General features: G+C 38.7%; 4 protein-coding genes across 7 annotated transcripts; 2 read left to right on the top strand and 2 right to left on the bottom strand.

Moving 5' to 3' along the window:
• Positions 1 to 2,807: 2,807 nt before the first annotated feature.
• On the bottom strand, positions 2,808 to 16,051 carry GPR83 (G protein-coupled receptor 83). Its single transcript, XM_019737557.2, has 4 exons — positions 15,066 to 16,051; positions 10,581 to 10,706; positions 8,177 to 8,310; positions 2,808 to 5,556 (listed from the first exon to the last, which is right to left on the bottom strand). The coding sequence occupies exons 1-4, from the start codon at positions 15,447 to 15,449 to the stop codon at positions 4,932 to 4,934; spliced, it is 1,269 nt and encodes a 422-aa protein (XP_019593116.1). The 5' UTR covers positions 15,450 to 16,051; the 3' UTR covers positions 2,808 to 4,931.
• A 14,416-nt stretch (positions 16,052 to 30,467) lies between these two features.
• On the bottom strand, positions 30,468 to 93,107 carry MRE11 (MRE11 homolog, double strand break repair nuclease). Of its 3 annotated transcripts, none has more exons than XM_019737562.2 (20): positions 92,965 to 93,107; positions 92,082 to 92,197; positions 90,179 to 90,311; positions 84,297 to 84,457; positions 81,091 to 81,178; positions 80,172 to 80,313; positions 77,418 to 77,532; positions 74,870 to 75,055; positions 73,779 to 73,950; positions 72,837 to 72,917; positions 69,954 to 70,080; positions 67,141 to 67,241; positions 65,770 to 65,943; positions 61,947 to 62,009; positions 53,214 to 53,433; positions 52,225 to 52,308; positions 40,348 to 40,406; positions 38,303 to 38,370; positions 33,200 to 33,278; positions 30,468 to 30,675 (listed from the first exon to the last, which is right to left on the bottom strand). In XM_019737562.2, the coding sequence occupies exons 2-20, from the start codon at positions 92,099 to 92,101 to the stop codon at positions 30,619 to 30,621; spliced, it is 2,130 nt and encodes a 709-aa protein (XP_019593121.1). In that variant the 5' UTR covers positions 92,102 to 92,197; positions 92,965 to 93,107; the 3' UTR covers positions 30,468 to 30,618. The 3 variants fall into 3 exon arrangements, with proteins under 3 accessions (XP_019593121.1, XP_019593118.1, XP_074191692.1); XM_019737559.2 differs by having other exon boundaries at positions 92,911 to 93,101; XM_074335591.1 differs by lacking the exons at positions 92,082 to 92,197; positions 92,965 to 93,107 and having other exon boundaries at positions 84,297 to 84,438.
• Positions 93,108 to 93,160: 53 nt separating this feature from the next.
• On the top strand, positions 93,161 to 100,061 carry ANKRD49 (ankyrin repeat domain 49). 2 transcript variants are annotated; one of them, XM_019737566.2, is made up of 3 exons: positions 93,161 to 93,269; positions 95,988 to 96,343; positions 97,569 to 100,061. In XM_019737566.2, exons 2-3 carry the CDS (start codon positions 96,086 to 96,088, stop codon positions 98,028 to 98,030), a joined length of 720 nt encoding a protein of 239 aa, XP_019593125.2. In that variant the 5' UTR covers positions 93,161 to 93,269; positions 95,988 to 96,085; the 3' UTR covers positions 98,031 to 100,061. The 2 variants fall into 2 exon arrangements, with proteins under 2 accessions (XP_019593125.2, XP_019593124.2); XM_019737565.2 differs by having other exon boundaries at positions 93,239 to 93,514; positions 97,569 to 99,072.
• Positions 100,062 to 110,259: 10,198 nt separating this feature from the next.
• LG06H11orf97 (linkage group 06 C11orf97 homolog) lies at positions 110,260 to 132,453 on the top strand. Its single transcript, XM_019737498.2, has 4 exons — positions 110,260 to 110,946; positions 117,165 to 117,269; positions 129,022 to 129,147; positions 132,333 to 132,453. Exons 1-4 carry the CDS (start codon positions 110,730 to 110,732, stop codon positions 132,335 to 132,337), a joined length of 453 nt encoding a protein of 150 aa, XP_019593057.2. The 5' UTR covers positions 110,260 to 110,729; the 3' UTR covers positions 132,338 to 132,453.
• The last annotated feature ends 11,726 nt before the right edge of the window (positions 132,454 to 144,179 follow it).

Genomic DNA, 144,179 nt, shown 5'->3' with positions numbered 1-144,179 from the left:
CTGTAACTAAGATTGAACACGGCACCTTGAGCTGAGCTGCCGCTGAGCTCCCGAATGGCTCAGTTGGTTGGCGCGTGTCCTCTCAACCACAAGGTTGCTGGTTTGACTCCCGCAAGGGATGTGGGCTGTGCCCCCTGCAACTAGCAACGGCAACTGGACCTGGAGCTGGGCTGCGCCCTCCACAACTAAGACTAAAAGGACAACAACTTGAAGCTGAACGGCACCCTCCACAACTAAGATTGAAAGGACAACAACCTGACTTGGAAAAAAGGCCTGGAAGTACACAGTGTTCTGTTCCCCTTCCCCAATAAAATCTAAAAAAAATAAAAAATAAAAAATAAATACACTGTTAAAAAAAAATCTATTACAGTAAAAGACACATTGTCATTAATCTCCCTCAAAATACTCCTCCTTACTTTGAATACACTTATCCCATCATTCTTGTCACTTTCTGAAGCAGTTCTGGAAGTCCTCTTTCATGAGTGTCTTTAGTTTCACTGTTGTGGCTGCCTTGATGTCCTGAATTGATTCAAAACGTTTACCTTTCATGGCCATTTTGACTTTGGAAAAGAGCCAGGAGTTACACGGTGCCAGATCCAGTGAATAAAGTGGATGAGAATACACCATAATGTTTTTATTTGACAGAAACTGCCATATACCAGAAGCAATGTGCGACACAGAGCCTTCCCGTTGTGATCAGAAAATACAGTGAACACTGCTGCCAAGTGCCATCCAACAGAAAGTCAGGGATCTTCAATACAGGAAGCGGCGTGTGGAACCTTGGTAACAGTGTGTGACAAGTTTCAACTTGTTTGGTGCAGTCAGGTCTGAGCTACGGTTGAGAGAAGGTGTGTTTTAAAGTGTGATGTAAATCATGGATAACGAACAATGCATTAACATGAAATGGGCAAATGGTTCCATCCTCCATCATGACAATGCTCCATGTCACACATGGCTTCTGGTACGGCAATTTCTGTCAAATAAAAACATTACGGTGTGTCCTCATCCATCTTATTCACCAGATCTGGCACCGTGTGACTTCTGGCTCTTCCCCAAAGTCAAAATGAAAGGTTAACATTTTGCATCGATTCAGGACATCAACACAGTCACAACAGCGCAACTAAAGACACTCACAAAAGATGATTTCCAGAACTGCTTCAGAAAGTGGCAAGAATGGTGGGATAAGTATGTTCGAAGTGAAGGGGAGAGAGATTAGTGGCGATGTGTATTTTACTATCATTTTTTTGAAATGTAAACATCCACTGTATTTTTTTATTACACCTCGCAACTGTTTCATTTTTGAAAATGCATCCAGCATTGCGTGTGTCTTATTTGTTCCTCCCCTAACTACTCTTTGAAATGAGAGAGAATGGCAGGTGGGAGTGTGTGTGGAGGGGGAATAGTGGTGGGAGTGGGGGAGGGGACAGGTATACAGAGGGGCCCAAGCAACATGCTGGCAACCTGATCCCACAGCACTAGACACATCTTCTACCATGCTTCTATCAGCCTGACATGCTGTGACAAGCATAGTTCCCCAGTGGATGCTCAAGTCCCCTCGTCTTCCCAGATTCCCCCTTGGCCCTGATACTCTGGCATGGCTTCCATTACCCTAGAGCCTGGATCTTGCACAGCTGCTCAAAGGCTCGGGAGGCACACCACGACCAGCTTGGAGCCAGGAGAGTTTAGAGTTCTGCTGTGCTTTTTGAGGACCCTGAGGTCCAGGCTGACTGAGACGCTGTTTTGTTTGCCTTGGCAACCTGCTATGGCCAGTGAAGCAAGGCACCAGCAATCTGGGAGTCACTTAGGGCTTGTTTGGAAGTTGCTTCTCACCAGAACTGAGCTCACAAGGCAGCATGAGATCCTGCCTGCAATAGAACGGAGGAATTGCCACGGAGCTGCAAGAGGACTTGAGGCCCACCTCGTCAAGCAGTTTCCAAAGCAGGTAACTCAAGCACTGGTTTTTAGGGCAGTTACCAGGTCTTACCCAAAAGAGTATCTCATAATCAAGGAAATCTGTAAAACATTAGAGTCAAAACATATTCTTTTCTACATGCCTTTTTAGAACCTAATTGCCAAGAGGTTAGCCTTTTCCCAATTTTGCTGTGTGATCGTTAGCTGACCCTCAGTTTCCTCATCTGCAATGTAGAAATAATAATGCCCACCTCGGAGAATTGCTGTGAGGGTGAATGAGATCATCGGTGCAGACGTGTTCAGCATGTATCTCCTATAGTAGCTGTCTGCAAATTTTAGTTTCCTTCTACTTCACTTTTTCTTTTAAAATTTCTCCTAGGCTCAGTAAATCACTCGTAAGTACAACCTTGTGTGAAATTATTTGAAACTGATTTCCTGGGCTCTGGATGGCATCAGGGTAATTTGTATGCAATGAAGTCTCCCCAGCTCACCTGGTAGGACAGGGGGACGCCAGGCCCCATGGGGCAGAAATCCTGGTAAACACAGGAACGTGGCACCCACCACACACTGCGTGCGAGTGGGAGACCTGCTCTCGAGGCTTGAGTGGCAGCTTTACCTCCTCCTGAATCATCATGGAACAGATGGAATCCTGGGATAAAATACACAGCACAGATTCATAACCACAAGAGAGGGGACGTGGCAGCTGGCTCAGCAGAAGAAGCACTAGACCAAGAGTCAGAGGTTTTCAAACGACTATCTACCCTCTCAGTGTTTGCACTTCCTGTAAAATGCAGGTGTGTGGGCAGGTGATCTCCATGCTCTCTTCGTCTAATCCATGTCGATCCCCATTTTAAAGGTTACCACCTGTGGCCTAATCACAAGTCCAAGAAGCACAGTCCATGCACCCAAAATTAATTTATTGAGACTGGAGCAATTTACAATAAAGAACTCGTTACAGCACATTGGAAAAACTCAAGTTTCACATTCACAAAGATAAATCACTGTTTGCTCTGAGGCAACATGGGCGGGGGACAGACAAGGTACTAGGGGGAGACACAGACCTAATGGGCCATCAGTGAGTCCTCCCCAGAGAAAGACCTTCTCTGTGACTCAGCAGTATTTCTAGATGCCCCCACAGAGGGGCAAAGTGAAGCTTTCCCTGTGATTCTAGAGCAAGACAAACTTTCTGTAGCCCTGCTGCCTTTTTCTTTCTGGTTCATAGAATTTCTATGACAGCCTTAAGATGAAACCATTAGCTACTTCGCAACACCATGGAGACAACAGGCACAGACATGGGAGACACTTGGCCAGAAAAATCCATCTGGGGATCCCTATGGGCTCAGAAGGTTCGCTCTGGCCCATCAAAGTCAGTTTTTTACCCACTCTTCAGAAGACAATTTTTCAAACTTTACATCTTGAAAATTTTCAAAGATCCTCACAGAGAGAATCGTACAATAAAGCCCCATGGTTCATTATAGGGAAGCAAATGATCTACGTTTGTTTCAATGAACAGCCAAGAGATCTAAGTGAATCTTGGACAAACCCCTTCTCCCCGAACCTCAGTTTTCCACTCAGCTCCATATCCATGCTTTGCTTTCGGGATCTATCTGGTGCTAGAAAGAAACCTAAAACCAGTGTGAGAGTGGCAATTGTTTATGGCTGGTAAATTAAGCTCTATTCTGCCTGATGTGTCTTTCTTCTGGATGACACAGTGAGTCTCTCAGGACCAGTTGGAAGGTGATGAAAACGCTCAGTCTCTGGAATGAGATTTCTCTGGCAGGTTGAGTCCTTCAGGACTACAACGATACCACCGGCTTCTGTAAGTGACACGTGAGCCACCAGCATGATGCTAACTGACAGTGAAGCAGCCTTCTTATTCAGACAACACAGAGAAAGAGAATGGCCTGTCTAGACAGCTTGAGAGGGTGAGGTGTCTAAACAACGATTTCCAGCATGTTCGAAAACCTCCTCCTTCATCTCCTGTGAAAGCAAGGCAATGTTTTACTGCCTCTTGTTCTGTGTGATTGCAGGAGAGACGGAATTATGCCAGTTGGATGAGTTTTGTTCCTGGATCATGACAAAGGCCGCCATCTCCGGAGAGGTACTTCCCACTGCTGACTACAAGATGAAGGCAGTGTATCAGTTCTGTGACAGTCTTCTCCCTGGGTTCCTCTATCACCTCTTCTTCCAGCTCTTCTAATGGACACTATTCCTGGGAGAGGGGCTCAGAAGTTCTCTGCTATACCCCTGTTTCTTGCTTATCTCTACAAGGGAAAGTGTAATTCGGGATGAAATGAAAAGCACATGTACATATGTGCATACACACACACGTTGCAAATAAATGCACAGCATGTCAACAGAACTTATTACAAGTTCATAGGAGAAGGAGGTGATTTTTATTTTCTTCTTTGTGCTTTTCTGAATTTTCCAAAGTTTTAACAATAATTTTTCTTTAAGGAACCAAATTGGTCCTTTCTTGTCATATACCAGGCCAAGCCACCAAGGAATTGTGATTCATCCTGGTCCAATGACTTCAGAAAGCGAAGCATAAAAACATCTGTGTCCGCTCCAGCTCGCTAACCTTCTACTCAAGCAGAGCTCAGTGCAGCTGGTCAGCCACACCCACCGTATAACTCGGGTGTGCTTTATGGCTGCTCAGCGGTAGGGAGGCTGGTAAAGCAGCTGCCTGACAGTTTGAGGCAGTTTGCTGACTCAGCCTCCATCGGGGCTGAAACTGTGCTGTTCTCTGGCTCAGGGAACCAGGGTGATATGCCTCACAGCATTTCTTAGACAGGAATTCATTAACATGTGTCTAGTTGGTAGGTACCTTTTAGTTTTCACATCAAATGCGGCGAGGAGGGTGGGCAGCTTCCTAGGAACTCAAGAGTCTTATGGCTTCTGCAGGAACTTATTTCCAGCATGATGAAGGTCATGTATGAGAGGACAGGCTCTGTCCTCAGGCCCTCTCCCAACCTCAGCTGGAGACAGAGCCCCCTTCCCCTGCCTCTTCCCACCCTCCTCTAACTCATCGCCACAATGGACTCCACAGACGAAAGGTCTGTCTTCCCAGACTGGAGCTGGGAGGAAGGCAGGAGATGGTTGGCTAGCGGAGCCCTCTGGCCATGGCCCTTCTCTGTCCAAGCCACCCTGAAGGAGGGGACAGGAGAGGGTGGCCGTTCCTCTGAAGGCTTGGGTGGCCTTTGGAACATGCGCAGTAACGCCTTCAGCTCAACCCTGAAGTTCTCATTAAGCCAGCAGTAGATAAAGGGGTTGTAGCAAGTGCTGCTCATGGCAAACCAATGGAAGGCAAAGTAGAGGGCATTGTTGGTGTGGATGACCTTGCTGGACAGGAGGAGGACGTAGCAGTTGAGGGGGAACCAGCAGAGGGCAAAGAGGACCACCACCAGCATCAGCATCTTGATTGTCGTCTTCTTCTTGTGCCGCAGGGTCAGGTACTGCTCCGTGGTCACATCGCCAATCATGTTGCACAGCCACAGCTTTTTGGCCACTCGGGCATAAGCCACAGACATGATGAGGAGGGGCAGGATATAAAGGAGGATGAAGGTGGCCAAGTCCAGGTACTTCCAGAAGAGGTCCGCGGGCTCAGGGAAGTCTGGCAGGCACAATGAGCGGACAATGTCCTCACTGGGGACAAGGGGAGAGAGAAACAGAGACAGAAACGCAGAGACAGAGAGAAGGAGGGTGTGCGGGTTAGTCTGGGAAGGTCTCCTCCCAACAAGCACTGGCCTCTCCCTCCACTGGGTTCCTGGTACCTTGTCCTGGTACCAGCACTTCTGATGCTGCAGCCTAATTATCTGATTACGTTGCTGGCTCTCCCACTAGCCTGGGAGTTCTATAAAATAAGGAATTCACCTGGATCTCTGTGTCCTCTTAACCTTGTGTTATTCCTAGCCCATAACAGAGACCCAACAAATATCTGTTCAATGAATAAATGCAACCCTGGTGTTCCTTGTCTTAGAAACTGGGAGCACCATATATTCAGGAAAACCTGGAATTCCCACCACACTACCGTGTTTCCCCGAAAATAAGACGTAATGGGAAAATAAGCCGTAGCATGATTTTTCAGCATGGCATCCCCTGAACATAAGCCCTATGCGTCTTTTGGAGCAAAAATTAATATAAGACCAGGTCTTCTTTTTGGGAAAACACGGTACCTACTCCCATTGCAGAGAGGAACCAAGGAACGGGGCAAACACTTGATGGGTCTTGAGAATATGAGTGGCAACGCCTGAACTAACATGACTTCAGCCATTCACATAACAGGTATTTATTTTCTATGCAACGTACTCAGTCCTCTTGAAGCTTTTCAGGGATATCTGTGTGTGTTGGGAAACCCAGAGTTGGTGTGTTAACTTAAAAACATGCAGATTACAACCTGCTGAGAGAGGAGGGGCAAGCCACCCACCGCTGGCCGAAGGGACTGTCCAAGCTCCCACTGTCGGGAAGTGAAAACCCCCAGGGCCGGTTCAACACATTCACATAAAGGAAGTAGAGCCACGAGATCCATTCCTTACAAATCCCAGAAAAGAGGTACAATGAACCAGGGAAAGGCAGTCCAACATCCTGGGTCAGGAGCGAGCAGGGGACAGAGCCGGTAGCAAGCACATATTACTTATAAGGTGGTTGAGGCGGCGGTTACTAATTTTTCATGGGCTCAACTCTGAGGGATCATTTTAAAAGGTGCCCCCAAGAAAAGCAAGGTAGGAACTTGTCGCGGGAATCCTAAACTCGGGTTCTTATTTCAATGTCCAGACTCAGTGTGAGCAGGGATGTTAGATTGTAAAATGCCTAGGCAGGAACCCAAAACGACAGTTTTCTCATCATACCGTGTGGCTCGTCGCTCTTGTTACACGTGCTGGCGGTCATCACTAGTGCAAGAATGAGAGAACTCTCTGCTTTTCTTAGCAGGAAAAAAAAAAAGCCTTCCATATGTGAAGGCAGATGGGAGTCTAAGAGCTGGGGGTTTTGGGTATGTGATTCATTCCAGTGTCTTAGAATTTGGGAGGAAACCTTTACAAATCAGTTGAAATTGGCTTCCAGAGCTTGTTCTCTTGACTCTGTTTACGTCACAGGAGTGTGTATTAGTGTTTGTTTCAGATGGGGCAGCACATGGCTATTGCAGGACACACCAGCAGTGCACCCCCAGAACCCCTCTGATCCTTTTTACAGTCTGGAGTGCCAGGCCCCCAGCTTCTGCCTGCCCTGAAAGAAATAGCTGGCACCTGTACACACGACTATGCTGGGGCTGCTGAAGACACTTCCTACAGATCCACTAAGAGCCACAAGTGGCTGGGAGTCTCCCGGGGGGAGGCCTGGAATATGAAAACCTAGCTCCAGGTACCTCAAGGCTGGCACACTGTTATCAATTTGCTGCAGAGCCCCCCCCCCCTAAGCAGCAGGATGCAGCTTCCCCCCAAATCGCACCCTCCCTTCTTCCTGCCTTCCCAGTCCCTTACCCATTTCTCCTGGGAGCACTGTCTTTAAAAATCACGGGCCTATGTACCTTCCTTTATCTCAGGGTCTGTCTCTAAGGAACTTCATCTAAAACAACTATGAACTGATGAAAATCACGCCAAACTCATTTTATTCATTCATTCAGAAAATATGAATGGAGGGCTTGTTATGTGAGGACAATAAGTTAGGTGCTGGGGACACCAAGGTAGCAAAATCAGAAATGGGGCCAGCTCTCTCCAGCCTTACAGTCTGGCGGGGGAGACCACCTTTATGAACTACTAGCACACATATGAGTGCTTACATTTAAAAGCAAAAAAGCTGAGTGCTTTGAAAGAAATGGACGTTCTGTGAGGGTATATGACAAAGAAACCTGAACGGGAGGTGGGGGCGGGGGTAGGGCATCTGCCTCAGACACACAAATACATGCATGTCTCGTCTGCAGGTTGTGTGAAAGAATTTAAACACCATTTTCAACACGGCCTGGGTGATTTCAAAGCTCAGTCTCTGAGAGCATATTCCCCCAGCGACAGAAGCTGATCAATACTGCCTGGGTCTTGCAGACATACTGGACAGAGAACAAGGAGGGAGCTAACGTTGTTGAAAAGAAAGATGAGAAAAAGGAGAAAAAATGCAGAGGACAGGCACTCGCCTGGAAGCAGCAGAATGAGAGAGGCAGAGAATGGCTCCGTGAGGCCGGTGCTGCTAACTAACTCTGAGATTCAGGGGGCTCTCATTCCCCTCTGTCAAGGTCCTCTGTGTCCCCAGGCTACTCCCTCCCGGTTAATCTCACCTGTACTTGAAGGTAAATAATTTCTGGCAGATAGCGTGCGGGAGTGAGAAGAAGGTAGCCATGACCCAGATGACCGCGATGTAGATGACACCTTTGGTGATGGAGATCCGGGGTTTCAACGGATGCATAACGACCTGGAAAATAACCAAACTTTGCATCACTGGCTGAATGGGGACGTTTTGAAGCAAATGAGAAATCCAGCTGACACAGCTCACTCATCCCAATATGACAGGTAAGTCCTATTGATAAAGTCAAGCGCCCATTAATTCATCACTGAGCCCCTGAGCAGCACCAACCCCAAGACCACCCCCAGGGGTAGAGAAAGGGTGTCATCTGGACTCAGAGACTCCAGGCAGTTCAAATGCCTCCTGCATGTCATACATGGCAGGACAAGGGTACAGCGAGAGGGAGGGGTGAGAGATGGGGTGTGCTTTCAGGACACCCACAGCCCCACAGCAGGGCTGGCAGAGGAACAAGCCATGGCCAGCGTAGGGTCTGATCCCAGCTCCCATGATTCTGGACCCCTAGGTTACAAAGGGCTCCGAGAGGGTTTGAGGGAGACAGACAGACGTGGAGAGGAGACTCACCACTTATCACGGGAAGCTGTGTTCACGTTTGTTTGGGGGTTCACAACACAGTTTATGAAAGCCATTACTAAAATTGCAGTGGGGCCTGGCTTTCCCATACCTATCATAAAGCCAGTGTTGTAGGCGTTGGGCTGAAAAGTGTCTTGGAATTAATTGCTACTGTAAGCAATTCCTCAGAATGTTTAAATAAAGACTTAGGACTTGAACTCATTTTAAGATCAGAATCATTATTTCCTGAAAAAGGCAGTTTGGGATTAGTGAGTTCCAGGGTTGGGGGAGAGGTAAGAGCTGCCACCTCCTCAGGACACATCCCGTGACACTGGACCTTCTGGCTGTGGACTCGCAAGTTTTTCTCCTCATTTTCCAGGTCTTACAGGAGGAAATGACTGGGTTTTAGAAGCTGCCCAGCACGTTCTCTACTCTGGACTTGGCCATGTTTGTCCCTCCAGCTCCTTCGTTGTTCAGGTTGTTGAAGGGGGTGGACGCCTGAGTCACAGGCCCCAGACGCCTTTACGTGTTCTCACTTTGGGTGTATGCCACAGCCACATGGTCCACGTGGGCAAGATTTCCACCCTGTCCTCAGAGCCACCTTTGGCCCAAGGGGCAACTCACAGTTAGCTGTGTGAAGTGGGGGCAAGCAGAGGCCAGCAAGGGTAATCCAGAGTCCCTCTTGCTGAACTAGGGGAAAAAGTTAAGAGGAGGCAGGAAATATCTGTGTGCAATGTTTTCACACTTTGTGCCAAAGCACCTGCGATATAAATTCCAAAATGATGGCATTTGAGAGATAAAGAGATCTCAGAGTCTGCCAAGTCCAATTCCCTATCAGATGCATGAATCTCCCCTAAAACACCCCTGTGAGACCTTGCTTAAATATGGCTGGTGACATAAGACTTATTACCTACCTCTCCAGGCAGCTTTGTGCACCTTCCGACACTTCTATGAGAAAATTCTTCCTCGTATTGAGCTGCATCTTTGAATCTGCATCTTTGAAGCCTCCTATCCCTTGACCCTTGCTGCACCTCTTGGAGCTACTCAATAAATTCTACCTTTGTCCCAGTGGCTCTTATGAGATTGGCCTTGAGTCTTCTCAGAGCAGGGTGGACTAGTGATCAGAGCACGGGCTTGGAGCCAGACAAACCTGTGTCCTAATCCTAGCTCAACCATTCACCAGGCATGCGATCTTGAGAAAGCTCTGTGGGCACTTTATTAGCTTCCATCCCTTGATTCCACACACACCCAAGGATTCAGCACGGATTCACTGAGTTGGCACCACGAGGTACCTGCCGTGGGGACGTTCGCCTCCAGGATGGGCTCCCTCAGGCCCTCTTCCGTTCCCTTCACCGCATCTACCGATGTGTGTCCGATGGGGCAGGACACTGGACAGAGCCTTCCGGCCCCACCCCGAGGCCTGCTCCTGCCGCCTGGACTCCCTGACTTGTTTTCCTCCTCAACAGCGTGGGCCAGAGAAGACCCATTCCCCCAGTCAGGAGCCTTGTCTCTGACTTGTAATTATTTGCCACTCTCTTTTCATCTGTGATTTTTCCCAGGTCTGCTTGTCTATCCCGAAAACAAGCTCATTCGTTTCTGAGACACAAAATGCTAACTAGCCGTGAATCTTCATTGGGACAACACACTGGAATAATTTTTTTGTAGCTCCTCCTCCAAAGGGTTGAATATGCCTGATTTGTACGGGTCAATAGGAAGACGAATACGCTCATTGAAAAATGGGCTAAAACACTGTGTTGAGCGCCCCCACAGCCCCTCTGGAAAACAAAGCCAGAGAGGGAAGGGCAGGGTGCTGGTGCAGGTACCCTCACCTGGTGGCGGTCCACAGCAATGGCCGTCAGTGTCAGCGCTGAGACGTGCAGGGAGCAGTACTGGGCAAAGCGGCTGACGTGGCACATGCCTTTCCCGAACACCCATGTGCTATTCACAAAGCGGACCTAAAAAACGAGCCCACAGTCAAGAGATGAACCTTGACGCTGACACCCCACCTCCAACCCAACCCCCGCAGTCTCTGAGGAACATCCGCCAGAAGGCCTCTTCTGGCTCCTTCCTTCTTCCTCTCCTCACTGCTGTACTGTGGATCACACATGATTTTCTCTAGCGTGACTCATGCTCAATCATTCAGTCCAACAAACCCTGATGGTGCTACTGGAGCCAGGCTCTGTGAGGTGCCAGGAGAGCGTGGGGAGGACATGGGCTTTGGAGTTGGACTTCCCACCTCTAGTGGTTTCTAGCTGTGTGACCTTGGGCAAGGTGTGTAACCTTTCTGAAACTGTTTCCTCGTTGCTTAAAAATCTCTACCATGTAGGCTGACCGTAAGGATGAAGTGTTTTAACTATAAAGGGTGGGACACAATGTGTGGCAGATTGTTAGAAAGATATTATTAGAAATAAATAGTAGCTATTTTTGTGGTAATAATAAAATTAATTCTTGGCCCCTATTAGCTCAGAATAATTGGGGACATACATCTGAAAAGTTGCAACATAGCATGTGGGTTGTGTTCACGAATGTTGGATAAGCAAGCTTTGCAATATGTAGTTTGGGAAGGAGACCCAGGGGCCTGGAGAGGTGTGGGCAGGGGCAGGGGTGGGGGATGCAGGGAGGGAGAGAAGACAAGCTCCCGGACAGTGTGGAGCTTTAGGAGCAGGCCTAGGTCTCGTCCCACATCATCCAGGGCTATCTGCTCGCTCAATCAGTGCTTGAGCAGCTCCTGTGAGGAATGTCCCACACCTGAGAGGGTTCAGGCTCTGACTCTGATCAAGAAGCTTCCAGTCGGGACAGAGGAGGACTCGGGTATCTTGGACACAAGGCAGAAAGTATTCGAAAGTCCAGAAAGTCCAGAAAGTCCAGACAAAGGGTACTGGGGCCACCAGGTGGTGTGGGAGTGGGCGAAGGGAGGGAGAGAGAGAGAGAGAGAGAGAGAGAGAGAGAGAATAGAGAAAAATAGAGCAAGTCAGCCTGACAGAAAGAATATTGTATTTTACAGCACAATATTTGCCACTTAGAGCTGTCACCTTGGGCAAGGCATGTAGGCCATATGAGCCTCACTTTCCTCATCTGTAAAACGGGCTACCCCTTTCACATGGTTGTTACAGAAATCAAAGCAGAGATTCCACAATTAAAGTAGGTACAACAGTGCTTAGCCCATAGCAAGTACTTAACACGGCTAACTACCATTATTATAACATGAGACATTTGCAATGAGCTTTAAAGAACAGGTAGGATTTGCACATGTATTTGAACAATATATTATAGTGCCAATCTATTATACTTGGCACGGGGTCAGAAATCTCAGGACCTGTTTGGGGAATAAGGAGTGGAATGGTTTGGCTGGAGTGTGGAAGAGTCATGAGGGACACGTCCGGCCAGATCGTGAAATTGGGACCGCAGACCATGGACTTCACTCTGTTCGCAGTAAGCAGGGAGGAGCCACTTGAGGCTCCTGAGCAGCCCAGTAACCTTGCAGAGCAAGCAATCTTGAGCTACGCCTACTTCTCACCTCCCATATTCAGTGAGTTACCAAAGCCAACCACGGCTACCTCTAAATGGTTTTCCACCCCTTCCGTCGTCTTCAGTCCCAAGACCATGGCCCTAGTGGAGTGTCCCACCATCTCTCACCCGCACCATTACAGCCTCCTGGTAGCGTGCCTTGTCCTCCAGGGTCGTGCCTTGTAACTCAGCCCTGACACTGCTGACAGTACTTTCCTTAACCATATTGTCACCTTCCTGCTTAGAGTCGTCATGGTCCTGAGGACAGAGCCAGATGTCTTATGAGTAGCCAGGCCCATTTACAATGTGGCCCCAGCCTGCCTGTGGGGCCCACCTCTGCTTCTCCCCTGCCCTGCTGGCCTCTCCAACGTGCTTCCTGTCTCCACTGCTCCAGCTACTCAATGCTCCCTCAACACACCATGGGCTCTGACGCCCCTTGTCTTTCTTCTCCCAGGTCCCTGTCTGCACTGAGCATTCTTCACGACCTGGGAAATTCCTACTCATCCTGGCCCCTTTGAAATGTCACGTTCTTTGTTAGGTCCTGGGAGGTCTCCTTTGATCCTCTCCTGGGACCCCCGCAGGTCAGAATGAATGACTCCCTCAGAATGAATGACTCTCAGAATGAATGACTCTCTCGTTGGGAGATGAATCCACCGCACTCTGTGTATGTTCCTACCATGGGAACTGTAAGTAATTATTCACTTTTCTCCCAATGACCAGAGCTGGATTTCATGCTGATGCAGTGGGTACAGAGACCAGGGAAGAAGGCTACTGTCACTAACCAGCCTTAGAAGACCCTCCCCTCAACCCTTTCACTCTCCCTGGTTGCCAGCACCTTGGAAGCTCTGACAGGAGTTTGAATCAGGGCAGTTGCATGGCTCAGGGTGACGGTCAAGCTGCTTTGCATCGACCTGGAAGGGGTGCCGGGTTCTCAGGGCCTTGACATCCACTCTCACAGGAGAGCCTCAGGGGCAGGGGTTGTCAGCTCTCAGCTGCAGCCTGGCCTGTGGTCTGTGGTCTCCTTTCCCACGTACCCGCGTGTCTGCTGCAGATCTAGTTGTGCATCCTACTCTGGGCAGCAGCACACTGCCATGCCCAGGGACCCTCCAAGGCCCATCCTGGGTGGTCCAGCCCCACCCCAACATTGCAGATTGTCAGGTTAGAAGCTGGGGCGGGGAGTCAAGAGGAGTCAGAGATGCACTCTCTTGTGCTTCAAGGAGCAAGGGGGAGAGTGTTTATGTGTGGGGGGGGCGGGGGGAGTATTTGGAAGTCCTTTGTACTCGGCTATTGCTCTGAGGATCCTGAGTGGCAGGAATCCTTTAGACACAGACTGGGATGAGAATAGGAAAAGCCTATACTTTGGAGTAGTGGAAGCTTAACACATTCCAAGAGTGCCCCCTGCCCCCACTCCCGAGTTGGATGGCTTAGTGGTCAGACCTCTGGGTCAGGGGAAGTAATTCTCATCTGGCTCTGCTAATTAATTACTAGCCAAGTGACCTTGGAGAAGGGATTAAATATCTCTGTGCCTTAGTTTCCTCATCTGCAAAATGCGAGTAATGTTCTCATAAGTGAGGACCAGAGAGAAAATGTAGTTTTAAAATGTACCAGAGACAGAGAGAAAATGAGACAGAGAGACATGAACAGATAGACCTTTGGTAATAACTCAAATAACAAGAAGGTTATTCCACAGATTGAAAAAGAAAAGTAGTTCATGCTACAAAACCCTAAGATTTAGCTGTCATGATTGCTCAGTCATAGCTCTCTTAGTCTCAAATCATCCATGAGTGCCACACTCTCACATCATGGAGGGACAGACGTGACATCACTAATGCCAGGCAGCCAAGGCTTGGGGAGGAGGTTCCCGCTCCCCATGTGCACATGCCCCCGGCCTGCCCGGGCTCTGGGGCCCAAGCCCACCTCACCCTCACCTCTTCCGAAACACAGATCATGCACAGCCTTACTGCAAAGCACAGAAAAGAAATGCAATTTAAGTAAGTGGCTGAGGAAAATGCACTTAAGCTTCCAGGAACTATTAGCAGTTGTTCAATATTTCAGCTGTGACACAAAGCAGTATCCCATTGCGGGGGAGGGCATTTAATGGGCTGCACTCCTGTGTGTGTGTGTGTGTGGGGGGGGACCTAACAATCTCCGCTAACATTTCAGGCATCTTTGATCATCTTTGAGGAGACTAATTATCAAACAAGCTCATACTCAGTGACATTTAACAGGAAATAGTCATTTGTTCACTTGCTACATGCACTCAAATCATTGACCCCGATGCTACTAGCTGTAGAAGCTCCAGCTTAGAAGGTGAGAGAGGGAGGGAGGAACAGAAGGGAGGGAAGGAAAGAGAGTGGGAGGGAGGGAGGGAGAGAGAAGAAAAAAAACACCACAGAGAGACAGACAAGAAGAGTCAGAGAAAAATAAGGAGAGAGATAGAGACAGGCAAACAGAGGCGCGTTAAGACAGAAACACAGAGAAGAAAAAAGATAAAGACAGAGAAGAGAGACAGATTTCTTAGAAACACAAGCAGAATGACAGAGAGACAGAGATTGACAAAAAGACTAAGCGGAAAAAAGACAGAAGAGAGAATTGAGTTTGAGAAACTAGAGATGAGGGGACACGAGAGAAAAAAGACTAAGAAAGACGAAGACAGGAAGACAGGTGGGAAAGGGAAGCAGACAGACAGAATGAGGAGAGAAACAGTGGAGGGGGTGCGTGGGAAGGACGGAGCGGACGACGCGGGGAGAGAAGTGCGAGCCAGGAGCCGGAGGCAGAGCAGGGAGCCGGTCCCGCGCCGGCCTTACCAAAGTGAACGGGGTGTTGAGGAGCGTGATCATGAGGTCCGCGACGGCCAGGTTAACGATGAAGAGGCTGGTGGCCGAGTGCATTCGCTGGTTCTTGAAGACGACGTGACAGACCAGGACGTTGCCAAAGAGCGAGAAGATGATGATGAAGGAGTAAGCCACAATGAGCAGGGCTTTCACGGTGGGGTTCTGGGACTCGGCCCCGTAGCGCCGCCGGCCCACAAAGTTCTGCCAGTCGGAGAAGGTGTAGTTGTTCCAGAAGAAGTGCGAGGCGTTGGGCACGGCCAGGGTCACCGCCAGGCCTGGCTTATCCTCCCGGCCCTCGGGGCGCTCCGTGGCTCGCACCAAGGGGAGGAGGACGAGCAGCATCCAGTGCTGGACCATTTTGCAGGAGCCACGGCGCCCGGGACCCTGCCGTCCCGACGTCCCCGCTGGACTGCGGGCGGGCGGGCGCGCGTGGGGAGAGGCGCGCGGGGCTGTCCAGGGAGGGACCCCGGGGCCTCTGAGCGCCCGGCCGAGCGCCTGCTAGCCGCGCGGGCCTCCAGCCCACGATCTGCACGGTTGGGGCTAGTGCCGCACTTTTATGTCCCTGCGCCCCCGGGGCTGCGAGCCAGCGCCTCCGCCGATTGGGCAGCGCAGCGTCTCTGGCGGCGACAGTGACGAGCTCCCGCTCAGCCAGCTCCGCGGCTGCTCCCCCACCGAAAGCGCGCTCCCACTCGAGGACTAAAACTCCCGCAGGGCGTCCAAGGCTGGTTCCCTAACGTACCCTCGTCTGTTCCAGCTCTGCTTAGGCCTCGTTCTTGTAAAGGGAGCAGGCGAAAGACGCCCCGGGTGCGAGTTGGGATTGTGTGGGGCACACTGCCTGCTCCAGGGGCTCCCTGTCAGCAACAGGGATAAATTCCACTGGTTTCCCTCTAAGCTTCAGCCCTGGCAGGATTCCAGTATTGAGCTGGATCCCTGAGTTCTGGCGGTTCCGGAGTCAAGGCGAACCATGAAATAGATGCTTGGGTTTTTCCCAGATCCCTTTAATGACCAGATTGCAGACTCTTTAGGTTTTGTTTTCTTCCACCCACTTGGACCTAATGTGGGAAGCTTTGTTTTCCAAGGAAACTCTACAAAGCAGGAAACTCTTTTGACAGGATCAAAGAATCCAAAGAGATACATAGTTATGTTGCCCACTGTTTGGCTAACAATGAATTTTCTGCCATGGAAGGTTTTGAAGCTGTAGTCAGGGATACATGCTTTTTTGTTGTTTGTTTGTTTTTTTTGTTCCCCACCTGCTTTTCCAGGAAATCTTGGTATCTCTTGCTCACCCGTTTTCACTCCCAGTGTGAGGGCTCTTCTAGTCCTTCCTGCCCAGCCACCCGCCCACCTAATGCTGGATCATGGTCAAATCCCAGCTTTATCGCTTCCTGCCTGTGAAATCCTGGACACATCATTTAGCTTTTCTGGCCTTGGTGAAAAGCTTTCCTTTTCCTATGTGTGCGGTTTTCCGTCCCCTGTATGGATCTTCCATCACATTTCTCTCTGGTGCTAGAATGCAATAATTGGTTGACTAGGTGTAAATGCCCCCTCACCCCTATTCTAAGGGCAAACCTCATGTAGACTCTATTGTCAGTTCACCCTGCTGAGCAGTGCTGTTGGGCTGGGACTCCACTGAATGACTCAAGCCAAGGTGTCTTCTGAGGTGTCCACTTGCCCCTGGAGAACAGGCCCCTTCCACCAAAGTCCTCTTTTCCCACTGGGCCATGACGGAAAGCCCCATCCACCTCTCACTTTGGAACGTTTCCAGGAAAGTTAGACATCAGCTTTTGTACCCTCTCAAACTCCAGGAACATAGGCCAAGCTCTTCTATTAATAACCAATTAGAAAGTGGTTTAAGTGTCACCATATTTCAATACAAAGTGCAGTTATCAAGGTGGGAAGGAGTCAGGAAAGTCTTCCCAGAGGAAATGACACTTCAGCTCAGTCCTAAGGGACCAGCAAGAGATAGTTAGGTCATGAAGGGGCAAACAAAGGGAAGAGGGTGTACTCTGTAAGAAAGGAATTGTGGTACATGCAGACATGGAGTGAGTATGAGTTGGCACATTCAACAATTACAGGAGTGTAAAGGATAGAGTCTGTTCTGCAAGGAGATGAGTGGAGAGAGAGGCCTGGAGAGGTAGGCAGGGGCCTGAACAAGAAGCCTGACCGATTTGGAAATCCTCATAAGGATTGGAGCCATTTGCAGAGGGCAACGGGAATTCTTAGAAGGGCTGTAAGTAGACGGACAAGAGCAGATTTGCATTTTAGAAAGAACACTCTGGCAACTTAATGGAAAATAGAGGAGCTGGGGCTTGAGGCAGAAGGTTTGAAGGCTGTTCACGTGATCAGGGGAGAAGGTGAGACCGGAATCAAGGTGCTGTCAAGGAGAGGAACAAAGCTGACAGATTAGTAGGAAGGAGGAATCAAGATGATTGGCAAGCTTTCCATTTGAAGTCAAACACACACACACACACACACACACACACAAAACAAAAACCCACAAACAGACAAACAGAAATACCACGAAAGATTCTCCTTTGACCTCCACCCTTCCTAGAGCTGTTGGCTAACCTCTCTCCATTGTTTTATCAATATGTTCAAAAAAGTCCACTCTTGTCTCCAGTTATTCACCTCATATTCACTGTTTAAGCAACTGTGTCTGGGGGAGGAGGATGATGAGAACATGTCCTTCATTTCTGCTGATGGACCTGGCAGGTCCCCACAGAATTCTGTGGTTGGAACAGGGGCTTATGTGACTGATTCCAGAAGAAGGGACAGGGGTGCCAGGCAGATGAAATAATAGGTATTTAGCTACAGGAAATAAACTAAGAGACCCTGTAAACTCAAGAGCTTGGGTCGCGTTGATGCTCCATCAAGACGACTTGATGCCATCTAAAAGCAGGCAAGGCTGGAATGTGCTGGTCATTTAGAAACCAGAAAGAATGCCCAGGCAGAAACAGGGATAGTCAGCATCAAGCATGGAGAAAGAAATCAAAGGGAAGCAGACATAATCGGGACCACTTAACTGATGATTTAGCTTTGATTCCTTGCTCACCATGCCCACTTTGTAGGTGTGAGTGCCAAGTACCCGAAACTTTCTGAAAAATAGGTCACATTTTAGTTCTTAGCTTTCTACAGAAGCAAATCCTAAGACACAGATTCCAGTGCCAGGGTTTATTTGGAGGTGAAGGCAAACACCAGGAGAGTGGAAAACTGAGATAAGGGAAGGTGGCCCATAAAGAGGGTACTGTCAAGCCAGCTGCCACTGGAGCTTAACCTGCTGGGAAAGCCAGTGTAAGGCATACACAAGAGCTATCCAAGCCAATGGGAGAGGAAGCTGGGAAACCTACTCACCTACTCCTGTCAATCACTGATTGAAGGCTGCTCCCATGGTGTGATGATTCTCCTGCACTTCTGGCTTACCAAAGCCAGCTTAAATGGGCTCAAGAGGAAAGAGAAAGTACTCAGGCCAACACCTGAGTACCAACACCATAAAAACTGGTGCTGGCAGTTGGGAATTGGACTGGTGTGCTGAAGGGGTAGGAGGTACTGACAGTATCCAAGGTTAGACACAAAGTCTAGAATCACTTTTTCCTCTTCCCCAGGCGTTCGGCTCTCTGCTCAGCCAGGCCTAGGTCTCCTGCGTTCCCAGCCCAGCTCTACTGTCCCCAGCTTATCCTGAACTGCTGGGATAACTCAGTGCTTAATGAAACAAGAAGACTTCTCCGCCCCCCCCCCCCGCCCCCCCAACCCCACACTAAGTTATTTAAAGAAGTTCCCTCTTCAGAGACTTCATTGGTCCTGTAACATTGCCATTGCTATTACTAAGGAGATTCGGGAAGACACAGGTGCTTTTACAGAATGAAGCAGCTCCTTCTTTTGTGCCTTCTGAGTAAAAACAAGGACACTGTGTGAAGTCAGTATGTGCTAAATAGTAATTATATTTCGGTCTTTAATAATAGTCACATGTATTAACCATGTGAGGGCAGAGAGTTTAGTGTTTAGCTCTTTCAAATAGACTTGAAACAAAAAAGAAAAATAGTAAATCACCTCACAAGTATTATCATAAAAAGTAGACAAAGAGTAGAATAATATAACACAGAGGCCTTCGAAGGAGTTATTTCTGAGAGCCTCACCATGTCAATATTCCTGGTGCCACAAGCAATTGATCCTTTAATACCAATATTGTTTCCTGAAAAGAACCTACTTGAGTTAAGAAACTCACCATACCCACAATTCCCCTCTGGCGTCAATCACAATGACAGACAGAGGGCAAGAAAGAGCAAGTAGCACCATGCCAGGCACACTGCTGTCACTCAAAGTTTGTGTTAATGGCAAAAGTTGGATGTCATCATGCCCGAGTTACAAATGAACCACACAGGCCTGAAATACAGAGTATGGCTGAAGGTAATCCCAAATGCAATAAAAACACAAATTGTGTGAGCAGGTTATGCTAGGAATCGGTTTCTGCATTCCAGTACACTGGAGCCATAAGGTAAAAAGATATATTTAGGATAAGTAAAAGGAAGTAAGCCCAAGCTCCAGTTTGTGGCTCCAAAGTTTTTTGTAAGTTGCTTGAACTTACTCTGTACTTCCACATAGAAAGTATTATAAATGGTGGCTTGGTTCTTCAGCCAATTCATAACAGCCCATTTAATCCATAAGGTAGATAAATGGTAGCATTAGTTGTACCACAGAACTGCTAGGTAATTGTTGGTGCTCTGGGGTTCCATTCTCCATTATCTACTCCTTTTGAATTAAATGTCCCCCTGGATGATCTCAGCCACCTCCACTGGTTGAATCATCACACAGCAATGACCTGTATCTCTACTGACCCTCTCTGTTGAAAGCTCCAGATCAGTATTACGTATTCAACTGCTGATTGGACATTTCCACTTGGAATACCCTCACACACTTAAAATTCCACAAGCTCCAAACTAAACTCTTTATATCCTACTCTTCCCTCCCTGTCTTACACTTGCCCCTTTTCTGGGTCACCAGGGTTAGAATCTCGGGGTCATCTCACAGCCTCCCAATTTCATGATGCTCTGTATTTAAAGATGCTATTTCTCTGTCTAGAATCATCCTCTCTGCCACTCCAGGACCAGGAAAACTCTCATTCTTTAAGACCCAGCTTAAGCATTCTCTCTCCGATGAAGACTTGCTCCTCCCTTTGACCAACACAATCCCAGAACCAGCAGCCAGTGTCCCCGAATCTACTCATTTAAAGGTGCTCCCATGATATGCAATCCACTCTCTGATGTTGCACTTCTCTTGTTGTACTCTATTTGTGACTTCTCTATCTTTCCTACTATATTGTCAGCTCTTCCAGGCCAGCAATGATCTTCCTAATGTTACCTCTGAGAACCTAGCACATTACTTACACAGGGGAAATGGCGGTACTGCGGTAGAGACATTGCACCTGGATTGACAACCCAGGATACAAGTCTTAATTCTTCTCAAGACTCCTCTTTCTATCTAGTAGGAACCTGGGACACATCAAGGTTTCAATCACTTAAACTTATATAACCCTCCATCCTCGAAACTCAGCATAAAACCTACTTTCTGTCAAAATAACGGTTATTTTCTGGTTCTGTTACTGGTTAAGCACTTTAAATGAAGATTTTTTTCATTAGGTCTCTGAGAAGGTAAACAGGAGAAGATACAGTTCCACTAATGGGGAGAACCATGGAATGAATGTCTCAAGATTTTTTCTGTAATCCTACAGGTTGAGTCATAGTCTCAGCACCAGGTCTAATTCTATGTTCTTAATTGCTATTGAGCTATTTTTTCCTACTTCTCTTTTATCTCTGCTGTGTGCTTTGTTTCAAATCAGATGCTCAGAAAGTGAAAGAAGATAATTCAGCATGGTATTTAAGCCATTTGATTAATACTGCATCACATTGAGGAGGGAATGATGATTAGGTGTTGTTTTTTAACAATACTAAGTACAAATTTTGTTAAAAGGTATTTCTAGAAAGCCACACTGGATCTACAAGTCATTTTCACAGGATGTAAGCAATAGCTATCATTGATCTTACACTGTTTTGAAAAATGCTTTAATAAGGTTCTTTTTTTTGCATTATCACTTGAGGCCATTAGTTTTAAGAGCTACAAAAAAAAGTTATCTTTTTCTCAGATTAATTTTATACTGATTTCTATTTTATAAAGTTCATGCTCTGATAAAGACAAATTCTAGCAATTACAGGTGAAATTTTGCTTGCGGGCAATGGAACATAGGAAGTCTGTGGTGTATCAAATATAATGATCATACTTCTTTGAGGAAAAACCAACATAGTGAAGTAAACAAATAGGATCTGAATGTCAGTCAGATCTCGACAAACCAGACTATTCAAAAAAATACCATTAAGGATATCAGAAAAGCCTGAAATTTAGGGCAGAGTAATTTAAACTGTGTGAGGAAAATGACTGCACCCTTTATAGTATACTTAGAAATTGCTAAATAAAAGATCTTAGCACAGAGTGACCTCGGGCAAAGCTGTGGACCCCGGCCTGGGTCTGATGGGTCATCCTGAGCTTACCTCCACCACAGCCTTTTAAAATGATATAACAACCATTCCCATCTGTCTCTCCCATTAGAATGAGCTTCCTTGAGAGCAGGCACTCTGCTCTTTTCATCTTTTAAACCAAACCTAGCATGGTGCCTGGCACAGAGCAGGCTCTTACTAAATATTTAATGCATGAATATGTGAAAACATCAAGTTTTTGTTTTTTAAAGACAAAAAATTCCAAAGCACTCACACAACTAAAGCAGAGCCATTCATTTCACCATCACTCCTTGACAATGGAACCTTCTCTCATAAACACAGCTGGCTGTGTTGTGCGGTAGGAATATGGGCTACAAGTTACAAAGCTGGAGTTTGATTTCCACTCTGCCAATGATCTCCTTATTTAAAACCAGATACTGTCACCCGGTCACATGGCTCAGTCGGCTAATCAGAACAGTGACCCATCTCTGACAGTGACAATAAGGGACCTATTACAGGTACAGATCGATAGTTCTCCACGGTGAAGTACTTTATTTTTTCTTAGTATAAATGGTGTTTGTAAAATAACACAAAAGAACATACATAAGAAAATAAAAATCACACAATCCTGCTACCATGTTTCCTCGAAAATAAGATTGGGTCTTATATTAAGTTTTGCTCCAAAAGACGCATTAGGGCTTATGTTCAGGGGTTGTCAGCCTGAAAAATCATGCTAGGGCTTATTTTCCAGTGAGGTCTTATTTTCGGAGAAACACGAATTAACATTTTAGTGTGTTTTCTATAAATCTTTTCACATAATTGATGAGATTTTATCAGTTTTTGTGTCCTGTTTACATTATTCTAAAAGCATTTTCCATGTTACTAATTTTTTCTCAAAAACATCCCTTTTAATGGCTGCATATTTTGTCTCATGGACTACCATAGCATATTTTTCACTATAATAAATAATGCTTGATGGAATCATTTTTACATAAATATTTTTAGACTTTTAAAAAAGAAATATGGTATAATAAACTTACATATACCCATCACCCAGCTCGAATCCATTTCCGTTCCCCTGGTCCAGGTTATTTTGAAACAAATTTCAGATACTGTATCATTATATTATTTAATCTAATATTCATAGATATATATACACGTAGATATAGTACATTATATGTGTAATATATAGAGTATATTATATATTTATATACACTCTACTTTATATCAAAGAGTCAGTTGTACATAAATCTTTCACATTTCTGATTCTCATTACGGTAGAGCCCAAAAAATAGAATTCCAGGTAAAGGAGGTGAAAATGTTTTAGAGCTTATCATACTTTTGCTAGATTGCCTGCTAAAAGGATATAACCATTTATACTCCCACTAGCAACATGAATGCACCTTTTTCACTGCGCACTAACCTACACCATTTATTTGATTTTTTTGAAAGGCATTGGAAAAGGTTTCTTTCAATGGTTTTTTTTCAAGCTTTAAAATCTCTTCACCCAGAAGCTAATGCTGAGATCTTTGGAGTCAGCCAGAGCTGCGCTTCAGTCCTCAGCCACGTGATCTGTGCACGTCAGTCTCTGAACATCTGCTTCCTCATTCAGTAGATAAAAATACTGACGTCATAGGATTTTGTGGGGATCAGATGGAATAATGTTTAAAAGTGCTTAGCACAGTCCTAGCATCTAAAAACCATTCAATAAATGGTGTTTCTTTTAGACTGAAAGTCCCATGAGGTCATATCTATTGTGGGTTTTTTTGTTTTTCTTGTTTTATTGGCATTTGCTTAGTGCCTGATACATAGCTGGCAATCAATATTGACTGAATGAAAAAATTCTGTTTGGATAGTTAAAAATGGTATGCCACTTAAAGTTTAATCACTAATAAAGTCCTAGGCTTATTAGCTCTTGGCATTTCCAGTCTGTGATTTTTTTAAACTCATGTCCTTTGGCCTTACAACAAGGCAATTTGTCAATTTTTACCAAGTCTTTAAATATGACCACACTTAATATCCAAAAGTTCACATGTAAGAATTTATCTTAAAGGAACAAAGCAGCTATGTTCACAAATATGTATATATATATTTTTTTCCTTATGCTGTTTAGTACTTTTGGGTTTCCTAAAATATTTTTTTATACTCAGAAAAAAAAACGAATTAATGTGATTTTGGGGAAAAAATCGAAAAATAGGAACACTTCCTGTGGGAAATCACTATTAAATAGGTTTTTGGTTGATGGACACATTAAAAGTACTAAATCAGAGAAATTCCAGTGGGAGCCCATTCTGTCTATTATCTATTATAGGTTTTATCTAAACCAACTGGAAGCCATTTAAATTTTAAATGTTCACAAGAACTTGGTCAAGGGGTCACCATTATTTAGGACACACTGTTTAATATGAATCCCTGTAGCCATCTGAAATGTAGCCAGTCCTGCTGGGTTCACCCTGCCTGGGCCAGGCACCAACTTTAGACCCAACTCACATTCTCCCTTGAACTTGGCCCTTCTTTTTCAGTATGATCGCTGTTCAAAGATGCACTAAGAATTTGAGGCTAACGTTTCTGGTTGTTAAGTCAGGACATGCCTCAGTTACGGGAGGCCGTGTGGTCACGAGGAAAGGAGATTTTGATTCAGATAGAATAAGATTTAAATCTCAGCTGTACCATGTATTAGCTGTGTGATCTTCTGCTTAAGCCTTATCTATATATAAAAAAGGGTAATAATGCTTACTCTATAGTGTTGTCATGAGAATTAAATGATAACATAGATACCTTGGCCTGGCATGGAATAGCAATTCAATAAACAGTTCTCTCCTTTATTTTCCTCCTTTCCTCATTCTTTTCGTAGCATCTGCTGCACTTGATGAGAAGGGACCCCTGAAGAATACTAGGAAATGGCTGTTAGGGAGCTGGAAGTGCAGATGGGAGGAAAGCAGTGGGTGGAAAGACAAAAGGGGTTGGGTAGTGAGAATCAGAACGGAAGAAAGCCTCTATTGACTGTTTTGTAAATGCAGGCAGGGTCTCAACATAAGAGGGAAAGATACCAAGCACATGCTTTCAACAGGTTGGAGGAAGGGAAGGTGGGTGCGAGGTGGTGGCATAAGAAACATACCCCTTTCTGGATTGAGGTATGTCACAAATGGGCAAAGGGATATTAAGCCAAGTAAAGGAGTTTGATAACATTTCAGGTGGTAAAGACTCGAGCAAGGACAGAGTTATCTTCCCAATCTCACAGAGCAACCTTTAGCTCTGGCATTAAAATCAGTTTCTTTGACTATCAAAGGAAATGTCTAGTCAAGCCGGGGAATAAGATCAAGGTTTAAATTAAATCAACAGCAATTGACAATAGTTAAGAATTATAACCAAACTGAAACTAGAGTTATTTTTGTTAATACCTTGTATTAGGTCACAAGTAGTATATATAATTATAAAATTTACTTGAAAATTTGTAGAGCCAAGAATTACCAAGACATCCTTGAAAAATGGAAATAAAGAAGGAAGACTTGTTCTGGTAGATAAAAAGGCTCATTATAAACCTACAGTAATTAATTCTAAATAGAGAAATGCAACAGAATAAAGAGTTCACAAACAGATCTGTGTGTGTGTGTGTATATATATGTATACATATGTGTATATATGTATATATATGTATATGTATATATATGTATATGTGTGTATATATATATATATATATACACATACATACATACACACACGGTCTCTTAATAAATGACTAAGACAGCTTTGCAGAGCAGGGGAAAAGAACAGTCACTTCAACAAATGGTGCTGGGGCAAGTGCACCATATGGAATAGAACATTCCATATGAAACAACATTCCTATCTCACACCACACATAAAAATCAATTCGCAACTGGACTGTAGCATTCAATGTGAAAGGCAAATCAAATAAGCTTCTGGAAGATAAAGAAAAATTTATGACATTAAGATAGGAAAAGGTTTTCTCAAACAGGAAACAAAACATTAATCATTAATCATTGTTGAGCTGGAATCCTTAAAATTAAGAACTTTTGTTCAACAAGACACCATTTGCAGAAGAAAAAAGCAAGCTACAGACTGGAGAAGATTTCCCAATACATATATCCAACAAAGGAATTGTATAAAAAAGAATTAGATATATTATATATAAATAATTATATGTACAATGTATACTTATATAAATATATCCTAGAAATCAATTTTAAAAAGGCAGACAACCCATTCAAAAATGGACAAAAGATTTGAAAATACATATCACAAAAAAAAGGATTTAAAATTGCCAAAAAACATTTGAAATGTTCAACATCATTAATTACCAGAGAAATGAAAATTAAAACCACAGTGAGATACTATATATCCCCAAGTATGACTAAAATTACCAAGACTGACAATACAAACTATTGCAAGATTAGCGGGCTCCCAGGACTCTCCTACATTGCTGGTGGGAGTGTAAACTGCTCTAAGCAATGAAAAAGTGAAAACTACAGACACATGCTGCAACATGGATGTGTATGTTGTATGAAAGAAGTCATACACATGAAGCATATATGATGAAGTTACTATTTGGTTAACTTACAAAATAATTTGTAATTTAAAGCTTGCCTGGAGAAGCAGAATTTCCAGAGCTATTTTAAGGTTTTTTTCTTTCCCCCCCAAGTCAAGTTGTTGTCTTTTCCATCTTAGTTGTGAGGGCACAGCTCAGCTCCAGGTCCAGTTGCTGTTGCCAGTTGCTAGTTGCTAGTTGCAGGGGGCTCTACCCACCATCCCTTGCGGGACTCAAGGAACCGAACTGGCAACCTTGTGGTTGAGAGCCCACTGGCCCATGTGGGAATCGAACCGGCAGCCTTAGGCGTTAGGAGCATGCACCGGGTCGGCCCTTTAGTAAGCTTTTAACTTCAGTAACACCACACCAAAGTAGATAGAATGACTGTAAAATGGATGCCTTCATTTTATGAGTCTTATTTCTTGACTATCGTAGGACCAACAGAAATGCAGTTGCGCCTCTCCAGCAAAGGCTTTTTGCCTCTAGAAATTTTCTCAAAGTCCAAGCACACCCCACAATCAGTTCGAATGCATTAATAGGTAGACTGGCGTTACATTGATCAGCTTATAGTGGGGAAAATACTGATTTTTAAATATAACCAACACGAAACCCTTGACACGAAACAGGCAGTGAGCTCAGGGTACTTAGTGCGTTGGTGCTGGGCACCGCACATAGATCACCAGGACTGCAAGGGTCTCCAGGGGGCAGAAGACGGTGGCCTGGGCCTGGCGGCCTAACATCCACTGCATTTGTTTCAGCTAATTATTATGTGCAAGAGACCTCTGAAAATCACTTTACCACTTCTGACATCAAGGTAGAGAGATTAAACTTTTATTTGACACAAATTGAATGATAACATCTAAATTACACATTGGAAAGCAGTGCAATTATCCCTCAAAACAGACAATGATAGTTTAATTAAAAGCAGTTGTGGAAAACTCAGGATGTTAAGATAAATACCAAGGTGAACATATACTGTGATATGGGGACTAAAATATCTGACTATATAATTTGGGGTTCTAATTCAACAATGTTTGTTAGTAGTCATGCCAAAAGTAATTGGAAAATATGTACCTAATTACTGAGAGGTTATGTTTGGGGAGAGGATGAAGGGGAAATATATACATTTTGATACATATTTCAATATCTGAATTTTGAATATGCATTGCCTTTATACTTTAAGAACAAATAAAATCAGATCTAGTGATCAATCATGGTAAAGATATACCGTGTTTCCCCGAAAGTAAGACCTAGCTGGACAATCAGCTCTAATGCATCTTTTGGAGCAAAAATTAATATAAGACCTGGTCTTAATATATGATTGGGTCTCATATAATGTTAATATTAATATAATACTAGGTCTTATATTAATTTTTGCTCCAAAAGACGCATTAGAACTGATTCTCTGGCTACGTCATATTTTCGGGGAAACGGTACAAATGTGCATGACAGTAACAAGCTACGTGAACTGGTTTCGCAGAGATCAAACTAAAATTCTCTTATTTTCAGACCTAGCTAATAAATATTAAGTTAAAAAATATTGAAAGGGAATGAGATAAGCAATGATGAAATGTGGACATTTTGCATTCAAGAACAGGGAAGCTCTTTGGATTCAAAAACCCAAATCTTCATTCTATAAACCTTTTATAATAATCTTAATGGTAGTTAGCTTTAAAAAGCCACAAAACACTATGAATTAAATACAATGATACAAAAAAGGACATCAGATTACATTGAGGGAAAGATATTTTTAAATACAGAACATTTCCACAGAAAAAATTTACCATGGGAGACTTTTTAATTCAATTTTTCTAATAAAAGATTTTTCTTTATTAAAACATAAAACATCTTCTTGAACCTTTATATGTAAGAATTGATCAAAGTAGCAATTCCCTTAGTAATAGGTTAAGCCAGATGAAATATATAAAGCAATTTACACATAAGATTAGAAGGCTGATTTTGGTATTACTGCATAGGTTTAGTATTATTGCATAGGTTCCAAATTTATTACAAAACTACCCTTTTTAATTTTAGATTTGCAGTTGCCTCATCCTATCTGCCATCTCAATAGTGGAAGCACCACCTTGTGGCAAAAGTTAAGAGCTTCCGAATTACAGAAGTCAAGACAGGTTACCCAGAGCAGAGAACACTCGAGCTTCCAGACACTAGTGATACTCTCTTTCCTAACCTGTATAGAGAAGTCATGAATGCTCCCTTTATAATTATTTGTTAAATAAACTACATGACTTTTCTGATATTGTATTTTGCAATTTTAAAAGTTTTTTTATACATGCACCTGAATTAAAAGTCATATGCCTAAATGCTTGAATTTTCTAAGCACCAGTTATGCTTCCTAGAACTACAATGCATCCATAACCTTGTAAATGCACTACTGTGTTTTTATGATAGCAAACAAAACAGAAAGAGATATTAATATATTCTTTGGTAAATGATGGAAGGATTTTTTTCCTCAGAATGTTTTCATCACTACTCTTTCTCAGCCTCCAAGAACAACTGCAGGTACCCTGAAATCATCTGGAATCACCCCTACACGTCTATACTAACATGTCTGAAACTGAATAACTATGCAACAATATTCAATCACCAAGGGTTTTCTTTCATGTTTTATTTACCATATCTCCAGGAAGTGACACACACTAACTAGTTACAAAATGACTTGAATTAATTGAAGGGAATTTCACCTAACTGCTGTAGAATCACTTTTCCTGGGAGCTAACCACATCACATTTAGTACTTCTTTCATACTGTAGAGCAATTTTTAGAAAGGGAGAAAGCCTTGTTCTTTTTGCTCAGGGACCGGTCAGGATCCTTTAGGGCCATCTCCCTCACTAGGACCCTCACCTGTCAGGGGGAGCGCTTCATCGCTTCATGGCCCAGAGGCTGCCCCCCAAACTGGTTTCCACTCCACCATGGAAAGTAGCGCTCACTCCTGATTTTCATCTCTGCTTCATTCAAACACTGGGAATATTAAAGATGTGGACAGATGTGCCTGAGAATATTTCCCCTGAGTTAATACGACCTGCTAAAATAATCCTTATGCTCAAGTTAGGTATAGAAAATTTTTTTAAAGAAACTCAGAATGTTACATCACAATTGTGGACCTAGGCCATTTCATAGAGCTATAATATAAAGGTGGCCTATGCTAATGTTGTTTTACAACTTGACATGTTCCAGGTATGACTATGCCAATAACCATGAATATTGCATAGTCAGGTGTTTGTTTCTACTTATGAAGAAGTTGTTAGGCTGTTGTACTGCCAAGATCTATAACTCTGATAGGAGCCTATCAACATAGCTGCCTCCTAGGTGAAAAGAAGGAATACCCTCAGGGGTCCTTTAACAAGAGTCTTACAAGGGAGAATAGAATTATTGAACTTAAATCTATAGAGGCCAAATTCTTATGTCCCCCTGAATTCAAGTAAGAAAATATAAACTTAACATGAGCTGCTTCACTAAGATTTCTGGAATTGTACATGCCTAATGTTAAGACAAAATGTTACTAATTAGAAATACTGGCATTGATAGTCCACAGAAGTAATGTTTAAGTATGTTAATATAATAGGACCAGAAGGTTAAACTGACCACTCTTTCTAAAAAAGTTCTTCAATATCTCTAAGAAAAATACATTCCTTTTCCCCCTAGAAATAGATGAGAGATACAGAAAGAGAGAGAACCATGACTGATAACAGAATAATGGAGAGAATTATTACCTCAATGGGAACATAATGTTAACCAAAATGAAAAACTCAATAATTCTGAGTTTGTTCTATTTTTTAATACAAACTTATATCTAATTATTCAAAGGATAAGGTACATCTTAACCATTCAAAGTCGCTGTGGCTAATACTATCATAAGCATTAGAAAGAGAACACACATTCAGTAACAGTACTGTGTTTAGGCACAGTTTCGCATAGATTGTTTCACCTTCATGAAATCAAGAATCTCTAGAAATTATTAAAATTATAAGATTTTAATTATAAAATTATAAGAGGTTAAATTTTACAAGCTCTTTTTCTCAACTTTGGCTAAATGTAACCACATTAAAATGCCAACATAGTCTTTGATTGTGAAGCAGAAAGGTGTAATGGTATATTTATTCTAATTCTTTCATAACAAGAATGATATTCAAGCACAGAGCTGACTAAGACATACACTAATATATGTCAGGAAAATAACAGCCTAAATTTTATACAGCGTCCCTATGTAAAGTTAACAACCAGATAAAAAAAATAAGGAAAGCCAATGCTATTTTACATGTCCTTGAGCTGGGAAGTTTCTCAAGTAATGGTACCATGTTCAGGAAATGATACTCAAACAGAGAAATTCTTATACATTAGTTTCTATGTTAAGTCAGTCTCTTTCAAATTCTTCAGTTAACAACAATACTTTAAAAATCTTCAACTGTAAACTCTTAGCTTGTAACATTTTGACTTTTCCTGAAATCTTGAAAATTTCAAAGTGCCATTAAATATATTATCTTCTGTTTCTTCTTACAGAACTAGTGTTCATAAAAGGATCATCATCATCATCCTGAAATGACATACAAATGTTATGTTAATAATCGTTCCACACTTCACTCAGATAAAACAGAAGTTCCTATGGTCAAAACAATACCCAAAACAAAGAGTAATTTTCCCCTTTCACATGAGGTAGACTTTCATTTTTCAATTTCCTTTCCTATATGGATAATTTGTCAATTTATGTTTTTTCTTCCTCCCTTCCTTATTAGTAGCTATTTCACTGTTGAAATACATTTAAATTCTTAGCAAGCATTAAGAATAAAAACTTATCTGGGGCGGGCGGAAGGCTCAGTTGGTTAGAGTGTGAGCTCTTAACAAAGGGATTGCTGGTTTGATTCCCACTTGGGCTGGTGGGCTGCTCCCCCTGCAACTAAAGATTGAAAACAGCAACTGGACTTGGAGCTGAGCTGCGCCCTCCACAACTAGATTGAAGGACAACGACTTGGAGCTGATGGGCCCTGAACACACTATTCCCCAATATTCCCCAATAAAAAATAAAATAAAATAAAATAAAAACTTATCCTGATAGATATCTGTGTGTATATACCTACAATATTGACCAAATATATTTCTCTCAACTATTAACCTTAAATAAAGGTATGGGCAAACAAGAAAAATAAATACTCTTCACATCATTTCTATTTGGTTTTTGAATAGGTTTTTTTTTTATTTACATTTTATTACTGAAGTATCTGATGTTCTAAAAACTCACAGCCAAAAAATAATGAAGCCAGATGACCTAACTCAGAAGTAGCTGTAATTCTTATTTTTCATCACTCATTTAGTGCTAGAAATAAATTACTACTCTCAGACTGATGCAAAAAAAAACCTAGCAAAGAAATCTTTCAAATATTTTTTTGGGAAAAAGAAATAGATAGAATATTTCACTTTCAAAGAGTTCCCATGCTGCTGGGCTGCAGATTATATGCATCATAAGAGAAGACAGGAATATCAGAAATTAACTAGGAATTTAATTAAAGAGAATGAAAACTAATGAGCCTCAGAGAAGTCCAAGTTACATAATTTGACAAGGATAACATTAAGTTGATTCTTTAGTATTTTACAACTAAATATTCAGAAGAAAAAGCAAATCTGTAAATTTTTGATTTGTTTCTTCTAAGACATTAATAAAAAGGAATAATTACTTGGTGTTAGGCTTCATTGGTGGTATTAACATATTCAAATGTTAGCTAAGTTAGCTATCTCTGGTGAGAAATGAAGGCCTTAAGAAATAAAAATTCACTTTCATTTATTGATTCATTTTCTGCTACTACTATTAATAAAACTGAGATAAATTCAAATTGAAGGTTCGTAGAGTATTTGTTAATAGTTCTTTGCAGTAAACATAAACTATATAAATTTTAAACTCTAACATATAACCAACCACTTTCAAAGTTTAGATGCTTTGAAATTATCAACCAGTCAACAATCTCTCACTTTCCTCCTGGAGGAAACATGTTAGTATTTAACTGGTAGATGAGCTCATGCTGCCATTTTTTTCTCTACAGCCTGAGTTCTGGTGAGTTTTCTCCTCAAGCTGTTTCAAAACCACAGCTGGGATACAGGGAACATGACAGCAACAGTTGAAGCTCAAAATAAAATGGGTAAGTCACATGCAGAGATGAAACTGGAGGACGTTATGCTCAAATAAGCCACTCACAAAAACACAAATACTATATGATAACACATTCGTAGAGACAGAAAGTAGAATGCTGGTTGCCAGGGGCTGGGGGGAAGGAGAAAGGAGGACTGGTTGTTGTTCAATGGGCGGAGATTTTCAGTTTTGGAAGGTGAAAAAGTTCTGTAGCTCTGTGCACAACAATAGGAATATACTAAACACTAGTGAGCTGTACACTTAAAAATGGTTACAGTGGTCGAGCTTTATGTTCAGTATTTTTACCACAATTAGAAATGTTTAAAAATAAAAATAAATAAATGAAAGGGGTGACAGGCTTAAGAGAAACATCTTCCAACAATTCAACAAAAACTAGAAAAGGCTCCTCAAATGGCAGCCGTGGAGGAAAAGGAAAGGTCTTCTCAGTTAAGTTAGAGATTTTACAGTTTTCTAATCCAGACAGTCTCGAACACATCCCGCCATATGGCATTTCAGTCAAAATCTGAACACCCCTATGACAAGCAAATCATCACCATGGACCATCTTACATATGAAATGTGTGAAGCATACAGTAAGTAACGTTAAAAGCTTTTAGGATATCATCACAAACATTTCTCCAAATATAAAGGACAGAAGCCTAAACAGTTAGGCTTCTGATCCTACTGTTAACTGGGCAAGTTAAATAAGACTTGAGTGAATATGGTATTTTAAAAATCTGCAGGCCTTTTACATCTGAGGTATTTACACTGATGAGCACTCAACGGATACTGCTTATTGACTCAACATTAGGTTAGCTATAGTTTAAAGGAAGGGCATCAATGACAACATGTTTAAAAATAATTTCCGGCAAATAGCTTAGCAGTTCCTATTTAAATTTTATAGAGTGAAAAATTAAGATTTAACAATAGTACTTTATTACCTCATCTGATTCAAAATTGACCCCTTTAGCTATTTGGCTCTGGGACATGGATTTGCTCGATGATGAAGTGTTCAACCACCTGAAGCAAAAACAAGGAAAAAAACAAAGAAAATGAACCAGAGAATTCAGCAAAGGTGGCTTTCATTCTAGTAGTAGCTATGTATAAAAATAACTAAAACATTCCCTTCAACCTATAATAGAAGCAGTAAAAACTGAATAGTGAGGAAAAAGACTCTGAAGCCAGGGTCTGAATTCCAGTTTTGCTATTTACTAGCTATGTGGCTTTAGGTTAAGTTACTTAGCCTCTCTGTGCCTCAATTTTCTCTACTGTAAAATGAGGATAAGAATAGTTTTTTAAAGATTAAATGTGTTAATATATGTCAACACCATGTTTCCCCGAAAATAAGACCTAGCTGTACAATCAGCTCTAATGCGTCTTTTGGAGCACAAATTAATATAAGACCAGGTCTTATATTATAGTAAAATAAGACTGTGTCTTATATTAATTTGTGCTCCAAAAGACGCATTAGAGCTGATTGTCTGGCTAGGTCTTATTTTCGGGGAAACAGGGTATCACTACTGTTCTATTTCCCTAGCCTGCTATTTAATTTATTTAATAAGCACGTGTATAGCTTATGTGCCAGGCCCTGTACTTAGCACTTTACAAATTTTAACTCATTTAAACCTCATAACAACCCTTTGAGGTAAATATTATTTTTATTTTACAATGAGGGACACTGAGGCACACAGAAGTCAATAAACTTACATAAGGACTACACCTAGTAAGTGGCAAAGCTTCAACAGTTTATATTATGAGTGAAATAACCATACAAACCATGCCATTATTAAATAATTCGTCAAAATAGCCTAAATTGTATTATTCAGTTGCTGCCATCAGAAACACAAATCTACCAAACTGATTTCAGATTTCTTGCCAAAATGTTAATTTCTAAATTGCCTCTCATCATTTAAATAAGTCTTATTGCCTGCACAGTGGTCTGAGAGCTTAATCTATTATGTTAAGAAGCAACAGCAGAGACAAGTTCTGGAGCAGCAGGCTGCCTGGCTGTGTGGCTAGTCGGGTGACCTCAGGTAAGTTACTTAGCCCACCCTCCGCACTGTCTCCAAAGGTAAGATGGGGATAATGACGGTATATACTACATTTAACGCCTGGGGTAGTTGCGAGCCCCAAACAAGCTAATTCATATGTAGAGGCTCAGAATAGTACCTGACACATAGGAGTGCTACACAATTCAGTTATTATTACCTCATGAGTAAATAAGAAGTCAACAGACATTTATTCTACTGAAAAGTAGACAACCCAAAATGCTAACAAAATCAAGATATATTTAAGGGTATTAAAGAAAAAATGTCAAATATACCAAAATAGTATTTTCATTAGTTCAAAAAATGAAAACTAAGGACCCCATACAAGCTGAATCGCTACGGTCCTCTCAACTATCGATCCTCTATTGAAAAAACAGCCCCAAAAGCTAGAACTACTATTTTTCGTGTTTTTTTTTTTTTTGCTTTAAAAAATTTACAAAGACAAGAACGACCAAACAAGTATTTAGAAAGGGACTCTTCCTTCAATGGACTGAGATATCTTGATAGTCTTCCAATAAATATCCTTTTCCCTAAGGAAACTTGAGTTAGGTTTCTGTCAGCTGGAAGCAAAGCAGTCCTGTTCAATACATGTAACTCAAGCTCGAGAAATTCAAGTAAATCTTCATATGCGCTAATTACCTCAATTATCCTCAACTATCTACCACAGATACACAGACTGACCTGTATCTGAGCCCATCTTGGTAATTTTCACTCCTACAAAGGCCAGTGTTGGCTTCAGCAACTCTATAGTGTCCTGGGTTTTTCTCCTGTCTTTCTTGTTGTCTTTTCTGCTTTACCTAAGCTCTAATGGTTGAAACCCCAGGATCAGAACATAAGCCCTCTTTTCTTTCTACTGCTCTTTCAAGGTGATCTATCCACTCCAATGGCTTTCAGTATCAGTTATATGCTATTGAGACATAAATTCAGGTTATCAGTCAAATCTCTTAACTGAGCTCTGGACTCAAATAAACTGAGCTCTGGACTCAATCACCTAAAACTTCCCTTCATGTAAACTTCACAGGCATCTCAAACATTCCACAACTAAAGCAGAACTTTTGATTATCTATCACCCCCTACAAACATCTGTTTCTCTTCTTTTATGTCTTTCTCAATGTATGGTACCCTCTAAGTGCTCAAGCAGGAAACGTGGAAATCAACCATGATTCCTCATTCTCCCTCACTCCAAATACTTAATCCAGCTCTCTCCAATACGTGAGGATACATGGCTGTCTGCAAACCAGGAAGTGGGCCCTCAGCAGACATGCAATCTGTCGGCACCCTGATATTGGACTTCCCAGGGACCCGAACAGTGAGAAATAAATTTCTGTGGTTTAAACCCCCCAGTCCCTGGTATCTAGTTATAGTACACCAACTAAGACAGGATGTCAGCAGGGGCCACAGTCATCTCAAAGCTTGACTGGGGCTGCAGTATCTCATTTCAACATGGCTGTCGGCAGGAATCCTCAGTTTCTCACCACATGGGCCAGTCCGTGATTGTAAGGCCCGGGCAAGGCAAATACAAAATGATCCTAGAACATCTTTTAGCACCGCAAAGTAAAGAAGTACTCAAAAAACTTCTTTTTTTTTTTTTTAAATGAGGGCATGTCAAAAGAACCCAAGACTCAATCTGAAAAGGTTACTTGTGACCACAGTTAATGTAATTTGGACAGCAAAATGACACTCATATTGAATTATCATCCACAGAATAAATACCCTTGAGTCCATGCTTATATAAATAAATAAATAAATAAATAAATAAATGAGAGAAAAAGGATACTTAATCCATCCCCAATTTCTGTCACGTCTACCTGAAAATCTATCTTGAAACTGTCTATTCTCTCCCTTTCCGCTGCTACCACTCCAGTGCAAGCCTCCATCATCTCTCTCACCTGGATTACCTACCTTTCAGGTCAGCCCACTCCACTCCTGCCCTCCTGCACCACAGGGATCCTTATAAATGTAAATCAGATGGTACCACTACTCTCTCAAAATCCTACCCTGGCTTCCCTCGCATTTATAATCAAGTCCAAATTCCTTACCCTGCTCATGTGTTCCTGCTTCATGATGTTCTCCTGCCTTTCTTTTCTATTTTCATCTCTAACCGCCTCCTTTCCTGCCACGTTTTAGTTACTGGCTCCTAAATTGCAGTAAGCTTGTCTCTTCTTCAAGAGACTTTGCATGTGCTTTTCCCTGATTTTCGCAAGGTCAACTCTATCTTAGTAAAATTTCAGCTTAAATGTGACCTCCTCAGGGGCCTTCTCTGATCACGCTTTCAAAGCAGGTATCTGTGGCCTGTGACTTTACTCTTTGTTGCCGCACCCTGATGATTTCCTTCAAGCATTCTGACACATATGTTGATCATCAGCTCAAATGTTACCTACCTTCCTTGTAAAACTTTCAATAATCTATCCTAGGAAGGCACTGGCACTGCCCTTAGATTTCACTACTTTTGAATAAAACATTTACCTTGGTGGACTTTAGTGCTTTGATTAGGATACCACTAAAGTGTCAATTTCTGGAAGGAAGGAGACATTTCTTTTATATTTCTATCCCCAGCACCTAGCATAATGTTTACCTGCGGACCTCTACTTACCAATTTTTCCAACATAGACCCTTAATTCACATAAAGCATATATTCTCAATGGGGTCAATATCACACCCATGGAATGAAAACCAGGGGATGGGGTGGGTGAAAACTCTTAGATATTACAATTGTTTTGGGCCCCCCCAAGCTTGATCCTACCCAACAAAATTTCATTCTTTAGTATTTAATTTCCAAATTAAATTTAAGTCATGTTAATTTAAATCAAATTTTATTTGTATCCTTAGGTAATGAAAAAAGGTTGAAATCACGTAAAAAGGTTTGAGAAACACTGAGACAGAGCTTGTCCCTCAATCTCCCCCTTATTTCTGTAACTCCTGCTCATGTCATTAATCTCGGCTGTCACTGTCCAGCCCACTAATCCAACTAATTCCTATCTTTAAAATCTCACGTACATTTTACTCCTGGGGTAAAAGCTTTGTCTTCTATGAGAGCCCACATTTCTTGCTCCTTCTTCTGAGGGCCTACAAGCACTCATACTTAGTTTGTATCACAAAAATTTCACACATAATTATGTACTGATTCAATCATCCCTTAATGGATTGAAATGTGTTCAACTCTCTTTTCCACTATAATTTACATTGCCTGAAGATAGTAACCATATGTAAATATTTGTTATGTTCCCCATCAGACCTAATATAATGCTCACATAGAAAATAAGTATTAAAAAAAAGCTGTCGATTATTTTCTTAAGAAGAAATTTTCATTAACTGAGCTTTATTTAAGCAGTATTCCTAAAATGTTAACACACAGAAGAAAATGATTAATAGTGAATTAAGTCACTGTGTTAACACACAGGAGAAAATGATTAACAGTGAATTAAGTCAAGACTTACGGTAATAAGCAAAACCCAAAGAGGACAGAAAAAACAGTATTCCTAAAATGTTAACACATAGAAGAAAATGATTAATAGTGAATTAAGTCAAGACTTACGGTAATAAGCAAAACCCAAAGAGGACAGAAAAAACATGGAAGTACTTTGAAGGCAGAGAAAGTCAATGTGATTCTCTTTTTAATGTTTAGCAATAGCACCCTGTATAATCTAGTATATAAAAATGAGTATAAACAGAAGCTGAAATCAAGTATTAGCAAAATACAAAACTATTTTGTTAATTGGAGAGAATACAGTACTCTCCATCAAGAAAACCATTGGGTAATAAAGACAAAAGGGAATGAATTACATGTTATTTAAATTTTCAATGAAAATACTTGTAATTAATTCTTTATCGATTCTATGAAATAGTCCTTGGTCTGCTTTTCACTTCTCTACATACTTGACTAGTTGAAAATAAATCTGTTAAAACATCTATGGCGTAGAAATACGTATAAGTAGAATTCAGGATAATTTTTAATTTTTTCAGATGTTTCTTTTTGCAGGAAGTCACTGCACCTACCTTTGATCTGTTTTTGAAGTGGTAGGAAAAATGTCTTCTTCCATATCTGACTCATCCACCTCAATCACCTAAGGGGGGAAAAAACAAAGCAGCAAATAGTTTTTGTGGCAATAGAACATTTACATAAAAATGAATTCGATAACTGAATCTCAGATTTTTTTTTAAATATAAAAAAAAGTCAAAAGTGGAGGCAGAAACCATGCAAGCAACAATTATTAAAACTAAAGCTCAGCCTGGCATCCCTCTAATGTCACCAGTCCTCATTCACACATACTCGTCATATTCTATACAACATGTGCGACCTCATTTCTCTCCTGGCCACCATGGCAGCCTGGGTACCTAAAAGAACGTGCAGTTCGCTTGGTGAATGACTTGCAGAGGGCTGTGTGCAGATAGTGCCCTGTGATTTTCTTGGGTTCTAATGAGGAGTTAGATCATCAGTGTCCCATTTCCAATTTTAAATGAGGTCTAAGACTGTGTTGCAAGTGCTGGGTATCTATCTTTCTCTTCCATTTATTGCTGTTAAACGCCATTTGTTGGTTTTAAACCCCACCATAGATATTTGTGATTCTTGATTCTAACATCAAAAATGCTACCTATTCCTCTACATTTTGTGTTATCTTGACACTTATACACACATTTTCTAAGTCTTCATCTAACTGATAAAGCCAAGGATAAAATACTGAAAAAACAGCACCTGAGCCCTCCCTGTCTAGGCTGACACTGAACTATTTATTAATCAAAAGTCATTAAATGAAGAAGTTGTTGTACAAGCTGCTATGAATCTAGCCAATATTCCTAAATTTTGTCCATAAAACTATCAGAAGATTGTCTGTCACATGTGCCTTGACGGAATCAAATGCATTCAACACTCCCCTAATCTACCACTGTGTATCCTCAACCAAAAAAAGAAAAACATTTAGTTTGGAATGATCTGTTCTTTTTGAACTTACGTTCTTGCCTGATGATAGAAAAATCTATAAGGGAAGCTACCTTGCAAACATGATAATAATTTTGTTTTCAGATATGATGATCTTGAAGCATTAGCAGGCAACAGTTGATTAGAAATAATGAAATGGAGTTCAGGATAAACACTAGCACATGTAAGTGAATAATAGGAAGAAGAGAAAAAAGATTAAATTAAGAGAGACAAAACAAGAAGATTAGAATCAGGATAGAAAAGAAGTTCTCTCAAAAAGGGGGTGGTAAATTGTGTCCCATACTTGAGACAGTAAGAAGAAAAAAAATTGAGAAAAGGCTGCTAGGGCAGTGTGATATACAACGATTCTATACATTGAATCGTCCCATCCCAGAAACATTTGGAAATGTCTGGCGACATTTTTGATTGTCAGAACCAGGGTGGTACTACTGGTATCTAGTAGTTAGAGGCCAAGATGTCGTTAAACATCTTACAATGCATGGGACAGTCCCTCACAACAAAGACTTATGTGGTCTAAAATGTAACAGTGCTGTTGCTAAGAAACCTTCATACAGAGGGAAGAGAACTGGCTCAGGAATTAAGACACATGGGTTCTGAAGGTGAGGTAACAGAAGTCAAGTGCATATTGGACTCTTCTTAGAATCCAAAGGAAGAGCAGAAGGCCTGTATTATATCTAGAGCTGAACACAGATGTCCTTAGATTCCAACCTTTCAGTTCTTGATACAGCTTCAGCCATTAAGATACAAACTAGAGTATTATGAGAATATACACAACAAAAGGAAGCCAGGCATACATAAACACTCTGTATGTACTGAACTCTCATCTTCGATATTAGTATTCCACGCATGGGCCCTTTTGGTTCAACACTGTTATCCTTAAAAATAGTACCAGGTCTACACATTTATGGATTTCTAATCATGTGATCCTTATTTTAAAAAAAGAAAAGAAAAAATGCTAGAAGCCCTGTCTAGGTATTAGTCAAGTTCTCTCCAGCTTTCATGTTCTATACTTTTTCTTCCTCTATTTAACTTTAGATCTAATAGACGATTCATAATGCAGAAAACATAAATTATTAAAACACAACTATACAACTTTTTTCCTTACCTCTGAATAATTCTTCGTGGCAACATTTTGGGAGGGCTGCTGTCTTGCAGATTTAAAGGCTATAATGAAAAAGATAAAATATTCATTATGTCGTTCTTAAAATAACTTAGAAAAATTTGCACATTTCTTTAGCTGAAGATTTTCTAAGTTCTATCTGCTAAAACCCAAGATGACTAATTATAAAACCATTTACATTTTTTAAAATCTGAAGGGAGATACAATTATATGTTCAAATATATCAATGCCCAGCTGCCAGTTTCATATGATTTCTTGGCTTACTCAAATATAGTTAACAAACCGTGTTCACAAACCTATCTACACGAAAAATATTTTATAGAAAAATACCTGAAGGATAAAATCTGATCATCTAATGGATTGAACTCTAAATACATTGAAGGTAATAATGTCTTCCTTCTCTTATAGCTGGCAATACTCTTCCCTATGGCTATGTTAGGTGACATATGTTTCCAATAAGGGCTTTCTTATTCTCCCCTATTTTGTTAACCATGTTCATTCAGTACCTAAGAAGTAGTCTAGAGGCTAATTCTAAAAAACAGCTACCTTGTATTCCATGATAAAACTTTCTTCTGAATGCTTACTTTTTAATTTTATAAACTTGATTAGAAACATGAAGTTTAACCATTTATTTTTTCCATTTATTTTAACCATTTATTTTTTCCGAGCCCAAAACTGTGGAATTATGATTTTCTTTATAATAATACACATTTGGTCTTTGGCTCTATTTCCGAAGCAGAGCTCCTGAAACCCTCTGAATTTCCTAAGTGATAAGGGCCCTAAAGGTGTCTTTTGTTATGTTAATGTCGTGACTTGAGCCCTGTGCTTTAACCAACTGAGCTAACTGGCCCTCCCTTAATGTCTGACTTTAGGATTATACCTAAAATTGGAGGCTGGTTGGCAGGGAAATAGCCCCACTCCTTGATTTCTGGAGAGGGGAGACGAGCTGGAGGTTAAATCAATCACCAATGTAAACAAACAAACTAAACAGAAACAGACTCATAGATACAGAAAACAAACTGAGGGTTGCCAGACAGGAGGGGCTTTGGGGGCTGGGTGAAAAAGGGCAAGAGATTAAGAAGTACAAATTGGTAGTTACAAAGTTGTCACGGGGATGTAAAGTAAAGCATAGGGAAGGTATATAGTCAATATCTATGTATTGTGCCAGGTGGGTACTAGTCTTAACGGGGATCACTTCGTAAATTATATAAATGTCTAACCACTGTGCTGTACACCTGAAACTAATAAAATATTGAATGTCAACTGTAATTGAAAAAAAAATACTAAAATCCTCTCAAACCAATCACTAATGGCCAATGATTCAGTCAATCGTGCCTATGTAATGAAGCCTCCATAAAAACCCAAAAGGAAGGGGTTTGGAGAACTGCCACATGAAGGATCAGAACACTGCCACAAGCCACTGAGCCAAGCCCCAAATTCTGGGGACACAAGCTCCTTCCCTCTGTATCTTTTCATCTGGCTGTTGATTTATATCCTCTAACAGCCCTTGTAATAAACCAGTAATCTAGTGAGTAAACTAGTTTCCTGAGTTCTGTGAGCTGCTCTAGGAAACGTGTCAACTCAAGGAGGGGGTCATGGAAACTTCTCATTCATAGCCAGTTGATCAAAAGCACAGGTACCTGGGTTCAGTTTGGCATCTGACGTGAAAGGGAGCAGTCTTGTGGAAATGAGCCTTAACCTGAGGAATCTGACGCTCTCTCTCACTAAATATTGTCAGAATTCAGTTGAATTGCAGGACTCCCAGGTGGTGGTGTTCCCATGCTTGGTGGTGTAGGAAACTCCCCTCCTCCTCCCCCCACACATATTGGAATTGGGTTTAGAATATTAAAAACCTAAAATAAGTTTCAAACAACCAAATAAAGGTTTATTTTCTCCTAAGCCTTACCAGTTTCCTAGTAATATAAAAAATGCCCCCGCAGCCCACCCCCTCCCACACACACACACAACCTCCAAATCAAACAACTGGGCAAGAGGAGAAAACAAAAGACACAGGACTTGAAAAGATAAATGAAATGCTCAAAGAATCCCACAAAGTCCAAAATCCTCCTAGTCAGAAAACTGAGTAATCTTTCTCCCTAACCTAAATTTACAATTTGCTCATTTTTCTTTTTCCAGGTTCTATCCCCAATTTGTGATGTCTACCTGAGAGCAGAGACAAAGGGCAAAGCAGAGTTCTTATCCACTCTACTCAATTAGTGGCTTCACATCCTACTCAAAAGGTTGGACAGGGCAACTGGGTACAAAGCCAGTCATCATGATTCTTTCAAAGACTATTTCTGCTCAATATTTATTCACTAATTGACTCCTCAAGCTCTCAGGTCCTTGAAAGCAAGAGCCCTCCTTTCTTTTTATCTCCTGTGGATAGCAAAAGATGAATAAATGTTTGTGAGATATTGTTATCAAAATAAGCACTGCGTTTTGTTAGGAAGGCATCACAGTGGGGTGGTTAAGAATTCTAGTCCTTATGCATTTTTTTCTAGTGTACATGGAACATTCTCAAGGATAGACCATATATTGGGACATAAAACCAGCCTCAGCAAATTTAAGAAGATTGAAATCATACCAAGCATATTCTCTGATCACAAGGCTTTGAAATTGGATATCAACTGCAAAAAGAAAGCAGGAAAAACTACAAATACATGGAGATTAAACAACATACTTTTAAAGAACGACTGGGTCAAAGAAGAAATTAGAGATCAAGGATACATAGAAAAAAATGAGAATGAAAATACATCCTACCAAAATTTTTGGGATGCAGCAAAAGCAGTTTTAAGAGGGAAATTTATATCATTACAAGCCTATCTCAAAAAACAAGAAAAATCCCAACTAAATAACCTCACATTACACCTTAAAGAACTAGAAAAAGAACAAATGAAACCCACGGTCAACAGAAGAAAGGAAATAATAAAAATTAGAGCAGAACTGAATGAAATAGAGAACAGAAAGACAATAGAAAAAATTGATGTGACAAAGAGCTGGTTCTTTGAAAAGATTAACAAAATTGACAAACCCTTGGTTAGACTCTCTAAGATAAAAAGAGAGAAGACACTAATTAACAAAATCAGAAATGAAAAAGGGGAAGTTGTCATGGACACCACAGAAATACAAAGGATCATCCAAGAATACTATGAAGGACTATATGCCACCAAATTCAATAACCTAGAAGAAATGGACAAGTTCTTAGAAACATATAGCCTTCCAAGGCTGAACCATGAAGAACTGGAAAATCTAAACAGACCGATCACCAGTAACGAAATTGAATCAGTCATCCAAAACCTTCCCCAAAGCAAAAGTCCGGGGCCAGATGGCTTCACTAGTGAATTCTACCAAACCTTCAAAGAAGATCTAATAACAATCCTGCTCAAACTCTTCCAAAAAACTGAAGAAGAGACAATATTCCCTAACTCATTTTATGAGGCCAACATTAACCTGATACCAAAACCTGGTAAGAATAACACAAAAAAAGAAAACTACAGACCAATATCTCTCATGAATACAGATGCAAAAATCCTACACAAAATTCTAGCAAATCGAATGCAGCAATACATTAAAAAGATTATTCATCACAACCAAATGGGGTTTATCCCAGGGGCACAAGGATGGTTCAACATCTGCAAATCCATCAATGTGATACATCACAGAAACAAAATAAAGGACAAAAATCATATGATTATATCAATTGACGCAGAAAAAGCATTTGACAAGATACAACATCCATTTATGATTAAAACATTTAATAAAATAGGTATAGAAGGAAAATACCTTAACATAATAAAGGCCATATATGACAAACCCTCAGCTAATCTCATAATTAATGGTGAAAAACTGAAGCCCTCTGTTCTACATTCAGGAACACGACAGGGCTGTCCCCTATCACCTCTGCTTTTCAACATAGTGTTGGAAGTCCTTGCCAGAGTAATCAGGCAAGAGAAAGAAATAAAAGGCATCCAAATTGGGGATGAAGAAGTTAAATTATCACTCTTTGCAGATGACATGATGTTATACATAGAAAACCCTAAAGACTCCACCAAAAAGCTATTAGAAACAATCAACGAATACAGTAATGTGGCCGGCTACAAAATCAACATACAAAAGTCCATTGCATTGCTATATACTAACAATGAAATCTCAGAAAAACAAATTTAAAAAAAAACAACAATTCCTTTTGCAATTGCAGCAACAAGAGTAAAATACCTAGGAATGAACTTAACCAAGGATGTGAAAGACCTACATGTTGAAAACTATAAGACATTTTTAAAAGAAACTGAAGAAGACACAAAGAAATGGAAAGACATTCCGTGCTCATGGGACTGGAAAAATCAACACAGTTAAAATGGCCATAGTACCCAAAGCAATATACAGATTCAATGCAATCCCCATCAAAATCCCAATGGCATTTTTTAAAGAAATAGAACAAAAGATCATCAGATTTGTTTGGAACCACAAAAGACCCCAAATAGCCAAAGCAATCTTAAGAAAAAAGAACAATAATGGAGGTATCACACTCCCTGACTTTAGCTTGTACTACAGGGCAACAATAATCAAAACAGCATGGTATTTGGCAGAAAAACAGACACATAGACCAATGTAATAGAATTGAGAACCCAGAAATAAAACCACATAAATATGGACAGATAATTTTTGACAAAGAAGCAAAAACATACAATGGAGCAAAGACAGCCTCTTCAATAAATGGTGCTGGCAGAATTGGAAAGCCACGTGAAAAAGAATGAAATTGGACTGCTCTCACCAGGTACCAAAATTTATTCAAAATGGATTAAAGACTTAAGCATAAGACCTGAAACAATAAACTGCATAGAAGAAAATATAGGTACTAAACTTATGGATCTTGGGTTCAAAGAGCATTTTATGAATTTGACTCCAAAGGCAAGGGAAGTAAAAGCTAAAATAAATGACTGGGACTATATCAAACTTAAAAGCTTCTGCACAGCAAAAGAAACCATCGACAAAATAAAGAGGCAACCAACTGAATGAAAGAAGATTTTTGCAAACAGTGCCTCCAATAAGGGGCTAATATCCAAAACATACAAGGAACTCATACAACTCAATAACAAAAAAACAAACAACCCAATTGAAAAATGGGCCGAGTACCTGAAGAGACATTTCTCCAAAGAGGACATACTGATGGCAAATAGACAAATGAAAAAATGCTCAACATCACTAATCATCAGAGAAATGCAAATAAAAACCACAATGAGATATCATCTCACCCCACTTAGAATGGCTATCATCAACAAGACAAATAGTAACAAGTGTTGGAGAGGCTGTGGAGAAAAAGGAACCCTCATACACTGTTGGTGGGAATGTAGATTGGTGCAGCCATTATGGAAGGCAGTGTGGAGGTTCCTCAAAAAATTCCGAATAGAATTACCACATGACCCAGCAATCCCTCTCCTAGGTATCCACCCAAAAAATCTGAAAACATTTATACATAAAGACAAGTGTGCTTTAATGTTCACTGCAGCTTTATTTACAGTGGCCAAGACATGGAAATAACCAAAATGTCCTTCGATAGATGAATAAATAAAGAAGTTGTGGTATATATACACAATGGAATACTATTTGGCAGTAAGAAAAGATGAAATAGGACCATTTGTGACAACATGGATGGATCTTGAGAGTATAATGCTAAGCGAAATAAGTCAGACAGAAAAAGCAGAGAACCATATGATTTCACTGATATGTGGTAAACTAAAAACAACAGAAGAACAAGACAAACAAATGAGAAACAGAAACTCATAGACACAGACAATAGTTTAGTGGTTACCAGAGGGTAAGGGGGGTGGGGGGTGGGAGATGAGGGTAAGGGGGATCAAATATATGGTGATGGAAGGAGAACTGACTCTGGGTGGTGAACACACAATGTGATTTATAGATGATGTAATACAGAATTGTACACCTGAAATCTATGTAACTTTACTAACAATTGTCACCCCAATAAACTTTAATTTAAAAAAAAAAAGAATTCTAGTGTTAGATTCAGACCCATTTTGACTGACCGGCTGGGCAATTATGGCCAAGTTCTTTGGCCTAAGTCTCAGTTTCCTCACCTGTAACATAGTGCTAGTAATGCTTCATGCCGAAATTTGTTGAAAGGATAAAAAGAGGTAGTTAACATAAATTGCTTTGGCAAATACACAATCAGTCATAGTAAGTATTCAAATAATGCAGCTAGTAATCCTAGCAGTAAATGTATTAGCAGCAGTGGTAGCCGTGCTGACAAACTAAATGCAAAGGCAGAGGCTTCAGAGGCACCTTTCATTTGTTTTAGTCACCATCCTCTGCAGATACACTTCAACAGGAAATTCTGGGCTGTCAACTTTTATTTACAACCACTGCTGGCTTTAAACACAATATCCACCTTTCCCAATAAAAGTCCAGTACAACAACAAATCTCTGTACTCCACGGAGCTTGTTATTAGAGAATTTGACCTTGATTTTTCTCTTCATCTTGACTTATAGCAGGGCTCTCGAAGTTATAGTTTTAAAGGTGCTTTTGTCCCAAAGTTATGGTAACTATAGTTAATACCCCATGATTAGTTTTCGGAGACTTAACCATCAAATCTAACCTGCTAAAAATGGTTTACACAGATATATAAAAAGTCAATTTCATTTTTCAAAAAAAGGCCCAATGTTGAGGTAATCAGTTAAATTGCTAAACCATTAGAATTATGTAAACCATTTACATAAAAGAAAATTTAGACTAATTTATAAAACTTCCATTTGTATAAGTTTATTGTAAACATTGCCACTAACTCTAGTAGCAGCAATCATTTATTTGATTCTTACTAAGTGCTATTTTCATTGATGTACATGCATAAGTTCTCTTAATACTTATAACTACTCTGTGAAGTCAGTACCACATTGCTAATTTTATAGCTAAGGGATCTGAAGCTGACAGAATAATAATAGTTTACATTTACTGGGGCTTAATGTGTATAGATATTAGGCCAGGTATTTCACATGCATTTCTCATTAATCCTCAAAATAGCCCAATGAGCTGGATACAACCATCACCTCATCTTACAGATGAGGACACTGAAGCTTAGAGATGGAAAGCTTAACTGATCCGCTGGAGGACATGCAGCTAGTAAATCAAGGAGTCAGAGTTCAGACAAAGGTCTTTCTGACTTTGGAACCATGCTCTGAACTTTTATGCTACACACCTGTAAGTCATTTTTATTTAGCCAGTCTCAAGTGTTCAATGAGCATCTGCTATGTGCCAGACACTATGGACACAATGAACACGCGATCCTTGTTCTCTGGTGCTTATAGTGCAGGGGCACGGAGACAGCAAACAGCTGGCCAACCACAGCAGGTCTGACTCTAGCTCATGGGTTCTAAACCATCCGTGGCAAAAGGCACCACAGTAAGATTTTTGCCTGGAACATAATTCCAGAAATCTTGTTTCTTATTAATTTGGTTTATGTACAGAGCCTCTTTCTACAAATGAATATTATTACTTCAAAAGTGATTAGTCATGCCAATGAGTGAACATTTTAAAGCACTCTTATAACTGGTCTCTTGCTTTCTCCACACAAATAGAAGCTTTATTCCACATTACCAATGGGGAACAGAGCATGAAATCTTGTTTCTTATTAATTTGGTTTACGTACAGGGCCTCTTTCTACAAATGAATATTATTACTTCAAAAGTGATTAGTCATGCCAATGAGTGAACATTTTAAAGCACTCTTATAACTGGTCTCTTGCTTTCTCCACACAAATAGAAGCTTTATTCCACATTATCAATGGGGAACAGAGCATGAGTCATTAAAGAATGTCTTTGAAAGTCTCACTGGCATAGTGGATCTGAAAGGAGCTGATGTTAGAAAGTAAAACAAAAATGCCCACAAAACTCCTATGAGACACAGAGTTCTAGCTGCAAAGGAGGCAGCCACAGAGTTTTAAATAAAGAAAATAAAAAACCCTCTGTACCTCTTCATTATAGGCTAGATTATTCAGATAAACATTTCTGCTGAAAACAACCCAAATTATTACATCAAACTAAAAAAAAAAATCTTAATGGCACTGAAGAGCTGATCACACAGTAAGGAATTAACAGGCCCAAACTGAAGAAAAGCTAGAACTCAGAGAGGCTAGTATAGCAGAATCCTTTTCCCTGACGCCCCCTGTTGCTTTGGGCAATGTTAACATTGGTTTGGACAGTTCTGTAGGGAGAAGGAGAGAGCTAACCAAGGTTTGAGGCCTGTCCAAGATGGGGAGCCTAATGCATTTTCTCCCTACCTTAAGCTGGGATCCCAATGGTTAAGGAGGGAAGCAGACATAAACACGATTTTACAAATACCTATCACTTGACTAGTTTTCAACACATACATTTAAACCTAAAGTGGTCTAAGACTTGTGGTGCTCCTAAAAACCTGGAAAAACAAATATGAGTCTTCTCTGGAGGAAGACATTTTCACCTAAGATCTCACATTATCCCTACTGGTAATTTTTTGGCAGGGACAACAGATAACAAAGCACACAAGGAAACGAGTCACCATAAATGAGAACCAAGAGAAACAGCAATCAGAAATAAAGAATAGAAAAAGGCCAAAGAAATTCAGGTACTGGGTTATTAGACACACACACACACACACACACACACACACAAATCCTTACTACCATGTTTTCCCCATTAATATAAGACCAGGTCTTAAATTAATTTTTGCTCCAAAAGACGCCTTAGAGCTGATGGTCCGGCTAGGTATTATTTTGGGGAACACGTTATGTACATACAAGAAATTAAAAACAGGTTTAAAAATATCTGTAGAGAATTTTAAAAACTATTAAAAGTGCATAGCATATTTAAAAAGAACCAGAAAGAATTTCAACCCTCCCTCCCCACAAAAAAAGAAAATTAAAAATTCAATGGACAGTTTTAACAATAGATGAGTTAACTGGAAGATTGATTAGAAATAATTACTCAGAATGTAGCTCTGGGAAATAAAACAAAAAATATGAGAGGTTAAGCATCATAGGAAGGAGAGAGCTAAAAGGTCATACATTTATTTAATTGAAGACCCAGAAATGAAGAGAAAAAGAATAGTATAGAGGTACTATCTAAAGGGAAAACAGCTAAGGATTTTCTAGAAACGATGAAAGACACCAATTCACAGTTCATGAAACCCAATAAATCCTAAGCAGTACAAAAAAAAGAATCCCATATCTAGATTCATCATAGGGAGACTGCAGAACACCAAAGAGGAAAAATAAACGACTTAAAAAAATAACAAGGTTAACTTATTTCTTAACAACAATGGAAACCTGAAGACAGGCTTTAAATAATTCTACCCAGTGGTGTCAAGAAAAGCTTCACATAAAACAACTAAACCATGGATTAAAAAAGGCAGTTTGGGGTAAGGTAAAGGTGGCTAATTTATAACATTTACGCCTCTGTGTTGCATGCTAACCAACTTCTGGTGCTTTAACATGGAACTGCTCATATTTTATTGACTCCACTTTTCTAACTCCATTTTCTCTTTTTTTATAATAGCAATAACTAACAGTTCATAAACGCCTATTATGTGCCAGGTTTTTTGCTTTTACTCTGCAGAATAACCCTATATAGCAGGGATTATTATTCCCAATATACATGTAAACAAACCAGGAGAGTGAGTGATCTGTCCAAAATCACAAGGCTTTTTATGTGCTGAACTCAACCTAGATATTTACCATGCTGTCTTTTGTCTCTGTCTTTCTCTGCTTTCATCTTAAACTTGACAAGAATGCACCTTTCTGGATGCTATTTCCTAAATGTAACAAAAATATCATGCTTCTGAAGTCAAAAGCTCAGGATCTCAGCTGGCTCTCCTTAAGTACTGAATAATCCTTGAGTAAAAATACAGCAACAGAATTTTTGATAGGAAGATGCCTTAAGAGTCATTTAATGGATCTTTTGTTTATATCCTTTCTCCAATGTCAGTTGTCATCCAATAAACGTTGAAAACTTCCTTTGATGGAGTCACATCTCACCTCTTTCTGGGGCAGCTTCTTCCATCTTTATATTGATAGGTTATTCTATATGATGCAAAGACTCTTTTCTCTACTGAGAACCAGTAGCTAAGTCTCTAATGTAATCTTGCTCTGGAAACTGGTATACTAGTTAACTGCTGCTTGTGAAGTCTAAAAACTGTGAGATCAATCTGAGCTCTAGAATTTACTAGTTGTGACACCTTGGGTAAGTTGCCTGTCTTTTCAGGGCCTCAGTTCTTTTCTGTAAAACAGGGATAATTTAAGTATGTATGCCACAGAGCTGCTGAGAAGCATGCAGTAACTGTTTTGTAAATATTAGCTATTATTAGTACTATTAGTGGTTTTATCAACCTAGGGCCATTTGCTTAGCTCAGTTCCCTCACCTACAAATGAGGGAGTAGGTGAAGTTGTTCTTGAGTCTTCCCAGTCTATTTTATTTGATAAGTTTATTATCAAATAATAAACTTAAATATCTGAATGGTTCTAGCTTTTCCCATCTATCTTCATCGGGCTAGTAGTTATTAATCTGGAACCCATGGATGGACTTCATGCGGGTCCTTTGAGTACAACTGCATGAGTACTTCTTTAATGAAGAGACATAGCTTTCAGTAGATTCCTAAGAATCTATAACTCAAAATAGATTTAAAACCACCTCCTATGCAATTATACAAATCAAATCTATGCGATCTTTCACATGATAGAACTTAATTTATATAAAGACCTGAATTTTCCCCAGGTCAGATATTCCAAGTTCTTTCTACCTTTTTTTATATTATATGATTTCTTTTCTGAATGATTCTATATAGCTGATATCCTTCTTGAAATAGTTCCAAAGACGAGCACGGTATTCTTGGCATGAGTCATCCAATTCAGAACAGAGGGAACACTTCCCTGCTGTAGAGACGCACAACTTCTATTATTAATGCTTAAGACACCATTAGACTTGGACAGGTTGGTCAACCTGCACAACTTACTGACCTAAGTCTTTTTTACTTGGATGGCTGCTAATGTCACATTCCTCTCCAAACTCTATTTGTGCAGCTGAACTTTGGGAAGTAAATACATTTTATATTTATCCTTGATAAATTTCGCCTTGTGCAATTTAGTCCAACTCCTCAATCTGTCAAAAATTAATCCTAGCTATAAAAGTAATCTCAAATAATAAGATAATGTAAATAAAATACATGTATATGGACATACTCTGAATACTAGATAGAAAAAAAAATCACAACCTATTTTAACACATATCTTCACAAATCTGACTAATAACTTCAGTGGCTCTCCATATTTTAAACCATACTATTTAAAATAGTCTATTAAAATTTTGTATTATTATTAAAAATAGTTCACAGAAATAGGTCCCCTTAGTTTGAGGACCATTTTTAGACCACAACATGTACATGAAATTAATTCAAAGAACCCTAACCATAATTTCCCTTAAATACAGCTCACATGACTTCTCTATACTAACAGTAGAGGCAAAAGCAGCATGAGGAAAGAAAGTAAATAATACATTAGCAAGCAGTTTCTCCTCTCTTGATCAGTGTTAATGTACTGACCAATTGTCTTTTCTGTCTTAGTGATCACTCTATAAAAGGGAAATAATCAAATTTGTCTGAAAGTAAAAGATTATAAAAATTAATCTTTAAAGCTCACCTTAAGAGCTTCAATAAATGGTGAAAATCTTTTAAATTAGAACAATTTACCCTGTGATTCTAAGACCCTTTTGATTCTCTCATGATGGCAACACAAACCAATGAGGTTTACTAATGGGGTTTCCTAGGTCTTGCTTGGTTGGAATTTACAAATAATTGCTAGATAATCATTTGCAGTCCGTACTCACCATCTGTAATAGACATATTTCTAAATGTTGACGTAGTGGCCTTTGAACTTCTGCTTCGAGTAGATGTCTCCAGACCAGTGCCTGCTGTTAGAATAATGAGCAGTCAATATACAAGTCCATCAGCAGCTAAGGTTTTTTTTAAAACAATACCAAAATGAAATCTAAATAAACTTATGTCAAAACATAGTTTATGTGTAAAAAGCCAAAGATGTATATAAAAAGAAACATCTAGAGTCTGATCAGTCAATTTTCAGAGACTGTACTTAGGCCACATTTGGTTCATATTGTTCCAATTATAATTTAAGGAAAAATTTTATAAATGTAAGGATAATGAAAATAATTATCACTAGAAGAGGAGGATTTCTCTCCCTGGAGATTTTTAACTAAGGTACTATCCATTTTACCAGAATAAAGTCCCTATGGAAAAATATTTAATAAAAATAATTTAAAAATATTCCTAGGGATGGATTTATAAATGCATAAGGAAGTCACTAGATGACTATTTTCTATTGTTTGGACTATTCAATGATAACAGTGTAACATTAAACAATGATAGAAATTAATATTAATAATTGCTTTAAGAAATCAAATTATTTTGGGGTGGTTTTCCTTTTCAAACAAATTTTACGAAGCCACTTTATAAAAATGTGGGCATCTGTATCTTATGACAGTAATAAGAATAATACTTTTTATGATCTGGAGTTTTCTTCCTGTCGTCGTGGCCATTTGCTAGCCATTTTCCTTAACAGCTCATTACTTGCCTTATCATTACTTTGTACATGTAAGAGTAAATAAGACATTAAATGTACTCAAAAGGTACATTTATGTGTGTGCAGCCATTCAGAATTTATTTAAGTAAAATGTACATGTCAGAATTACATGAAAGACTGACTTCATGCATTATAAAAATACATTGTAAAGGACAATTCTGTATTTCCCACTCAATGGCCAACTCTGACTATCTGCAAAAGACTGTACTCGATGCCAACCTCTTCCCCGCTGAGACCCTCCTCTGGATGCTACATTCTGCCCTCTTCCTCCTCTTCGGCCTCTTCCTCGGCCTCTTCCTTTGGTGGCTGGTACTACAATGCTATCATCAGAATCATCAGCCATCTGTTCTGCCAAATCTCTACTCATCAAGTCATCGGCACTAAAGGCGGAAGCGGAGTCCTCTGACTGTGATCTGAGGGCTCTGGCCCTGGTCATGGCCTGCGAGGGACAAGAGGAAAAAGTACACGTGAGTAGACAATGCAAGATCCTAAAAGTCATGAGTCTGGTCATTCAGATGAACATTAAACATTGTCAAATGTCTATATTATTTTTTACTAACCATGCTATAAAAATGTAAAACAGGAGAACCCCATCAATCAAATTCAATGCCTATGATTTGTCCAATCAATTTAAAATGCTACCTGGAAAATGAGACCTTTTGAAAAGGGTTACCAAAAAAGATAAAATGTCACAGAATCAGCACTTTCAGAACTGGGAGGAATATTGGCTACTGTCCCTAATTCAACAGCTCCATTTGTAAGAGACTGGCACCATTTGAGCTACTTTGTATGACAGGCTCTTAATGAATAACAAGAAAAAAACTTATACAAAAATAGCTGTTATCTCTGGGTGATAAAATTTTAGGGTGCTTTGTTTTCTTCTTTATTCTTGAATATTACAAATTTTCTACATCATACTTTTTATAAAACATTACTTTTATAATCAGAAAAACAAGAGCAATAATCTCTTATAAATATATGATAAAAAGAATGAAGTAAAATATAGCAATTGAAGGCCTGGAAAAAGAATACAAACCTTAGGACCAAGAATATGCCACAAATTTCAGTTTGATGAGAAAATGACTAGAAAAAACACGTTTGAGACTTAACGAAATGTTCTGATTAATGCTGAAATGATTAAAAATAGAATAAAAACAATGATGCCCTGATCTCTTCCCTTAAGCCAATCAAAATGTAACACAATGAGAACAAAAGTAAAATACAATACATTTTCAATTATACTAGAAAAGAACTCTAACTTCAAAACACAAAATCTATGAAGAGTTAATGGGTATGGTGAATATTTGACCCTGCTAAGGGAGTACGTGGGGAAGAGTTTCAGGCAGTGTAGAGCTCTCCAAAACTGATCTACATACAGAGTTACAAATTAACAAACACACACACACAGAGAGTTCCAAAAAAAAAAAAGGTATACACATTTTAAGAAAGGAAAAAACTGTATTAAAATTGTAATACTCAATATATACCGATAACAAAAGATGAATACAAGTCATGTGTATACATATTTTTGGCATCCCCGGTATATATCAAAGACGCCATGAAGACAGTCTTTCTTGCTTCAAATGATAAATTCTGGGTCTAAGAAGAGGCACACAGAGCATTTCTAAGCTCTCTGTAATGCCATGAAATAAAGAGACAGGGCTAAATGAGGAGATGAGAACAAAGCAGGCAGGGTAGAATAGAAATAGGAGTGGAGTGGGTGGTGGGAGGTGCGAAGTAATCCAGCTTCATAATGCTGCTCTGAGCTGCGGTGAAACACACCTGTGTCAGTACAGGGAGGGCTCACATGGCATTACAACGCAAAAAGAAAACAACTTTAGGGAATGCAACGAAAAATACTTTAAAATAGTAGAAAAAGATTTCGATTCATCTTTCTTATCCCAGATGAAATAGTCACTCCTCATTATTGGATTCCATACTTAGAAATTCACCTACTTGCCAAAATTTATGTGTAACCCAAAAACAACACTCTTGATACTTTCATGGCCATTTATGGACATGCACAAAGTGGTGAAAATTCTGAGTCTCCTGACACACACATGCACAGGTGAGGTCAAACAATGTGACACTCAGCCTTCTTGTTTCAGCTCTTGTACTTTAAACATGTGTCCCTTTCATAGCATATTTAATGTCCCATTTTTTACAATTTCATGCTTTTGGTTGGTGACTTCACATTTTAAATGGCCCCAGAGTGCACTGCTGAAATGTTGTGTCGTGTTCTTAACTCCAAGAAGACTGTGATATGCCTTAGAGGAAATACACGTGTCAGATAAGCTTCATTCAGGCAGCTTGGGCTGTTACAGGGCTGTTGGCCATGAATTCAATGTTAACAAATCAAGAATGTATATTACATAAGGCGTCTTTTAATAGAAACACACATGGAAAAAATTATATATTGACCAGTTGGCGAAAATGTTGTAAACAGTGGATGGCAGGAACCCAATCCCCTAGAAGTAATATAGGGAAGGGGCTTGAGGACTATTTTTACAGAAGAAGGAACGAAGAGGTTGGATTCCAAGCCTGCTGCCTACGTGCTCCAAGACACGGAACTCAGGCAGATATTCGCCAATGACACAAAGCAATCTCTCCCTAGAAGACTAGACATTCTGTTAGGACGATCCCTACAGTTAAGTCCATGGCAAATTACACACAGGTTGTGCTTTCCAAGAGTTAAAAACCAACCTGCCCCTGTTTTTCTTGCATCACCTTACTGAAGTTAAAGATAAACTTACCATTGTTCGTCTGTCCTCCTTTCCCCCCATACCAATTAAATTTTCCATGAAAGCAGAAAACATAAACCCTAGCCCCGGGGATGGAGGGCGTCTCTCTTCCAGTACCAATTAGAGACTGCCACTGTTTGAGAGGTGGCCATTCTTTCCTTCCTTACTCTCTGCTAAATAAACTTCATTTTACTTCAAAACTCTACACTGACTCATGTTTGAATTCTTTCCTACATGAAGCCAAGAACCTCTCTTTTATTTCCTGTAACAGAAGCAAATTTCAGTGTTCACTAATTTAGTACTTCCAGTGAATTTACAGAACATAACTACCACGAATAACAAGAACCAGCTGCGGCTGTACATTAGAAAAACAGTAGATTTAAAAGAAAAAATGAGACCTAAATTACATAATTAATAAACTAGATCTAACTAATACATGTTGAACTCTATACTTTGAAAATAAATAATATACTTCTTTTCAAGACCCTATGGGATATTTTAACTATAAAATCGGGTATTAAGAAAGATATCAATACATTCTAAATAGTAAAAAGAGTATTATACTGTCTAATCAACACACAATAAAATTAGAATAGGAAAACAAAAACCCTGACTCCAAACTGTAAAACAAAACTAAAATTTTAGAATATCTAGAAAATAATAATGCATGTCAGAACATATGAAATAATGAAAGCAATGAATTAAATTATTAAATTAAAAAAAGAAATGAGAATGGGGGTGGGGGGAAGATCCAAGGAAAACGAAAGAATCATGACAAAATATTCTGCTCAATTCTAAATAATTTGGAAAATAATGACCTAACCAGAGCCAAGAAAAGACAGTCTCAACAGACTAATTATCAGAGAAACTTGTTAAAAGAACTACACTCTCCAAAAAGTAACTACACCATTTCACAGGTAAATTCTACCCAATCCTCAAAGAACAGATAATTCCACAGCTATTTCAATAGTACCAGAGCATAAAGAAAAATTCCAATTTCTTTTTATAAAGCCAGCAGAACATGGTACTGAAAACTGACAAAGGACTGCATGCATAAAGCAAATTACAGTGTCTTACTTAGGAATATTAAAGCAAACAAAGAAGATCCAGGAACATGTAGAAAGACCAGTATACCCATTACCAGGAAGTTCACAAAGAGACACTGAGGATACGTATTAATAGTAGCAATTCACCATATTAATAGAACACAGGAGGAAAAACTCCACATGCTTATTTCTGCAGATGCTAAAAAAGGCATTTAATTCATCATCCATTCTGGATTTAAACAAACAAAAAACCCCTCAGGAATCGGTGGATCCTTCTTATATGACAAAAACCCTAAATATGCCCCCCCCCACACACACACACCACACACACACACACACACACACACACACACACACACACACACACTTTCATGTAGGTGATCTTACAAATCAATTAGAGAAAGACCAATGTCCTAGCCAAAAAGAAAATGACCAGGTGAACAAAGAACATGACCAGGTGTTTCATATCAATGTGACTTATAAACTGTTCAGATTCACTAGTAATGAAAGTTCTATTAATTAAAAACAACAAGAAATAATTTCTCACCCCTTAGATTTGTAAAGATCAAAAGAGGTAGTAAATACATCATGATGACAAAGACATGGGGACATAAAGTCTCCCAAATACTACTGGTTGGAATGTAAACTATTTTGACATCTTTGGAACAATCTGGCAGAATCTAGCAAAATTTTAAATGCATATGCCTTTGTAGGATTATTATTTCATGGAATGAATTACCATCATTTCCAAATTTTGTATTTTCTTTTTGTCTAAATATTGTGTCTTCATTTTATGTAATGTTTGAGTTCCAACATTACATTTAAATAGTATTTTTACTCTACCTTTTCTGTGCAATAGACTTTACTGATATCTTTGAAGTACATTACTTGTAAGAATTTACCTTATGAGCGCAGGTCTAGAGCCAAGGGCAAGATGATGTTTCCATACACTTTTTTGTGAGTTTTGAAAACATACTGTCCTAGTATTACACTTTTTAAAATTGTGGTAAATATACGTAACATAAAAACTTACCATTTTAACCATTTTTAAGTGTATCATTCAGTGGTATTAAGCACATTCACGGTTGTGCAACTACCGCCATCATTCAGCTCCACAACTTTTTCATCATCCCAAACTGAAACTCCAGTCATTGAAACAATAACCCCCCATTCCCTAGTAACCCCAACCCCCTGCTAATCGCTACTCTACTTTCTGTATGAATTTGACTACTCTAGGTGTCTTATTTAAGTGAAATCGTACAATATGTACAATATTTGTCCTTCTGTGTCTGCCTTACTTCACTTGATGTTTTCAAGAATCATTCAGGCTGTAGTATGTATCATAGTTATCATTCCTTTTAAAGCTAAATAATATTCTGCTGGATATGTATTTATCTCTATCTCTGTATCTCTCTCTCTCTCTCTCTCTCTCTCTCTCTCTATATATATATATATATCACATTTTGTTTATCCATTAATCTTTTGATGGACATTTGGATTGTTACTACCTGTTGGCTATTGTCAATAACACTTTAAACATTGATGTACAAATAAATATCTGTTCAAGTCCCTGCCTTCAACTCTTTTGGGTAAATACACAGAAGTGGAACTGCTAGGTCATACAGTAATTCTATGTTTAATTTTTTGAGGAACCATTATACTAGTTTCCATAGTAGCTTTTATATTCCCACCAGCAACGCACAAAGGTTCCAATTTCTCTGTATTCTTGCCAATACTTGTTATTGTTATTTTCTAGTTCTTGGATAATAGCCATCCTTCGGGTTATGAAGTGGTGTCTCGTGGTTTTGATTAGCATTTCCCTAACTATTAGTAATGTTGAACATCTTTTCATGTGCTTACTGGTTATATGTATTCTTCTTTGGAAAAATATCTATCCAAGTCCTTTGTCCACCTTTAAATTGGGTTGTTTTATTGTTGTTAAATTTAGGAGCTCTTTATATTCTGGATATTAATCCTGTATCAGATATATGATTTGCAAATATCTTCTCCCATCCTGTGGGATGCCTTTTCATTCTGTTGACAGTACTTGGTATTACAGTTTGAAAGAGGGTTATCAACCCTGCCTCATTATTTGGATACAACATAAGACATTAGAGACCAAAGAAACTACAGACTGTGGATCAGACTAAGAATAGTTTTTACATTTTTAAAGGATTGTAAAAAAAATGAGACAGACCATATGGGGCCTGCAAAGCCTAAAATAATTATTGTTTGGCTTTTTATTTACATGTGAATTTATAATTAAAGAAAATACTTAAGAGTTTTTCCATATGAACAAGAGAACTTAAAGCATGTTTTTCTCTAAATAAAAGGGCTAATGCTTTTGTTTGCCTCTTTGTTTAAATCATTTAAGCAGGGTACTGGGATTCATACTCTGAGCTAAATGATTCTGCAAAGCTGTAAATTACAGCTTGGGAAAGTCTCAAACTCCATTAAGTCAAGTTCTAAATAGTATGCTGAGAATGAAAAAATTTATAACACCCCATAGAATGCCAAAAAAACTACCTAGGAAGCCCTGATTACCAGTCTTAAAACATAAGCTGAAAATCCAAACCCAGAAGTTCTTTCTTCTGAAAAACTCCCATATATAATTTGTTATGACCTCTCCTGCCTTCCTTGAATAAAATGTTCACTCTTACTCTTTAAAAGGTTAATGAAAAACTGAGGTTAGTGGCTTCAAACACAAAGGATCCATTGGAAAGAAATGTTTCTGTAACCTATTCAACTGAAAAGGGTAATCAAGTTTAAGCCAAATAATCTAAGAACCAGGAATCATTTCTCTGTAGCATTCATTCTCGCCACTTTTCAAACACTCTTTCTCCTATAAGGGCACTCCGTAAGATGAGTACAAATATAATAAATGTGGTAAAGGGTCCCAAATCTACATCCTCCTCCTCCTCATAGCTTCCAAAAACCATCTTATAAATGGTACAGCAGTTGCATCTGGGCTTACTATGAACAGTGATTGTGATGTGCTGCATAATAGTTCTAGCAGTCTTACATTTTTAGCCATTCATTGGCTATGCACTGTATTAATGTTATTATAATATACAATTTTGACAGGACATAGTATGGTGGCAAAGTCTATACTTGGGGGTAGAAATAGGTGCAAATTCCAGCCCCACCATGTATCCTTCAGTCTAGCCTCAGTCTCCTCATTTGTAAAATGAAAACTGAGATAATGTGTGAGTAATGCATATAGCAAAAATGCAACAAATACCATTTCCTTTCCCCCCTTGAAAACAGTAATGAAAAAAGCCATGTAGGTATCAGTTCTGTTTTTACCAATACATTTATTTAGGAGAATGACTTTGATGTCAGGAATGTTGAGTGTGAAATTTAGTGGATGGTGGTAGCTTTTAGTTTGGTAATCAATTACTGAAGGCTAGAATGCAAGGCACAGTGTGTGTGTGGGGGGGGAGGGGGGGAACTGTACTGAATATTGGCAGTACTGCCAGTTTAGTTTATGTTGCCAAACTTCCTATCTCCCTCCATGGAGATAGTGTAAGTAGTACAAGGGAAAGATATCTGTGAAACTTACAACTAGACCTTTAGAAGATTCTCCTGGCATATTCTTTCTAGGGAAAGTTTATAAACTGAGTTACTATACTGTTCATATCTATACATATTCTAATAAACTGGGACACAATTTGGTGAGGAAGGGGAGCGTCACAAAATGTCAAACTTTTATTATAAGACAGAGGAAAGAAAATGTCAAAAAATGTCACTTTCCTATTTCTTAAAATTCCAGGTAAGTAGCATTATTGGATCAATCTAAAATCCTAAATCGCAAGGACGTAATGTCATATTATGAAGTAAATCAGATTTAGACTTGGAAGTTTTATTTAAAATTTTTTTAAAGGCTTAGAGACTATCTCATGGCTTCTAGAGATGGTACAGAAGAATTATTTGATAACTGATTTTTCCTATTTCAGGGTCTAAAATTGCTTGACATCAAAGGCTGTGGTATTTCAGCTACTTAAACAGGGGTTCCACTGGAAGAGTTCAGGGGAAAAAGTCCCCATCTCCTTAAGCAAGGTTTTTTCCCTTTTCCTTCTTAGTGTCTCAGGTATTGACTTTTAGCAAAGGAGTGTGCTAAAAGCAAAAGTACTATTTAAGGCGGTGGGGAGAGAACTCCTAGTAATTCCTCCTTTATTGTAACAGAGAAAATAGTGGGATTTGTAAAAGTTAATTAGAGGGTGTATCAAGTGCTTCAACTCTTTCAAATTCACCACCTGTCTGCTACAGTGCTGAATTATTTAGGAAACGAAAATGGACTATTAAGGACTATTAAGGACAGCCGCACTAATTCAATGAGGATGAAACTCCAGGTCATATGGTTTAATATATTCTCTTCCTACATGTCTGTCTCAACTACTAAACTGAGACTCTCTGGTGGACACAGACTATACCTTTTTTCGTATTTGTAATCCTAATACAAAGCAGAATGGCTACCCATAATAGCTTCTATACAAAATGTTGAATGAAAACAATCAAGACAAAATCCCAACAGCATATAAATAACTTTTAAATACTAAATAGCAATCATAAAACTTTAAGGAGAATAAGAAAATAAAATATATTTCAATCGTGGATTCACCAAGTAACAGATAGAGGCCCAAATTTAAGCAAATGGTTGCTAACCTCAAGTTCCTAAACTCCAGAGACTGAAAAGACAGAAATGATGGTGATTAAGCTAATTTCAACATTTTAGAAAGGCCAGGGGACACTGTACCTACCTACGATAACGCTGCTAACCAAAATACTAAGTTTCTTCCTTTTTGCCCCGAATATTAGCTCAATGGGGTAGTTTACCTTATACTGGTAAGATGCTTTGATAACAATTAAGTATAATTTTGATTAATAAGGGTTCTTGTGGTATATGATAGCCCTACCCCACCCCCAAACACACACAATTAAACAAATCTTAGACAAGAGCAAAAGGAAAACAGGAGAATATTGGCAAGCAGAATATCTGTAGGCTGAACTGGAATAAGTCAAAAGCAGCTGTCCTCAGCCACCCCCTGCTCTGTCCTATTCACCCAATTCAGGTCCTGTGGACTGACTATTCTAAATAAACCTACTAGTTATTCTAATTTAACAAACTGACAAACAAGCACAGGAATTTACAGCAGAAAAATTACCTCTCGAACTTCATCATCTTCTTCATTAGCATTTTTTTGTCTGCTTTCTCTGAAACGACGTACCTGGGTTACAACAGAGTAAATCACAAACATGTTGCTTATTTCTATAACGTAAATGATACAACAATGGGCTCCAACTGATTAACAGATGGTTTCCATTACAACATAAAACTTGGAAATTTAAGTAGTTTTGTCTCACAAAAGATTGATTTAAGAAATTATATTTTCCCAGTGGCTTTCTGAAATTTTAATGTAAGGAAATGTACTCTAAAAAAGATTAAAAAACATTGGCCCTAATCAAAATTTTATTACCTGCTGCCAAAATGCTCCAAGTCACTGAAAAATAGTCTGTAAGACTGCCAAGGAAAATTCTAATATGCTATGGGTGGTATACTCCAGTAAAGCAGTTTAAAATCTCTCTATGAACAGTTTGAATTATTTATTACATCGCTCCAATCGTTCTTGTGCATACAGCTGCAGACACCCAGGAGGCTCTGTGAAATGGTGTCTGAAGTGGGTGGGCCCCTGAATCTGCACTTTATGAACAGCCAACTATTGAATGTTTGCTGTTTGCTGACCATGGTCCTGGTACCATGAAGGATACTAGAGATACCTTTTGTATTGGTTCCCGCTCACAAGGTTCTTATATAGTTATTCATAAGCTCCACTCATTTATTAATTTACTCAGCTCCTATTTACTAAGCTACTACTATGCGGCAAGTGCAATTGTAGGAATTGAGACTACAACAATGAACACAACAGTTAAAAATTCTGCCCTCATGGAGCTTACAGTGTGTGAGAGTGACTGTGTGTGTGCGTAAGGGTAGTCAATAAACAAAACAAAAAATTATATTGTATTTTAGAAGGATCAAGTCACAGTGCAGGATCAAGTTCCAGTTAGACTGGGAAGTTAGTCATCTCTGAGGAAACTCTGGCACTCCCAGGGCCAGTTTATTCAGTAATGGTTTTCAACCTAAATAGCCAGTTAGGCATGAATTGGTTATGTGACCAGAGGGGTATAAAAGATCCCCTGGGAACTTCTGCACAAATCTTGGTGTTCAATCCAGGGTACACTGTGTGCAAACTGGACATGGGGAAGTTATATCTGGTGCCTCTCAGCTCCCAAATGCCTCCCTATACTCTTTTTCTTCCTATACTATAACAGTTGCCTACAAATAAAAACCTTTAGTGAGTCTGCTCAGTGCGGTCTTATGAGTCCTTTCAAATATCTGACCCTGTGAAATCTCTGCAAAAGGTGGTAAGTGTTCAGAGAAAACTAAAGCAGGAAGGACAGGGTTACATCTGAATAGGATGAACATGAAAGGCTTCACTAAGGGTAATACACGAGCAAAGGTTTTAAAAGGTAGGGGATGAGTCTTGCCAATAACTGGGGAAAATCATCCTACTTGAAAGAATATATGCAAGTGCCCTGGGGCAGAAGCATGCCTGGTATAAAACAACAAGGAGGTCGCTGTCGCTAAAGCAGATATGAAGGTAAAGAAGTAACAGGAAGCCAGACTGAATATGGCCTTGTGGGCAACTATAAAGACTTATTTTCAGGCAGGAGTGACTTCATCTGAAATATATTAGAATCACTGACAGCTGAATTGAGGACAGAACAGGGAATGGAGGAAGGGCAAGGACGGAAACAGGAAGACCAGTTTGGAGGCTCTCTGGGGGTGCCGTAGACCACTGGTAGTGACGAAGGTGGGGAGAAATAGTCACATTCTGTATGTGTTCTGAAGGGAGGGCCAAAAGGATTCATAGACAAGATACAGGTACAGAAAGCAGAGTCAAGGCCGACTTCAGTGATTTTGGTCTGAGTAAATCAAAGAATGGTGCTTCCACTAGAACACTACAGAGAGAGCAGAGGCTGAGAATTAGTGATTCAGATGGGAATGTTAAAAGTTTGAGGTATCTAGTAAACATCCAAGGGCAAATACCTAGCAGGCTGTAGGCTACAGAAGTCTTGAGTTTAGAGGAGAAATTTGGGTTAGATTTCTGAAAGTCACCACGAAACATGGTACTGCTGGATGAAATGACAATGGGAATGTGTAGATAAAGAAGGGGTCCAAAGACTGAGCTCTGGGGACTCCAACTTAAGCTGTTGAAGAGATGAGAGGAATCAACAATAGAAATTGAGAATACACAATGAGGTAGGGAGAAAACCAGAAGAACGTAGTGTCCTAAAAGTCAATGAAAAAAAGGTCTCAAAATGTCAAATGAGATTTAACATGAAGAACTGCCAGTGGATTTAGCAATGAAGGTCATCGGTGACCTTGACAAGAATAGTTTCGCTAGAATGATAAGATCAAAACCCCGGGAATAGATGGGTTGAAGAGAAAAAGGAGAGCAAAGTAGCAGGTCAGCAAATATAAAACAGTGTTTGAAGCAATTCTGCTGTAAAAGAGGAAAAAAGAAATATAGAGTTGTACCTAAAGGGAAATAGGGTCCAGTTTTGTTTGTTGAAAGAAATAACAACATATTCTGATTCAGTAGAAGGAAAATACAGGAATAACAATTTTTTAAAAAGATAACACAGGATGTAAGAGTGCTCTAGGTGGTATGTGACATACTCATTTCGTTCAGAGAGAAATGAGCTGGCTCGATGTGCCAACAGTGTTCTGAGCGGTTCTTCAAACTTGATACTCCTACCAGCTGAGTACTAAATATTTTTCTCAAATTGTTGCTGCTTTGACAAATAAAAAATGCAGTTGACCCTTGAACAGCATGGGTTTGAACTGCATAGGTCCACTTACATTTGTCTTTTTTTTCAAAAAATATACAGTTGGCCCTCCCTATCACCAGGTTTCACATCTGTGGATTCAACCAAATGCGAGTCAAAAGTAGTATTTTCCACCCAAGCTTGGGAGTCCACGGATACGGAGGGTCCACTGTATGTATGCATTGTTCTATTTTTCACAGAAGGGATTGTTTATCTATGGCATCGTTTTTATAAGGGATTTGCGTATCTGTGAAATGTGGTATCTGTGAATTCTGTGGGAGGGATCCTGCACCCAGTGGCTCACGGATACTGAGGCATCACTGTACTTAAGTTTTGGTGGAGTCAAAGTTAAATGGGAATTTTCAACTGTCCAGGGATCAGAGCCCTTAACCCCCGTGTTGTTCAAGGATTAAACAGACATTTAATTTTGAGTTTCTTTTGCTCATCCTAGGCTAAACACTATTTTCATATGCTTATTAGTCTCTTATGTTTCTTTGGTGAACCACCTATTCCAGTCCTTTGTTCATTATTCCATTGAAATGTTTAATATTTTTCTTAAGATTTATAAGAGCACTTTAATATTATATTAGGAATATTAACCCTTTTTCTGCCTACATGCAAATATTTTCTCCATGTCAATACTTTCTAATTGGTTTTTGACAATTTGACATGCAAACATTTAAAATTTTTATGTAGTTAAATCTAAAGAGCTTTTCCTCTGTGATTTTTTTCCACTACTTTTATGCTTAGAGAGAAATGTATTTTCTAGATGAAATTCAAAATCTCAATCAAAACTTACTAAAAATTTGAAATGACTAGAAATTTTCATGCCACAAGGTTCATTTTAAAGCACTTTCATGATCTTCAAGAGACAATACTATCTACGGGGAACAAAACTAACATTTATTGGGTATCAATCATATTTAAGACACTTATTAAACATTTTCTAATTTCATCCTCATTTTAAGATCTCAACTTCACAGATGAGGAAACTAAACAAGTCAGAGAAACTAATTAGTGGTTTACCAGAAAGAAACTCAGAGCTACACTTAAGAGACTGTCTGAACAGACTTATCCCCCCCCAAATTAGTTACTCACCTCTTCATCGATTTTATCTTCTAGGGCATCAATATGACGCTCTTTAAGAAATCGCTGTGTTTTTTCCAACTGGTATTTCACTAATTCCTCTATGGCATCTTTCTCTTCTTTGTCCACAAATTCTTGTACTGCTTCACCCATTCCCCTCTCTGTTAGAAGTGAGAGTTGCACATTCTGTAAGAGAGATACAAATCACTGGATGTAGAAAATATTCCTTACAAAATAATTTTGTATGAGCAAGGACAGTTACAGAATAATGTTTCCGGGGTAAAAAGACAAAACACTTATCTAGCTATTGAAAGTAAAAGAAAGAAAACAAAACAAAACAATGGACAGTAATTAAGAACCAGATAAAGCAAAGTAGAAACGAGAATAGAGTACCGGACAGGTGAAAATGCAGAGGCCTGACTGGCTGGGCTACAGAGGCCAGAAGTGGCAGCAGATGATTAAGAGAGATTAGGTTAACCAGTGTGGTGGGGAGAATAAAGGCCCCCTAAAGATGTCCACATTCTAATCTCTGGGACCTGTGAATATGTTACATGGCAAAGGAGAACTAAGGTTATAGATCAAATTAAGGTTGCTAATCAGCTGGCTGTAAAATCGGATTATCAGGGACTATCCAGGTGGGCACAGTATAATCACCAATATCCTTAAAAGTGGAAGAGGTAGGCAGAAGAAAGGTGTCGGAGAGAGCAGTAACTCAAGAAAAATGACCAGAGAGATACAACAGTGCTGGCTTTGAAGATGGAAGACGGGGGCCATGAGCCACGAAATGTGGGCACCTCTAGAAAGAAGGTGGCAAAGAAACGGATTCTACCTCAGGGCGTGCAGAAAGGAACTCAGCCCTGCTGACACTCTGATTTTAGTCCAGTGACACCAATGTCACATTTCTCACCTACAGAACTGTTAATAAATTTGTGTTATTTTAAACCACAGCGTTTGTGGAAATTTGTTTCAGCAACGATAAGACACCAATATAACTAGAGATCTTAAAGAGGCATATACTCGTGACAATAAGAGTAACTTCACCACCCTGCAACCATATTATTAATAAAGTTATTCTGAACTTACATCAAGTTCAAGATGCAAGAAAAGTAAATCCTGGATTCAGACTTATGCAGTAGAGATAAAAAGAAAGAGGATAACAACATCAACAATAAGAGCGACAATAATAACATTAATAAATAACATTAATGAAGCATGCAGTTTTTCTTGGTGTACAATAGCTATAAATGAAATGTAATTAATTGCCACCCTACTTACTCCATGGAAACATTCCTTTTATTTAAACTATCAATTATACATATCCTAAATTAAAATCTGTTATTAAAAGATCGCCATTCCTCAATATGTGACCTGTAATTAAATTACCTTCTCTGCAGTTTGAAAATACTGTTTTACAAGGTCTTCTACCCTTAGAGTTAGTCCTTCTGAAGGCTTCGTAATGAATTTCCCAAAGTTGATCTCTTCTCCTAGAAAAAAGAAGTCCATGAAAAAACAGCAGCTTCTGTTATGTTCAAGTGCCCAAACTCACTGCAAGTTGCTGTCAGTGCAGAAGGTAGGGCCCAACTTTATCAATTGTGAGCTTGCTCAATGTGGTCAATTCTGAGGTAAAAACACGACATTTCTGCTAATAGCCAGTCTTTTCCCCAAAGTCTGTATTTTTTTTCCATATTTCCAAGTGGTATATCTCTTACCAACTATTCTCACAGGATGGTCCACAGACCTCTGGGGGACGGGGGTGGGGGGTGGGGGCCCAAACCATTTCAGGGGGCACTCAAGATCAAGACCACTTTCATAACAATACTAAGGTGTTATTTACCTTTTCCATTACAGTGGCATTTGCACTGCTACGTCAAAAGCAATCGTGGGTAAAACTGCTGGTGCCTTAGGAAGAGCCAATGCAGCAACTCAGAACTGTACTAACAGTCACCACCATATACTCACAGTGCAGAACAAAATGAAACAAGCCAGTTTCACTTAAAAATGTCCTTGATAAAACAGTAAAAGTTATTCATTTAATTAAATCTCAGCCCACATGTACATACCTTTTTAATATTCTGTGAGATAAATGAGATGTATGCTTAAGGCAATTTGGCTGCATTCCTAAGCAGGACGGTTGTCTCAAAAAACAGTAGGTAAGGAATAAAAAGAGTACTGGGGTGGAAGTCAAGAAGCATAGGGTCCAGTATCTGTTCTGCTCATAACCTTTGTCAGGGAAATCAATAGTCACTGCCTAGGTGTCAGACCTGGTGTTGAAAAAGGAACGATAAAAAGATAGGATCCCTGCCCACAAGAACAGATGATTAAAATACAAGGTGATTGGCGCTACAACAGAGGTAAGAACAGAGTAAGACACACAGAGAATAAACTAATTCTTCTCAAAGAAAGTTAAAAGTAACGTGCAGATATCCAATGCAGCTATCATTTGAATCAAGTAAGATTCACTCACCAATTATATAATATATATATATATATATGGCAGAGGAAAAAGTATATGCAACAGCCTAGAGGGTAAACAGGCACAAAATTCAGTGCGCCTCTTGAAAAGTGGTGAGGACAAGGGACCAGAAATCTTTCTTGAATTTCCAGACAGTGGAATTAATGTAACTTAATAAATAGGATTACTACGTTATACAATGCCAGACACTACGTTAGGACCATCTGCACACAGTATATCAACTAAGCCTCACAACACTCCATGAGGCACAGTTATTATACTGATTTTACAGACATCAGAAAGGTAATTTGCAAAATGTCACACATGTCGCTAAGTAGCAGAGCTGTTTAAAACAACAAAAAATTCTTTCAAAACATACAAATAGGTCATTGTTTCAACTCAGCAATTTATGTTTAAACAAAAAAAGGAATCATTAGAATGAAACTTACTATGGATCAAACTCAAGTAACACAATGTGCTAGTTCTACATTCCATACTCTTATGAATGCTACACCCACAAAATGTCAAGGAATTGGTAAAAATAGACAACTAAAGTAAAGTACTATCAATAAGTAACTAATTAAAATTCATAGCATGAAACCATAATTCTCTGATATGGATTTCTTCCCCTAAAACAGTATTCTATGAGCTGAATTTAAATATCTAAATAATTATTTCAAGTTGAATTAACAGCATACACAATTTTCACCACAATTTGACATTCAAAATAGGAGCCCATTAAATCCGAGTTAATAAAAGCCTAGGTAGCTTACTTGTAAACGAGGGCCTATTTTTCTATGAAAATTCTGACTCAATAGCTCTAAGGAGACGAGCCTCTATATTTAACATAATATTTTTATGAAGAGGCACTACAGTTGACGTTTGAACAGCTTGGGGATTTAGGGGCGCCTACCCCTTCCATAGCTGAAAATCCGTGTATCTTCTGATTCTCCCAAAACTTGACTACTTATAGCCTACTATGGATTGGAAGCCTTACCGATAACATAAACAGTAGATTAATGCATATTTTGTAATATATATAAAAATAACATACTGCATTCTTACAATAAAGGAAACTAGAGAAAAGACAATGTTCTTAAGAAAGTCATAAGGAAAAGACACATACAGTATTATACGTATTTATTGAACAAAAAGTCCACATATAAGTGGACCCATGCAGTTCAAACCTGTGTTGTTCAAGGGTCAACTGCTTCAGTCAGACCCTTTAGCACTTTTTACAAATGCTAAAATAAGGCCAATTAGTTTTTATAAAATTTAATTGAAACTAATTACCTGATCATCAGAAACATTGAACTATGGCACACCTCATATTTCAAAAGACTGGAGTCTTCCTAAATCACTATATACTCTAAAGCTCAAATACTTAATAATACTTAATAATGCAAAATTTCAGAGTGTTTTCTCTGAACAATAATGTATAGTAAATAATATTTATTTTGAGCAATAAATTTCTAAAGTCTGTATATTATTACTAAGCAGCACCACTTAAAAACCCATGTCTATAGAGAAGGCTTCCATTTCTTTACTGATATCCAACAAGTTTAAGAATGGTTCCCGTCTAATTTTTAGAAGACAGATTATTCCAACTACCAGTTTATTTGTCTAAGATACTTGAAAGAATCATACTACAACATTTTCCATTATTTTATACTTCTTTTACTAAAGATAGATTTACATAAACCCTGTAAGAGCAGTTTTTAATTTGTAAAAATAACTAGCTTACCCGTGTTTTCCTTTTGTTCTTTACGCCTGAAAAAGTGGATGACATCTTTTGGATTAGCTATTCGATCCACAAATTTCTGGCTAAAGCGCAGAACACTGAAAGGTTCAAATCCTCCACTATAGTCCACCTAGAAATACAGAATAAGCTCTGAAGGCTAGGAAACAAGAGTTTACCATTTCAATTTAGGTTTATGCTCAATACTTTTAAGTTAATAAATTAATGTTCTACAATTCATGTTAAAGATGATGGTATTATACTATTTATTCTACTGAGAAAATATAAAGCTTCAAAGGTTTTAGAAGCTTACACAAAACACTCTGTTCAATGGACTCAAGACACAGGAAGAATTCCCACAATGTAGGAATGAGTACTTCCCCCATAACATTACTAACCTAGGCACCAGGAATACTATCTGAAAAGGAGGTGACTTTTAAAAAATTTTTTTATTGGGGAACAGTGTGTTTCTCCAGGGCCCATCAGCTCCAAGTCGTTGTCCTTCAGTCTAGCTGTGGAGGGCGCAGCTCAGCTCCAAGTCCAGTTGCCATTCTCAATTTTTAGTTGTAGGGGGCACAGCCCACCATCCCATGTGGGAATTGAACTGGCAACGTTGTTGTTCAGAGCTCTAACCAACTGAGCCATCTGGCCACCCCAAAGAGGTGGAATTTTTAAGCAAATTTTTAAATGTTCCAAACAGAATGAAAATTCCCCACCAAAATAAAATGCAGGCCCTAGATGCATTAGTTAAATGGTCTATCACAGGGATATGCTTTCACACTTGACAAGAATAAATGCTGGAAAAAATCCATGTAGGAATCAAATCTGTGAGTTTTGAGAAATGATTACCTTCAAATACAGGATCTACTTAGAACTCAAAACTGCTCTCAAGGGAATCTCTTTTTAAAGAAGTTTGTAGTGGTAGAAAGACCTTTACAAATACTACATTTCTTTCTAAGAGATATACAGTAGACCCTTGAACAAACTGGGGGTTAGGGACGCCAACCCTCCACACAGTCGAAAATCCATGTATAACTTTTAACTCCCCCCAAAACTTAACTATTAATAAATAGCCTAGTGTTGACCAGAAGCCTTATCTATAACATAAACAGTTAACACATATTTTGTATGTTTTATGTATTATATACTGTATTCTTACAATAAAGTAAGCTAGAGAAAAGAAAATGTTCTTAAGAAAATGATAAGAGAAAATATATTTACAGTAGTTACTGAAAAAACTCCACATATAAGTGGACCCACACAGTTCAAATCCATATTGCTCAAAGGTTAACTGTCATCATATTCCTAAACTAGCTGTTCTTAAGTAATGCTCCGGGAACCGGCATTGTACCACATCACCAGCCTATCCAGACTACTCCCTAACCTCCACCCACTCACTCACACTCTTCATCACTTAGCATGAGCTGACATTTGTCATTTATTTGCTGTTTATAATGTCTCACATCTCCACCTCCCGTGAGCTCCACAAATTCAAAACCTCATTGTTTTAGCATCACTGTGACTCGCATCATGCAGAACAGAAGGTACTTGATAAATATTCGTTCACTGAATCAATGAATTAATGAGGGTCCTCTAATCCATACAGTGTACTTTTGGAATATTACTTACATGAAAAATCTCTTCTTTTGTTTCATGAATGAATTAATAATTCACCGTGTTTAGGAAAAGAAAAACTAATTTTCTATTTAAGTCTAGTTGGTTCTAATGGCATCAGGCAAAGGAGAGGAGAAACATGGGATCTTCTGCCCTGATAAAGAAAACTATGTGCTTCCCCCAATGCAACTACATTTGTATTACCCAGGCCGTCTATACAGACGCCATGTTATAAAACAGCAAATGTGAAATGCTCAAGCTATTGGGTCTCCCCAAAACTCTTCAACATTTTAACAATTATACTCCAGCCTAGCTGCATTTGTAATTTTCTGCTCCTAAAAGCTTTCATAAAACATGTTCATTAAGCAAACTTTATTGAGTGTCCACAATGTGCTAAGCACTCCGCTAAGGGTGGGAGCAAAATGGCCATGAATAAAACACAACCTTGGTTGTCAAGAAATCTGCAAGCTGACTAGGAACACAGACACATAAATAACTGTAAGCAGACTGTGAATGGTGCTGTAAGAAGTATGTGCAGAAACAACCAAAATGTCCTTTGATAGATGAATGGAGAAAGAAGTTGTGGTATATATACACAATGGAATACTATTCGGCGGTAAGAAAAGATGATATAGGAACATTTGTGACAACATGGATGGATCTTGAGAGTGTAAGATGAGCGAAACAAGTCAGACAGAAAAAGCAGAGAACCATGTGATTTCACTGATATGTGGTATATAAACCAAAAACAACAAAAGAACAAGACAAACAAATGAGAAACAGAAACTCATAGACACAGACAACAGTTTAGTGGTTGCCAGAGGGTAAGGGGGGTGGGGGGTGGGAGATGAGGGTAAGGGGGATGAAATATATGGTGATGGAAGGAGAACTGACTCTGGGTGGTGAACACACAATGGGATTTATAGATGATGTAATACAGAATTGTACACCTGAAATCTATGTAATTTTACTAATAATTGTCACCCCAATAAATTAAAAAAAAAATAAATTACATATATATATATAAAAAAAAAGATGTATGTGCAGAGTAGACTGAAGACACAAAAGAAAAAGCATCAATTCTGAGGGAGGTCAAGAAAGGCCTCTGAAGAGGGGAAGCTTTACGTGGGTGTTGAAGGCCCTATTACGGGAGGAGGAGAGAAGCACATTCCACACGGCAGGACCGGCATGGGCAAAGGTGTGACAGAGAAAGAAACTTAGCAATACTATCCTCGGAAAACCAATCAAGTTTAATTTATATAAAACAGGACTTACTCGCAGTCGTATAAGAGGCCTATCTGGCTGTTGAGGATTTCCCAGACGTTCCCGTTCAGCATTTTCAAGCATTTCTTCAATCTCAAAATAAAAATATTGTCATGACTGGGGGTAGGGATACTACTGGCATCTAGTGGGTAAGGTCAGAGAGGATGATATTGTTAAAATTCTACAATGCACACAACAACCTCCTGTAACAAAGAAATTACCCAGTCTAAAATATCAATGGTGCCAAGGTGAGAGATTGTGGGATCCTGACCCAGAACTGATCAACTACCTCATCTTCCATCTCAGAAACTTGTTTCAGAAACTGGGTTCAGGGAGAAGTACATGACCTCAGTCCACTGAAACTTAATGCTAGGTGTTTATTGGAACTACTGGGAAAAACGATTCAGCTGTAGGATAATGTAAGTCTGTGAGCCAATGAAGTAAAAATGCCTACTTTGTGGTGAAGAGTAAGACAGAAACCATCAGAACGGGTGACATGGGGCTAGAAATAGAGACAGAGAAACCCACAATCTTAATTTTAATTTCTGAATCTAGTCATCTTGAAACCAGCATACTCTCAAACTTTTCAGGTATGTGACTTACATGTTGCTAGTAAAGCTGGGATACTGGGTGAATTACTTTATTTAAAATGAACAAATTATCAAATCAGGATGAAAAGAGAGAAAAGATTATGTAAATGTTTTTCAGAAAGAGGAAAGAAACTAGGAGAGGGGCTTCATTAAATTTCTCCTATAGATAACATTCCTTCATCTTGAAGACTTAAAAAAAACAATCTTTGGTATAACTAAACTCATTTATTAAACAATACTGGCTCCTTACACGCTTCATGAGACTGGAACAAATATGACTTCCCTCTACTCTACTGAAGTATTTAATTCAATCTCAATAATCTCTCAACTAAAGTAGATCTCATTGACCTTTGTCTAGAATTACCTTCTCTAAACAGAAGTTTTGTATGGCTTGGGTTACTTTAGGATTATCTGGGTTAAAAATGTCTGGATGATCAGCCAGAATAACATCCTCCATAAAAAACTGCCGCACTGTGTGAAGAGGAATTTTCTGCATATTCATCTTCCTGCCTTTAATACGCAGCAAACCAACATGTCTGAAATGAGGAGGGAAAGGAAAGCCTAGTCACACTGTAAATTTCCTCAGGAAAACGTGCATACCAAAACTATCACATTTCTGTTTCTACAAAATATTTCTTTATAAAAATCATACCCTTCAAAAATATTTCTAGCAATTTAATATTAATGTTGTATCACAGAAAAGAATATTAAATATTCTTCTTCATCAGAATAAAATCCACTCATCCATTATTAAATATACAGTTTAGTAGAAGAGAGATATAACAATAAGGAAATAAAATGCTATCAGGACAATGACAGTAATATATATAGTATACATTATTACGTATATTATGTGTTGTGTGTGTACACATACACACACATAAAGTAAATTAACAGCAGAACTATGAAGAGAAAAGCAGCAAACTTCCATCCTACTACCACCTTTTAAAAACCTATTATTATTGTTGTAACAATCAGAACTTGAGTGGATAAATGGATGAAACCTGTTCTGAAAACTGAGAACTGAGTTTAATCATTATTAACTACTTTATCACATAATTCCCCCAAAGAATTAAGAGAAAGAAGATAAACTATAATATTACATTTATAACCAGAAAAATCTAATAAATGGTATTAGGTGAATACGTTTATAAATGGACATTGTGAAATTAGTAATCATCTATAGCACTCTAACTTGAAATTTAATAAATAAAAATGTTAGTCGTGAATTTGCCTAATGAGCAGCAAAATCATTAACCCTGTTGGGATGCTGTCAGGTGGAAAACAGTTTAAAATCAGGGAAAATAGCAAGACTACATCAAATGATCAATCTTCGTAAATAAATCTATCTTATAAATAACAATATCATCAGTATTTTGAACCTATGGGGTGATTCGAATATTACAGCAGGTTTTTATTTTTTTAATTGATTTGGAAAATATAACAATTACTCACTTCTTTACAGCTTCTCCTGGAGAAAGAGAAGTAACCACTGAACTTCCAGGTTGTGATATGTAAAAGAGTTGTTGTTCGTTTTTAGTTGGAGCTATTTTACACTCATGTTCGTGGCCCCAGATAATAAGATCAATGAAGTCATCCAAAAATTGTTCTGGAATGAAGTTAGTATTTCCATGTTTACTCCTATACCAAGATTTTTAAAATTGAATAATATAAATATTCAGAGATATAGAGAAAATTTCATATTAAGTAAATACAGGTCTTTTTTTTTCTTTCATTACGTAACTTCTATGTGCCAAAATTGGGCTAGGGACTGAGAATACAAAGATACTATCTAATTCCTGCCCTCAAAGGGCTTACAAATTTGCAGGACACAGACAAGTAAAAGGCACAAAAAGAGAAAGCAGTCAATTCTACGCTTGGAGGCAGATCACAAAAGGCTTTACGAGGAATAACCCTCGTTGGGCAAGTCTGAAAAGCATGTGCTCTATCAATAGTAAAAACCTGTAAAATGGTCTGATTATACACCAAAGAATAAATAAATAAATACAGAAAATGAAAATGAGCCAAGCCTAAACTTTGTATAATAAAAACAGGTCTCTAAATAGGTCCATTTTTTTAAAAAAAACTTTTATTTATTTTAAGTGTGTTTTTCCAGAACTCATCAGCTCCAAGTCAAGTAGTTGTTTCAATCTAACTGTGGAGGGCACAGCCCACAGTGGCCCATGTGGGGATCGAACCGGCAACCTCGCTGTCAAAAGCACTGTGCTCCAACCTACTGGGCTAACCAGCTGCCCCAACATGTCCATTTTTTTAACATGCTTCTCTTACTGATTATAAAAATAATGAAGGTTAAGAATGACAATCTTACATAAGAGATAAGAGTTTTGCATATTAAGTAAAATATCATGTGCATAATTGATGTGCAAACTCTGATTTTATACCTAGATTAGTTGTTGTTATTGAAAGATGTGAAAACCCAAGGTGAGTGAAGACAAGAAGGAAAGGTTTTTGCTGACACTGACTTACATTGTTGGGAATTTAAGTAAAAGTGTTCAAATACTTTGACCTAGCATTCATTTAATGCAAACCAATATTCATTCATTCAAAAAATATTTACTGAGTGTCTACTGTGTGCCAGGTGTCCCAGGCTTCTTCTAGATACTGAAGACACAGCAGTGAACCACGTCCTTGTTCTAGTTCTAGTGGGGGAAACAAGCAACAATGTAAGATGTATATGCATATGTGTATGTATGGTGTGTGTGTGTGTGTGTGTGTGTGTGTGTGTGTATAATTTGTCAGGTCAGGTAGTGATAGATGCTATAAAGATAAATAAAAAGAAAAGTGACATGGAAGGGGGATGTTACTGTACACAGGGTGGTCAGGAAAGGCCTCTCTGACATGTGACAAATGAGCAAAGAACTGAGATAAGGGATCAGCATGGAAGGGAAGAAAGACCTAAGGAGAGGGACAAGCAGATGGCAAAGGTGCAGAAGAGGTAATGTGTTCAGTGATTTCAAAAACAGCACTGAGATCAGTGTCGCTGAACAGAATGAATACAGGGAGAGCAGGAAGTGAAATCAGAGAAGCAGCAGAATCAGCGATCTAGGAATATTTGTATGTAGAAAACATGCATCTAGGGTTGAAAATCAAACCAAATCCCTTTGGATTCTTCCTTAATAACTTCTCAGCTTTCCCCCTTACATATCATTCTCACTGCCATCACTGTTACCATCTCACACTTTTTTACTATAATGATCACCTAATAAATCTTGCTTCTTCAAGTCTCTATTCTTTTCAATCAATCCTGCACCCTAGCAATAGATTAAACTTCTTGAAACTACTTACAAAAGAAAGCTGATCTAGCTATTAATATATTTAATATTCTGGAGAAATGCTTGCACATATGTACCAGGAGACAAGTATAAGAATGTTCATAAGAAGGTTTTAAAAAGCAAAAATCTGGAAATAACACAAAACAGTCACGAGCAGTTGAAAAGTATAACTGTCTACATCAGCACAAATGAATTACACTTCTCAGCATCAAAATGGACAAATCTTAGTAACATAATGTTCAACATAATAAGCCAGCTGCAAAATACATAACACGGTTCCAGTTATACCAAATTTAAATAAAATACTCATTATGGACATATATGTGATTAAACAATAAAGGAAAACAAGGGACCGAGTAAATAAAAATTGAAGATTGTGCTTCCCTCTGGGGTATGCAGAAAGAGATGGGGTCTAGGAAGGGCATGGGACAACGTGGTAGTGGTGCTCACTTCTTTGCTGAGTTAAAGAATATTCGTTTTATGGTTATGCTCATACCTCACCCATAGGCCATAAATATTCTTTTATAGGTATGAATACATATTGAAAACAATTTCAATACACAATCACACAAAGCATATCTAAGTTTTGACCAATCCTGCACTGACAACTTTCAAAGGATGAGGAACATTTTACTCAAATAGGGAGCTTGGAAACAGAGATTTGGGGAACCTCAACACTTGACTTGAAAATTTCCAGAGAATACTTTTACCTGTTCTGATGAATCACAAATAAGTTAAACCAAGAGTTCTCATCTTCTTTTGGTCTCAACATGGTTACTTTTTTATTGAGGAACATTCGATACAGTCTTTCATCTGGAATGGATCCTGAAATGGACATTACATTACTTTAAAACTGGTTTCTTATTTGGTTTTAAAAATGAGTATGTTTTGCTTCTAAATTATGTGCTTTTCGAAGTATTTCATTTTCCTATTAAAGATATATTTGAAGTCTGGAATCATTACCATGTTTCCCCGAAAAATGAGACCTAGCCAGACAATCAGCTCTAATGTGTCTTTTGGAGCAAAAATTAATATAAGATCCGGTCTTATTTTATCTTATATAATAAGACCAGGTATCATATCATATCATATCATATCATATCATATCATATCATATCTGTAATAAACATAATATAATGTAATATTACATATTAATTTTTGCTCCAAAAGACGCATTAGAGCTGATTGTCTGGCTAGGTCTTATTTTCGGGGAAACACGGTATTTATACATGAATATGTTCCAGGTTATTGTACGACAACTGCTGAGCAGTTAGATGCATTCAAAGAATGTTTTCCATGTCAAGCTTACATACCTTCAAAATCTGAAAAATACTGTTTTCACTATCCTTTTACTTATTCTAAGTATATAAGTACTTTTGATCTAAAATAAACATTATAAAATACACAGAAAGAGATATTAAAAGGGATGAGATAAAAAAATGTATTTAAAAGTCTTATATATATTGTTTTCAAATTAAAAAAAACTGATTTTGAATAACTTAATGTCTTTTAAAGAATTCTTCCTGTACCCTAAACGACTGCTTTAATCTAGTGGAAGCCAACAAAACCAAGTAAACAAACACAAATTACAATTTTAAATATTATAAAAGAGGGGAAAGTCAGGATGCTAACTAAGATGGGGAATATCAGTGTGGTACAAGGTTGCTACTTTATATAGTGATTAGAGAAGGCCCTGGAAGAAAGGCTAACAAGGGTCAGGCATAAAATCCAGGGCATCAGAAGGTCGATCTGTTTAAGTCTTGAAGCACTGAGAACACTCACAAAACTGGTAGGCAGGTAAACAATTTGGGGAAAGGAGAAGGCAGTTTAGCCATCGGGCAATTAGCTTCTACAGGGTGGGGCATTTGTAGGCAGGAAAGGAAGTGGTGGCAAGGAGCACCCTTCTCTTCTGCCCTGAAGCCCATAAAGGGTTCTGAAAGAGCTCTGTGGGACAGAGTAACCTCAGGGGCCAGTTTCACTGAAGATCAGAGAATAAAGGCAATATTCAGAGAAGCTGATGGTATGAGGGAATTTGCAAACTATAAAAAAAGTCCTAGAATGTACAGAGAAGGGGTGGGGGTGAGAGTAGGAGATGGAGGACAGAGTGCAGTTAAGGAAACAAAACGAGAGTTTGAGATAAAATGGACGACTGAAGCATAACAGGATGTCTTTAGTCTGAAAAGTTGAGAGGATCAACCAGTTTCTGCAGTTATGATCTCTAACATTGTAGTAATTAAAACATCTGTTAGTAGCTTTTTTTAAAATATGTATTTGATTTTCTGCTCTGTAAATGTAAAATCAGACATAATACCTCAGTCTCATTTTCTGTGTCTCTAAAATATAATCACGATGCTTTTCTACTTGTTAGAGAAATTATAAACTGGACAAAAACTAAGCTCCTGAGAAAGTATTCAAATAAGTTATCATAATTATTCTTTTAAAAACATATACAAAGACAACTGAAGTAAATCTCCTAAGGTTTTTATTTTTATTAAAATCAAAACATAATAAAATCTATGTTGAGGCTACAGTATGAAATTTCCCCCCAATTTCTCTCATAATATTTTAAGATTGATTTAACATGAAATATAATTTTAAAAATACTCTATACACAGTAAAAACAAAAAAGCTATTGTATTCATAAAACAAATAAAATATCAAGCTAAACTGAATCCAAGGAAGACACAATGGACTCTCACTCTACAAAATCTTTGATTTTTCATTCACATGGAATAAAGCCAAGTAAATACGCTTTTACCCGCTGGACACCACATAAATTGAAGACAGTAAGGTTGACAAAAGCAAATTTTCTGAGCATTATAGATGACAGCTGTAGACTAATACTGTCTATTAAAAAATATGTGAGCCACTAATTCAGGCCAAATATGTCATTTTAAATTTTCTAGTAGCCACATTAAAACAAGTAAAGAGAAACAGGTAAAATTAATTTATTTAACTCAATGTATTAATATGGTATTTTACATTTTTCAAAGTCTTTGAAATCTGATGTGTATTTTACACTTCTGGCATTGTCTCAGTTTCTATGAGCCACGTTTCAAGTGCTCATAATTCAGAGGCTAGTGATTACTGCACTGGGCAGTTAAGCTCTAGACCTTTCAAAGACTTCCAAGGTATCAAAATGCAGTTTTTATAGTTACTCTATAATTCTAACGTTCAGGATTCTATATCTGAGTCTAAAAGAAAGAAAAAATAAATAAGTAGATACTAAAGAAAAAATATGTTTTCACGAAAACTGCTATTAAAAGCAAGTATCAAGGGCTACTGATCCTTATTAAATACTAAAAAATTTCTACCCAAACCTATCATTTTTTACAGTCACTCATAAGGGATGATTAGATTTGACCCGCTTTTTCCAAATAGCAACAAAGTTAACTCCAGAATTTGTCAGCTGCTTAAACAATTAAATATTTACTGACATAAACACTAAAATAAAACCATCTTACCTAAACCATATAGAGCAATTTTTGTGCTTCCTTTTTGAAGCAAAACCGGACTAATGTCTATCTTCTCCACAGACATTGAACGTCCAAAGTGATTTACGAATCCAGCACAACTTAAGATATCCAAGGCACAAAGCGCATCTGCCTATGCAAAATATTTTCAAAAAATATTAATACATATCTAACAATAAGTTATCTGCAAATCATATTATTACCTATTAAAGTATAGTCTATAGCTAGTTACAAAATTAGGACAGTGTCTTCTAAAAACAAAATTACAACTCTAAAAGCATTTGCTACTTTTTTCCTATTACAAATCACCTACCATAATTGGAATCACATACTAAATGCAAAATTAACATTTCATCAAAACTTATGCTATCTTGGCCACTGACAAAAAGTAGCCATGAAATAAGCACTCTGTAATATTAGGCAGACTTTTTAAGATGTGGGGGGAAAAAGAATAGATTAACTAGCGATTTATGATATTAATGAACAGATAAAACAAACATATTTTCAGTTTAGGACCTCCATTACTACTTCCGTATCAAATAGCCATTAAGATGATCTAATTTAGATTTAAAACTGTTTATGAAAAAATCATTTCCTACAGATAAGATTTTAAGAGATGAGAGACAAGAATACTTAGTAAACTGCAAAGCATCATAAAATGTTAGGTGTTTACGCCTACTCCTGGTTACTTATTTTTAACCTCAGCACTAATGAAATAAAAGCATACCTCACACACCAATTAGTATTCCAGATTTTTAAAAATTATCAGAAAAGCACTATAAAAGCTTATATAAATGATAAAAAGTCAATTTGACTTTCTGACTTAATTTGACTAAAACTTGGCTTTCCACAGACAAAATAAACCGGTCATTTCTACAGTTTTAACAAACTGTAAGAACCCAATAATTACCCCTGTGGGATCATCATGATTGCCATGAATACTGAACACTGGAATCGAAATGTTGAGATTGGTATCTTGGTAGTTCACCCATGGGAACCTTAAAAAAAAAAAAAAAAGTAATTAAAGCTTCTGTAAAGAGACAAAAATTTCTCCCCAGGATCTTCCTCCAAAAAATTAATGCAATTGTAGCCCAACACAATCTAAGTTGGCAAATTACCACTAGTTTGGAGCTTTAAAAGAAATGAAATCCTAGGCAACAATTCAATTCAAGTCAAATATGTCGAAGTACTACACTGTATTAAAGAAAACCCAACAATACAAGACGCTGTGTATTGTCTGAAAGAGTGGTATATCTAATCAATGGGAAGTTAAAAGGTTTTTCAGAATTTTACAAAAGCCTTTGAATTAGGTTTTTTATTTGTAGAAAGGGGAGGGCAAGAAACACATCCACTTTGGAATCCAATAGACCAGACTAAAAATTCCAGCTCAGCAACTTCATCTCCCACCCACTCCTGTCCCCAGTCACCTAGCTCCTCTTCTCAGGGCAAAGGTTAGCAGTTTCTAGTGTACCTTTGCAAAATTATCTCCTACCTGTACAAGCAAATGAATACATCTACCTTCTTACACAAATGATAGCAGGATATAAATTACTATACCCTGCTTTTATCATTTAACATACTTTAGAAATCATTCTGCTTCAGGGCATAGTTTCCTTGTGCTTTTCTAGGAGGGACAGGACTCCACTGTATTGTTTAATATAATGCATTTAAGTAGTTATCTACCAATGGATATTTAGACCATTTCCAGTCTTTTGTTTTACAAATAAGGCTTCAGTGAGTAATTGCATACAGAGTTGCCCTTTTAAGAGGATAGGAAAATGTGTAGAAGGGAATTGTTAGGTCAAAGGATAAGTGTGCAGATATAAATTTGGATAGCTATTGCCAATTTCCTTCCATAGAGGTTATACAAATTTACACACAATACAATGGCAATGCATAAGAGAGACAGTCTCCCCTTATTCTATTCACATAATACTTGATCAAGCTTTCAAGTCTATGCCAGTGGTTCTAAATGCTAGCGCATGTTAGAGTTATCTAGGAACCTTTTAAGAAATTACCAACGCCCATGAAGCACTCAGAGAGATTAACTGGCCTGGAGACTGGGCATAAGTATTATTTTTAAGATTCCTAAGTAACTATAATGTGCACCAGAACGGTGAATCACTCATCTATGCCAATCGGATAGCAAAATACTTCCATATACTTCATTTTGTATCGTTCTTATGAATGAGCTTCATTTTCTATCTTTCATATTCTTTTAATATGATTAAATGCCACTTTATTTCCTTTTCTGTGAACCATGTCCACATTCTTTACCTATTTTTTAAATTTACTCATGGATATTTTTATTGATTTGAAAGAACTATTAATCTACTGGGGACATCAGATATTAATTTGCAATTAGTTGCAAATATTCTTCCTGGTTGAACTGCCTTTTGACTTTGCTTTGGGCAGTTTTTGCCATGCAGAAATTTACTTTTACAAAGACAAAATTACCAATCTTTTCTTTTAAGGCTCCTAGTATATGTCATACTTAGAAAAGCCTTTTCCGCATCTAGATGTTCAAAAAATGAGTAACAGCTTCTTCTAGTACTTTTATTGAATAATCCGCATTTTTCGTGGAGATATGAGATTGCCACCTTTATCAAATACTAAATTCCTATATATATTGAGGTTACTTCTGGATTCTGGGTATGTAAAAAGGTTACAGGAGCCAATCTGAAAGTACACCCAATGGCTAAAGCTGGTACAATTCATTTGAGCAACAGAACGGATTACAATAGTATTAAATTATAACTCAAAGGGGAAAAAATGAGTTCATACTGACATAAACAAACCATACATAGACATAGACAATTGCATAAATAAACAAATGGGGGATGAGGGACAAATCTTCCTTACAGAAGAATTCCAATCAATACATGTAGAAAGAATGTGGGACATAGAAAATCACCATTAGAATATCACAATTATAATTACTGTAGGCAAGAGCCACTCATGAATGCTAAAATTAGTGGACAAACTTTAAGGAGAAACAGAACAGTTGCATAGCCTCAAAACATCTCCCCCCAAATATTTACTATTAGGTGGTGCAAAAGTAATTGTGGTTTAAAAGGTTAAAAATAATTGAATTGAAAAATGGTAATTCCTTTCGTACCAAGCTAATAGTTACAGTAGTTTTAACCGTGGCCATAAATTCTTTGACACTCCTTCCTCTCTCTGTTGGAAATGGAACGTAATTTCCCCTTTGAGTGCAGGCTGGACTTAGCGACTCCCTTCTAACAAACAGTGTATAGAAAGGGAAAAATAGTAACTTGACAGCGGAGAAACCTGGCAGACACCACCCTAACGAAGAGATGGAGGTTAACCTCGCCAGTGATAAGCCATGTCAATAGCATGTACCCCTGATATGCTGTGAGAAGAGCAGTTGGCCCCTGTGGAATATTCTTCCCCCCAAACCCATAATCCTAGTCAAATCATGAGAAAAACCCAAATGGAGGGCCATTCTGTAAAACACCTGACCAGTACACTTCAAAAGTATCAGGGTCATGAAAGATAAGGAAAGAGAGAAACTGGCATAAGCTGAAGAAGACTAACAGACCATTTCAATTGCAATGTGGTATCCCTACCAAATACAATGTTTAAGGAAAAAAATGAGAGTATCTTTATGACATGGGGTTCTAGATGGCTATCGTAAATAAGTCCCAAAAGCACAAATCTTTTTTTTTTTTAAAAGAGCACCACATTTGACTACATCAAAATTAAATATTTCAGTCAACAAAAGTCACCATAAACAAAGTCAAAAGATAATCCACTGAATGGGAAAAAAATACATACCTGACAAAGGTTTAGTATCTAGAATATATAAATAACTTCAGCAAAGTCAGTAGCAATATAGAAAAATTCCAATTTTTAAAATGGACAAAGCATGAACAGAAGAGGATACCAAAATGTACAATAAAAATTTGAGAAGATACACAGTCCCACCATTACTAGGTTAATACAAATTAATATAAAGATGTATAGAAAATTCAAAGAACTACATTTACTATGAAAATAGCTTATAAAAGGTGAAATGACTAATTGTTAAAGTGTTAAGTCTTAGACAACATTATACACAACGAAATATTCATGTCAGCACTTAACAATACTTACTTACTAAAACCAAAGTTGACGGACTGATCGCTGATAATTTCAAACTGTACAGGACGATCACCCATGCAATATTTTCTTAATAACTCAAGGCTGGTATGTAGTGTTTTTCTTGAAGGCTTATTTTCATGAAAAAGGTCACCACCTAACAAAATAAAGTCCACCTAATCAACAGAAAATAGTATTAAAATTAATATGTTTTATAGTTAAAAGTTTTTAAACTATAGATGAAAGATATAGAACAAAATATCATATGTGATACTATTACATATGGAAGTTTAAAATTTTATTCATTCAAAGGACATTCCATTCCAATCTGGTGATTAATCTGACTCCAACTAAGTTCCTAGCCCACCTTCAAAAAGCCACCTTCAAATTATTATACCAAGACTCTGACTCATGCAACCCAAAGCGATCACATTTCTTTTTTTGTCAGTCACATCAAACATAAACTTAGCACTTTAACAAAACCTAGAGAGAGCCAATTCAATCCAAATTATTCATTCAATTCATTCGTCAATTATTTAGAGCTCCCATGGGCACTGGCAGCTGAAGAAATAGCAATCTACAAAATAGATGATGTCCCTGCCCTCATGAAACACTGACAATGTGCAATACCCTATACTACCCTGAGGATACAATGATGAATAAAATACAATCCCTATTCTAAAAAAATGTCCAAAATCTAATGGGAGACAACCTGTTACGCATCTGAAGATAAGTCAGACTCTGCCGTGCACTAGAAAGGATATATGAACAAACCAGGAGCAGAGATGACTTTACAATGAATTCTAACTAAGGGGCGAAAATTTGTCTGCGGACAGTGAGTCTGGGAGGGATGTGCTAACACACGGTGGCATCTGAGTTGCACTATGAAGGATAACTCAGATTTGAGGAAGAACATTATAGGAGCAACCAGAGAGAAGGAGGAAAATCGTACAGAAAAAAAGTCCAACGCTTTCAAGAAGTGTATAATCTACCTAAAGAAACTTGATGTGGGCTACAGCAGTGAGGGGGAGCAGAATACTCCCCCACAAAATGTCCCACTTTGGCGTGTGTGATTGTTTTGAGCTGAAGACAGTTAAGACCCAGCAGACTCAGGAAAAACTGTTCTACCTCTCCCTGAACTGCCTAAAAGGATTTCGATAGGTAGCCTATACTAGGAAGCAGCTATTATCAGCTGCCAGAGATAACTTATCTGTATGGCAGATATTTGTTTACTGAACATTTGCTCAGCCCATCTTCCTGTGCCTTCCTCCCCTTTAGTGCCCCAGACAACCAACCCTCTTTCTCCTTCAGCTCAGGATGGCACATAAGCCTCAATTACCTGACTGCTAGGGAGTCTATTTTTATGGGGCTCTCGTATATATGAAATTTGTTTTCTCTTGTTAATCTGTCTCATGTCAATTTAATTATCAGACCAGTCAAAGAACCTAGACAGGAAGAAGGGGAAAGTTTTCCACTCCTACAGTAGTCAGAGAAGTTTTAATAAAAATGTGGAATTTCAGCTAGGTCTTCAAAAATGAACACGATTTAAGTAAAAGAAGAAAATGACAGTAATCAACAGTATAGAACAAAACAAAACAAATTAAAAATAATTTTAGGAGGAAGAGGTAAGAAAAAGTTGTTTAAACGGTAGTTTCACTTTTGCAAAATGAAAAAGTTCCGGAGATTGGTTACACGACGATGTGAATGTGCTTGATGCTACTGAAGTATGCACTTAGAAATGGTTAAGATGATAAATTTTGTTATGCGTATTTTACCACAAGTAAAAAATTTTTAAAAATATTTTAAAAACTGGTTTGTGACTCCAGGGAACACTGAGAAGGACACAACTTGCTTTAGTGGTTATTCCTGCCCAAAGTGAATCTAATCATAAAGAAATGCCAGACATATTCAACTGAAGAATATTCTACAAAATAACTAGCCTGTGCTCTTCAACAATGTCAGTCATGAAAGACAAAGGCAGACTGAGGAAATGTACCAGATTACAAGAGACATGACAACTAAATGCAGAATGTAATCCTGGACAGGGACTTGATTATTCCCCACCTGCCCCCAGATTGCTATGTCATTACTGAGACAATAGATAACATCTTAAAATTACAGGATAGCATTGACTCAATATTAATTTCCTGGTTTTGATAAGTACATGGTTGTTATATATGTGATTTACTCTCAAATGGTTCAGAAAATGTGTGTGTGTGTGTGTGTGTAAAGAGAAAGCATAAAGCAAATGTGGTAAAATGTAGGAATATCTGGGTGAAAAGGAAACTTTTGTACCATTCTTGTAACATTTTTGTAGGATTGACACTGTTCAAAATTAAAAGTTAAAAAACAAAAACAAAAACTAAGGAGTAGAAATAAACTGGTTAGGTGGCATAGGCCCACAAATAGAGGGCTTAAAAAGTCAGGAAGACAAGCAGTAAACACAATACTATGTATCTGGAAGTGCCATCACAGGGCTGGGGCGGGGGCAGTTAATATTAAGCGATGCAGGGAAGGGAAACATGAGGAAATAGAAGGAAAGGACAGAGTAGGAAAAAAAAGCTTATGCTCAGGGAAAGAAATATTTTAGCACCTAAGAGTTAGAAAAGAAAGGCCACAGGATTCTCTGGCAGGAAACAGACCTCCTTTGGCTGCACGTTTGTCTGCCCTCAGGGAAAGAGGAATCCGTCTTAAAAGGAAATAATTCTAAACATTCCCTCATTCATTATCAAATATGTGAGAAGCTACTGCTTCTAGATCCCTTCTAGGTACCAGGACACAGCATGAGCAAACAGAAAAGATTTTTCACTCTTATGGAGTTTACTTATCTTCTAGTGGAAAAGACAGATAATAAACATTGAACAATTCAACCAATTCTTTCACATGGTGCTATGAAAAAATAAACAGAGTAATGTGATAAAAGAGTGTTTGGAGATATCAGGGAAGACCTCACCAGAAAGCTCAAACTTGCAGAGAACCCAACCCTGCCAAGATCAAGACGCTGTAAGCAGAGAGAACCAGACACGCAGAGGTCTCAGAACAGAACATGCCAGTGTGGATGGGGCACAATGAACACGGCAGAGTTGTAAGGAGATGAAGTATCCTAGCAGGGACCAGATCAAGTTGAGCCTTGTGGTTTCAATTTCATTTTCCATTCAGTGGAAGGCCACTTGCAAGATTTTAAGCAGCAGTCATATGATCCGATTTATGATTCTGAAAGTTCACTTTAGCTGCTATGCTGAACAGATGTAGGGGGAAAGGATGGCCGTTGAAAGACCAAGGGGGAGCTACTGCGGTCCAGCAAAATATGATAAAAGTTTTGGACTAAGTTTGTAGGCATGAAAATGGAGTAGTGGAAACGTTCCATATATTTTCAGGAGGAAAAACCAAAGGACTTGTAGATAAACTGATTAGAACTCTGAGGAAAAAGTCAAAGTTGAAGATATTAATTTGCAAGTCACCAGCATTTACGTTTATTCCCCAGCTCTCTCTGGCACTGACATTTCAACTGCCTGCTGGAATGTTTCCTTGAACGTCCTATTGGAATCTCCCAACTCAAATAGTCTACATCAGAATTCATAAAGAAGTACCTCTTCCGTATTTATTTTTATCTATTTATTTATTGTTATTCTTTTACAGTAAACCAGTGATCTAGCCAAGTAACACGTTTCTCCGAGTCATTCTAGCAAGTTAATGTAACCCAAGGAGGGGGTGTAGAAACCTCTGATTTATAGCCAGTGGGTCAGAAGTGCAGGTAACAATGTGGGCTTACAAATGGTAATTCTGAGTTGGAGGGGGTCATTGGAACCGCCAATCTATATCCAGCTGGTGAGAAGCACAGAGCCTGGGCCGGCATCTGAAGAATGTGTCTTGTAGGACTAAACCCTTAATCTGTGGAATCTGATGCCATCTCCGGGTAGATGGCGTCAGGATTGAGTTGAGACCTTGCTGGTGTATGAAAATTGTTGGTGGGGGAAAATGCTCTCTGCCCTACTATGGAACTGGGTTTGGGAACCCACTTTACAACGTTAATGATAACGGATTCTGGTTTACTCCCAATCAGATTTATATTTTTATAAAAACAGAAACGGCATGGCTGACGTCAAAAGTACATCTGCACTTTGACCCTTGCTGTTGTGAGTATAAGTGGTTAGCACAACTCTACCTGCAAAGGAACTTACAGCATGAACTCAAAGCCTTTGCATGGAATGCCCTTGGACTTTCATCAAGCTCTACCCATGGTCAGGGAGCTATCTGGAGACAAGACAGACGTAGAGACACGTAGGTAATGAATATTCAGAGAGACGAAAGCCAGACTACATGACGGTGGCACTCTGACCCACAACCTCTGTGGTAACAAGCCCACACGGTTGGCTAATGACTGTTTCTCTTTTTTGCCCCCAGCCCATAACCTCCAATGAGAACCTTCCTATTTTCACTATAAATCGCCCCATTCCCTGCCTGCCTTACAGTCTCTACCAAACACAAGGGATGGTGGGTGAACCCCGTGCTCCTGTCGTCTCTGGGTGTCCTTATTTGGGTAGGGTTCATTTCCACAACACCCACTTCCTGAGTGAACAACGTGGCACAATGAAGGAGCAACACTGCAAAACACAGGTAGTGTTAAAATACGGTTCAGGAAAACTGTGAAAGATTCCCACGTAAGCATTAAAAATTATACTGGTTTTAGTGTGATTGTCGATGACATAGTGAAGCTCCTGCCATGTGAAGTAAAACAAATGCAGGGCAGGAAATCACTAGTGAGGAGCACCTGTGGCTGCGTTTAAAAAAAAAAAAGAAATCAAGCGCAGCAGCTGCCTGACCACGACACGCCTGTAGGTGTTTCTCAGTGTCTGTATCCTCAAGCACCCGCTGGCTCTGCCATGGCGCGATTTTCAAACAGCTCTGGGAACTGGGCATTCAGAACCCAGGAGCTCCCGGCTGCTCCCCCCTCTTCCTTATTTAGAACCTATTTCTATTATTGCTACCACCATTCACCCGAACTTAACCAACTTCAGAGTCACTGCCATCCCCTTTTCCCCCAACCCTACCCCTACAACTAACCAAAGTAGGCAAATTGTATTTTGGGAATATTTCTTGCATTCACTTCCACTTTTCCATCCCATGCTACAACTTTGAAAAAGCCTCAAAGTGGTCTCCAACTCAGGTTGTACTCCATCGCCAGGAGATGGAGTACAAACTCCTCAATCAGGCATTGGAAGCTCTTATTAATGCAGCTCAAACCACATTTCTGGTCTTTCAGCATACTTTCTAAAACATGGTCTCCCAGTGAGCGAAACAGACCTGCATTTTTCCTAACACACACTTCTGAGGCCTTCCTCCTGCTTCCTGTGAAATGTAAATTCTCTATCCTCTTCACCTGCCAAAAGCTTTCAAAGTCTCTATGCTCTTCACCTACCAAAAGCCTTCAAAGTCCAAGATTAAACTCATCTCACCATCCTCATCTAAATATGATCTCTTCCACCTCTAAACTCCCAGGAAAGGCTGCTTATAATTTTCTTATGGCTCTTAGCACAAATGACATTGCCTCTAAGAATCTTGGACAGTTGTCTTATCTCACATACCGGTCCGCAAACTGTTCTTTGAAAATAGAAACTATGACAGTCATCTTTATATTTCAAACAGAAACTGCCACAGGATCCTGCACTCAGAAAACACCCCATAAATATTTGTAAATTTTTTTAGACTATTTACAAAAGTAGCTCCTACTTGAATTAAGGGCACAAAGCACACAAGACCTGCTTTGAGTTTTTAGTATATTGATATTTAAGCAGGTAACATGAGCCTATAAAACAAACCTCTAATTTTAAGAGAGGAAAAAACACTGCTAAGTAAGGGAACACTGTAGAAACTGTAAAAATGTAAAGCAAACTCACTTCATTTTGCTGGGCAAGTCTTAAAATTTCATCAAGTGTGGCAAATGTGTCGTTTCCTCTGACTGCATCTTTCTCCATAAATCCCAAATGAATGTCCGTTGCCACTAAGATTTTAAATGTATTTTCATCATCACTGTATTAAAAAAGAAGAAATGGTTCAGTATATTAAAAAGATGTTCAAGCAAATTGAAACCCAACTTTATAAAATAACAAGTTATGAAGTAAAGCCACTTTTCTAGTCTTAACTCTGAAAATATCAAGTATTTAACAGCTCTTTAACTTCACATAGTCTGCCTACCCCTAATTCAATACAGAACAAATGTACATGAGTTTTTAAAAGGTCTGTGACTACTTCAAAAATTTACAGCCTTGTTACAACCAGTTTTATATACTCATTTATACCCTGGAGCTGAAAACTTGATTGTTTTCCTATTCTGTTCCACAGCAAAAACCCAAGAAGATTTGACCCCATATCTAAAATTGCTATGTGCCTATTTTGCACTCTTCCAGGAAAAAAATCAGAGGTAACCAGAAAGCCCTTCCTCTTACTTTATAAGTAGAATTTTTCTTAATAAGCTAGTAACTTACATTCAGGCCCCTGAAGACACTTGCTTGACTATGTTCTCTGCACAAAGTTAGTTTTTTGTTTACAATTTGGTCAAGTAACAAAACAATTATTACAATTCCACTTAAATCTGGTAGTATTCAAGATTGAAAGGACAACAACTTGACTTGGAAAAAAAAGTCCTGGAAGTACACACTGTTCCCGAATAAAGTGCTGTTCCCCTTCCCCAATAAAGTCCTGTTCCCCTTTCCCAATAAAATCTTTGGGAAAAAAAAATATCTGGTAGTATTCAAAGGTATTTTCATGTGAAGCAATAATGTAAGTTATTAATATTCTCTAAACTTAATGTAATTTTTAACATTCTTTAAAATATTTTTGTATCTATAATCTCATATCAACTCACATGTGAAGAGGTAGGTATTGTTATTTCTGAAAAATGAGAAGGCTAAACACTGAGAATTAACTGAGTTATTGCACAACTAAGTGGTAGAAACAAGACTAAAACTCAAGATTAACACTCAAGCTATTTTCTTGGAACCATATTGAACTTAAAAAAAAAATCTTTCATATATATCTCCAAAATTCAAATCTTTATTTACAAGATATTTTTCCAGAAAAGATTTATCTTCAGAAACTTTAAAAATAATATGCACATAGTTCTGACTGCTAGGTACACACGGAGAAATCAGAATACTTTCAGATCAAATTACTACCCTATGATTCCATAGCAACTTACACAGTATTGTCCCATGAGTCTCTCATTTAAACATCAAAATTAATCTGAGAAAGGCATTTTTATTCCAATTATACAAATGAAGAAACTGAAGCAGTTTAGAAGATTGCTAATTTGCCCAAGGTCACACAGTATTTTAACAAAGGAATTAAAACCAGGGCAAAAGATTCCAAGCCTAAAGCTTTTTCCACATAACTGTTTCTTGTCCTTTTATTTATTTTCATTTTACTCAAATTCATTTCTGATTTATTCAATACTAGAGCCATTTACTTCTCTAAAAATCTGTACAACAGACTTGTCTTGACCACTCAGATTTTGTCATAAAAGTTCAAGAATATTTATAGCTTCAATATTTTAAGACAAAACCTAAGAACATAAACGTACATACAATAGCAATAGATACCAAATTACTGCAAGACCCAATCTATAGCTGTATATTATCTTTTAGTTAATAAACATTCTAGTATGAATGTTAACCATTCCAAATATTCTTTTGGTGACTGTCACTTCTGTTCATAGTCACGCTATTTCTTTTAGGGTGATCATAGTTGATGACCTTTAGAAACCCTAAGCAACAAAGAAGATTCCAGAAGACAGGTGCTTACAGGGCATCTGAACGACTCATTTCTATGATCAGTCCAGCTCCTCTAGGACCAGTTTCCTCTCCAAGTACCACTGGGTTCTGCGCTGAAATGTCAGAAAACTCACTCGATTCCAAATTCTAAAAACAAAATTATATTATTATAAAACACACGTTGTAAAAAAGCAGACTGTCAATTTTGTAAGAGTTTCATTTTCACCTAAGCACCTACTATACTTTTAAAAGTAAATTATAGAAAACAGCCCATCTTCAGTGCCATTCTAGGTTCACCATTTTGATTAAGCTCACTTCCTATTTTCCTTTTCCCTGCCCTACGGGAAACTTTAAATGAATGGGCAAAAAGGGTGACACACAGTAATTAAGGTTCAGCACAAAAACTCTGGATGTACAGAAATGTTTAAGGTGCTTGTATACGCTACTCTGGAGCACGGAGGCGACCCTATAGGTACTTCCACTCAAACTCAAGATTTTCTAAAGGAATGGGCTTGTTTTGGAAAGAGAATGGCCCCAAGTTGAAAACTAATGTAAATAAACAGAAACACGTGGTCTGCGGAGAAACACCTTGAGGCGCCAATAGAACCAGTGAAAATCACCAGCAAACTTGGGGAGAAGCCGCTGCTAGCGCGAAACCACCCCCACCACGTCCAGATTCCCAGTTTCTCGGGGATTGCAAACCTCAATATGCCCCCACCACTGGACTCCTAGACGCCAGAACGCGTAACGCTCCAGCACCCTCCCCACCCACTCGGCCCGTTTTCCCCAGAGGCTCAATCCACTCTGGGGCTACACCCGGTTCCTGCACAGATAGGAGGCGGGCACGATTCCTAAATTACCTCACACTTAGACTCTCCAAAGCACCCCCACCGGGACCCGAGGTTGTCTTTTACCGGAGAAGAAGGAGCGATTTATTCGCAAGCAGACAAGCCACGGCACGACCTGAGACCGCTTCTGAGAACCCGCTAGGCCGTGAACCTGAATTACGCGGGAGAGAAAAAGGCAGTTCTTTCTCTCGCGATACCTTTTTGATGACACAACGCCTTAAGTCCTCTTCGGTTTTCATTGGCTGCTGAAAGCCGTGCGAGCGCAAGGAAAACAGCAGCGAGGCTCCGCCCTCGAACAGGAGCCAATCCTGAGGGCCGAGGGGACGAACCCCGGAAGCGAGGTTTGCGGCGGCGATTTTCCCTTGTGTGCGGTGGGTAACTCTTCCCTCCCCGGGAGCACTCTTCCGTGTTGCGTTGTGCCACCTAAGAACTCCGGGCCTGTAGCGGTGGGTTACCTGTCGACAGCGGCTGCGTCGTGGGTCCCAGGCAGGGCTGGAAGCGCTACTGCGCCCTTGGCTGTTTGCAAGGCCTCTGGAGCGACGCCCGGGCCTGTGAAGTGACCAGCGGTTGCCGGAGGGCCGGGACTGGTGGCCTCCCTTACTCCGACTCCCCAGAGGTAGAACATTCGGATCCTCAGTTTTACAAGCCTTCCCCTGCTTAGCCCTGGATCTCGGGTTCAGCACATCTGTATTGCTTTGTGCTGGCAGCACTAAAATACGGTGCAGTAAACAACAGTGTGCATCTTGATTTAGAAAATCTGGGCTTTCGGTTCCATTGAAGTTCCTTGATCTAGGGCAAGTTGTTTTAATCTATCCGAACCTCAGCGCCTTCACCTGTAAAATGGGGTTTATTGCCCTGCCTGTCCCTGAGTTGTTTGTGAGGAATTGGCAATTAGATCACTTTCAAAATGGAATGTGTCCTTTAAGTTAAGACACCCTATTTCTTCCCGGTGGAATATCATCAAGTAAGACTCCTGATTGACTTTTTAAATCCTGAATCGGAGATGGACCTGGGTTTAACTTTTTAAATCAAATTCACCAAGAAAATTTTATATGTAATTTATTGTGTCTGGAGCACTAAATTAAAAACTTATGAAAAGGGGGGCTTTATAAAACGGAAAAGGGGGCCTAGAGCTATGCTATAATTTGTTACAATTAACGAGTGAATTTTATGTTATTTACTGGCATTGTTTTATGTGTTGATGTATGATCACTTTTGTGTTGCAAGATTCAGAGACTAGGTTGAGAATAAAGAAAAAAGTGGGAACTGTTAAAACAAGAAAATTCTGATAGTGTCGCTGGTAGACTGAAAAGCTGGACAGGCCTCAGAAATTCTTTAGTGAAATCCTTACATTTTACAATGAAGTAATAAGCCCAGAGAAGGTACTACTCATGAGTGATAGATTTAAACTTAAGCTTAATGCTCTTGACACTAGTAATAAACTCGAATGCTGCATTAAGAATGGATACTATTAAACTTACAAAACTAGGTAGAAAGAAAGAAATTTCTTAGGGGTATAACTAACGCAAACTTCTCAGAATCCATTCCAGTCAAAATCAAGTGATAGGGTTTTAATTAAATTTAATTTTGTATTTCTGAATGCCTGCTGTATGAAAGTGGGACATAAATACATGTTAAATATGGTCCCTATCCTTAAACTTACAATGTTTTAAGAGGCTAAAACAAGAACAAAATTAGTGGTAAAATAAGACAATATGTAGCACAAAAAAGGTTAGAGATCTAATTTGGAGGATCAGGAAAGACTTAATGAAAGAGGTAACATCTGAGAAGAGCTCTGCAAGACTGGTAAGGTTGCAACAAATAGTATAGTTGGGAGGCTGAGAAATGGTATTTTTATAAATACATTTTTCAATTACAGTTGACATACAATATTATATCAGTTTCAGGTGTACAACATAGTGATTAGACTTTTGTAAACCTGACATAGTGATCACTCCAATAAATAGAAATGGTATTTTTAAAATATCTATTATTTTCTTAGGTTAAAGTTTAATATACTGTGTAACTCTGAGCTGATATTGGTTTGTAAATTAATATGGCAGGCTAGCAGAATAAGCATTTCCTTTGGGAAGCCCTCTCTGATCCTTTCGGACTGGGTTAATTATGACTCTTCAGCATACTCAATTGTGTCTGGATGTGGCCCTATCTTAGTGCTTATCCCCCCTGTCTTTGCCAGTCACCCCAACTAGACAGTAAGCTTCTTGAGGTTAAGACATGGACTTTGTTCATTATTGAATCCGAGTACCCAGAGACTGGCACATCCCAGGCATTCTGCTTATATTTGTTGAACAAAGAAGTGAATGATAGCCAAAATTCAGTTACGAAACAAGAAGTTAACTAAGAACTGTAGTTGTCTATCAAAGAATAGAAACACTTTTAAAGCAGTGAATTTTTCCAAGCCTGAAATTATTAAAATAGTAAAAGGATAATTATTACAGATGTCATGATAAAGATACCTGTCCTGATAAGAGATTGGGACAGATGTCCTTTAGAGGCTATTCCAGCTCTAAGAATCCCTGATTCTTTGAAGTTTTTTAGGAGCTCAAAGTTTTTGTTTCTGCTGTATCGTATCTATATGTCTAGTTTATAAAAATCATGAATGTGTCTGTATTATAATTTAAAAGCTTCAAGCATTGATCACTCTTAGCATAATACGAAAGTATCTAAACAAATAGATTCAAAATAAGTACAGGTATACCTTGGCGATACTGTGAGTTTGGTTCCAGACCACCACAATAAAGCCGATTGTAATCTTTTTGCTGGTGGAGGGTCTTGCCTTCAATTTGTAAAAAATGCAACATCTGTGAAGCACAATAAAGTGAAGTACAATAAAACGAGGTACAATTATAGCCACTGAATTAGTAGAAGAAAAAACAAAATGAATATTAGGCCGTTAAAGATATAGATAACTAAAATCTATCAGCTCCAACATTTAGTGAATATAAAGGGTGTCAAGAAACACCAAAGAGTTTAGACAGAGTTTATTTGTGTGTGTTTGCGAGACTCACCTGTGCTTTTGATAAAGCTTCAATTATTGTTTTGCTAATAATTTTTGTTTCTGTTTTCAGATCTTGATGAATAAAATAAAGCAGTCATAATTCATCTCTAAAAAGATTATTTATAGCCTGGGATTTGAAATGCTTTGTATTTAGAATTGTAGTAAAAAATGGAAAGAGAGAAAGTAAATGATGATGGACAACCAGACCCAGAGAATTCCTTGGACTTTTCTGAACACTTTAACCAACTTGAATTGTTGGAAACACATGGACACCTTATTCCTACTGGAACCCAAAGTCTCTGGGTAGGGAATTCTGATGAAGATGAGGAGCAAGATGAAAAAACTGAAGAGTGGTATCAATTGCAAGAAAAAAAAATGGAAAAAGATCCCAGCAAATTGCTCCTTTGGGCTGCCGAAAAAAATCGGGTAAAAAAAAATTTATCAATTAAGAAAGAAACCGTAATATTGTAGGAAAAGTATTAGATTTGGAGCCAGAACACGTCTCCCTGAACCTCTACTTGGTCTGTAACTTTGGGCAAATCCTATTTCTGAACCTCTATTTTCTTATCAGTAAAAATGGCCACCATAATACCTGCCTCTTTTATGCAGGTTTTTGAGGATCAAATGAGGCAATGTACATGAAAGCACATCTTAAGCTACAAAGAATTAGGTATTTGGGGGGCTTGAAGGATAATTAACTATAAAGATCATAAGCAATCATCTCTATTTTTAAGTCATTTATATTAAATCGTTAGGATCATCGTAGAGACAAGTATTTAGGAAAGGGAGGATGGGAACTAACTTTTATTGAATTCCAATTATACAATGTGCCTTATTACATTATTGATTTAATCTTCATATATCCCTATAGATAGGTAATAATAGTGTTTTTATAGATTAAGAAATTGAGATTCAGGAATATTAATTTGCCCAGGATCATACAAGTAGGATGATCCAATTTAACATCAAAAGTCTATTTCCACTCAGCCACTTCTGCCTTGTTTTGCTAAGTTCCCCCATGTCTCTGTTAGTAAACTCATAACTAAAAAGGTCTTGCATTTTTGGATAGCTTTTTAGCTCACGAGCACACTATCCCACCAGAGGTCCATAGATCAAACTAAAGATCACTTCCTGAAAACACATGTCTAAGGTTGTTTTAGTTAGAAGGAATTGAGCTCTTTATATATTTCTTCGTTACCATTGTATTCTAATAAAGTTTATTTTTAAAAGTTTTTACATTGTGTTTATGTGTATGATACTCCTACTCCAGAAAAATCAATCTGTTACTATGTTTTCTTCACAGCAGACATATAAAATACTAAGTACAGTTATAGCCTGTATTACTCATGTAGGACTAAAGCGTTTGTGCAGTAAGCCTTAATTGGACCAGAAGTAAATACATGGTTAGATAGTCAGAGAATCACATTCTTAGAATCAGCAGTTTATGTTTAACACCAACTTGTTCATTCTTAAATCAGTTGCCCTCTCCCCTCCAAGAACGAAATCTTGCTTTCAGTTTAAAGTCATCTGCTAAGAAGGAAGTTTTTATTTAACTTAATTAAATCTGTAATAGCACCATTAGACGGCTGAATTCTTGGTGTACTTTTCAGTTTTAGCTGGATTTTTAAAAGACGTCTTTTTCTCTCCTCAGCTGACGACAGTGCAGAGACTGCTTGCTGAAAAGGCCACGCATGTGAACACTAGAGATGAGGATAAGTACACCCCTCTTCATCGCGCAGCCTACAGTGGACACTTAAATGTTGTCCGTGAGCTGATAGCACAAGGAGCAGATGTGCACGCGGTGACCGTGGATGGCTGGACACCCCTGCACAGTGCTTGTAAGTGGAATAATACTAGAGTAGCTTCTTTCTTGCTTCAGCATGACGCAGATATCAATGCCCAAACAAAAGGCCTCCTGACCCCCTTGCATCTCGCTGCTGGGAACAGAGACAGCAAAGATACCCTGGAACTTCTCCTGATGAACCGCTACATCAAACCAGGTCTGAAGAACAACCTGGAAGAAACAGCATTTGATATCGCCAGGAGGACCAGTATCTATGAGTACCTCTTTGAAATTGTGGAAGGCTGCACAAATTCTTCACCTCAGTCTTAACGCTTCTGATCCTTTTAAGTTTCGAAGTACCAGTGCCTCTTCTGTGTGAGATGTGAAAAATCCCCGTAATACAAAGTTGACATCAAACATCTTACAACAAAATATTCAGTGGTATTCATTATATAAATTCCTTCCAAGTGAATTGCCTGACCTTGATGTCAGAAGTGTTTTGAGAGTTGTTTGCGTTGATCTTTAATGATTTCTGTGGAGTGTGATTTTTATCAGAAATAATTTTAACTATACTTAAAAACCTGTCACGGGTTGTATGGAAAACTAATGATATTTTTGGTGCTGATCCAAGAAAAACGTATTTTTAAATATTCCCCATCCTGGATCTTTGTTAAAGGTTTTTGTGAAAGTATTTAGTATACTGACATGTATTTTTGTAAGGTAAGGTAACTCAGAATTTAATTTAAAAGTCTTCAATATACTGGTGCAGTTCAGCTGTCTCCACTGTGTTACCATAGCCATTTGCTTTCATTTTAAACCGTAAGAACTAGCATAGTGTCTTGAATCTTCCTAAGTTAAAAAAAACACACGATGTTTGTCTTTTAGAACCTAGACCATTTTCAGGAAAGTAGTTAGCTGGGTGTTTAATCCATGAATGTTGTATACTGCCTCCCCTACCACAATTCACACAATCCTATGGACAGTCCTACCTCACCCGGGTCCACCTACATAATCCTTATTCTCCTGGTGAGTCAGCGTGACCTTTCAGATATGAACACAATGATACCTTGGTCCAATAGATCGTAATGTATCTACTATCTTGCTGGTTTTACCTGCCTAAGCCTCCTGATTCGGTCACTGCTTATATAGTCTCTCAAGTTCACAGGAAATACTGATTGTTCTAGGGTCCTCACTTTATACAAACCTTACAAAGGGAAAGAGACAAGGGAAAAGGAATTCCACGAGTGAGGGGATGATTATTAGGGCTAGAACCACAAAGTGGCTCAGGCTTTTTAAAAAAGCCACAGTGTGGATAGTGACAAAAGCATAAATACAAGTATTCAAAGAAATAAAAGTTTCAAACAACAAAAAAGGCCATGAATTCTTTTTTAGCTGTATACATCTTCCTTGGATCCATAACATATTTATTCATCAGCATACATTTATTTAATCTCTACTCTGCGCCTCTCCAGCAGTGGTTTCCCGTTGGCTACCTAGCCCCTCTGTGACTATTCCCAAAGGGATTTCCCTTAACTTTTCGACACAAGAACACACTAGAGAAAGGGAACTACATCAGTGGCTCTTCAGTTATAATTTTTAAATGTTCACCAAGGTTTGTCTCTTTTGAGTCAGCCCTTAGGACCCAATCACCCTAGACTAAGTAAGAATGTTATTTAATCAAATATGTGGGGCAATATTAGCTTAGAACAAAATTGGATCATCTCAGAAAAGTTAAAAATAATATATGAACTGAATCATTGTGGTAAATAGGATCTCAAGAGTTAGGAGAGCTTCAATTTTTCGTGATCTCTGGTGAGGAGATGCCTGGATTTCAGGGTATCAACATCAATGACAGGAGTTTTGGTAGAAAGTGAGAGGTCACTTTCTGTTTGATCTGGCCCAATTTAGTGAAACCAAATGGCAGGTAAGCTGATAGTGACAGTAGAATAGGACCCCATCTATCCCAGTAGACTGCTAATTGAGACTGCCTAGTTAGCTTAAAATCCCAGAGCCAATAGCTCCTTTATTAATTGGGAATGAGTTGCATCCATGATATTATGTAAGTGTCCCACTTAAGTATGGAGCCAAAGAAGCCACCTCATTTCGGATCAGGAGCTAAGATGTGACTACTCCCTTGTTTCCAGGCCTCAACACAACCAGTGCATGGAAATCCCTGAGGACAGAAATTAGATTGCTTCCTTTACTTTCCTTAGTAGACTCTTCTGTCTGCAGAGGTATTTACTAATGCTTTTGACTATGTTACTTACCTGTACTTTCCAATTTGCTTTAAGAAGGCTAAATAGCTGTTTGCAAACAAAATTTTCTCTAATCCTACAAACTTTACCCAAAGACTTAAAAAAATCTATGTTTTTCACAACCAAGGGCTTAATTGTGATTAAGTTACACACTTGAAGAAGAGGTAACTTTTTGTCATTGTTCAATGGACACATCATAATTCTTATGCCCAGCGTGAAATTAGTTGGCTTTGCTTTTTTAATCTTAAATACGCTTCTCCAGGGGACTTTCTGGCCCACAACCTACCACAGTGATGGGATTTAGAGTCTTTGGATGTGAAAACATCCATTTATTTCTATTTGTCGACATCAATTACCACATCCCCAACTATACTAAATCATGATCAAAAGAGGCCCAGAGAAGTAACCCTTGCTCTTGAGACTTACGTCCAATACCAAAAGGAAACCTCTGGATTAATTTTGGATTTCTGATCACATATACCACCTTCACCCTACCTGAAATGGCTCTAGGAATTTATGGAACTGCTTTGGCTCAGGGAGGTACAAAATATGATCACAAAACAACTGCTTATGCCTTTACAGTAGTTAGTATCGTGGGATGCTCTGGTCTCTATAGGATTACCAGATAACCATTCAACGTGTGTCATATGAAGTGCTTTCTCTAAAGGGAGATTAAGATCTCTGTTTATTAAGTTCAGAAGACAGTAATCTAAGAAGGATTGAGTGCTGCTTACTGATGATTGAAATTCCTAAAAATTTCCCTTTGGAGCCCTAAAATTTCACTTCTGGGAACCTAAGAAATAGTCTAAATCAGTACTATCACAAAGAAACAATGAGAGCCACATATGTAATTTAGTTTTTTTCTAGTAGCCACATTAAAAACAGGTGAAATTAGTTTTAATAATACATATTATTTAACATAATCCAAAATACTCATTTCAACATGGGATAAATATTTAAAAATTACTGTTGTTATTTTACTGTTTTTGATAGTATGCGTCTTCAAAATATTTTATGTATTTTATGGCACATCAGTTCAGACTAGCCACGTTTGACTCGTGGCTTTTCTATTGGACAGTGCAGGTCCAGATACCTGAAATGTTCCCTGGAGGCACAGCAGAATGGTTAGGAGGAAGAGCATTAAACTATGAGTCAGACACATCTGAGTTCAAATCCTGGCTACCACCCATGTGTGACTTTGGGTAAATAACCTCAGTGTCTCATATAAAATGGAGATAATATCTATCTTGTTACAGTTTTCTAAGGAATGAGCTATAATGTATATAAGGTACCTATTACATGATAGGTACTCAAAACGTGGTACTGAGTGGTTCCTTTGCCCAGCATTGCAAGCAGGAATGCCCTTCCTGTTTTGGATAGTTGGATCCTTGAAGATCCCAAACTCTCCCTTTTATATTCCTGTATATAGTTCCCTCTTATGGCTTCCAGTAAAGTATGCAGCATAGAGCGTTTTTCAAGACTCTAAACATCTCCACACCTAGAAAACAACTACCCCATCTTAAAAGGCCCCTGACAGGTGTCAAAGATCTCCAACAGAAGAAAAACCTCAAGACATAAGCAAAATAAAGCAAAAGAATTTCAGCAAATAATTATAAGAATTTAAAAGATAAGAGATTCTGAGTGAACGTGTATTTCCAGAATGGATCCAGGACCTTGAAACTGAGAATGGCTTATTGCTCACTCTATGTGCAGCTTCTCAGGGCCTATCAAATGAGTTTCTCTGTGAATTTATACCAAATTTTCCCCCTTTTCAGGGTGGGTCTTGTTAACACTGAGCAAATGGAATAAAAACACAAAAATACTCATTTTTGGTTTATCACTTGAATTAATCAAAACTGAAGTAAATCTAATAGTTCTCACTATGAATTTAATGAAATTGCCATGCCCATGACGACAGGGTTTGTAGGCCAGAAAATCTGCTTAATGAAATATATAGCTTATAAAAATCGAAAAGCAAGCTGCTGCCTAATTTTATTTTCCTTCCTTCCCTTTCTATTATAATAGGTTCAGCTTTTCATCTCTACTAGATGTACAATAGTTGAAAATTAAGAAAATATCATGGGAGAATTAATGTGAGTTTATTAGGGGCACTGTCTCTCGAGCAGTCATTAGAATTCTGTTTTCAGACACAGCTGCCTTAAACAGAGGCAACTTTTAGCAACCAAAAAGATGAGAAAGTGAGCCTACCATTATTTAAAAACTCAGATGCCTATCAGGGTTTTCCAGACCCAAATTTAATAACTCAAATAGAAAACATCTTTACTGAAGGGATCAACTCTAGGACCAAGACGTAGCTGTGCTGTGAAAATCCTACTAAGACGTAATACCAGACTTACCAGACAAAAAGCACTCGAGTTCAGATTTGCTTTTGCATATTTCTTATTTGAAGACAGGCAAGTCTTGTAAGAAGAATCAAAAGGAAGAATCGTATATTAGGGTCCTTTCATCCATTCTTTTGATTTTATTCTTCACCCTTAGATAGTGAGGAGGTTTTGGAGTCCATCTGGAGAGGTAATTGCATGTCAGGGATTCTCACACTATTGACATTAGAGGCAAACAATTCTTTGCTGTGGGGCATCCTGTGCATTGCAGAATCTTGAGTAGCCCTCTTGGCCTCTGTTCCCTAGACACCAGCAGCACCTCCCACTTCCCTTCCGCACTTATGAAAACCAAACATGTCTCCAGACATTGCCGAATATGCCCTGCTCTATGTCATCAAAAGAAAGGCAAGAGATTTCATAATTTGGCTAGCCTCAAAGCTGTTTTATTAGCATGCAATTACATTTTAAAGCACCTTCTCCTTTGATTCCAAATATTCATCAGTGTACATTCAAAAGTTACATAATCATTAATTCTATTTTAAATTTTTAGTATTTTATTAATGAGATCATTTAAACACATTTAAAAATTGGGCTAAAACGTACAGTTAGGATAAGAAAACTTTCACACAGTGTCATTTGTAAGAAAAACTCCCAGGTTTGGCCTCTAGGAAATGTACCCCTTAGATCAGATGAATTTAGAGAAATACTAACTTCTGGGTATTAATGGAAATGATAACCAAATCCTGATTTTCAATAGGTTGTTCCACTAAAGTGTAAATTTTTTATTGCATTGTTGGATAAAATGCTATAAAGTTGATACACAGGCTTTTTAGTTCTAGAAAAGAAGGATAAGCAAAGCGAACAGCTTTTGTCAGAGAAGCATGAAGTGGGGAGGGAGCTGACAGGTTCCAGGCATAAAACAACTGGGGAAATAGATGATAATCTCTTAATGTCATTGCAGATCTAAAATTCTTTTAGTTGTTTAAATAGAAAAATAATATGGTATAATTTATTTTGGCAATTACTTTCACTTTAAAAATTAATTCTTGGGGTGGGCGGTTAGTACAGTTGGTTAGAGCGTGGTGCTAATAACACCAAGGTTGCTGGTTCGATCCCCGCGTGGGCCACTGTGAGCTGCGCTCTCCTTAAAAAAATAAAAATTAAGAAATAAAAATTAATTATAAGATGAAATGTCAAAACCATAATGTAAAAATATTCTACATTTAAAAAAATTCTACATTTGTTAATCAGCCTTCCCCACTCATCTTTTATGTAATGCACAAATGAAGCAATCTCATCTGATCTTGTTTATGAAACTTCTTGTATATCCAGGATGTGATATACCAAACCACTGTGATAATATTCATGGCTAACAATTGAGTGCTTACTGTGTGTCAACTGTACTGTAGGTGCTCACAGTAACCCCATAAGGCAGATGCCATTGTACACATGAGGAAATTGGGCTTATGTAGGTTAAGTAAATTGGGCTTATGTAGGTTAAGTAAATTGTCATGAACTGTTTCCAGAAAGCTCACATTCAAATATTATAGCTTTTCATCTATGGTGTCCTTGAATGTTACTATCCATGTACCACCAGTTAGCCTATCAAATAATCATTACAAAAAATTCCATTTTCTTTAATATTATTTTACATCGTTCATTTATGACAGTGTTTGAGGGCATAAAATGTACCACTATTAGGAATAAATTGCCTTTTATATCATAAAACACAAACCAACAAAAATTCCATTAAATCATAAGAGCCAAAGCAATTTTTAAAATGAAAAATAAAGCTGGGTGATTTATACAACCTGATTTCAAAACCAACTGTGAAACAGCAATATCAAGACAGTGTAATATTGGGTGAATAGACATATAGAGCAATAGAACAGAATAGGGTCGAGAAGTAGATCCAGATAGAAATGCTCAATTCATTTTTGACAAAAGTGTTAGAGATTTCAGTGAGGTATTTTCTTAAACAGTGCTGGAACAACTGAATATCCATTTGGGGGGGAAATTAACTCACTTCTAGACAGCAGAGCAGTGGTTGCCTGGTGACAGGTATGGCAATGGGACTGCAAAAGCGCAGAAAGAATCTTTTGGAGATGGTGGAAATGTTCTGTATCTTGATTGTGGTGGTAGTTTTGCAGATGTTTACACCTGCCCAAGCCATTAAATTCTATGCATTAAATGGAATGCAGTTTTTATACATAACTTATTCTTCAATAAAGTTGATTTTTAAAAGTAGGTATCCAGCGCTAACTAATTTCATCCTCTCATTTTCCATAGCAAGTAGGGACATATGAGGACCTCGTCATCAAATTCTAAGGATGTATCTCCCTTGGGGCTGCAGAGTCCAGTGAGTTATCCAAAAACATAGATTTCACCAATTCACTGGAATTTTAAAATCCTGAGTAAAATGCCCTTTGTAATTGGAAGGAGCAGTTTTTCCATTAAATGATAGGGTAGGACAAAATAATTGCAAAAGTTGATGCAAAAGTAATGGCAGTTTAAAAGGTTAAACATAATTGCAAAAACCGCAGTTACTTTTGCACCAACCTAATACTTAGCTGAAGAGAAAAAAGCAATACATTTAATCATCCATTGCTTATTCAATTGCCTTGTTACTAAGCAGAAAAGACTGAGATGATTTCTGTAGATGTATTCAAAATCTATAGGATTAATCACAAAATGTAAAAGTCTACTTAGTTTTTGCTAATATACCGTTAAGTAATACAAAGTAATATATTAACTCTAGTAATACGTTAAATTTTTATTTCTTTGATAAAGACCTCAATGATGTTTTACATTAAATATAATTTTTAACTTTTTACGAAAAAAAAATTAGGCTTGGGTTTTGCCTCCATCTAGTGGATATGTTGGTCTTTTACATTTAATTAAAATGAAAGAAGGACAAGTTGTCCTGTTTCTGTTGTTCATTTTTAATTTTTTTGGAATTAAAAAAAGAAAAATAGTAGTAACAGTCCCTAGATAAAACAGCAAATTTTACACTAATTTTTATCAATAATTTATCCCTCCAAAATTTGAGTGGTGCATAACTGAAAACAGACATATAATGATTAGAAAACCAAAAGGCATTAGGAGAAGAAAGGAAATACATCACCTAAATTAATAGTATGGTTACTTCAATTGACAATTAAATTATCTCCAAGCTTTTGATATTGGAGACAAAAACAGAAAAAAACCCACAATTGCATAATTCTTTATTATTTGATCAAAATAAACCACACTTTTTTATGAGTAAAATAATTTTCAGACCAATTTTTTCTAACTAAAATATGCTTAATTTTATATAGTCTGTAGAGGTATAGAAAACACAGTAAAGTTCAGAAATCTTGATGAATTCTACAGAGGGAACACACCCATGTAATTATGACCCAGATCTAGATATAGAACACAACCAGCAACCCAAAAGTCTACTTCGTGCTCCCTCTCAGTGCTCCTTGAAAGGGAACCACTATTCTAATTTCTGTCACAATTGTTTCATTTTGCCTACATAAATGGAGTCATTTATTATGTATATTTTTGTGTTTGCTTCTTTCAATCAATAATACATCTATGAGATTCATCCATATTTTTGCATGTAGCAGAGGTTTTTTTCATTGCTGTAGAGTATTCCATGATTTGATACATACAATACTTTACACACACAATACTATACACACACACAATACTACACACACACATACACACATTGTTGATTTCTGAAGGACCTTTGAATTCTTTCCAGTTTGGGGCTTTTATGAATAGTGCTGGCATGAATGTTTTAGAATATGGTTTTGGTGTACACATTACACACTTTTGTACATACCTAGTGTTAGGACTGCTAGGCCATAGAGTATATTTATATTCAGCTTTAATAAAAATTGTCAAAACCGTTCTCCAAAATGGTGTACCAATTTACACTCTTAGCAGCAATGAATGCAAGTTCCAATTGTTCTATATCCTTCCAACTCTTCCTACTGCCACCTTGTTGGGTTTTTTTAAATAGCCATTCTAGTAGGTATGTAGTAATATCTCATTGTACGTTTAATTTGCAATTTTTTGATAACTAATGATGTGGAGCAATTTTTTAGATCTCTTCGTTTGTGAAGTGCTTGTTCATCTCTCTCCATTTTCTTATTAGGTTGTGTGCCCTTTTCTTATTGATTTGTAGGAGTTCTTTATGTATTCTGGACACTAGTCATTTGTTGGATATATGGATTGCAAAAATGTTCTTCCAATCTGTAGCTTGCATTTTAACTCTCTTAATGGTGATTTCATGAAGAGAATATCTTAATTTTAATGACTGTTAATTTATCAATTTTCATTATGGTTAGTGCTTTTTGTTTCCTTTTTAAGAAATGCTTGGCTACCCTAAGATCATGAATGTATTTTTCATTGTTCTTTTCTAACTTTAGGATTTTACCTTTAGTGCTATAATCCATTTTGAGTTGATATTTATGTTTAGTGTGCTGTAGGAGTCAAGGTTCATTTTTTCCCATACGAATGTCCAATTTATCCAATACCACTTATTAAAAAGATTACCACCACCCCACCGCCACCCACACACACATACACACACTACATTGCAGTGACACCTTTGTTATACATCTGGTGATCATTTATAGTTGGGTCTGTTTCTAAACTCTATTTTGTTCCATTGATCTATCTTTCCTTTAATACCACAGTTTTAATACTGTAGCTCGACAGTAAATCTTGCTATCTGGTAATATAAATGTTCCAACTTTGCTTTTATTCTTCAAGGTTGCTTTTGCCATTCTTGGCCCTTTGCGTTTCCTTTTCAGTTTTAGAATCCTTTTTCAGTTTCTATTTTGAAACAGCCCTGCTGAGGTTTTTTCTTAGATTTATTCTTATGTATTTGGTGGCTTTTAATGCTATTATATATATACTGTTTTTTACATTCATTTTCTATTTATTTGTTGCTGTATAGAAGAATAAAACTTATTTTTCTTTATTGACTATGTCCAGTGACCTTAATAAGTTTATTAATTGTAATAGTTTATACATTCATTTGCATTTTCTATGTGCACAACCATGTTGACTAATAATAAAAACAGTTTAATTTCTTCCTTTTTAAAAAATGTTCTTAATGCAGAAAATTACATTGCATGATTTTCAAATGTTAAACAAATCTTGCATCTCTAGAACAATCACAGCTTTATTATGATGTGTTATCCATTTTTTAACATGCTAGGTTATATTTGCTAATATTTTATTTAGTATTTGAATAAGTCTTCATGAGGGAAATTAACCTATTCTTTTCCTTTTTTGTAGTGTTCTTTCAGATTTTGTATAAAGACAAGTTGAGAAGTATTAACATTTTTTTCTAACTCCTGGAATAGTTTGGGTAGAATTGGTGTTATATCATTCTTAAATGCTTGGGAGAATTCAATAGTGAGGCTTTAGGTTTTCTTTGTGGGACAGGTTTTAATTTTGAATTCAGTATCTTTAGTAGTTATATTTCTATAACTACTTCTATTAAGGTTATATTTCTTCCTGTGCCCATTTTGGAAAGTTGTGTTTTCTTAAGTGATTTGTACACTTTATTAAAATTGTCAAATTTACTAACATCAAATTATTCACAATATTTTAATACTTTTTTAATGTCTATAAGACATTAAGGAGTCATTCAATAAATACCTATTAAATGAACAAACAATGCAGAGATAAGTGCAGCTGCTTGAGCTAAAGGAGCATCTGCTCTGTCTCCAGGTGCTGAAATCTACTGGATTAGATGATCTCTCAGCTTTTCACTGCTCCAAAGTTTCATGACTGGGATGATCAACCAGCAGTTAGCAATGTAAAACTGGAGTCAGGATAAAGATTGGTTCTGAAGATATTTAAGAGGCACAGCACCTTAAGGTTCTAATAACAGTGTTGGGGTGGAATGAAATAGCAAGAGGAGAGCAAAGAGCAAAGAGGGGACATGAAGGAATGTCTACATTGATGAGTTTGGAATGCTGAAAAGAATGGTGACAGTAACAGGGATATGACCACTAGAGAGATAGCTAGAAAGTCAGGAAAATGCAGTTTTGGAAATCAGGAAGAGACTTTCAAGGAAAATGGGGTATAAATCACTGTTAAATTCTGTGAGAGAGGTAAAAAGACATGAGAGAGCATATCTCGATTTGGAAAGTAAGACGTACTTGCCAACCTTCAAAAGACTGAATTCAATAAAGTGGTGAGAGTGGAAACAAACTATTGGTAATTAAAAAGTGAATTGAGTGTGAGCAACTGGAGACCAAATGATCTTGTCAAGAAAATAGGTCACAAAGGAAAAGTAGAATCATATAAGCTTGAACTATTTAGCTTGGCAAAGGGAAGGATTTTATATTTTTGAATAGAAATTAAATAATCAGTATAGGGATAAGGAAAGAAACAATCAATATACAGAAGATAAATAATAGCAATCTGGAGGCGTTTCAAGTGGGAAACTACAGAATGGGACAAAGTATTTGCAAATCATGTGTCAGATAAAAGGTTAATATCCAGAATATATAGAGATATTTGTTCACCCACATCAGTTACAGCATTATTCAGAATAGCCAAGAGGTGGAAGCAACTCAAATGTCCATCGACAGATGAATGAATAAAGAAAATATAGTATATACATAAATTGGATTATTATTAAGTGTTAAAACAGAAGAAAATCCTGTCACATGCTACAAAAGAGATGACTTTTGAGGTCATTATGCTAAATGAAGTAAGCCAGTCACAATAAGATAAATACTGTATGATTTTACTCATATGAGATCTAAACTATTCAAACTCAAAGACACAAAAAATAGAATGGGTTGTTGCCAGGGGCTGAGGGGAGGGGGAAATACGAAGTTGTTTTCCAATGAGTATAAAGTCTCTGTTTTGCAAGATGAAAAAGTTCTAGAGATCTGTTACACAACAATATAAGTATACGTAACACTTAAAAATAATCAAGATGGACTCCTACTTACATCACACTATAACGTTAATACAAAAATTAACTCCAAATGGTCAAAGATCTAAATGTAATGGTTAAAACCATGGAACTCTTAGAAGAAAGCATAGGGGGGACATCTTCATGTTATCGAATTCAGCAGTGATTTCTTGGATATGACACCAAAAGCATAGGTATCAAATGAAAAAATAGATAAATCGGATTACATTAAAATTAAAACATCTTAAAATCAAAGACACTGTCAACAAAGTAAAAAGGCAACCCATAGAATGGGAGAAAATATTTTCAAACCATGGTAAGAGATTAATATCCAAAACATACGTATAAAGAACTCCTACAACTCAACAACAAAGAACACAATTCAAAAATGGGCAAAATTCTTGAATAGACATTTCTCCAAGGAACATATACAAATAGCCTATAACCACATAAAAAGATGCTCAACATCACTAGTCATTAAGGAATGCAAATGGAAACAACACAGAGCTATCACTTCACACTAATTAGGATAGCTAGGGAGGAAGGAAGGAAGAAAGGGAGGAAGGAAGGAAGGGAGGAAAGAAAAAGAGAAAAGAACAAATGTTGGCAAGGATGTAGAGAAATTGAAAGCCTTGTGAGTTGCTGGTGGGAATGTAAATTGGTACAGCCACTTGAAAAGTTTTGAAGGTTCTTCAAAAAGTTAAAAATATAGAATTACCGTTCAGCAATTTCATTTCTAGGTATACGAGGTCTGACAATTAAGTTCGCGAAGTCATCCTAGAAAAAGTGCTACACACCTCCTTGCTGAGTATCACTACGGTCACCTTCGAAGTACTCCCCTTGGGAAGCTATGCACTGACGCCAGTGCCTAGTCCACCGTTCAAAGCAAATTTTGGAACTCTTTCTCTGGAATGGCCATCAGAGCTGTCGTCATATTACCCTTGATATCCTCCTGAGTGCTTGGAAACTACAATAATTGTTTAATAATTAATAATAATAATAATAATAACAACAATAATAAAAACCTACAATCCCAAAGTTGGGAATCCTCAGCATTCATTTATTTGATCACGTTGTGTGAAAGGCAGGGAGCAGGAAACAACAAGCATGACACTGAGTGACTGAAACCCGCGATCTTACCTGGAACTCACCTATTCAGTACCTGCTCCCGCCCCTACCTGTTTCAGGTGGTGATCTATTCTTTGGGCTTTGGTGCCGGACTTTTCTGAATTGGGATTCCGGCTCTGCCACTTCCTAACTGAATAGCTTGAGACGATTTCCTTAGTTTTTCTGAATCTCAGTTTCCATACCGGGGAACAGTAAAACCTCTCTTGCGAAAGTTGCGTGAGGAACGAAAGAAAGATTAAAGGCAAGTCCTTTGCTTTGGTCAGTAACTAATCGCAGCTCCCCAACTTCCGCGCCTTCTTGGGCGCGAAGGAGGCCGGAGGAGAAGCCGGTTGAGAGCGTCTGAGGGCAAGGAGGATCCGCAGTCACCATGGCAACCGGAGACGCCTGGCGTTTCCCGGACGCCTGCAGTGGAACCGCGAGGAACAACCGCGAAGACCCCGGCGTTATGAGTGGGGAGGAGGCGATGGTGGTGACGACGGTGACGGCGCCGGAGAAGGGCCGCGACGGGGAGCAGCTGGCCGGGCGGGGGTGCTGGGCACGCGGGGAGCACGGCGTCGATGGCCTACAGGAGTCCCGCAAACAGTGTGAGTTCCCCTCCAGCCGCGGATCCTGCGCGTAGGGATGCGCGGTGTGGAGAACCGGGTGAAAGGCAACGGGGGGAGAACCTGGTGAGAGGGAAACCGGGGGAAACCAGAGTGAAACTGGCTGAAGCCGTGAAGGTTTCGGAGGCAGAGGGCAGAGCTGCTGTTTTGGCAGCAGGGAAGGTACTGCGGCAGTAACACCCTGTCCATCTCCCCAAGCTCTCCTTTGCAAAAGGCTATCTGAGCCGGGGTAGCCTCTGACTTAATTACAAGTGGCATTGGCCTGAAAGGTATTGAAAAAAAAATTGTACATATGTCTATATAAAAATGTATAAAAATATAAATGATAAAAATGTTACATACAATGTAAATTTAAAACTTACATATAATAAAATATGAAATGTATAATATATGTACATTTTATACACATGGAAACATGTGGATCATTTTTGCCAATTCCTTCATTTTACAGACCAGGAAACTGAAGTCTAGACTGGAAAAAAAAAAGTGACTTGCCCGCTGTCACTCAGTCAGTGCTGGAGAAATACTGAAAACACTTAAACTCCCATCTCTTGGACTCTCAGTCCATAAATTATTACCTGATCCATTTAGAATCTCACAACTATGGGCCACATTTTAACACTGCTGTTTCTTCCCCGCCCTGCCAAACACACAAACAATATTCAAATAAGTAATGGCAGTTCTGGTCGCAGCGCTCTTCCATATTGTAGGTGCTAAGGAATGATGATCATGAAAATAATAGGCAAACGAGGAGCAGGAGCGGTTTCCAGTCTTTCAGCAGCATCTCCTTGATTGCCTCTCTAGAGAGCGGTCTGTGTTCTGGAAGCTGCCTCAGCCGTCCCCAGAGGGGAGAGTTGGACAGAAGCAGCTAAGCTCTGGTGCCTCAGGGGACCACACACCCTTCTCCCGTGAGACCTTATCAAGGAGCCACGCAGAACTGCTACCTTCCAGTGGAAGGGCCTCTTTCCTCAGCATCAGCCCTAAGATGACTGCTTATGATACCTCATTCCTTTTATTATTATCAAGAGCATGGAGAGGCCTTACTTAGAGCAACTAAATTCATTATATTTAAGTATTCAGTATAAGTCGCTAATTCCTTACTCCAACTTAAAGTTCTATCTGGGACTTTTACCATTAAGATGCTAGAATTTAAAGGTTCTTTATTAATGTGGCTGTAGGAGTAAAAGGTGGAATTAATCATTCACTCCTCAACAAGTACTGAGTCCTGAGTGCTTGCAGAGAAACGAGTCATGAATTAAGGCATGGTACCAAACATCCTGGAGTTCACAAAGTCCGGGTCAGGGCATACAAAGAATTCCTGCCTCAGCCTCCCTGAAAACCTCTGTCTAGGGCCTCAGCCTAAGTAGAGACAGGCTGTTCACACCCAAAGTACCCATTCAATTTTAAAATGTTTTTTGGAAAATTCTTCAGTCTCTCTACAGCTTCTACTCCCTCATCACAGAGCTGTTCTCAAATACATACAGATAAAGTGTGGTTCTTTCCCACCAAAATTATATAATTTCAACCTTGAACTATATAAAGGTGGCATTTAGAGCACCCACCAAATCTTTCATAGATTTCAGCATCACCTTTAAAATAATTCATAGCACTCTCACCAAGCTGGCTGACCTCTTCCAATGTTCTTCTGTTTATTACATCACTGAATCCAGAATTCTAGGTATAATCAGATCAGAATAGTGTGGTGGGACTATAACCTCCTTTGATCTGAACATCACACTTCTATTAAATGGATCACAAATTACATTAGATGTTTTGGCAGACGCTTTATATTATTAACACATATAACAAATGCAGTCTATGACATCCATAGTTTCTCTTTTCCCCCTTTCTTCAATGGAAAATATTTAAACCAGGTTTTTTCTATCATATACTTGTGCATTTGTTTGATCCTAAATACAAGTCGTTATATTATTCCCATCAATACTATCCTAAGGATTATAGCACTTCATTCTGGGTGTAGAAGTAGCCCTTCTCTGTAGAAGTAGTCCTGAGTTTGCCATTCCCCACGTTTGTATCATGCTTACATTTGAGGAGTTTGCTGGCAGTTCCTATATCCAAATTAGAAAATTAGATGATGATCCCAACAGTTCCAAGTAGAGTCTCTAGAAGCCCCTGACATGTCAATCAGCATCTCTGGCATGGGCATCCTGCCTCCTACAAATACACTTTTTCAAATACCTTGCTGAAATGCAGGTACATTCTGGCTACCTCTCTCTAGCTAATAATTTTGGGTGTGGCAGAGTCAGGTAGGCAAGGCTTTTAATTTTTGAGTTTTGTGACTTTTGGGAGTTACTTTTAAACCTATGAAAATGAGAATAATTATACTTACCCATAGGGTGATCGTGAGAGAGATAATATATGTAAGATGTCTAGGGCGTGGTAGCATTCAATAAATTGTAGCAATTATCAGCTTTTAACAAAAGAAAGCAGTTTAATCTGGAATAATATTGTTTTTAGCAGTCCTTAACATTTAATGATCACAGCTCCTCCTTGTCTGTACTCACAATCAATCTGTTGACCAATCCATTCAAAACGTTGGTGAAGAGCAACATTAAGCTGCTATGTTAGTTTATAAAATGTTCTCTCTCTCTCTCTCTCTCTCTCTCTCTCTCTCTCTCTCTCTCTCTTGCTTTCTCCCTCCCTCCCTTCTTTTCTTCCATTTCTTTTTTGGAGCAGGGAATATTTGCCTATAGCAGCTCTTTTCTACTCTTCCATTGTTCACAGTTCCTCAAAACCTTTAGTGATTTACTCTGTAAATTCTCATAGCAATAAGGCTGAAATCTGTCAGACTTGAACTTAAAGCAAGTGATCGCTTCCTCTCTACTGACCTGTTACAGATTTCCTTCCTTCTTAGACCCATTTCTGCCTGAAGATCACGATTTAGTGAAAAAAGTTTAAACCAAAGTTAAGCTGGAGTAATGCTGATCCCCTCTCTCATTTATATGACTCCTAACTTTTGGGAAATAAGAACGAGACCCAGAAAGTATCTAATTCTCCCTTGTCCCTAAGGGTATGCTTGGGTCTTCGTGACCAGGAATGACCCAGGGCCATGGCCAGAAGCAGCAGGTCTCTTGCCACATTTGGGCCAGTCTGTACACAAGCCAAATTTATTTATTTGTGTTCTTTATTGGTTAGTCTGCCATATCTTGGTGAGTTTAAAGTCAAATCTTCAGTAGCTGAAATATTTGGTTCTTTAGGTTTTCCATGGTTCTTTGAACTGAGCTTTTGAGTACTGAGACTAGAACTACTGGTTCTCTGACGTTCACAAGGCTGAATGGGTAGACATGCGCATAGTCTTTGAGCTCTAACTTGACAATGCTTAGTTCTGTTTGAGCATGCATTTGCTGAGCATCTACGATTATGCCAAACTCTGTTCTAGGACACTGATGAACTGAATTGACAATATCCCTGCCCTTAGAGCATTTATGGTCTGGTAAGGAGGATGCATATTAAATGAATGGTTACATAAGTGATTGTATATAAAGTAAACAAAACCATGTACAGATTGCAATCAATGAAATGAAATAAGAGAAAAGAAGAGAGTATGATGAAAAGTAACCAGAGGCATTTCAAGATTGTGGAGTCAGGGAAAGTTTTCCTAAAGAATTGAAATTTAAGGCTACACCTGAAATTTGATTAGAAGTTACCCAGGCAAAAAAAAAAAAAAAAGAGAGAATGTACGAAAGCTTTGATAGGGGAATGGGCAGAAGAGCCATGTTGGAGCTCAGAGAGCAAAAGAGAAAGGCTGCCAGGAGAGACTGGAGAGATAGGTTGGGTCAGATAGCACAGAGCAGAAGAAACATAGCTAAGTAAACGGATGGAAAAAGAGATTTCAGAAAATGGAAACAACAACAGAAAAACTGGAGTAGCTATACTTATACCAGAAAAATAGACTTTAAAACAAAGGCTATAACAAGAGACTGAGAAGGACCCAGTAACCCCACTTCTGGGGATTTATCCAAGGAAACCCAAAACGATGCTTCAAAAGGGACACGTGCATCCCTATGTTCATTGCAGCATTGTTTACAAAGGCCAAGATGTGGAGGCAGCCTGGGTGTCCATCAATGGATGAATGGATAAAGAAGAGGTGGTACATATATACAATGGAGTATTGCTCAGCCATAAAAAGAATGAAGTCTTGCCATCTGCAACAACATGGATGGACCGAAAGGTATTGTGCTGAGTGGAGTAAGTCAGAGAAAGACAAATGTCATATGATTTCACTTTGATGTGGAATCTAAAGAACAAAATAAATGAATAAACAAAACAGAAACAAAATAACATTTTAATGGTTGCCAGATGGGAGAGGAGTAGGGGGTGGATAAAAACGGGGAAGGGATTAAGAAGTGCAAATTGGTAGTTACAAAATAGTCATGGGGTGTAAAGTATAGCCTAGGGAATATAGTCAATAATATTGTAATAACGTATGGTGTTAGATGCTTATTAGACTCATTATAGTAATCACTTCATGAGTTATGTAAATGTCTAATCACTATGTTGTACACCTGAAACTAATATGATATTGTATGTCAACTGTAATTGAAAAATAAATAAAAAAATAAATAGGAAAAAGAAAAGAGTCCCCCAGAGAGCTCCCTTGGTCCTACTATTATGTGAGGACACAGCTGTTTATGAACAAGGTAGTGGGCAGAAGAATTAGTATTCATGTGTTGATTGCAATGTATTTCCATTTTCATGTATCATTGAAGTGCGTAATTTTAAGGTGAACTGACTATATAGAATTTGGATTTCCAAACTGAAAATAAACTTTATCTAAAATGTAATATTTTTTTGACTATTGCCTTTTATTGACTGGTGGAATCATTGAGAAAAATATGATGGTGAAGATCAGTTCTATTAGACATTGTAAAACCTGGATTTAGAGAGGAGGGTAGAAGATAGGGAGGGAGAGAAGAGGAGAGGCAGCCATAGCTCAGGGGTAGAAACTCCTCATCTGACTCCAGTCTAACAAAAGAAATAATTACTTTGTTTGGGTTCAGGAATTGAGTGCAGTTGGGCCCCTGATGGAGGAGGTACAAATTGGGAAAGGTAAGCTCATGATTTGGGGCTGTAACTCCCAAGAGGCAGGGACTCCTCATGTTTTACGATGCCTGTTATATAAAGAATAGGCCATTATTATTATTTTTTTAAAGTTAAGTTTTTGGTTTTTTTAAAACTTTTATTTACTTTAAGTGTGTTTTTCCAGGACCCATCAGCTCCAAGTCAAGTAGTTGTTTCAATCTAATTGTGGAGGGTACAGCTCACATCTGCTCATGTGGGGATCGAACCGGCAACCTTGTTGTTAAGAGCACCGTGCTAACTGAGCTAACCAGCCGCCCAGGATAGGCCATTATTTTAATTGATTCCTTTTTCTAACAATTAAACTTACTCATTGAGTTGCATTTTTGTGTGTATAAAGAAGAATACATTTGCTGGCTTTATAATGATGACCACTTGAAGTTGAGATTTGTGTTCAAGAAACTCATTATACGGGCATTTTTTTTTTTTCCTGAGGGATACATCTATTCCATAAAATGGTTATGCACTGATTATCTAAGAATAAACAATGGTGACTTTACCTTTTCTTGTTAAAAAAAAAAAGAAAGACAGAAACATAGCTAAGCTACTTAGAACAAATAATACAGTCCTCCACTATAGCAGGGATGTCCTGTAAGGCCAGGTTTAGAGGTCAGGACAAAGTCATATCCCCATAAGTGGTTCACTACCATTCAGGTTCAATCTCTAAAACTGATGGCTAAATAATGCGCAGGCTGTTCTGTTACATATCTGTCTTGCAGACTCCATGCACACATCTGAATTATTCATTGCTGTGCCCTCGCCCCTAGCCAAATGCCTGGCACAGAGAGGGTCTTTAGTAAGAATTTATTGAATAAATGAAAGCTAATGAAGAAAACTCCATATGTTTCGTCATACTACCTAAAAGAGGTATCTTAAACTTACTCGCAAAGTACAGGAATTATATAGAAGTGCGAAGTCCCAAAAGAACCAGAAGCTACAATGAAAGAGATCTTCCCAAAAATAAGAGTCCGCAGGGTAAATCATCTACATTTGTATACATGGATATGTCTTTTTAAAAAATGATTATTCATTTAGGTGCAATGGCTAGAAGGTTGGGAAAATTTTACGGTAAGTAACCAATTTTATTAATGTCTTTATAGGGAAGAAATTTTTATATTGTGAACCACATAAGAGGATTAAGGAAGTACTGGAAGAAGAACTTTATATTAAGAGAGATGAATGCCACATTAAAAACTCACCTGCAGGTAATCTCAGTGACAAATGAACTAACTGTATTTGTGAAATGGATATGAAATTGCTGTTTGAGAGCAGAGTGATGATTTATTACAAAACCATGACTATCAAAAGAAAAATGGGTCTTTGATTCTTGAGCTAATTTTATAATTATTTTGCCTATGCCCAATTAAACTGTTACATTTAGGAAAAATGAGCTAGGTATCAGTATCAACATTGCTAACCCACATTTTTGGTGGAGTTATTTTTACTTAGTGACAAGCAGAATTTTTTCTCAAGTGCCTGAAAAGCACAATAACATCTTCGATGTTTATCAGTATAGGTATGACCAATAACTACATGGTTCCCAAAGTTTAGACGTTCTCAGAATTATCTGGGATGCTGTTAAAAGCAGATTGCTGGGCCCCGTCCCTAGAGTAACTGGCTCAGGAGGTCTGGGGTGGGGATGAAGAATTTGCATTTCTACCAAGTGATGTTGATGCTGCTGGTCCAGGGACACCATTTTGCAAATCACTGACCCAGAAGAATCTGTCATTTAAATAGGTCAACTCATCCAAGGATTTTATTGCACATACACATGGTGTCTGAATTATACAGTCTGGGTATTGATAGCTCTCACTGATGGTTCACTGAAAGAAGATATGCTCTAGAAATTCCAGAATCCTCGCTGGTGTTAATTTTGATGCCTGAGCCCATCACTTTCACAGTGATCACTGGGTGCATACTTCATGTTCTTTAAATCATCAGGTTTTTACTGCAACCTTCATGGGTACCAGTATTGCTAGAAGAAATAAAAGAATTGTAAGACATGACTCCTATACTCAGAGAACTTGACATTTTCTGAGGAGGATTGTTGAACGCCTGGCAGGTAAGGCCCAAATTCTCTAACGATTCCTAAGAGCGGAGGCTGCAGTCCCAGAAGTGCATCATTTCAGACTCCATGACATATTTTCTCTCTTTATGTTTCAAAATCAGCCAAAGAAACTCCTTTCAGGCCATCCGTATCACCCACTCTTACAAAAGGAGAGGCCAGCAAAGTGGCCAATTTTGTTCCTATGGTAACTTGAAGGAAAGTTTAAACTCTAGTTTGAATGCCATGAATGAATTCAGAATAACCTAATAATTATTTCTCTGAAACCCAGCTTACATGTACCATTTCCCTGGTGGTTAAAATTTTTTTTTAAACATATACTACTTTTTTAAGTATTTACTATTATATTTTGGGTTTACTTTCATTTATACACTTATAAATTTATAAGTTATATACTTATTTAGTTGGATATTGTATTATTCTATATAGTTGGATGTTGTATTATTCTTATTGGATACATTTGATTATAAGACATTCTAAGTGATTAGGAAATATCATTCGGTTTATAAAAATTCATTTTTCTAAGCAATCTTTTCGAATACCTTCGTACAAAATGGATAATGCTTTGGTTGCGTTTTTTGTAACATCCACTAGAGGTCGCACAGAGGTGCTATTTTCAAAGCTGAGAATCGATTCTGTATGGTTAAATTTTACAGAGGTTCTATTTATGGAAACAGAAACTGCTGTTTTTCTTCTTCTTTTTTTAAATGGCTGGAAGCCACATGTCCTTGTTCACAACAAGAAACTAGCACCTAGAGAGGGTGCCATACTCTTCCCACTTAGTCTGAGTGTTGGCAGTTCTGGGCCAGTCACTGGACCTTCTAATGCAGGGTTTCAGAGACACACTCCTTTAAATACGTGATGAAAGCTATGGCTTCTCTTCCTGAAAAACACAGCTTGTCACATACACCCAGAATTCTGCACAAAACCTTTAGGGACTTGTATGGCTCCCATAGATGTTAAGAGTTAGTACACTTGACCCATTGTCACCACTTCTTTACTTATCATTTGCTCCTTTTCCCATTCCAACTAGGTGTTTGCTTCCGTGAGTCCAGGGAAGCTGTTCTTTCCGTTTGCAGATGACTTTCCTCTTGAAGGTCAAATACGATTCACAAACTCATCAAACTCAACTTCTCTGTAGCATCTGACAGTTGTTTCAGATGCTGCTCTTCTTTTTAAAAACACTCTCTCAACTTAGTCTCCAGGTCACTATGCTCTACTCTCCAGGTTTGGCTCGTGCCACTCTTTCTCATCGTTGCTGACTGTCCTTCCTCCCAGGCTCTAAACTTTGGAGAAGTCAGTCACAGGCCCCTTTCTCTATCTATATTCACTCCCTAGGTGATCACTCCGATTGTGCTAATGACTCCAAAACTGATATCTCTAGCTTCTGCTTTTCCTCCGAAGTCCCAAAAGCCTACTTAACTCTCCACTCGGATGTCTAATAAGCCTCTTTTATGTCCAGAACAGAACTCCTATTCCATACCCCAGCTTTTAAAATCCCACTCTTCAACAGGTCTGCCCCATCTCAAAACTGGGTACCACCATTCACTTGGTTGACAAAATCAAACACCTAGAAATGAAATCCTCAAAAGCCATATCCAGTCCATCAGGGAATCCTGATGAATCTACATTTGAAATATATCCTAAATCTCCCCAAGTGCAACCTTGCCCGAGCCTCCATCACCTCTTGCAGATTCAGCAGTAACATCTTCTAACAGCTTCTACTGTTCTCCCTTACAGTCAATTCTCTATACAGGAAACAGAAAGCTCTCTCACAGGCATAAATCATTGCACATCACCTCCAGTATCAACACTCTCCAATGGCTTCCTTCTTAATCTTAGTTTACATTTTAATCTCCTCGTGTGGTGAGCTCACTTCTCTGAACTCATCTGTGCTTTGTCACTCCACTTTAGCCACACAGGCTTTCTTGATATTCTGGAACATGCCAAACCCACTCCCACCTCAGAACCTTTACACTTCACCTGGGCCATCAAATGTCTTCCCCCCTCTTGATTCAAATTTCAATTCAAATTTCACCTTCTCAGAGGTAAACTCACTTCGAGGTTAAAATAGAAACTACTACCCTCACAAGTTACTCTCTAATCCTTTACATTACTTTCTGCTTTCTGCTGTTTTCTATTATTCCCTGAAATTATATATTTGTCTGTATACTTTGTTTTTTACTATCTCTCCCCCTAGAACGTAAGTTACCTGATGACAAGGGCTTTATTTTGCTTACCACAAATCCTCACAAAAACCATGTGATACAGGTATAATGATCTCCATTTTACGGATGAGCAAACTGAGATTTTTGAGAGGTTTTTACTATCCAAGGTCATTTAAGTAAGTGGCAAAACTGGATTCCAAATTCAGGTCTGACCGCAAAGGCCATTGACTTTCTACTCACTATAGTGTCTCTGGTGACACGCTATGGCTAACTCCAGTGGATACTGCTGCACCTTGACTGGCTAGAGATTGCTGTACACTTGATGTAGTTGATAGCTCTCTGCTTAAACCTTGTTCCTTCCTCAAGTTCCTTGATACTAAAATAAAATGTCCTCATTCTTTTCTTACTTCTCCGGATATTCCTTCTCATCCTTCTTTAAGAACATTTAAAATTAACCCCCACCTCCAAATATTGATGTTCCCCGGAGTGTTACCCACAGTCTTCTAATCTTGCTCCATTAGCTCTTTCTAGATCATCTCAGCCATCCCCATAGTTTTCACCACGACACCACTGCAATGCCCCTGAAACCTGCGCCTCCATGTGAAATTTCTCTTCCTAGATGTCCCGTAAGTACTTAGGATCAACATGTCCAAAGTGAAACTTATGCATCTCCCCCATTTGCTCCTCCCCACATGTTACCCATCGCAATGAATGACGTGGCTTGATGTCCAAATCTACAACCAGGGGGCCATCCTCCACACCCACTCCAGATCCCCACATTGCACCTCTCATTAGGCTCTCAGCGGTATCTTAGTTTGGCTTAGGATCCCAAGCTGTTGACTCCTAGGACAGATTCATCTTGCAAGCATGTAGACATGTTGATTTGTATTTCTGCACTGTATTTTTTATTATAAATATGAGATCTGACAATTAAGTTTGCAAACTTCTTGCAACAATGTGCTAACTTTTTTTTTATATCAGAGGGATTATTCATTATGAATTTGTACCAACTGGACAAACAGTTAACCAAGTTCACTATTGGGAAGTGCTGAAGGGCAGCATGAAAGAGTTAGTCGACCTGAACTTTTCGCCAACAATTCATGGCTCTTGCATCACGACAACGCACCAGCTCACACCGCACTGTCTGTGAGGGAGGTTTTAGCCAGTAAACAAATAACTGTATTGGAACACCCTCCCTACTCACCTGATCTGGCCCCCAATGACTTCTTTCCTTACCTGAAGATAAAGGAACTATTGAAAGGAAGACATTTTGATGACATTCAGGACATCAAGGGCAGTATGACCATAGCTCTGATGGCCATTCCAGAAAGAGTTCCAAAATTGCTTTGAAAGGTGGACTAGGCACTGGCGTCTGTGCATAACTTCCCAAGGGGAGTAATTTGAAGGTGACCATAGTGATATTCAGCAGTGAGGCATGTAGCACTTTTTCTAGGATGAGTTCGCAAACATAATTGTCTGACCTTATACACGAACCATTTGTCAACATTTCAAAAATCAGGACCTTTTACATATAAACCTAGATTTCTAGATTATTTTGGGTGAAGAGAAAGGAGGGACGATAAGGGAAGATGTGACAACAGAGTTGACATTCACACCTGGCAGCAGTGACTGGAGTTGGGTTACGCTGTCCCTGCTGGCCTGCCTAGTCTACTGTTAACCATTGCTCACCAGGTTCCCCAATCAAGCTGGGCATAGCACAAGCTATTTATGATCACACATTCACTGTAGACTTTCTCGCCTCATGGTAGAAGCATAAAAAAATACTTTGGCGTCCATGCCTCCAAGAAAAGTGGAAGAAAAAAAAAAAGACTAAGAGAGTCAATTATTCCTTACCCCTGGCTTTACTTACTTATATTATATTATGTACTTGAATTTGTGACTTTATATAAATGATATATACTATTTCCTTTTTTTCAATTTCCAGTATCATTTACTTTTCCTAGAATCTGGATACAATTACCTGTAGCAAGACAGTGCTCAATACTATTTAAGCCTCATTTCAAGTTCTTTGAGCTACCTCAGTATTTGTAAATGTGAGAATTCACATTCCAAAAACTGGAAAACTAAAATTTGACACACCAACAAATTTACTCAATATTTATGATACAAAATTGTATACGTAGCATGTGGACTTTAATATTACAGAATTGGGCCTTTGTGCAGTAACTGACACATCAACAAAGTTACTCTTTGCTTATCTGTCCCAACCTTTGAAGTGTTGCACCAACAGACCCCTCCCATAGATTTTTACTATATAAATAGATGATTTCTTCCTTTAAGAAAAGATGAAAGAAACCAAAGTTCCCACCCAGAAAAATAATGTTAATTAAAATTATCAAATTCTAAAGTTTCAGCCTATGTAGCACCAAACATATTCTTTAAGTCTCTTATCTAAGTAGTGTATAGGAAGTTACAGTGTTGACCAAAAGAACACACAGGTTTCTCATTAAACTTTGTTTTAATGGGTCTCAAAATTCTGTGACAGATTTTTGGTCAAGTTGTTTCCATTAAAAAAATACTGACTTTAAAAACTAATAACTTAAACACTGCCACACACACCAAAAATACAAGTGGCCCACAAAACATTCTCCTTTCCTTCTGAAGGTGTTACAATGCATTGTAATCATTAACCAGTCTTTTACTATTAAACTTAAATGGCCAATTGAGACAAATAGTTCTGAGACCTTTCTTCCACCACTGATTAAGACTGGGGTGGCAGTTATTGGAGATAATATTCATTTAGCCTTCGGAGCTTTCTGGGCAGACATGGTGACCTTGCCAGCTCCAGCTGCCTTCTTGTACACTGCTTTAATGACACCCACTGTCATGCGGGGCGGCCTGCGGGGTCTCTGGTCCCGCTCCCCCCATAAGAACGCAGGATATGGTGAGGCCAAAAAGGAACACCCACGGAGCCATAGGTAGGGGAGTCATACCACTATATTCTCTCTGGCGGCACTATACTCTCAATGGAGGCTGGATCCACACTGTCCGCAAACCGCCATCCACACTTGCCAGCCCAGCCGCCATCTTCTTGCTAGCCCCCTTCTTCCTCCCTCTCTCTGCTAGCGTAGCCATAGCAGTTATATTAGTGGCCAATGGCTCACTGGTTACAGCTGACGGCCAACTAGCCACAGCTGATGGCCATCCCATCACAGTTGATGGCCATTTACTACCTGAGCCAGCACCTGTCTATGTGAGGCCGAGAGCCTGGAAACTACTTTCTGGGGCTCTGCCCCCACACCCACAGTAATTGTCTGTCTCATGTTACGAACAGGGAAATGGCCCAGAGAAGGGTAGTCAGAGAAGCTCTCAAAACACATGGGCTTGCCAGGAACCACAACAATGATGGCAGCATCACCAGATTTCAAAAACTTCGGGCCATCTTCCAGCTTTTTCCCAGAACAATGATCAATCTTCTTCCTCAGCTTAGCAAATTTGCAAGCAATCTGAGCTGTGTGACAATCAAGCACAGGTGCATATCTGGCACTGATTTGGCCTGGATGGCTCAGGATAATCACCTGTGCCATGAAGCCAGCTGCTTTCATTGGTGGGTCATTTTTGCTGTCACCAGCCACATTGCCACACGAACATCTTTGACAGACATATTCTTGACTTTGAAACCCACGTTGTCCCCAGGAAGAGCTTCACTCAAAGCTTCATGGTGCATTTCAACAGAGCGTACTTTAGTTGTAACATCAACTGGAGCCAAGGTGACCACCATGCCGAGTTTGAGAACACCAGTCTCCACTCGGCCCACAAGGATGGGACCAACACCACCAATTTTGTAGACATCCTAGAAGGGCAGACTCAAGGGCTTGTCAATTGGATGAGTTGGTGGCAGGATGCAATCCAGAGCTTCAAGCAGTGTGGTTCCACTGGCATTGCCAATTTTGTGGGTGACTTTCCGTCCCTTGAACCAAGGCATGTTAGCCCTTGGCTCCAGCATATTGTCACCATTCCAACTAGATATTGGCACAAATGTTACTGTGTTAGGGTTGTAGCTAGTTTTCTTCATGTAGGTACTGACTTCCTTAACAATAATATGATTGGTGCAAGCGAGATTTGAAAACGTGTCCACGCTGGACTTCTCCTCAACCATTGCTAAAACACCAAAACATGACCATACGGCAAAATACATGTGAGTGAACTTACTGAAGAGCTTATACCATCTATTGAAAGGGGGATTCATCTTGAAGTTAAGCAACTTAATTATAGTACGTTTTACTGTGACTAAGCTAATGACGACAATTATGGAAGTGTCCAGAAACAGTGGACTTAAATGATTTCTGTGCTGTTTTCCTTTTCCTTTGGTTGAATGAAATTGGTAAAAAGATCAAAAGATCCAGAAGTTAGGTTTTATGGATGTGTAACAGAGTGAACATTACATTTCTTTTCGAGCATTGTTGTTTGTGTAGCAACAGGGAACTCAGGAAAAAGAGCTGTTCAGTCTTCTGGGGCCCTCAGCTGAATGAGCTATCACATCTGTTCTTGTGGTCATGTTATGATCACAGTTAATAAGAGCTATGAAGACACTGAAATGGCCAAGATGTCTAGGTAGTTGTTACTGTGTACCCCATACGTGGATGTAGGGAATGGCATCAATGACACAGAAAAATTGGGCTGCCAGGCCTCTAAGACCTCTCTTCTCTGTGCTTTTGATTTCTTCCAGGCTCTTGATGGAGAGACATGTGGGCTCAGTAAGAAGCATTGGATGCTGGGGTGAGGGGTCGGGTGGGCTAAGGGTCTCTCTCTCTCTCTTTCTATATATATATGTGTGTGTGTGTGTGTGTGTGTGTGTGTGTGTGTGTGTGTGTGTGTGTGTGTATACTTAATATGTATACATATTATATATATACTTAATATATATTATATATATATATATATATATACATTTTAAGAAGGGAAAACTGTATTAAAATTGTAATACTCCATATATACTGATAACAAAAGATGAATACAAGTTATGTTTGACTTCTGCAATTACAAGAGGTGCTCAAAGTGGTTACCATCAGCGTCCAGACACTTCTGGTTACAGTGAACTACTGCTTGAGCAATGTTGACCAGAGTAACCACTTGTATACATTTATTTGGCACCCCCAGTGTATGTATGTGTATATTTATATATATGTATATATATTAATGATGGTGATGATGGTAATGATAATTATTATTATAATGGCTATCATTCACAGTGTGTCTTCTGACATGAGAGTTTTTTACAAAGTATCTCTATTAATTCCTGCAACCATGCTGTGCTCTTATTATTCCCATTTTGCAGATCTGGAAGCTGAGTCTCAGGGAGGTACAGTGAGTGACTTGCCCATTGTCAACAATGAAATATCCCATATTTGAATGCAGGCTTGTCAGAAGTTGATGTCCTTGCTCTTAGCCATTGGGTTATAGTGTCTTTCTTTAAAACATGAGATTATGTTTTTTGAGATGAAAAAGGTTTGGAATTGCATTGGTAGCAAATAGTACTCTCTTCGGTAAAAAAAGAAAAAAGTTGACACAATTTTCTCTGGTTTCAGGTTCAGTTTAGGTTCAAACTTGCGGTAGAATAGAGGTTTCCCAGGCATTACACATGCCTGTCAGATAAGGAGAGGGTCCGGGATCTACATGAAAGAGTCTCATCATCCTGAAGAGAAGAAATGCAATTTTCTTATCAGATCTTCTGTCAGATGAAAATGGAATTTGGGGCAACTTATGGAACTTTCTGGACAAGTAAGAATTTAGTGAACATCATCATTCACATATTCTTAGTGAGTTCCTAAAGATTTTCCCCTTCTTACAACTTTTTAACAAGAAGAGGTTAGCTTGTGAGACATACATTATGGAATGATAGCATTCATTTTTACCAGTTATCTTCAAATTATTTCCATATTCCTAAGAACTTCTGTAGAGAACTTTGCAGAAATAAATTAATGATTTAATTTAATGTTTTTTAAATTACAAGGGCTTTCGTATTTTTCTGGCTAAAATCTGCAGAGGTTAAGTAGTCATGAAAAACTTGATTAATGAAACTTACCAATGACCTTCAATAGTGCCCTGCCAAATCCCTTAATTTGTGTCTCTATGTGCCTTAATGTACAAACTTAATTTTGATTCTGGTTTATTTATTATGTGTAGTACCAACTCAGCAAATGTAAAATGTTGCTCAGCAAGTATACATATGTTTGTTATTCATTAATTTATTCAACAAAAATGTTTTGTGTACCTACAACATACAAGGAATTTACTAGACACCAAAGGCACGTCAAGATAATTACAGAGCTTAGAAGTCACCAAACATAACATTACTTAAATTTTTCCTCCTTTGGTCAAATCTCTGACCATGTTTGCACAAAGGAGGCATAGACTATATGGCTGTAAACTGGCTTTTCAAGCTTTAATGTTCATTATTCACAGTCCAGAGACAGCTGAAGGGAACAAAAATATTTTTAAAGGGTGAGCTTGCCTTCCCCCAAAAACCAGGCCAGGTCCCAGTAGCTAAACTTTCCAGCATAAAAGCATGGGTTAGTAACTTTAAAATTCAGGATACAAACACACCTAAAAAGGTCTCTGAGTAGAAGGGGTTGGGGGCTTGAAAAGGGAAGAAAGAAGAAGAATCTCTAGAAGATTCTGATCTTCGGGAAAGGATTGAATTCTTTTCTCTTAGCTTTTGTCTTGTGCCTGCTGCCCTTTACCTTTTCAGGTTAAGCGTGTCAACACTGAAGTTTCTCTGGCCCTGCTCCCCACTTTGTCTTCTTTTCTCCCCCTTGGAATGTGCATGGCCAGAGATGAGGGAGTTGGGTTTCTCTTTAAAGAAGCATTTTCTTCAGAGGGTATTCATGCTTCTTTCCAGATCTCTTTTTCTCCAGTTGAATATATCACCCTTCATTAACTTCTTCACCTAAACATCATATCAGATCAAAGTAGTGCTATTTTTTCCAGCAGCCTCTATCCCTGAGTATAGTAAATACCTATGCGTCACTATATTTTTGCTTTGAGTTTTTTTCTCATGAATTTCTGAATATCTGCATTTACATTTCAGGTATTTTCCCTATTAAGTTGTAAACTTCCAGCTATGCCTGTGATTACATCTGAAGGAGCACAGCTACATTAGACTAGTACAATTCTTCTATCTAATTTGATGGGGTTTTACTATATAGTTCTGACTTCTGATTTTAAATTGCTTTCCATTTACCAGAGCTTCCCACAATATAGAACAAATCTAAATCCATTTCCTTGGTCTCTTATAGGGTGTCACGTACGGGCAGTATTTAATAAGCGTGTGGACTCCTAAATCTGAGAGTCTGTTACCCCGAGGCTTGGGAAGCAGCCCTTTTCTATCTCTAGATGGGATAGAAGAAGAGGAAACTAGTCTGAATGGTGGGGGAAGATTTAGGTTAGATATAAGGAACAGCTTAAACATTGTAAGTCTTGACAGAAGGAGATTGTAGAGTATTCCTTGAAGGTCTTTGAAGAAGAGGGAGAAACTAATCTTGATAGATAGCTGATTCAGCTCCTCCATTCAGGAGGGGAAAGGAGAGGCAAGCAATGACATCCAGCTCAGTGAGTCAGCTCAGTGACGGTGCCGCTAGAAAATGGAATCTGAGTCTATGATTGGAGAGGAAAACCATTGACACTGTAAAAATAATAGCTACTACTTACTGAGTGCAAAGCACTTTTTATCCATTTCATCCAAATCCTATACTAATCCTTCAAGGCAGCTATTGTTATACCCATTTCAAAGGTGAGGAAACTGAGGCATAGTGGGTTAAATAACTTGCCCCAAATCATACAAATGTTAGCTGGTGGAGCAGAGACTAAAAACCAGATCGCCTCTGACCTTAAAGGCTGTGCCCCTAATCATTACATGGTACAGAATCCTTTAGGGAGGGATCAAATGTCAGTGTGGATGCCAGAGGGCGACCTGGATCTGTGGACAATAATTTGGCATTGAATTTTGCAGCTTTAGAAATGGGAAAAACAACTTACAGCACTAACCTGAATTCACTACCTTACTTGACTTGGGTCACAGTTTTCTACAAAGTAGATTTTCACCAAATGCTTGTTGACTGACTCTGAAAACTTAATAATTCACTATAGGATACGGAGGAAAGCCCAGTAGAAATCATTACTAAACCAATACTTAGTGAATGGTATGTTAAGACTATAATTTGCCTTGGTCTAATGCATAGACATCACATTTCAACTATTTTGCTATGGTATTTTCCAGTGAGTTTATTGTTTCTTGCAAGGGGAGATTAAACAACATCTCTAGTTCACGGCTTTTAAAGAGTGTTGGATTTATTGGGTAAATTAATGTGGTAACTTTGGGTTATATTATCTTTCAAAATATTTGTGCTCTAGGAATTAAATCAAGATCAGACAAGATAGACTGAGTGAAGTCTGTATGTTAACTGTTATTTATTGTTACTCTTTTTTGTGTTTTGTTATTTATATTTGTATATTGGCTCTTCATCTGCTTATTTACATAATTAAGCACCGTAGAGGTTTAATTGCACAAGGAGTAACTGAATGAATGGACTAGAATAAAAGATTAAGCAAATAATAAATACCTAGGGTGGTTTGATTATTCAAACCAAATAAGCCTCCATCCAAATGACTGAAAAAAAATAATCACCAAGTAAATAAAAAATACTTTGTGCTAAAACTAGAATAAGCTAATAATTATCATCTTACTTTTGAAAATATTAACAGTGGCCCTGGAAGGGATTTGGAGCATTAAAAGGAACCTCCCGGTGGGAGGCTTGAAACCAGGAATGCCGAGCAGAAACTCTTTATTGCCACAAGCCAAGTACTATTCGAGGCATGGAGGGCTGAGAAGTAAGAACCCAATACCCTTTACTTCCCCCAAAGCCCCTGAGGAGGCTGGACAGTTTACACACCGTGGTGTATGCTTTATTCAAAGTTCTCAGTCAAAATTCAATCTTGTTTTGATTTGCTTCTCCTAGGCTACTTGTAGTTTAGCCACATTGCCTCATTGTGTAACAGTAACAGTTTAGCTAACCAATTTATCCTAGGGACACGATAGAAATTCATACGCTGAATTATACTCCGGACTCTTTCCTTTGCTTTTTATCTACGTAAGAATTTCTAGCACAAGTTGGCTTCAGTGTGGAGGAATCTTGCACCATCCTTTCTTCTAGATGGGGTATCTTTGTTTATCGGTGGCACTAGGGAAGGGGAGATGAGGGAAGTAAGGAAGAATAAGGCAAGCGCTTTGCTTGGCTCCCTTAATTTCACCCTATTCTATATAAGAGGACACCAGGTTGGGCCCAGTGTACTATTCCTCACAGACATAAAGTTGAGAAGAAAACATTCCTCATTCCTCATTGTCGCAGCCAGGGTCCGCCAGGAACATTTATGGCAGGATGTAGAGAAATCAGGTCTTGACATGGAAGCACAGGCAGTGTCCAGATAGTCTAGGGACATAACATGCGGTGTACAGATCCTAAAAATAGCTCTACGATTGGGAGGTTACCCCAGAGTGAGAAGAGAGAGGTGGGAAAGTGCCAAGTGTGGGGTTACCTAAGGTATGACTTACTATAGCACATGCTATGTAGCACTTAAGATGCTAGACTCTTCGTATATAATAATCTATTTAATCTTTACAACAATCACATGAAACAGGTGCAATTCATTTTATAGTTGAGGGAACGGAGGCACAGAAAGGTTGAATAATTTTCCCAGAGTCAGTCGGCTAGTAAGTGGAAGCGCTGAGATTTGAACCCAGGCAGCCAGTTTCCAGGGGCTTTTAACCACTAGGCACTACTGCCTCTATGAGACAAACAGGGTCCAGGAGCTGGGTGTCTGTTGAATCTCGAGTGGAGTGAGAGCTCAGCAAAGGTGTCACAAAGGAAGAGGGTCCCTAGGGAGACAGCCTGGAGAATATGAATTCAGTAGGGTGAAAACATAGCCACTAAGAGACTGAGACACAAAGTAAATAAACAAACAAACAAAAACACTTGTTACTAAAGGGGATTCATGTAGCAGAAAGGAACCAGTATGGAGACCTGGGTTTAACAATAATAAAGTAGTAGTAGCCACCATTTACCATGTGCCAGGCATGGCAGTAAGTGTCTTATATAGTTATGCAATCCACACGATCACCTGGGATGAGATTTTAATCTCCATTTTCCAGGTGAGAAAACTGAGGCATAGAGACATCATATTACCCAAGATCCTATGTCTGGGAGGTAGTAAGGTCAGACTACAAATTTGTGTCCATCTGACTTCTGAGACTATGCTCGTAATCTCTAGGCCATCATGGCAGAGAATCCAGTCACTGGACAACAAGGGCGGAACCAGTTGTGGGTGGTGGTTAAACAGGCTCATGTTCCAGGGCTGGGGGAATGCAGGGTTAGGAACCTGGGAGGCAACTACACTCAAAATCCACAAAGATTTCAGTGTCCTGAAGTAATGGTTGATTTAACCCAAGTCTGGGCCACTTGCCCATTGGGGGCTGTTTATTTCAACTTTCCAACCAATTTGTCAGGTCCCAATTATAGTGGGTAAATCCATCAGTCCAAGAAAACTCATGAAGCAATTTATTTTAAAGGTGAATAATTTTCTAAATGCCACATTGTAAGACTGGTTTGAAGAACAAATTACCTTCATTTGAAGATATGGAAGTCTAATAGATTACCCAATTCATCAACTGGGGACATACGATAAAAATATCTATTTCATTTCGACCATAATTGTATTACTTCCATCCATACAATTTAGGAGACACTTGCTCATGGCTTCTGCTCATTGTTACTCATCCACACTATCTTCCTAGCAGCCCCCAGTCCTCTACCTCCCAGCCATGTCAAGCCCTTATAGTGATCGTTATAATATGTAACTTTTATTATTATACATTTTAGCTTCATTTCTGTAAGTTGCCTGCTGCATTTTGCTATATAAACTGCTACTCTCTGCTATACAAATCACAACTGATGAATCTTTATGACTCAGACTGATACCTAAGAATTAGACATTTCTCATTGTCAACGAGAAAAGGTAGATGCAAGGCACAGAAATACCATAGATGAACAAAATCCACAAACAATTTTCAAAAATTGACCAGTAGTAATTCATACGCTATCAGAAGCTCCATGAACACAAGAACCACGTCTCTTTCACTCACCACTGTGTGTCTAGAACCTCGCACAGGGCCTGGCAGAGTTACATTTTGTCACGAGAATGATCAGTGCATGATGAACCCAGAAGTATATGTTGAATGCATACTACACATTCAGAATATTCTTGCTGCTAACGCACATATGTCTCCCTTTACACAAAAACATATGGTTTTCCTTGAGACGGCTAAATTAAACAGAATACACACAATACAGCGAGAAGCAAGGGAACCTGTTGACTGTGTGAACCAAGAAAAGTTTCAGTCAACCCTTCTTGTCATCTTTTTTCTTATTCACTTGTACTTCTCTCCTCTTTCCCATGAACAACACCATCATTATAGCTGTGAGTTTCCCAACACTCAGTACATGTCATTTAAAATTTAAATTTAGGACCATGATCACCTAATTGTCGTTCTAAAACACATTTCTGGTAGAGACTGTGAACAGAAGTTTCACTTCTATCACACCAACAACTTTTATTCATTTATATTTATCAATTTCCTTCTTACTCTGTGGCATATAACAACAACAACCCTAAATTGTCTAGCCCAAGTGCCTACAAGTTACATGGGTATCTTATTAAAATTCAGATTCTTATATAGTAGGTCTGGGGTGGGGTCTGAGATTCTGCATTTCTAATGAGCTCCCAGGGGATTCGAATGCTGCTTGTCCAGACACTACACTCTGAGTAATGACAGTCTACAAGACGGAAAAGTGGTTTCTCAGTTACTTAGGTCACGTGGGTGTGGCTTTTATATTCTGCTCTCCCAAATGAAGTACTGTTGGGAACGTTAAATCAAATTTAGATTAAATTGGGGTTGGGATTAAAGAGCATTTCCCCAGAGTAAAAACTTACTTACTTGTTCACATATTTCTTCACACTAGGATAAGAAGAATACATTTTTTTCTGTTGAGAAGAAACCGCCTTCTCCTGATGTCTAAAAAACAGAGAAGAAACCCAAGCTTGTTTCATAGTTTAAGATGTGTTTGAAAAATGTATATGAATCTATAGTTTCTAATATTGGTGCAACTTCCTATCTATAAATTAATCCAAAGTAATGACAGACTATTGGTGACATTTGCTAAGAACCTGAAAACAATGAAGGAAAATATTAAACTTGTTTTTAGTTGTCACATTTGGAATACATTGGGCTTCTAATTCAGATTATTTTATTAAATATTTAAAACATGATCAAACAAAGGCATGTTTATTGAGTCTTTACTTCAAAGTAAACTTTATAAACCTTAACCTTTTACTAGGGTATCATGTTCATCTATTAGAAACAAAATAAAACAGATAAATCCAGGTATAGGTACAGGTTAGTAAATGAATGACATAGATGAAAAGTCTCTGACTCACAGGCAACCATTTTCATGCTAGCCTTGATAGAGCTCATCATTTTTCTAGAATTTGTCCACTAAATAGTAAGCAGCCAGGAAATTTATGGCGAGGTCTTAAAAAAAAAAAAAAAGAAGAAAAAAGGAATTTTGCTAATACTAGTAGGTTAAAAAAAGGTTAAAAGAAGGAGGAAAAAAACCCAACCTCCGCCCCACACCAGTTGTCAAAAGCAATATATGTGCAGTAGAAAAATTGGAAAATAAAGAAAAAAACTCATCTGTCATCTGTAATTCAATTCCCAGAAACAACCACTGATAGCATGTTGATATCGTTTTATTATTTTTTCCTATGCATATGTTTTACTTTACATGTTTGAAATCACGTTGTATAATATCTGTATTCGTTATCTGTTAACATAACATTAAATAATTTTTCATTCATTAAAATATAACTTGTAATAATTACATCAAAACTCTATATATGTTTGTACTAAATTTTTGAATTTATTACTCTACTTTTTATTGACATTTGGGTTTTTTGGATTTTTTATTTTATATATAACTGTTGTGATTTACTTACCCTCCTCCCCTTAAAAAAATTATTTTCCTTAGTATTCTGGTTACACGCCTTTCATTCTCCTTCCTCTCTACGCTAAGATCACCTTAAAAATTCCTCCAGTTTTTGGTTCTCAAGTTCGTTTCCCAGTTTTAATATAATAAATCAAGTCAGGTAAACAAAGATTTGCTGACTGGGTATTTCCCTTCCCTACTTAAAAATATTTACACTGTGAAACAGTCAATAACCTCTTGAGTCAAACTTTTCCAGATTTAATATAAAAATTTCCATTTAGGAGAGATCCTACATGTAAGCGAGTTCCAGACACCACCATGTTTATGGAACTCTCTCATCACCGGCTACTTCAGTAAGAGTGGTCAGGCCAGTGGTTAAAATTGGAGAGATTACATCTTCAATTAAAGAAATAAACACCAAAACCCACCTGGGGTTGGGGTAAAGCATTTACTATTCTTACAAATCGAAAACCTTAACCTTCTAAAAATTCTTACCATCCACCTTTTTGTGTGTAATGTTAGGATTACACAGAGAAAGTGCTGTGGGTGGGCAGTATTGATTCTTATTCGTTCTTTAGAAATGATATCCTGTTTGCACTTGAGCTTGCAGTGTGACTTTACAAACAGGCTCAGGGATGCCCTCCCTCACTTCCACTCCACTCCTGCCTGGTAAACAAGTCCCCCCCTGCTCCCCCATTTAACCTCAGCCCTACTGCCTGGGCTGAGTTCTCCACAACAGCTTCTTCCTGCCTGAGCAGCACCAACACCACCCAGGGCTGATTTCATGGCACTGTTTCCTTTCTAGGGTATCTGTCCTTATTCTACTTTGGGTTCCTGATTCCTTTTGTGGTTAAACTCTGTTCTTCATTGCCCCATCGCACATCTTACTAACTAAATTAACGTACATAGTCTTTCATGCCAGGATTATTTGTAATAATGAATAACTGAAACCATCTAAACACCAAATGTAGAGGGTAATTTAGAAAGTTACTGTATAATATGATAGATCTGTTTTCTGTTTTGAATTTATTAAGCATTTTAAAAATAAAAACTCATTGAATGCCAGGATTATAAGAACACTTCTTGAAAATGATAATAATCTACAGCAATCTTAAACCAACAGCCATTTTCATACTTGATGAAATACAATAGAATCATTCCTTCTGAGGTGAGGAATAAAACAAAAATACTTTTTTTCTAAAGATGTTTATAATTTGCTCACTTTCATTCTTCATTTTATATGCTCCTGGCCCTGGAATCCTTGAGTTTCCTCCCTTTATGCCAGAGACATTTGCTGCAGCACACTGGACAAGTTGGTGCCATAGACTTGCACCTCACTCCCTAATTTGGCCAAATAGTTGTGGCAAAAGTATCTGTGAGCCACACAGATGAAAAGATTAGGAGTAGAAAACAAAAAGTCAAAACAACTGGGAAGACTATTTAGCTGCATGAGATGGGACACAATTTTTCTGAAAAGATAATTTTTCTGTCTTACTTTTAAAGAAATATATCGCTTGGTTTATCTTATCAACCTATTCTTTGTCTTACAACTGAAATATTTACAGTGATAGAAATCATTTAATAAGGAGGTCTTATTAAAATAAAAATACTATCACAGATTTCTGGTCAAGATGGCGGAGGAGGTAAATGCTGTGCTTAGCTGTTTTCACAACCACATCAAAATTACAACTAAACTACAGAACAACTATCATTGAGAATCGCCTGAAGTCTAGCTGAACCAAAGCCCTAAAACTAAGGACATACAGAAGAAGCCAGCTCAAGACTAGTAGAAGGGGCAGAGATACAGAACTTGCTGGTCCCATACCCACGTGTGACCATTAAAAATCAGGAGGGATATCTCAGCTGTGGAGTTCCTCTTTGGAAGAGCGAGGGGTTCCAGCCCCACACTAAGCTCCCCAGCCCAGGGTTCCGGTGCTGGGGAGAGAAGTCCCCATAATTTCTGGCTGTGAAAACCAGCAGAGATTGTAGTTGAATGGGACATGGGTGGCTGCAGTACTAGGCGTCTTCTTAAAGGGCCCATGCATGGACATTCTCACTGATGGACTCACTTGCTCTGAGCTCCAGTGCTGGGGCAGCAGCTGGAAAGTCACCAAGGATGTACAGGGAGGAACTGAGTTGTCTTGCTTCAGGGCAAGAGTTAGAGGGGCAGCTTTTTCCTGGATGGAGGAGCTGGCAAAAGCTATTGTTTCTCTGTTGAGTCCTCCCGGCTCCCAGTGTGCAGATGCAGGTGGCTGCCATAACTGAGTCTCCATCAACCTGGCTAACACTGTTTGTCCTACCTGCCTGGGTGATTCCCTGAGACCCTGCCCCACCCAACTTTTGGGCACAACCAAGCCACTTCCGGTGGCTTTCCTGTACAAACAGCCTCATGCTGCAGACTTTCCTAAAATCTCTCAAATATTCACAAAACTCAAACAAGCAGCATCTGGCTTTGGCATATCCCGTACCTCTGGCTGAGCAGCCCTAAGCCCAGCACTAGTGACAGCTGGCCTTGGTTTGTGGCTTGGCCTCTTGAAGCACTTCCAAGTACCGCCTGAATGATAGCCATCTGCAGATTGCTTTGTGACACATGCCAGGTGGCCCCAGGTAGGGCACAGGCTGCAGTTGAACTTGGCCTGCATCGAGTCCTGTCCCAGGAGGCCCAGAGTTGGCATGCCCACTGGCCAGCTTCAGACCAAACCATAGCATCATCCAGCTGCCTCCAAGGACAACACACCCAAAGGGCAGACTGGGCAGGAACCAGAGCCCTGCTAAAGTGAATCCTGCTCTATAGGGTCAGCCCCTGCACAACAGCTCCTCCACTGTAGCCAGTCCTCACAACCAATCAGCCCAAGGGACAATCCCTCCCACTGACAAGCAAAAAGCAACCCAGGCTCAACTACAACAAGAGGGCACACATAACCCACACAAGGGACACACCTGGAGCACCCCGTGCTGGTGACCAGGGAGACTGTACTACTGGGTTACACAGGACACCACTACATAAGGCCACTCTGCTAAGACCAGGAGGTATAGCAGCCCTACCTAATAGAAACAAACACAGGGGGGCAGCCAAAATGGGGAAACAAAAAAACATGTCCCAAATAAAAGAACAGAAAAAAGCTCCAGAAAAAGAACTACACAAAATGGAGACAAGCAATATACCAGACACAGAGTTCCAAACACTGGTTATAATGATCTCAGAACTTCAACAAAGAGATAGGAAACATAAAAATGGAGATGGAAAACATAAAAAAGAACAAGTCAGAAATAAAGACTACAATAATGGAAATGAATAATATGTTGCATGGAATCAACAGTTGATTAGATGAAGCAGACAATTGAATCAGTGATATAGAAGATAAGGTAGCAGAAAAACACCCAAACAAAACAGCAAAAGGAAAAAAGAATCCCCCAAATTGAGGATAGTTTAAGGGGCCTATAGGACAACATCAAGCATATCAACATTCACATCACAGGTACAGTAGGAGAAGAGAGATAACAAAAAATTGAAAACCTATTTGAAGAAATAATAATACAAAACTTCCCTAATCTGGTGAAGGAAATAGATATACAAGCCCAGGAAGTGCAGACAATACCAAATGAGATGAACCCAAACAGGCCCACACCAAAACACATTATAATTAAAATGCCAAGGTTTAAAGACAAAGAAAGATTCTTAAAGGCAGTTAGTTACCTACAAGGGAACTGCCATAAAGTGTCAGCTGATTTCTCAACAGAAACTTTGCCTTACAACTGAAATATTTAAAGTGATAGAAATCATTCAATAAGGAGGTCTTATTAAAATAAAAATACTATCACAGATTTCTGGTCAAGATGGCGGAGGAGGTAAATGCTGTGCTTAGCTGCTTTCACAACCACATCAAAATTACAACTAAACTACAGAACAACTATCATTGAGAATCGCCTGAAGTCTAGCTGAACCAAAGCCCTAAAACTAAGGACATACAGAAGAAGCCAGCTCAAGACTAGTAGAAGGGGCAGAGATACAGAACTTGCTGGTCCCATACCCACGTGTGACCATTAAAAATCAGGAGGGATATCTCAGCTGTGGAGTTCCTCTTTGGAAGAGCGAGGGGTCCCAGCCCCACACTAAGCTCCCCAGCCCAGGGTTCCAGTGCTGGGGAGAGAAGTCCCCATAATTTCTGGCTGTGAAAACCAGCAGAGATTGTAGTTGAATGGGACATGGGTGGCTGCAGTACTAGGCGTCCTCTTAAAGGGCCCCTGCATGGACATTCTCACTGATGGACTCACTTGCTCTGAGCTCCAGTGCTGGGGCAGCAGCTGGAAAGTCACCAGGGATGTACAGGGAGGAACTGAGTGTCTTGCTTCAGGGCAAGGGTTAGAGGGGCAGCTTTTTCCTGGATGGAGGAGCTGGCAAAAGCTATTGTTTCTTTGTTGAGTCCTCCCGGCTCCCAGTGTGCAGATGCAGGTGGCTACCATATCTGAGTCTCCATCAACCTGGCTAACACTGTTTGTCTTACCTGCCTGGGTGATTCCCTGAGACCCTGACCCACCCAACTTTTGGGCACAACCAAGCCGCTTCCGGTGGCTTTCCCGTACAAACAGCCTCATGCTGCAGACTTTCCTAAAATCTCTCAAATATTCACAAAACTCAAACAAGCAGCATCTGGCTTTGGCATATCCCGTACCTCTGGCTGAGCAGCCCTAAGCCCAGCACTAGTGACAGCTGGCCTTGGTTTGTGGCTTGGCCTCTTGAAGCACTTCAAGAGGACATGTGAATCCATAAGTTCATTGCAGCATTATTTACAATGGCCAAGATATGGAGGCAACCTGGGTGTCTATTGATGGATGAATGGATAAAGAGGAGGTGGTACATTCCAATGGTGGTACAATGGAATACTGCTCAGCCATGGAAGGGAATGGGGTCTTGCAATGTGCGATGGCACTGAGGGACCTGGAGGGTATTGTGCTGAGTAGAGTATGTCAGACAGAGAAAGACAGATGCAATGTGATTGAGCTTATATGTGGAATCTAAAGAACAAAAGAAACAAGCAAACAAAACAGAAACAAACTCATAGATACAGAGAACATTTTGATGGGGTTGAGGGGGGTGGGTGAAAAGAGGGAAGGGATTAAGAAGTACAAATTGGTAGTTATTGTATGAAATAGTCATGGGGATATAAAGTGAAGCATAGGGAATATAGTCAATAATGTGGTAATAACTATATATAGTGCCAGGGGAGTACTAGACGAGTTAGGGGATCACTTCTTAAATATATAAATGTTTAGACACTATGCTGTACACCTGAAATTAATATAAAATAATGTTCAATGTCAACTGTAATTGAAAAATTTTTTTAAAGGTGAAGGGGAATAAGAGGTTCAAACGTTCAAGCATAAAGCAAATAAGTCATGGGGATGTTATATACAGCATAGGGAAGATAGTCAATAATACTCTGATAGTGTAGTATGCTGTCAGCTGGTTGCTGGACTTTTGATTGTGATCACTTCTTTAGTTATATATGGGGTCTGACAATTAAGTTCTTGAACTTGTTGCAACGATATTGCTAACCTTTTTTGATATCAGAGGGATTATTCATTATTATGAATTTTTATCAACTGGACAGTTAACCAAATTTACTATTTGGAAGTGCTGAAAACGCTGTGTGAAAAAGTTAGATAACCTGAACTTTTCACCAACAATTCATGGCTCTTGCATCAGGACAATGCACCAGCTAACATGGCACTGTCTGTGAGGGAGTTTTTAGCCAGTATATATATATACACTTTTTTTTTTTTTTTTTGGTGGTAAGTAGAAACCATTATAAAGTCATGTTTTCAAAGTTCATTTAAAGGCATAGGACAAAGCTTATATTAAAAGAGGAAAGTTGAATACAAATAGTATTATATGATCTTAATTTATATATACTGTATATTCATTAAATACCAAAATATAAATAGCAGTTGTCTTGTGGTAGAGATGGGAGAGGAGCAGTATTTTATTTATTTTCTTCTTTATACTTTTTTCTATTTAAAAATTTCATATAATATGTTCTCTATATGAGACAAACACAACAAATGTTATGAAAAAATCTTCCCTGACTATACCAAGGTACCTTTATATCTTTTATTTCTTACTGTGTCTCAGTTACGTTTTGTCTTTATTTTCGTATGATTCAGTTTTGATGGTAAATGGTAATGACATTTCTTAAATAACAAACCCTTATCTTTTTCTGGTGCCTATACAATACATGATGCCAGTTAAAATGATACTAAATTTTGTCTCCAACGCTGGCCTTTTTTCTTTTCTAAAGTTGCCTCCAGGAAGTCCCTGTAATTATAACCAAAGGAACCCTTATTACTACAACTGCCTTTAGTTTTATCTGACTTAATTATAGGGTTTGCTTGGAGCACACGTGTGGGCTAAATAGCTTTCTTCTGGTTTATAATTCGACATCTGTGTAACTAAAAGAGGGAGAATGGAAACTGTGGAGTGGAGAGATTCCTCCCCCAAAGGAAACCTGATTTCCTTTAACTTGAAAAACTTCCTTGACAATCTGACACACCTTGCCTAACTGCTTATAAATGGAGATGACAAAGGTGCAAAGATAGGTGCCTTCTTGTGGTGAACACACAATGCAATATATAGATGATGTATTACAGAATTGTACACTTGAAACCTACATAATTTTACCAACCAATGTCACCCCAATAAATTTAATTTAAAAAAAAATAAAAGATACACATCTAAGGGTATCGAAATAAAAGGTCTTTGTATTCTGACAATAGCACTTCATCAATACAGAAGTGACAGAGTGACAAAGTCAATTAAGGAAGTGTTTCTTCAAGAGGAAAGTGGACAGGGCTACTGAAGGCCTAACACATCACAGCTTCCAACATCAACCTTTGCACTCCTTAAGTCTGGAATTGCTCTGAAGCTGTAATTCAAATGGGTGTGATAGCTACTATCCCGTAAGGGCGGAAATGTTTGTCTGTTCACGTATACCTCATGTGCCTGGCAAATAACTGGCATTCAATAAATGTTATTGTATGAAGTTATACTTTTGCAGGTTTATAAGCTCAAACAAGGTCTAACCCTACTATAGCCCTGCAAATGTCAATACAGGCCAATTCTCAGTCCTGTATTTCTTGGAAAACACGTAAGAACCAGCTCTACAAGGTGATAATATTAAGAGTCATACCATAATATATCAAAGTAAAGAAAAACTCTAGTATTTTTATCTTTTAAAGGAACACAGCAAATCTCGAAGTCATCATATCAAAATCTTCTAACAATAATCCTCTTGGCTTTTTCTCAAACTGTGGACTGGAAAATGGGCCCAGGGGAGCTTCAAGGGAGCCAAAAAAGCAAAACAACAGCTATTCAGTGGTAGAAGTGATGAGCAGTGGGCTCTATAAATGGGTGGCGAGACAGCATCTCCCTCTCTCATTCACATCTAATTTCTCTTCTCTGACTTAAAGAGTAGTTTCTATTTCCCCGCTGTCTTGGGTGATACAGGAAATTAAGTCTCTGAATAGTGAGCTCACTCAAGAAAGAAGTTCCCTTTTTATGCAGAGTCCAGTGGTGCTGCCAGACAGAAATAGTTCCTGCAGTACAGTTAGGCCATGCAGGCGGTGTTTATTCATTCACTCACCCGTCTTTCTCTTTCTCCCAAGACCAAATGTTTGTTGAATTGTGCTAAACATTATTAAGGGTAAAAACAGACCAAAGGTTCTTTTTGGAGTGGTTGAAAATAATCCTATTATAACCAGCATTTTCAATGTGATTTCACCCTCATGCATCATGCAAGATTTCTGTGTTGTGGTTTATTTGGCAACAGTAAGCTTGACCTGGAACTATAAAGTTTGGCTGTTCCACTTCTTCAGGAATGATTTTATTCCTTGCCATATGAGCAACATGCATGTACCCTTCCATTTCCACACTTTTCCAAAATCATTTATATGTCACTAATTTTGTTTACTTTAATCCAACAAGTATTTCTTAATATTGCAAGTGCCTCAGACCACTTTTAGAGGAGGAAGCACAGGAATGAGTGGGATGGAACCCAGCCCACTGGTTAAGGCAAATTACCCGACTTCTAGGGAAAATGCATCTTCCCTCCATTTTCTTCCATGAAGTGTGCCCTGGGAAGTGTGCCACTTCCATGAAGTGTGAGAAGTGGCGTCAGGACAGAGGGAGGAGGAGAGTAGTCAAGATCCCTTCCTCCATCTGCGGAGAGTTGGGCTGCCTCCCTGAGTTAGGGTCTGGTTGCCTGGAGTATGGCCACATCTAAGTACTGATGTGGGGCAGGTACCAGAGGAAGCCCAGAACACAAATCTGAGTTTCTGAAGCTGCAGCATTGTACCAACTCACTTGACTGAGGACCCAAGTAGATTTGGGGTGGGGGTAGGAGGATAGTACTGGTGAACCTCAAGAGAATTTGGGAAGGCCAGTATGACACTTAACCATTTTTACTCTATACTTGGGTACTATTTTATTTATCTTAGTCATTATTTTATAGCCTAAATTCTTTTGCATAATCTTCATGAGTGCAGAAATTGAAGTTTAGTAAGTTTAGTGCCTCATGAAAAATTAATAGTGGTGTTCATTCATTTATTCACTCGTTTATCTATTCATTTATTTAACAAATAGTTTTAAATACCTCGTATGTGCGAGGCATTGCACTATGTGATATTAACATGTTTATTTCTGACTGTTGTCAAAATTTCACTACATACATTTTTCTGAACATCCAAAATCCTCGCATTACCTGTTCAGTCAAGTAAGGACACAGGAAGAACTTGAATGCACAAAAGAGTAAAACCCTAAAATAAATATAGTAAGTTCTCATATTGACTATTCCTAACAGCGCCTTTTACAGGAAGTAAGATTTTGCACTTGGATAAAAGGAAAAGACCTTGTAAGCTGTCGTTAGGTTTATTTTTCTATCATGGATTTAATACGGCAATAACAATATACCATGGATTATTGTTGAATTTATACAAATCTTAATAATTTTTTTTGTTTTAGTTGTTTCTTTTTTCCTCCCTCTATTCTTTCTTAATAATAATTTCCGTACTCACCTGCCAAAGGAAACAATCTCCACCTATTTGCACACGGATTAACCTTTGTAACTACACCTGTTCACTGGCTGCTTGGCATTTCCCAGTGAGCACATAATACTGGAGGGGACTCTGAATTGCCCTTTTCTCCAAGAACAAAATAATTGAAAGTATACTTAGCAGGTCAATGTTAAGTCACTGAAATCTCAGATCCAATCAAAAACAGCAACCTACTTGAGTGTAGGCTCATGGAGCCCAGGCTGACAGAGCTTGGTGCTGGTAGGAAACGTGTTCTCAGAAAGTGTTCTGGGGCTTCCCAAGGAAAGACCAAATGTCTCTGGTGGGAACACCAAGACAGGCTTAAAATGAACTATTTCCCTGGGGAAGAACAAAGAATGAGTTAGGCTTTTAGGAACCACAGTTGGCCTGGATCTTGCCCCCCAAGCATTGTGTCCTATATTAAATTTGGAACTGAATAGGTCATTCTTGGACACAGGGTGAGTTGATTACTCATTCAGCTTGATAAAATGAGCCTTGATTTATGAAGCGCTCTTCTGTGGTGCTTTATCCATCTTCAGGTTCCAAAAGTCCTTCTTTATACCTGGCCTTGTTGTCTTCATGTTTGCAACTGAAAAGCAGTTCTTTCTGTGTAATATTTTGTGGGAACGGAGAATAATGTGTTTGTTGTTACCAAATTAAAAAGAATCATAGAATGTTTAAAGTTCTCAGGTGATTTACAGTTCATTTAGAATAACAATAATTCCTTACAAATGGTTATGTTGTTTTTGCCTGCCCACCATCCCTTCCCTCTTCTTCAGGTAACAACACTTCATTTCTCCCTTTGGGGAACTCCCACCCCCCCCCCTTGTTAGTTTCTGAGGTTTAGATGGGGCTGATTCTATCCTGTAGTTCAAGAAGAGGGTCTAAAGAGACATCTTTGACCACAGTGGTTGCTTCAAGAATGAACCCTTGGTCCAGGCTGGGCCAATAAGAACCAGCCTAATTTGATGGAGTTTGTGATGCCTGCCATTAGAGTTCTGATTCATACATGTGTAGAATCTTCCACTGAACGCTTAAGAGGCTTCTTAAGGTCACAATAAGTCATTCACATAGCCAATTCCTCCTGATACCTACACACATCCTAGTGGGGAATACAGATACTGACAGATCATTTCACTAATACATTAAAAGCATTCATTCATTCAACAAGTATCTATTGAGATGATAAATGCTGCTTAGATACTGGTCAGGTGCAAGACCACAGACTGTCTCTACTTTAGTCTTATCTTGGTGTGGTAGGGAGGGGATTCGTAGCAGGAGGGTATGGCTGGATTCATGGAAACCAATCATGACTTCTCTACAAACTACAGTCATATGCCCCATAAGGACATTTCGGTCAACGATGGACTGCATATACGACGGTGTTCCCATAAGATTATAAGAGAACTGAAAATTCCTTTTGCCTGGTGACATCATAATTATCAGAAGGTTGCAGTGCAACACATTATTCAATTCGTGGTAAGGCCGGTGGTAAACAAACCTGCACTGCCAGCTGTATAGAAGTATAACACATAGAATTATGTACAGTGCATAATACTTGATAATAAACGACTATGTTACTGGTTTATATATTTTCCATACAATACTTTTTGTCATTATTTTAGAGTATACTCTTTCTACTTATGAAATTTTGTTGTAAACAGTGTGCTGTGTTACACCGGCAGCAGCCTCATACATCTGGTGAATGCTGCATCTCTTGATTGTATCACTTCTCTT

This window comes from Rhinolophus sinicus, linkage group LG06, assembly GCF_036562045.2.
Source record: "Rhinolophus sinicus isolate RSC01 linkage group LG06, ASM3656204v1, whole genome shotgun sequence".
Taxonomy (NCBI): Eukaryota; Metazoa; Chordata; class Mammalia; order Chiroptera; family Rhinolophidae; genus Rhinolophus; species Rhinolophus sinicus.
This window is presented reverse-complemented; position numbering and strand designations above follow the sequence as displayed.

Excerpts from the sequence above, each read along its gene's own strand:
- GPR83 (XM_019737557.2), bottom strand. The coding sequence starts at position 15,449 with ATGGTCCAGCACTGGATGCTGCTCGTCCTCCTCCCCTTGGTGCGAGCC. Across the intron at positions 10,707-15,065 it reads TCAACACCCCGTTCACTTTG|GTCCGCTTTGTGAATAGCAC; the intron begins GTAAGGCCGGCG and ends CTCGTTTTTTAG. Across the intron at positions 8,311-10,580 it reads TTGCTGTGGACCGCCACCAG|GTCGTTATGCATCCGTTGAA; the intron begins GTGAGGGTACCT and ends GTTATTTTCCAG.
- MRE11 (XM_019737562.2), bottom strand. The coding sequence starts at position 92,101 with ATGAGTCGTTCAGATGCCCT. Across the intron at positions 67,242-69,953 it reads AGAACAAAAGGAAAACACGG|GAGAAGAGATCAACTTTGGG; the intron begins GTAAGCTAGTTA and ends TCTTTTTTCTAG. Across the intron at positions 40,407-52,224 it reads AAATATGTCTATTACAGATG|CCTTTAAATCTGCAAGACAG; the intron begins GTGAGTACGGAC and ends TTTTCATTATAG.
- ANKRD49 (XM_019737566.2), top strand. The coding sequence starts at position 96,086 with ATGGAAAGAGAGAAAGTAAATGATGATGGACAACCAGACCCAGAGAAT. Across the intron at positions 96,344-97,568 it reads GGGCTGCCGAAAAAAATCGG|CTGACGACAGTGCAGAGACT; the intron begins GTAAAAAAAAAT and ends TTCTCTCCTCAG.
- LG06H11orf97 (XM_019737498.2), top strand. The coding sequence starts at position 110,730 with ATGGCAACCGGAGACGCCTGGCGTTTCCCGGACGCCTGCAGTGGAACC. Across the intron at positions 110,947-117,164 it reads ACAGGAGTCCCGCAAACAGT|GGAAGAAATTTTTATATTGT; the intron begins GTGAGTTCCCCT and ends ATGTCTTTATAG. Across the intron at positions 117,270-129,021 it reads CATTAAAAACTCACCTGCAG|TGGCCCTGGAAGGGATTTGG; the intron begins GTAATCTCAGTG and ends AAATATTAACAG.